General features: G+C 39.2%; 2 protein-coding genes across 32 annotated transcripts in view; one reads left to right on the plus strand and one right to left on the minus strand.

The window, feature by feature from the left end:
• IDH1 (isocitrate dehydrogenase (NADP(+)) 1) overlaps positions 1 to 4,566 on the minus strand; it is an 18,388-nt gene extending 13,822 nt beyond the window's left edge. The window contains exons 1-3 of one of the 3 annotated variants that reach the window (XM_054478262.2): positions 4,328 to 4,566; positions 3,263 to 3,336; positions 832 to 969 (exon numbers count right to left, since the gene is read on the minus strand). In XM_054478262.2, coding sequence (XP_054334237.1) covers positions 832 to 953 — 122 coding nt within the window. In that variant the 5' untranslated portion in view covers positions 954 to 969; positions 3,263 to 3,336; positions 4,328 to 4,566. Of the gene's footprint in view, positions 1 to 831; positions 970 to 3,262; positions 3,337 to 3,730; positions 3,951 to 4,175; positions 4,296 to 4,327 lie in introns of those variants that run through there. The other 2 variants (XM_054478263.2, XM_054478266.2) reach the window with 2 other exon arrangements.
• Positions 4,567 to 18,967: 14,401 nt separating this feature from the next.
• On the plus strand, positions 18,968 to 110,221 carry PIKFYVE (phosphoinositide kinase, FYVE-type zinc finger containing). Of its 29 annotated transcripts, none has more exons than XM_063647843.1 (44): positions 18,992 to 19,027; positions 24,271 to 24,451; positions 26,347 to 26,496; positions 26,781 to 26,816; positions 29,475 to 29,593; positions 30,299 to 30,470; positions 38,499 to 38,706; positions 41,460 to 41,549; positions 51,418 to 51,556; positions 53,713 to 53,870; positions 55,038 to 55,149; positions 57,018 to 57,165; positions 57,693 to 57,860; positions 64,366 to 64,431; positions 65,098 to 65,157; positions 67,164 to 67,293; positions 68,060 to 68,240; positions 69,141 to 69,215; positions 71,518 to 71,625; positions 74,943 to 75,083; positions 75,711 to 75,837; positions 76,070 to 77,229; positions 79,006 to 79,106; positions 80,675 to 80,746; positions 81,353 to 81,524; positions 84,166 to 84,344; positions 86,160 to 86,273; positions 86,648 to 86,756; positions 86,873 to 87,027; positions 87,676 to 87,766; positions 89,977 to 90,037; positions 90,886 to 91,023; positions 91,478 to 91,598; positions 94,046 to 94,141; positions 96,605 to 96,688; positions 97,546 to 97,643; positions 99,344 to 99,508; positions 101,490 to 101,549; positions 102,238 to 102,414; positions 102,815 to 102,918; positions 104,119 to 104,247; positions 105,370 to 105,631; positions 106,042 to 106,116; positions 106,664 to 110,221. In XM_063647843.1, the coding sequence occupies exons 2-44, from the start codon at positions 24,280 to 24,282 to the stop codon at positions 106,777 to 106,779; spliced, it is 6,399 nt and encodes a 2,132-aa protein (XP_063503913.1). In that variant the 5' UTR covers positions 18,992 to 19,027; positions 24,271 to 24,279; the 3' UTR covers positions 106,780 to 110,221. The 29 variants fall into 29 exon arrangements, with proteins under 29 accessions (XP_063503923.1, XP_054333728.1, XP_063503913.1 ...); XM_063647847.1 differs by having other exon boundaries at positions 26,784 to 26,816; XM_063647844.1 differs by lacking the exon at positions 18,992 to 19,027 and adding an exon at positions 19,052 to 19,179.
• Positions 110,222 to 144,179: the final 33,958 nt, after the last annotated feature.

Raw genomic sequence — 144,179 nt, forward strand, 5'->3', positions numbered from 1 at the left:
AAAGAACAGAAGCAAGTTTATGAAAAACACAGCGAACAAAATGAGAAAATTGCATAGGCTTTTGCATCTGTCCCCAAGCACTTTACACACAGGGCAAAGGGACACAGGATTTAAGGGAATTTTGCTGGAAAGGAGGGGTTCAATTAAGTAACGTCATGAATTCTTTCTGCACTACAATTGTATGAGAACGGCAAAAGGTGAGGTATGAAAAGGGCAAAAGGCGAGGAATGAAAAGGAGACAGGTCCGTTGACTAAGTAGAGTGACAGAAAATTGAGTTTGAAATGACAAAATTGTGTTAACTGCATTTAGTTTACTGTTTCTTACGTCCTCTCTTATTTCCCTTTTCTCAATATATTGTACTATTCTTAGCCACTGCTTTATTACAAATAAAACCTTCACAGGAAACAGAAGGTTAGAAGAATCTGAAAATCATTCTTTCTTTTATAATTCTTGACTTTTAGATGATAAATCCAGTTTTTCTAGCAGTATGTTAAAATTAGAAGATTCATCTGAATATATTTAGGCTTAAAACAAACTTTATTCACAAAACACAGCTATAGCTACACAAAAAAAAGCTAACTTCACCTCAAAATAATTCAGATTACATTCTTTTTTTTTTTTTTTCCTGTTTCTCCTTCCCTTTTTTTTTCTTTTTTTTTTTTTTTAAAGTGATGGGGTCTCACTCTGTTGCCCAGGCTGGACTTGAATTCCTGGTCTTGAGGGATCCTTCTGCCTCTGCCTCCTAAGTAGCTGGGACTTCAGGTGTGTACCACCATGCCCAGCCAGATTATACTTTCTGAGTTTGCTACATGGAGGGGTAACTCATTTACCTATGTAGATCCAATTCCACGTAGGGAAAAATGAGTTTCTCTTTAATCAGTTCCCAAATGATTCGTGTCATTTCATCTCCTTGCATCTCTACCACAGAACCGCCACTGATTTTTTTGGACATTTTGACTTCAATAAACCTAAAAAGAAAAAAAAATACATGCCTTGTCATTTATTTCATTATAAAGTGGAAACAAAATATATAAACAACGTAGTGACTACTAAAAGAACAATTCATGCAATTCAATTTATGTGCAGTTGAATAAAAAGCTAGTAACAGCAATTCTATTTACCATTAGAATTGAATATCTTCTCTGAACAAAGTATTGTGTTATGTTTCATATGTGGTTTCTCAGCTAGCCCTCGTAGCAATCCTAAAAAATGGACATCATTTCCCCATTTTACTTTGTTAAAAGAAAAAGAGCTTTCCCAAGGCCACCTAGCTGGAGCGTGGGAGAGCCTGACCCTATAACACGCCTTTCATAATGCAATCATTATTCTCAACTACTGGTTTGTCTTAAAAAATGAGATTATTTCCACAGTCTCATGTTTATTGAACACTTCAGTCCAATTCATCATTTTACTGGGCTCTCAAGATGTGCAGAATGGTGAGTGCTAGTATTCCTCCTCCTTTAAGATGCTGTTTTTGTTATTTAATAAAAATAACTAGCCATGAGGAGATTCAACTGGTTCTTGTGACCCATATTCAGGGAAACTTTAAGTCTAAAAGCGAGATGAAGAATTCCTGGTGGAACTGTTTTCCTAGAGATAACACAGACATTGGCGATGTGGGGCTAAATACAACAAAGTGATTTCTCAATTAGAAGAATCTCTATACAGTAGGGCCACTGCCCAGGACCCAAGCATGTCCCTGTCATCTTCTTCTGGCTGTTCACAGACAAGGGTAAGCTGCTAGTGAGTGGGATAGACAAACTGTGCATAGTCCTAGGAAGACAGCACTTTAAGGATAGGGTGTGGGGGTAGCATATACAAATCAATCTGATTCTCAGAAAGTGCAAGGTTGGACCCTTTGGAAGAAATGAAACTGTCCCAGCTTGTCCCTAGAGGCAGAAGAAGCTCTGAGCCTGCTAAAAGTTATCTATTCCTTCTAATGATGCTCTAATTGAAACTCTTTTTCAATCCAACAACACAGCTGCAAATTGCTTTTATTCTCTTAAGGACTAAAAAAGTCAAGAAAATTGACTTTAAAGAATTATTAGATAAGAGGCCTAAAATAGTCTTTCTTGAAAAATTGAGCTAAAGTAATTTGGTCTTTAAATAAAAATGTAATGATTAGTAGACAGTAAGCCTCTGTTTCTTGACAAGCCTGGATGTATTTCCAATCCCCAGGCCCATTTTCACTTCCCAAATTCGCAATTCTAGAATTCTTCTTACTAGTGTTTAGGAGATTCTTTTGGGGAACCTTCTGGAACTGAACTAGTCTAAAAGAAATGAACAGAATGGTGTGGATGAGTCAATTACTTCCCATTTGTAATGTCAAGTATAATTTGTAGTACAGCTGAAAGCATATGATTCAGTTCATGTTTGATTCCACTGTCACACCTATCCTTATTTTAAAACAAAGCAAAAAAGGAGGCAGTGAACTTATCTGGTTCCTGATACTACACTTCCATGGCCATGCCCCTATATAGTATGACGCAACAGTCATGACATGGCAATTTATTCTTGATGGCAAATAGTTAATAGAGGTCAAAGATTGTACCTAAAATGTGAAGACTGATATCTTTTTAGTTCACTATTTCCTTCTCAGTTAAAGCAACTGTACTCTCTGCAATAATCCTTCTTTACTCATAATGCATACTTCAGACGCTTCAGGTTTTCCTCACATTACTCAGACATGAAACTTTTACCATCTTTTAACTAAAACAGTGAAGCTTTATTGTTACTACCATGTGGAACATAATTGTATTTCTTCTGGATCTGATTTCCATGAGATGGGCTTGAGGCCCCACTGGACTGACTTCTCCACCTTTGTTGCCCCTCAGATTTTGTCTCCACCCCAACCCCAACTTCAGAAGGAAGGGCTGTTACAGGCACCAGCTCATTTAGTTTTAAAGTAGCTGAATCCTATCTCCTAACATACTTGTGCAATTCCAGAAAATAAACCTGGAATAACAATACAGAGTAGTTTAATGAAAAAAAGAGCCATTTAATATTATTTTCATCAACCTCAAATTTTTGGCCAGATTGTTTTTTGCCGAGTTCACGAACTACAATAATTTCTGGGCGAAAATGATCTCTTGCAGATAAGACACTGTATTAAAAGAAACAAGGAAGCTGTTGGAATTCGTTGTTGGAAATATTCCTCACTCATTCCCTTGCAGTGCCTCGGCCTGCCCCCAAGACCAGTTAAACACTGTACTGCCACATCAAAGAAAGTACAGAAGAAGGGGGAAAATTGCTAATTCTCACCTTGACAGTGAATGAATTTCTTACCACCCCAATTCCTTCCAGTCTTGCAGACTCAACTGAATGTAGTTTATCTCCTAAAACAAAACAAGGAATAAAAGTGTTAACATAAAGAACACTCACAGGAGAATTTAGCTGTTTTTAGTACCTGCCAGACAGCCCAGTTTATCCGGTTTAAAGTACAGTGCTGAATGTACTCGGAGGGACAAAGGCCAGTTTTAGGCCCGCAGGCACTTTCCAAAGAAAGGTCACTGGAGCACAACTTATCTCTGCGTGTGCGAGGGCGTGCCGCCGCTTCGCCGCCCGTTAGCAGGTCTTGGGGTTTGCACGTCCTTGCTCTTGGCCTGCACCCGTCCTTATGGCCGTTGTGCAAGAGGGCTGCAACCAAGGCTGGATCGGTACCTCCTTCCAGGTCTCCACACCCGCCCCTCCCCTCCCCCGCCCCTCCCCTCCCCTCGCTGGTGCTGGGACCTTTTAAACTCCAGGCACCCGGAACAAGCGGGGGTGTTTCCCCCAGCCCCCTCTCGCCCCGTGTGGCCTAGCGACCCCTCTGAAGGCCGCTGGAGCTCCGCCCCTCCACGCCCCCTGGCGGACGCGAGGGATCGGCCTCAAGGCTATTCTTCGCCGCCTGAGTTGCCTGCAGACGCCCGTCTTCGGCTTGCAGCCTTCTTTGCATCCAGCCCCCAGCTGCTGCACGTTTTCTTCCTCCTACACTCCAGGTTTAGTCTTCTACATGCATTCTCGCAACTTCCACCTCTCGATTTTCCAACCCAAGTGCAGACCTGATTTTTGCCCTTGTCATTGCATCCAACTTCCTCACCGCTCAGTTTCTCCCTCCCATGCCCAAAAGCAAGCCTTCTGCATATCCCAGCATCCAGCAACCCCTCCTTCCCTTTTCTTTTCCCATTCTCAATACCTGGATTTGTCCCCTTCTTTGCGCGCAGGCCTCGACTCCCTCCACACCCAAGATCTGCGCTTTTTTCCTTTACCCCATTCCTGCCTTCTGCGGAATTAGAACCACCCCTCCACAGCCAGTGGGCGGGGCCGCCCCTCGGAGCCTGAGGTTACCTGCCGGGATGATATGCTGGCGAAGAGTTGAGGCGCCACAGCCGCTCACAAGCTCAGACTCACGAGCACACCCTGGCAATCCCAAACCGGACTCTCAGTGCCTCGGCTTCTGAAGTAGACTCTGCAGAAACCCGGGACCATAGGGCGGGTCCGAGATTTTCCTCTTCCCGGCTTTGTCCCCTCCCAGGCTCCGCCTCCTCAGCCCACCTCCCCCAGCCCCGCCCCCGACACGCCTCCAACCGCCACGCGCCAATTCCCGTGGGATGGGCGGAGTCAGCGAGAGGGGCGTGGCCACAGTCAAGGATGGAGAATCCATGGTGCCACTTTCCCGGAGTTCCTGGTGGGGGAAGGGGTTGCCGCCCGGCAGAGATTCAGTCCCGAATGCCGACAGCGAAGAGACTCGTATGCCACCTGCAGGCCGGGGAGCGGGGCGCGCTGGGGCTGCACCACCCCGAACTTTGTAACAATCTAGAGCACCACGGAGTGAGTTTCCAGGTCGGCATAAAAGCGAACGGGACAGGGCGCCCCGGGCTGCGGCAGCTTGGCCGGCCCGCTGCCTGGCGCGCCCCCGAGGGGCGGTAATGGAACGTGCCTTTGGCTGAAGAAAGAGTGCTCCCGGCCAGCGCAGGGTCGCCTAGGGGGTTCCGCGTTGCCAAATGCAAAGGATGGAACAGTTACACAAGCAGGTCCTGACACCACCGTCTAGGTCTTTAGAAACTCCATTGATTGTTTGCATTAGAAGATAATGAATGAGATTCTTATTGTTTTCTTTTTTAAGACAGGGTCTTGCTCTATCGCCCTGGCTAGAGTGCAGTGGAGCGATCACCGCTCACTGCAGCCTTGACTTCCTGGGCTCAAGAGATCCTCCCACCTCAGCCTTCAGAGTAGCTGGGATTACAGGTGCACACAACCACACTCAGCTAATTTTTCTTTCTTTTCTTTTTCCTTTGGTAGAGACGGGGTTTCACCATGTTGCCCAGGCTGGTCTCGAACTCCTGGACTCAAGTGATCGGCCCTCCTCGGCCTCCCAAAGTCCTGGGGTTAAAAGCGTGAGCCACCATGCTCAGTCGGCGGGGGATTATCTGTGATCCAGTGAAGCTGGACTAGAGATGTGAAGCCTTAGAAAACGGTGGCTTGAAAAAAGAATTTTAGTCTCCTCCAGAGATTATATTTTGTGTGTTCATTGCTCTCAAAAACATGAAAATAAAGAGTATTTTATATTGTGATTTGTAGGATAATAGCATGCTTGTATATTGCTGCCCAGAATTTAATGCTCCAATATTTATTTATGTATTTATTTATGTATTTATGAGACAGAGTCTTGCCCTGTCACCCAGGCTGGTGCAGTCTCGGCTCACTGCAACTTCTGCCTCCTGGGTTCAAGTGATTCTCCTCTTTCAGCTTCCCAAGTAACTGGGACTACAGGTGTGCCACCATGCTAAGCTAATTTTTGTATTTAGTAGAGACGGTGTTGCACTATGTTTGCCAGGTTGGTCTCGAACTCCTGACCTCAAGTGATCCACCTGCCTCAGCCTCCCAAAGTGCTGGGATTACAGGCGGGCGCCACCGCGCCCAGCCTCCAAAATTTATTTTAAAAAATTATCTCTTAACATTAAATTAGTACATTATTCTTTGAAGATAAACTGATCTACGTGGTACTACTCAAGGTGCACTTTGGACACCAGAGGGCACTGGTATTTTTCCCGAGAGAAAAGAAAAAAAGCATACACCCTGTCAACTTGGTTTTTGAGGTGGCTTAAGGGATATTGGCAGCCACCTCCATTTATTCCTGTAGAACTGTTTAGAGAGGTATATGAGCTTTTCGAAGGGGGTCTGCCCCTCCACACCTGTGGGTATTTCTCATCAGGTGGAGCCGAGAGACTGAGAAAAGAAATAAGACACAGAGACAAAGTATATAGAAAGAACAGTGGGCCCAGGAGACTGGCGCTCAACGTGCAAGGACCTGCACCAGCGCTGGTCTCTGAGTTCCCTCAGTACTTATTGATCACAATTTTTACTATCTTGGCGAGGGGAGTGTGGCAGGGCAACAGGGTGATGGTGGGGAGAAGGTCAGCAGGAAACATGTGAGCAAAGGAATCTGTATCATGAATAAGTTCAAGGAGAGGTACTACGCCTGGATGTGCACATAGGCTAGATTTATGTTTCACTTTACACAAACATCTCAGTGTAGCAAAGAGTAACAGAGCAGTATTGCTGCCAGCATATCTCGCCTCCAGCCACAGGACGGTTTTCTCCTATCTCAGAATAGAACGAATGGTCAGCTTTACACTGAGACATTGCATTCCCAGGGACGAGCAGGAGACAGAAACCTTCCTCTTAACTGCAAAGAGGCCTCCCTCTTTCACTCCTCCTCCTTAGCACAGACCCTTGACAGGTGTCAGGCTGGGGGATATAAGGCCTTTCCTTTCCCACAAGGCCATATCTCAGGCTGTCTCAGTTGGGGGAAACCTTGGACAATACCCAGGCTTTGTTGGGCAGAGGTCCCTGTGGCTTTCCACAGTGCATTGTGTCCCTGGTTAATAAAGAAGGGAGAATGGTGATGACTTTTACTAGACATACTGCCTGCAAACATATTGTTAACAAGGCACATCCTGCACAGCCCTAAATCCATTAAACCTTGATTCAATACAGCACATATTTCTGTGAGCACCGGGTTGGGGCTAAAGTTACAGATTAACAGCATCTCAAAGCAGAATAATTTTTCTTAATACAGATCAAAATGGACTTTCTTATGTCTTCCATTTCTACATAGACACAGTAACAATCTGATCTCTCTTTCTTTTCTCCATGCTCTTAATTTTCATCTTGAATCTGATGCCCTAAGACACCTGAGACTGTAATTACTTTATATTATATCAGGTTCACATTGCTTATTATCCCTTTCTCACTACCGAAAGTAAGCATTCATATCTATTCTTGTTCCCAAAATAATGTAGGGCAGCCATAAAAATACATCAAATATAGCACAATAAAAACATTGACCATAATTGAGAAAAATAAGGTTAAAAAATGAATAGCTATAGGATGTTACATAGAACCAAGGCAAATTCAATCACAAAACATGTTATATCAAATTCTAAACACTTGCTAGAGATGGCTGCAAATTTGGCTTAAGCCAATGTAGCAGTAAAGGTGGCAGTTATTGGAGTCTCAGCATCTAAAACAGTGTTTCCTAAGCCAGTAATGGAGGAGTTCATTTTCCACTGAAAAATTTGGCCGGGTGCAGTGGCTCAAGTCTGTAATCTCAGCACTTTGGGAGGCCAAGGCAGGAGGATTGCTTGAGGCTAGGAGTTTGCAACCAGCCTGGGCAACATAGGGAGACCCTCTTTATACAAAAGAAAGAAAGAAACAAACAAAAATTAGGCAAGATTGCACCTATAGTTCTAGCTACCTGGGAGGCTGAAGTGGGAGGATCACTTGAGCCCAAGAATTCAAGGCTGCAGGCTCCAGTGAGCTATAATTGCACCACTGCACTCTAACTGGGGCAACCAAGCGAGACCCTATCTCTTAAAAAAATTATTTTTCAGATCCCTAGGATTGACATTAAAATATTGCTATAAATATGCATAAAACTAGATATATGCTCCTTAGGCTGACAGCTCTTATACAACTGTAAGATAAAAAAATTTATAGATAAAATGACTAGAAAGAAAAGTAGAAAACAACACATTACCATTAATATCACTTAAATATAACAAATAACATTTTGCTGAAATTAAATTACTTCTTGAAATGGGAAGATGAAGCTCACTGGTTATGTGCACGTTCTTTTTTTTTTTTCTTTTTTTTGAGACAGAGTCTCGCTCTGTCGCCCAGGCTGGAGTGCAGTGGCGCAATCTCAGCTCACTGCAAGCTCCACCTCTCGGGTTCACGCCATTCTCCCGTCTCAGCCTCCCAAGTAGCTGGGACTACAGGTGCCCGCCACCACACCTGGCTAATTTTGTTTTTGTATTTTTAGTAGAGACGGGTTTCACCATGTGAGCCAGGATGATCTCGATCTCCTGACCTCGTGATCCACCAGCGTTGGCCTCCCAAAGTGCTGGGATCACAGGCGTGAGCCACCGTGCCCGGCCATGTGCACGTTCTTTTTTACATAGCCAGCCTATTTTACTGGATGACATATGATGGTTCATTTAGCCCAGCACCCCTCTCTATTTGGTTAATATTGCATGTGTTGACATCATTTGTCTTTCATTTAGCCAGTAAAAGAATCTGAGTATTTTAATAGTCTGGCCCCAAATACTGTTATAAACACAACTGGAAACATGGGCCATGAAATTTCTGTAAGCATTTGGTTTTGAGACACTCATCCAGATAACGGGGTTCTCATAAATATTCTAATGTGGTTGTATTTTCATTTTGATTATCTAAAAAAAACTGAGGTAGAATGAATAGAGCTTGGTCATTGATTGTCCATGAAGATTATGAGAAAAAGAACAGCAAAAGGGAATTCTGAATTTGGAGTTTGGGAGACAAGGTGCAGTTCAACAAGGAAGGAATATACATAGAGTCACAGATTTGATGGCCAAGATCATGGGTTAAGTTTAAGGTTTCTTAACTTTGCGATGCCATGGGACAGCAAGATGATGTCCACGAGGCGGTTGGCCTCATCTGCAGTTCAGAAAGGGTGGGCTGGAGAAAGAAATTTGGGAATCTTTAGCATGTGTTGATAACAGTTGAAGACAGAGTATATATTATCTAGGACTTCAAAGTAAGGAGAAAAGTCAGCCTCAGTGAGAACTCTGAGGGACACTTACATCTTAAAGGTCAGGTAGAGGAAAAGGAGCCCCCACAAAGAGAATGAGAAGGAGAGTCTGGGGGTTAACAAAGAATCAGCAGAGCCTGATGTCATAGAAGCCAACAGACAAGAAAGTTTTCAAAAAAGAGGGAGTACTACAGAGAGATTTAAAAAAAAAAGACAGGGTCTGAAAATAATTTTGGCAGAAGGAAGACCTCTTGAATTCACTTTTAGTAAAAAGGCTCTATGAGGATGAAGATAGAAGTGGAATGGTTCTATGAGGATCAGAAGATAGAAGCCATACTACAGGGGACTGAAGCATGAATGGGGAGTATGGAAAGGGAGACAAGAAAACCTTTTCAAGAAGGTTGATTGTAAAGTGAAGAAAAATACTTTTTTATTTTTTATATGGAGTCTGGCTCTGTCACCCAGGCTGGAGTGCAGTGGCATGATCTTGGCTCACTGCAACCTCCACCTCTAGGGTTCAAGTGATTCTCCTGCCTCAGTCTCCCGAGCAGCTGGGATTACAGGCGCAGGCCACCACGCCTGGCTAATTTTTGTATTTTTAGCAGAGATGGGGTTTCACCATATTGGCCAGGCTGGTCTCAAACTCCTGACCCCAAGTGATCTGCCCGCCTTGGCATCCCCAAGTGTTGGGATTACAGGCGTGAGCCACCACGCCTGGCGGAAAAATGCTTTTAAAAGTCTTAGTCAACATACTATTGATGCCTACATATTTTAAAAAATCATTTGTATTACTTCCATGTCGGTTGTGTTGGTTAGAATGGATTTGATTATATTGCTTTCATGTTATTTGTGTTGGTTTGTATTGGATGTTTCCTTTTTGTTTCTTTAATGTTTAAATGGCTGTGACAAATGTCTTTATCTTACTTTTTTAAAACACAGATCAATTCTTTGGGCTAGATTGCTAGAATGGGAATTATTGGATCATGAAGTATAAATATATTTAAGGTGCTTGTTAAATCCACCAAATCATTTTCTAGGGGGGAATATACCAATTTACATTTTCACATGCAGTGTAAGAGAGTGCTAATTTTATTGCATCCTAGCTGGAACTGAGTTTCATAATTTTTACAAACATGTCTGCATCCCTACTAAAAGGAATTGGTGCTCCTTTGAGAGCTGAATGATTCTAGGCCCGGGGCAGGGAAAGTTCAAGATGAGCCTGCTGGGTCAAAAAGTAAGGAAGTGCTCTCAACAAATTAGGTATAGCAAGAATATGCCTCAACACAATAAAGGTTATATATGACAAACCAACAGTTAACATCATTTCAACAGTAAAAAGGAGCTTTTCCTCTAAGGTCAGGAACATGACCAGGACATACATGCACTCTTGCCACTTCTATTTAACATAGTAGTAGAAGTCCTAGTAAATTAAATTGTACCTGTTTGCAGATTACATGTTTTTTTTTTTGTTTTTTTTTGTTTTTTTTTTTTTGAGACAGAGTCTTACTCTGTCACCCACGCTGGAGTGCAGCAGTGAGATCTTGGCTCACTGCAACCTCTGCCTCCTGGGTTCAAGAAATTCTCCTGCCTCAGCCTCCCAAGTATTTGGGACTATAGGCATGCACCACCATGCCTGGCTAATTTTTGTATTTTTAGTAGAGGCGGGGTTTCAGCATGTTGGCCAGGCTGGTCTCGAACTCCTGAGCTCATGATCTGCCTACCTCTGCCTCCCAAAGTGCTGGGATTACAGGCATGAGCCACCACGCCTGGCAGATTACGTGATCTTATACATAAAAAACCCTAAAGACTGCACCAAAAAACTATTAGAATAAACAAATTTAGTAATGTAGGATATAAAATCAGTATACAAAAATGAGTAGTGTTTCTAAATATTAACAGAGAACTATCTGAAAGAGAAATCAATAAAACAATCCTATTTGCAATGGCTACAAAAATATATTAAAATACTTAGAAATAAATATGGGCCAGGTGCGGTGGCTCACACCTGTAATCCCAGCACTTTGGGAGGCCGAGGCAGGCGAAGCACGAGGTCAGGGGTTTGAGACCAGCCTGGCCAACATGGTGAAACCCGTCTCTACTAAAAATACAAAAAAAATTAGCTGGGTGCAATGGCAGGTGCCTGCAATCCTAGCTAATCAGGAGGCTGAGGCAAGAGAATCGCTTGAACCTGGGAGGCGGAGGTTGCAGTGAGCCGAGATGGCGCCACTGCACTCCAGCCCGGGCGACAGAGTGAGACTCCATCTCAAAAAAAAAATAAAATAAAAAAAAATAAATTTAACAGAAGTAAAAGATCCACACACTGAAACCTATAAAACATTGATGAAAGAAACTGAAGAAGACAGAAATAAATAAAAAGACATCTAATGTTTATGGGTTGAAAGAATTAATATTGTTAAAATGTCCAAAGTGATCCACAGATTCAATGCAATCCCTATAAAAATTCCAATGACATTTTTAGCACAGCTAGAAAAAAAACTCTAAAATTCCTATGGAATGACAAAAGAGGCTGAATAGCTAAAGAAATCTTGAGCAAAAAGAACAAAGCTAGAAGCATCATACTGCTTGATCTCAAAATATACTGCAAAGCTACAGTAATCAGAACAGCATGGTACTGGCAGAGAAACAGACAAACCAACTGAACAGAATAAAGAGTCCATCAGTTAATAGGATTGCTAATTTTTTTAAAAAATTAAAAAATGAAAAAAATAAAGAGTCCAGAAATAAATCTACCCATTTACAGTCAATTGTTCAATAAGAGGCCAAGAATACACAATAGGGAAAGGATATTCTCTTCAATAAGTAGTAATGGGGAAATGGGATATCCATATGCCGGAGAATGAAATTAGAGGCTTATCTCATACTATATATAATAATCAACTCAAATAAATTGAAGACGTATGTGTACCACCTGAAACTGTAAAACTACTAGAAAAAAACGAGAGGGAAAAGCTCCATGACATTGGTCTGAGTAGTGATTTTTTAGATATGACCCCAAAAGCACAGGCTACAAAAGCCAAATAGACAAATGGGATTATATAAAACTGAAAAGTTTCTACAGAGCAAGGGTTACAATCGACAGACTGAAGAGACAACAGAGAACAGGAGCAAATATTTGCCAGCCATACATCTGATAAAGGGATAATATCCAAAATATATAAGGAACTCAAACAACTCAATAGTAAGAAAACAAATAATCTGATTATAAAATGGGCAAAGGATGTGAATAGACATTTCTCAAAAGAGGACATACAAATGGCCAACAGGTATGTGAAAAAAAAAGTTCAACATAATTAATCATCAGACAAACGCAAATTAAAACCACAATGAGAGATATCACTTCACACCTATTACAATGGCTATATCAAAAAGACAAAAGATAACAAGATTGGAGAGAAAATAGAGAAAAGGAAACCCTTGCACACTGTTGGTAGGAATGCAAATTAGTACAGCCATTATGGAAAACAGTATGGAAGTTGTCAAAAAATTTAAAAATAAAACTATCATGTGATCCAGCCATCCCACTATAGGGTATATATCCAAAGGAAATAAAATCACTATTTTTTTCTTTTATTGAAATTAAAAAAAATCTTTTTATAGACTTGGGGTCTTGCTATGTTGACCAGGCTGGTGTTGAACTCCTGGCCTCAAGCAATCCTTCCATCTTGGCCTCCCAAAGTGCTAGGATTACAGGCGCGAGCCACCGTGGCAAGCCAAAATCACTATTTTTAAGAGGTATCTGCACTCCCATCTTTATTGCAGCATTATTCACAATAGCCAAGATATGAAATCAACCTAAGTGTCCATCAATGAACAACTGAATAAAGAAAATGTGGGGCTGGGCACGGTGGCTCACGCCTGTAATCCCAGCACTTTGGGAGGCTGAGGCAGGTGGATCACGAGGTGAGGGGTTCAAGACCAGCCCGGCCAACACAGCGAAACCCCGTCTCTACTAAAAATACAAAAATTAGCCAGGTGCAGTGACAGGTGCCTGTAATCCCAGCTACTTGGGAGGCTGAGGCAGGAGAATAGGGGTGGGGTGGAGGTAGCGGGGTGGGGTGGAGGGCGGAGATTGCAGTGAGCCCAGATTGCACCACTGTACTCCAGCCTTGGTGACAGACTCCATGTCAAAAAAATAAAATATAATAAAATGTGGTATATATATATACTGTGGAACATTATTCAGCCTTAAAAAATAAGGAAATTCTGTCTTTTGTGACAACATGGATGAATCTGGGGACATTATGTTAAGTGAAATAAGCCAGGCACAGAAATATACCACAAGATCTCATACATATGGAATTTAAAAATGTTGAACTCATAAAAGTAGTGGGTAGAATGGTGGTTGCCGGGGTAAGGGGTGGCAGAGAGAGAAAAAGAACAAAAAGTAAGATGTGCTCAAATAGTAATGGAGGCATGTCAAATGGACTCAGGAGTCTGCTGGAAGGGGCTCACACCAGCCAAGGCGGGGACACCTGGAGCACAGAAATGAATAGTGGCAGTAATGAACTATAACATGTTGGAAGAAAATGAGTCCAAAGTCATACTAACCAATATAAAGAAAGAAAGAAGCTTTCCCTCTCCCTCTCCCTCTCCCTCTCTTCGGTCTCCCTCTCTTCGGTCTCCCTCTCTTTGGTCTCCCTCTCTTCGGTCTCCCTCTCCTTCTTTTTTCGGTCTCCCGCTGTTATCGAAGCTGGACTGTACTGCCATGATCTCGGCTCGCTGCAACCTCCCTGCCTCGGGCTCCTGTGACTCTCCTGCCTCGGCCTGCCGAGTGCCTGGGATTGCAGGCGCCCGCCGCCACGCCTGAATGGTTTTTGTATTTTTGGTGGTGATGGGGTTTCGCTGTGTTGACCGGGCTGGTCTCCAGCTCCTGGCCTCGAGTGATCTGCCTGCCTTGGCCTCCCGAGGTGCTGGGATTGCAGACGGAGTCTCGCTAACTCAATGCTCAATGGTGCTCAGGCTGGAGTGCAGTGGTGTGATCTCGGCTTGCTGCAACCTCCACCTACCAGCCTCCTGCCTTGGCCTCTTAAAGTGCTAGGATTACAGCCTCTGCCCCGCCGCCACCCCGTCTAGGAAGTGAGGAGCATCTCTGCCTGGCCGCCCATCGTCTGGGATGTTAGGAGCCCCTCTGCCCGGCCGCCATATCTGGGAAGTGAGGAGCGCCTCTGCCCGGCCGCCCATCATCTGGGATGTGAGGAGCCCCTCTGCCCGGCTGCCACCCCGTCTGGGAGGAAGTGAGGCGCGCCTCTGCCCGGCTGCCCCGTCTGGGAGATGAGGAGCACCTCTGCCCGGCCGCCCCGTCTGGGAGGTGAGGAGCGCCTCTGCCTGGCCGCCACCCCGTCTGGGAGGAAGTGAGGAGCGCCTCTGCCCAGTTGCCCCATCTGGGAAGTGAGGAGCGCCTCTGCCTGGCCGCCACCCCGTCTGGGAAGTGAGGAGCGCCTCTGCCCGGCTGCCACCCCATATGGGAAGTGAGGAGCGCCTCTGCCCAGCTGCCCCTTCTGGGAGGTGAGGAGCGCCTCTGCCCAGCCGCCCCGTCTGGGAGGAAGTGAGGAGCGCCTCTGCCCGGCCGCCCACTCTGGAAAGTGAGGAGCGCCTCTGCCTGGCCACTCCGTCTGGGAAGGGAGGAGCGCCTCTGCCCGGCCACCCCGTCTGGGAGGTGAGGAGCGCCTCTGCCCGGCCGCCACCCCGTCTGGGAGGAAGTGAGGAGCACCTCTGCCCGGCCGCCCCGTCTGGGAAGTGAGGAGCGCCTCTGCTCGGCCGCCACCCCGTCTGGGAGGAAGTGAGGAGCGCCTCTGCCCGGCTGCCCCATCTGGGAAGTGAGGAGCGCCTCTGCCCGGCTGCCACCCCGTATGGGAAGTGAGGAGCGCCTCTGCCCAGCCACCCCGTCTGGGAAGTGAGGAGCACCTCTGCCTGGCCACCACCCCGTCTGGGAGGAAGTGAGGAGTGCCTCTGCCCAGCCGCCACCCCGTATGGGAAGTGAGGAGCGTCTCTGCCCGGCCGCCCCGTCTGGGAGGTGAGGAGTGCCTCTGCCTGGCTGCCATCCCGTCTGGGAGGAAGTGAGGAGCACCTATGCCCGGCTGCCCCATCTGGGAGATGAGGAGCACCTCTGCCCGGCCGCCCCGTCTGGGAGGTGAGGAGTGCCTCTGCCTGGCCGCCACCCCGTCTGGGAGGAAGTGAGGAGCGCCTCTGCCCGGCTGCCCCATCTGGGAAGTGAGGAGCGCCTCTGCCCGGCCGCCACCCCATATGGGAAGTGAGGAGCGCCTCTGCCTGACCACTCCGTCTGGGAGGTGAGGAGCGCCTCTGCCCGGCTGTCACCCCGTCTGGGAGGAAGTGAGGAGCACCTCTGCCCGGCTGCCCCGTCTGGGAGATGAGGAGCACCTCTGCCCGGCCGCCCCGTCTGGGAGATGAGGAGCACCTCTGCCCGGCCGCCCCGTCTGGGAGGTGAGGAGCGCCTCTGCCTGGCCGCCACCCCGTCTGGGAGGAAGTGAGGAGCGCCTCTGCCCGGCTGCCCCATCTGGGAAGTGAGGAGCGCCTCTGCCCGGCCGCCACCCCATATGGGAAGTGAGGAGCGCCTCTGCCTGGCCACTCCGTCTGGGAGGTGAGGAGCGCCTCTGCCCGGCCGCCCCGTCTGGGAGGTGAGGAGCGCCTCTGCCCGGCCGCCACCCCGTCTGGGAGGAAGTGAGGCGCACCTCTGCCCGGCCGCCCCCTCTGGGAAGTGAGGAGCGCCTCTGCCTGGCCGCCACCCCGTCTGGGAGGAAGTGAGGAGCGCCTCTGCCTGGCTGCCCCATCTGGGAAGGGAGGAGCGCCTCTGCCCAGCCGCCACACCGTCTGGGAAGTGAGGAGCGCCTCTGCCTGGCCACCCCGTCTAGGTGGTGAGGAGCGCCTCTGCCCGGCCGCCCAGTCTGGGAAGTGAGGAGCGCCTCTGCCCGGCCGCCCAGTCTGGGAAGTGAGGAGCGCCTCTGCCCGGCCGCCCCGTCTGGGAGGTGAGGAGCGTCTCTGCCCGGCCGCCCCGTCTGGGAAGTGAGGAGCGCCTCTGCCCGGCCGCCCGATCTGGGAAGTGAGGAGCGCCTCTGCCCGGCCGCCCCCTCTGGGAGGTGAGGAGCGCCTCTGCTCGGCCGCCCCGTCTGGGAAGTGAGGAGCGCCTCTGCCCGGCTGCCACCCGGTCTGGGAGGAAGTGAGGAGCGCCTCTGCCTGGGCAGCCCCGTCTGGGAAGTGAGGAGTGCCTCTGCCCGGGCGGCCCCGTCGGGGAAGCGAGGAGCGCCTCTGCCCGGCCTCCCCATCTGGGAAGTGAGGAGCGCCTCTGCCCGGGCAGCCCCGTCTGGGAAGCGAGGAGCGCCTCTGCCCGGCCGCCCTGTCTGGGAGGTGAGGAGCGCCTCTGCCCGGCCGCCCTGTCTGGGAGGTGTACCCAACAGCTCCGAAGAGACAGCGACCATCGGGAGCGGGCCATGAGGACGATGGCGGTTTTGTTGAAAGGAAGGGGGGGGGAAGTGTGGCGAAAGGAAGGAGAGATCAGATTGTTGCTGTATCTGTGTAGAAAGAGGTGGGCATAGGAGACTCCATTTTGTTCTGACTAGGAGAAATTCTTCTGCCTTGGGATGCTGTTGATCTATGGCCTTGCCCCCAGCCCCGTGCTCTCTGAAACATGTGCTGTGTCAACTCAGGGTTAAATGGATTAAGGGCGGTGCAAGATGTGCTTTGTTAAACAGATGCTTGAAGGCAGCATGCTCTTTAAGAGTCATCACCACTCCCTAATCTCAAGTACCCAGGGGCACAAACACTGCAGAAGGCCGCAGGGTCCTCTGCCTAGGAAAACCAGAGACCTTTGTTCATGTGTTTATCTCCTGACCTTCTCTCCACTATTATCCTATGACCCTCCCATATCCCCCTCTCCCAGAAACACCCAAGAATGATCAATAAATACTTCATAAATTAAAAAAAAAAAAAAAAAGAAAGAAAAAGATGGAACGCTATTAGTTGCAATAAAATTCAACTAATACATAGAGAGGAATAGAAGTATATCATCAAACAATAATTGATTCAGCAAGAATCCTAAATCTGTGCTTGAATGAAAGTTTTTGAGGAGGATATATACACAGACAATCTCTCTACAGATAAAATTCATCTGGAATTAATTTTGGATGTCTAGTGTGAAGTGAGAATCTAAAATGATTTTTTTTTGCAAAAAGAGTAGCCCAGTTTTCAATCTCTTTTCCACAGAAATTAAACTGTAAGCTAATATAGATATTAGACAGCAAGCTTCTTGAGGACATGTACTGTGTAATGTTCACATATATTTTTATTTTTTAGGCTAGTCAAGTGAAGCACTGGGATATGTTTATAATTTTATCCTTAGTGCAGTGCTTCTATAACTAACACACTGCTGGTTAAATTAGGGACTCAAAAATATTTGTGGAGTGGACTTTTTTTTTGTTTTTAACCATAGATGGAGTTTCTACATACACTGCAGTCGTCGTGGCTGGGTAATTTATTCTTTTCATATGATCTCTGTACCTATTTTACACTTTATTGTAGGTTTATGAAATATTAACATATGGTGATAATTACGAGGGCCTTTTTTGCTTATCTTAAATTTTTTTTTAAAATTTTTTTAAAGGAAGGCAGAGACTTGAGCATCTTTGTGGGCTGAAGAGGCAGAGTCATTGGAAAAGGGGAAGTTTGCAGATATGGTGCAAGCTCCCAGGCAGGAGAGGGTGAACTGGGGGCCAAAAGGATTGAGCTGGGGAAGAAGAGGCCCCTTCCTCAGAGAGATGAGGGAGAAAGGCAGACTAGGGCAGATGTGGATGTAGGTAAATGTTGTGGTGTGGCGGGAATTAGGTTGTTAAGGGTCACGCCCAGATACCTTGGGATGTTTCACTTGGGTATAAAATAAGATTCTCTGATGAGAATGATAGTCAAGGTAATGTGGGGGTCGTGGTGGTGGTCTGACGCAGCAGTAATAAGGAATGGGAGAAACTGACTACAGACTCCCAGAAAGATTGCTGAAGGGCCCAGCTGAGGATGGTGACTGGGATTTGCACTGGAATCAACCTGCAGGTTTTGATGGTGCTTTCCAACTCAAGGAAAACTGGGTTGGGATTTGACAAAACTCTTGAGGAAAAGGACTCACAGAATTTAAAACTGCATTTCCCTTTAGGTTTCGTCTGCTTTCCATCCTCCCCTACCAAGTCCCACAACTGCGGCGGGCATGTTTTCTGCAGTTAACTGCACTGCGCTCTCAGCAGGACAGAAATGACGAATAACGCTAGCCAAGCTGAGTAAGATAGGGCTTGGGCTTGGTAACTTTATTTGCATCAGCATTTGCAACACAACACCTAAATGAAAAAATTAACTATAAAGCCAACATCACTTACTCTGGGTCAGGGAACTGTGCCATTCGCTTTAAGTGCATTTACTTAATCTCAAAAAAGTATTAAGAAGTGAGTCCTTTTATTAATCCGACTTTACACGCCAGAGGTCTAAGTCCTAAATAAATGAGCAATTTGTTTAAGATCATATGGCTGGTTATTGGCGGAGTCATGCAAGTCTGGAAACAAAGTCATCGCTAACTCCGGTTCAGTGCTACACGAGTGAACTGTCTACAACAAGGCAATAACATATTATGAGTGCCCACAGTATCGAACACATACGGTAACCGCAGTCCAGCCAGCACCCGTGCAGTGCCCAGAGCACCAAGCACCCATCCGTTGACCCCGCACGCGTGACGCTCACGCGCGCAGTCCCCCTGGCTTCTTCCAGGAAGGCTGAGGCGGCCTAATCTGGGCCAAAAGATCAGGACGACTCGATCTGGGCTGGACTCCTTCTGCCTGAGCATCTGATCCGAGCGTCGGCCGGGCTGGGAGGAGCCGGCCCCAGGGAAAGATTTCGGATTGGGGGACAGGAAAACAGAGGGCGGAGTCTTGGGGGGGCGGGGAGCGAGAAGCCGCATCAACCATGTAAGCAGCTTCGCTTCCTGCCGCAACCGTCCGCGGCCTGAAGAGCCCACCGCCGCGCTAGGGGGCCGACTTCCGGGGGGCTGAGCCGTTGAAGCGGAGGCTGGGGTGGGGGGCAGCCGGGGAGGCCGGCGCGGCCGGGGCGGGAGGCGCAGGTAAGGGAGGGGGCCTGGAGCTTGGCCGGCTGGGGCTCAGCATGGGAAGGAGGCCGGTATGGGGAACTCCTGGGCCAGAGCTGAGGTGAAAGTGAGAACCAGGGCTCCACAGCCGGGGCTAGGTCCTGGCTGCGGCTGAGCAAGGAAGGGCAGAGAATCTGGCTTTATAATTAGCTGGTCCTCCCGATTCTCCGGCTGCGTTGTCTGGCGAGTGGGGACGGAAGCCGGGTGGGGCCCTTGAGATTTCCTTGGAAACATTTGAAGTTCCTTTGCCTCTCTCTCGACCCTTACGCCTGAACTTAATTAGGAGGGGAAGAGTCCAGTTGCTTTTCCCTCTGAGTGCATGAGTTCTGAGTTTGTCAGAGGCGCATCCGTAGGCTGGAAAAGAAAGTTCATGAGCTGCAGAAACGATACCAAACCAACCGTGGGGGTTCAAATATGTGTTTGTCTTTTTAAATGCTTGCCTCTGCTATTTGAGACGATTCCATTTCACCTTAGGTTTCGGAGTCTCTTGAGGAGGAGCCTTATTTCCCAATTAGTGTTTACCCTTTGCTTAGAATGTTCCCAACAAAAGGATGAGAATGGAATGTGTTGGAAACTTTTAGGACTTAGGGGTTTTCTGCCCAATCGGGTTATTCCTAAGACGGTCAAGAAATATAAGAAGTGCTGGAATTCTGTATAAAGCAAGTCATTCGTGTGTATCTGATGTGTGTACATGATTCATTATCTAGTATTGACGCAGTGCATCCTGTGTTGTAAAATATGTCCAGTGTTGACAATAGAGGTAGTCGCTTGGTATAGTGTACTTATTTCTGATTTATTTGAGCCCCTTTTTTTGGCACTCCAAAACTCCCACTCTGTCAGTTTTCTTACAAAAAATGTTCTTTCTTTCTTTTGTGTTTGTGACAAAGATTGTGTAGGTTAAATCTCTTCTGTGGAGCAAGGCTAATTTCGTATGTTCTCCCTTTTTCTGCTTTCTGGATTGTGCTCTGGTTTTCCTTTAGGCGTGTTGGTCAAAAATTGAACAAGAAATCTTTGTTGATAGAAGCTAACATTTCCAATATTCAGCTTTCCTAAATTATTACATTTCCAGTTTTTTTTTTTTTTGAGAGACAGTCACGCTCTGTCCCCCAGGTTGGAGTGCAGTGGCGCGATCTCCGCCGACTGCAACCTCCGCCTCCCAGAGTTCAGGCGATTCTCCTGCCTCAGCCTCCTGAGTAGCTAGATTGCAGGCGCGCGACACCACGCTCGGCTAATTTTTGTATTTTTAGGGGAGACGGGGTTTCACCATGTTAGCTAAGCTGGTTTTGAATTCCTGACCTCAGGCAATTCACCCACCTCGGCCTCCCAAGGTGCTGGGATTACAGGCGTGAGCCACGGGGCGGGGGTCTCCCTCCCTCGCCCAGGCTGGAGTGAAGTGGTGTGATCTCGGCTCACTGCAGTCTCCGCCTCCCAGGCTCAAGGGATTTTCCTGCCTCGGACTCCCAAAGTGCTGGGATCACAGGTGTGAGCAACCACGTCCGGCCTTTACTGACTGGCTTCTGATAGTTTGTAGTAAGTCTGCATATATTAGTAGCCTGAATTAGAAATGGTGAAGTATTGATGATATATCAGAAGGCTTTGGGTAGGTAGGTTAATAGGACTGATTACCACTCAGGAAAGAGTCCTAATTTATATTTAAAGCGTTGTTAAGCTGCTAAAGAGTGAGAGTTATAATTTTTTCAGGGCCCTAGTGTCATCATGTAATTATTAGGGTTAACTATATGATTGGGTTTATATTTCAGAGACTACACTTGCTAAGTGTTTTCATGGGAATTTTTATCTTCTTATTTCCAAAGCCAAGTATAATTTTTGTGTAGATAACCTTTAGAAGTAATTCTAAGACTCTTTAGGCAGAATGCCATCTCTGCTTCTGACATTACTTGTGTCAAAGTAGAATGTAGGCTGTTTTCCAGGGGTAGTTGTTACGGCCATCACATTATCGTTTCTCTCCAGAGCTCTTTTTTTTTTTTTTTTTCCCTAAATAAAATAGAGATGAAGTCTCGCTATGTTGACTAGGCTGGTCTGGAACTCCTGGCCTCAAGCGATCCCCCCATCTCAGCCTCCTAAAGTGCTGGGATTACAGACATGAGGCCACAGTGCCTGGCCTCTTTTTTTTTTTTTTTTTTAAATAAAAAAACTCTTTTTTTGAGTGTGTACTTGATCAGTTATCAGCTTACTTCCCAACAATTTTTGCTGAATTGTCATGACACTTCAGAAGGATTGTTGATTATTCTTCTCAATGGAAGATATTAGAAACCTTCCTTCCCCTTCTTCTTCCTTTTCTCCTTCCTCTTTCCTTCCCCTTCCTCTTCCTCTTTTTCTTCCCCCCCCAAATAAACATGTATTGCCAAAATTCTGTTTAAGTCAGTGGTTTCATTTCTGCCTTAATTTATTAATTAAATTATTGATCAGACAAAGCCTTAAGTAGTTAGAGAACGCGGATAGGCTAAAAGGAAAGTGTGAAGAGCTACAAAAGTAATTTTAATTTAAGTAATTCTTTTGGGGTGAGACTTGGGGTATAGTGATAGTTCTACTAATGTCTGTGTGACCCCCAAGAAAGTTGTTTTAGGTTCAGTGTACCTTGGTTGCCTCAAAGGTAAAATGTAGTAAAGCCAGCTGTGTGTGCCTTCCAGGATTGTAAGAATAAAATGAGATGGTAGCTATGATTTTGAATGTGAAAAGCATTTTACCAAGACTGTAATGTCCTCTTTGTAAAGTGGAGACTAGATTATAAACTATAGAATATATATTGTTTTCTCCAAGGGAGGAACGTTGTCTTTATTTTGAAACAGTAGGTAGCCTTCTGGTGGCTGGAACATGCTTCTGCCTGCGGGGGCCCAGTGTCTGGGCCCTAGGGATCTACAGAGCTCAGTAAGCTTAGGAAGTGTTTCAGGAAGGCCTCCTAGTTGATGCTGTCCTCATGTCCTGCCAGAACAGTCTCCATCTCCTCCTCAGCCATCTTCTCTTCCAGGGTGGTGAGGACTTGTCTGAGCTCTGCTCCCGTGACTTTGCTGTTCCCCTCCTTGACTAACACATGAAGCCCCTCCGAGTAGTCCTCATATGTGCCTTGGTTCCGCTTCTTGGCTGCTGCCTGGAGCATGGGCAGGAAAGTCTTGAAGTCCACATGCCGGGACTTCAGCTCATCACTCTTGGGGTTCCCCAGGACCTTCATCACCTTGGCACTGGTGAGGTTCTGGTCCAGGGCCCCCATCATGTCCCCAAACTGGCTGTATAGGATCTTGCCATCCCCCACTCAGTTAAACAGCTTGAAGGCCACTTTGAACTCCTCCAGCTGGTCCTTGTTAAACTTGATCACCACTTTTGAGAGATCAACTGGGGGCTCCTTGGTTTTCTCAGGGGCCTGGGGGATGGGATAGCTGGCTCAGCTTTGGTCTTGGCTGGAGGGGCCCATGCTGCTTCTGGCTTGGCAGCAGCTTTGGAGATAGAGGGCCCTGCTGGTTCCTCCCAGAATATCCTTGGGAGGCATGATGTCTGGTGGCCAAAGGACAGTGTGCGGATGGGGGCACCCATCTCTTGCAGAGTCTGTGTCTGGGCCAGACTACAGTATTTTTTTTTTTTGTGTGTGTGTGTGTGTGGATGGAGTTTTGCTCTTGTTGCCCAGGCTGGAGTGCAGTGGCGTGATCTTGGCTCACTGTAACCTCTGCCTCCCGGGTTCAAGCGATTCTTCTGGCTCAGCCTCCTGAGTAGCTGGGATTACAGGTACCCGCCACCATGCTGAGCTAATTTTTGTATTTTTGATAGAGATGGGGTTTCACCATGTTGGCCAGGCTGGTCTCGAACTCCTGACTTCAGGTGATCTGCCCACTTCGGCCTCCCAAAGTGCTGGGATTATAGGTGTGAGCCACCGCGCCTGGCCCAGTCTACATTATTTTAATGATTAGAGTTATCCATGGTTCTTCTCTTTGAAATATAAATCAATATGGCAGAAAATAGTACTTTTCTGTAACTTCCATCTGGTGATGTGGTTAGCTTTATTGCTTCGGTTGAAATATGATTTTTTGGTTATTTAGAAACAAAGCCCTTTAAGAAGATCTTCATCTTAATGTCTCTATGAATTGAGGCTTAAAGGGAGGAAAAACCATGTTCATGTGTTTAGGAGCAAAGATAGTGGGGAACAACTTGTTAATTTGAATAGTTGTCATAGGTCATGAAGTGTAGCTTGAGGTAATTGTTAAAGTTTTGTAGACATGTCATTAGAGGATGACTTTCATGTCCTCGTCTTAGAAATATGATGATTTTTATATTACTTTTTAAAATATAAAAATTGAGGCCAGGCATGGTGGCTCATGCTTGTAATCCCAGCACTTTGGGAGGCTGAGGCGGGTGGATTACCTGAAGTCAGGAGTTCGAGACCAGCTTGGCCAACATGGTGAAACCCCATCTCTACTGAAAATACAAAAAATTAACTGGGCGTGGTGACTGCCTGCCTGTAGTCCCAGCTACTCAGGAGGCTGAGGCACGAGGATCACTTGAACCTGGGAGGCAGAGGTTGCGGTGAGCCAAGATCACGCCACTGCACTCCAGTCTGGGCGACAGAGCAAGACTCCATCTCCAAAAAAAAAAAAAAAAAGTTGAAATAAGGAAAATAAGACTGAAGAATTTATATGTGTGTTGTATAACTAGCTTCCCCCCATAACTTTAAAAAGCTGTTGTGTATCCCTTCTTCTGAAACATCTTAAAATGAAAGAGATAGAAATGATGTGAAAATGCTTATTTTTCTTTCTGCCTGCTCACATTAATGCTTTACCTCCAAATTTTTATTAATTTAAATATTTTCTATAATTTGAATAGAAATATTTAAAATTGAGTTGGCTATCAGATCATAGTTTTAGATGATTGGGGCTCTTATGATTTAGACAGCAGTGTTTTCAGTCCTTTGGAATATATGAAGCTAGATTTATTTACTGTTTGTTTTCATAATCTGAATTTTCACAGAATAGGATTTTTTGCATGTTTCGATGCTGTTTGGAATCAACTTTTGAGCTTCCTGAAGAATTTAGATTTTTGCTTGTTTCTTTTGTTTTTCAGACTCATGAAATGGCCACAGGTGATAAGACGTCCCCAACACTGGACTCTGCTAATGATTTGCCTCGATCTCCTACTAGTCCTTCTCATCTCACACACTTTAAACCTTTGACTCCTGATCAAGATGAGCCCCCTTTTAAATCAGCTTATAGTTCTTTTGTAAATCTCTTTCGTTTTAACAAAGGTAAGACTTATTACAGATAGGAGGTTTGATTCAGGTCTGATTCTTTGAAATGCTCCTTTGTCTCCAGTGCTCACCATGATCATATAGTGGTTAGTACTCTGTTCAGCTTTAATGTTGGGTCTGTAAGAAAGTGAACTATTAACAAGCTGATAGCTTTAATCGTAGGTCTTCAGGGTTTACTGCTGAAGAGAAAGCTAGAATTTTCACTGTAATATCATTAATTATTGGTAACTAAAGGTCTGGATTAAAAACTAAATGTTAGGCCAGGCGTGGTGTCTCACACCTGTAGTCCCAGCACTTTGGGAGGCTGAGGCGGGCGGATCACGAGGTCAGGAGATCAAGACCATCCTGGCTAACACGGTGAAATCCCGTCTGTACTAAAAATACAGAAAAATTAGCTGGCTGTGTTGGCGGGAGCCTGTAGTCCCAGCTACTCAGGAGGCTGAGGCAGGAGAATGGCGTGAACCCAGGAGGCGGGGCTTGCAGTGAGCCGAGATTGGGCGACTGTACTCCAGCCTGGGCGACAGAGCGAGACTCCATCTCAAAAAAAAAAAATAAATAAATAAAAAACTAAAGGTTAAAAGGAGATTTCTTTTAATAGAGAAAGTAGTCGTCTTTTTTTGTTATTCTTTTTTTCTTAATATACTTCAAGTTAGTTCATAGAATGGACTTTGTTCTTTTGGGGGTTAATAACTAAAATATTTAAAGCAATGAAACTGAAAGGAACAGTACATGGGAGGAAAGGTTTATATTTTTCAAAAATTGGAAGCTGTCAGTAGGCTTCTTGTTGACTTAAAACTGTTAGACTAAGGTGTACATGTAATGACATCAAATGGAAAGATACTTTTAAAATGAGCTCTTTTTAAGTAATATGTCTTTTACTTGGGACAAGAATTAAAAAAACATGGCCTATATCTTTTGTCTTTCGTTTGTCTGTATTACTTGAAGTATGTTAGAAGGTAATTCTTGTTGTTGTATAGAATTTGGAGAGGTTAATAGTGTTAATTAACTCAGAACCTTTAATAATATTAACTGAATTTTATTTATGATCATGTTTAAAGTGCTATGAAAACCCTTTAGTACATTTTTAAGACAATGATACTTAAAAAAAACCTATTTTTTAGAAGAGTTTTAGATTTACAGAAAAATTGGGAAGATAGAATTTCTGTATACTCCCATACCCAGTTTTCCTTATATTAACATTTTACATTTGTCTGGTACATTTGTTACAATTAATGAACTATTATTGATAGATTATTAACTAAATTATGTATTTTATTTAGATTTCTTGAGTTTTTACCAGTTGTTCTTTTTATGTTCCAGGATCCCATTTGTCATACTACATTACACTTAGTTGTCATAAGACAATAAAATTTCTATTTAGCAAATGTTTATTGGGTACCTCCTTTGTGCTGGGAACTGTTTTAATAGTGTAAGGGATCTGTCCCATAAACAGACCCAAAAAATCCCTGCCTTCATATGAAGCTTGCATTTTGTTTCAATATGCTCAAGAAATTTCTAATGAAAAGTGAAACAAATAGAAGATCATATATACCAAGGGTGTGATTATTGGCCTGTAATTTTGCCTCCTTCTTTGAATTTTCTTTTTGTAAAATCTAGGCTGGGCACAGTGGCCTGTGCCTGTAATTTCAGCACTTTGGGAGGCTGAAGTGGGAGGATTGCTTGAGGCCAGGGGTTCAATACCAGCCTGGGCAATGTAGGGAGAACCTGCTTGTATTAAAAATTAGATAAATGAAAAAGGAAAAAAAAATAATTTTCAGTTACGCATATAATACATGTATACATTGTTGCCTGAAAATTTCATCTACTTCCTTCTCATTGCTGAACTCTCAGTCTTAGTTTTTCAAGTAATGCCAAGCGTTCCCTTGCTACAGAGAGAGCAGAAGGAGGCCAGGGAGAACAGCAGCCTTTGAGTGGAAGTTGGACCAGCCCTCAGCTCCCTTCAAGGACACAGTCTGTTAGGTCACCCACACCTTATAAAAAACAGCTTAATGAGGAACTCCAGCGGCGCTCTTCAGCATTAGGTAAAACAGTGTTCTTATTTCATTCCCTTCTATATGCTAGATTTTTCCACAGTCATTGTGTTTCCTAGGTTGTTTATAGCAGGACTTAACTTTCCTGCTATTTGGAATAGTAAGGTACTATTTGGAATAGTCAGGTACTGTTTAGAGTAAATAAAACTCTTACCTCGGTAGTGAAAGAATTTATTGACACCTGAAAAAATTCTTAAACGTCTCATTAAACTTTAACTTAGGCAAGGCACAGATCTCTTGACTATTTTTTGATTAATTACTTGCTTGGGTTTCAGCAGAGAACAGTTTGCAACATCCCCAGGAGAACACAGGTTAGTTTCCACTTTGTGAATGAATTCTGCATCTGTTCTTGGGGTGCTAGTGAAATGTGATATGCATGCCTCTGGCTGCAGAACTCTGTCAACTCCATTACTGGGCTGCCACTTGCTCTTGGCCTTCTGTTCTTGTTGGGGTGCAAACTGTCAGTGTGGCTGAATAAGCTGAGCTCCTCTCATCTGTCTGTTTTCCATTCTGGTCTACTACACAGTCATCTCCTTCATTTTCATGCTCTTCTGATGAGTATGGGCTGGGGATTGGTGTCAGAATTGAGAGATTAGAAAAAGAGAGGTGGTTTATGTTTTATTTCTGTCAGATTTTTCAGCTTGGTGGAGTGGTTTGCCCTAAGTCAAGGTGACAAAGGAAGTGGGAGGTGGCATGAGAGGGTAAGGGATGCAGCATTGGGAATTAGATGCCCCAGAACACCAGATCTCGTCTGGTCTGGCTGATCTTCCCCCAGGTAGTGGTGGTTGGCAGAAGGATATTTTATTGTGAGTTTAGACTTGGTCAGCCAGAACAAAGAGAAACCAAGCAAAAGAAGAGTTTCTACCCGAGGACTGGCACAGAGCTGGCTGCATCTCCTGCACAGGTTTTCTAGGGCAGTGAGCCTCAGCCAGGGTTACATCAGCCATTTGGAGGGAAGAATCAGAAGATGGGGAGTGGGAGAGGGAGAAAGAAAGGAGCTCTCCTTTTATTCCAGATAATCTCTATTTTGACTTTCAACCTCAGTAAACTCTCCTTAGCTCTTGAATCTGACCCACAACAACACTTTTTGTTGAGGGAGCTCTTTTGACTAAATCCCATGCTGAATTGAGTGTAGGATTTTTTTATTTCTAAAATCAAGTTAGACTAGAATGTAATATTTTAAGAGTTACAAATTGGCAGCCTGCCAAACCTTGCCATTGGTGTTATGATCAACTTGAACTTTAATATCTCCAGGTGGAGCCTTTACTGTCTAGTTTCTTTACTGTCTTTCTCAAGTCTACTTGATTATTTGATTCTATCTTGAAGGCATTTGAGCTTCAGAAGCCTGGTGTTGTTTGGCCAGTCAAGTTCTTTTCCCTATTAAAAGGGCTGTAATTCCATAATTTACTAGCTTTCCGACCTTAGGAAAGTTATTTAATTTTCTAATGTTCATTTTGCAAGAGAAGCAGCTAAGGCTATTTGCCTAAGGGCACAGAGCTAGACCAGATTTTCTCTCTGGGTTTCTTTCATCTTCAGCCAACATCTGTGATTCTCTTGGTTCCAAGAAGGGTCTCACTCATCCTTTTTCAGCGGGTGATGCTATTAATACTTTCTTATATTCCTAATTGGCTAAATGCAAGAGATTTCACAAGTTTTTGCCTGATGCACGGAAGCACAGCCATTATGTTTCCAGTAGCTTCATCTGTCTCCTTTTTCAATTTGTAGATCATGGAGAGTTGTTTTTTGTTTAGAGACTCAAGTTTAGTTATTCTAATACAGTAGCAACACATCTGAGGTATGTGCTAAAATTAAGATACAACTTTATAGAAAGGTAAAAGTTGCCAAAGTTTTCTAAAATAGGTACAATTTTGATAGTTACTTCAGTGATTACATTATCTTGGGAAATTCTTTGTAAACTTTAGATCCCAACCTCTCATTTCTTTGTAATTCTTTTTTTTCCCACCCAGCCAAAACAGCACCTATCTAGCAAATGGTGAGTTTGAGGAAGATTCAGAATGGGGTATTTTCCAGTTTACTTTGCCATGGGTTATCAGGTTGATGGGTTTAAGCTAATAGGATGTTCATCCTTTTTATCAAAACATCTTTGCTTCATCCTTAGGTTTTGTAACTGCCAGAAATAGGCAGAAACTTCAGTTGTAATTTTGGTCTAAATTAAGGAAATAATAAGTGACAACTTTGGTGGGCATACCCTATTTTGGCCACGAGGCTGGAATTTGGGCTTATTAGTGATAGATTTGGCTTCAGTATTGCTATGTCAGGTATAAATGATCCTTTCCTATTTGGAGCTGCGGGGTTGGGGAAGTGACAGGGAAGGATAGGATTGGAGTTTTAGCAATTTTCTGGTAGTTTTAATTTGCTTGGACATAGGTCAGGTTTTACCATGGCAAAATTTGCCATCCTGGATGTTGTGAAGTCTGTCAGAATCTTTGAAGGCTGGGCTATTAAACTTCTTTCTGATCATCTTCTGCATGAGACTTTGGATATATGGTCTACAGATACAGACAGAACTGAACAGTTTGGTCTTATTGCTTACCTGTTTGACTTTAGAGACCAAGCTAAGTTAACCCTCCTTGATTGCTTTTTCTTCTGCTAAATTTCTAGCACGCATTTATTATAGGTTGGACCAAAGGGCTTAAGAAGTCATTAATGAATTTTGGACCATTTAAGTGATGTTCCCGTTCCAGGCCTGAGAACCATCAATGGTCTCAGACAATGCTTGTCTTAGGCAGCCTTGACTTGCTTGTAAAACAGCATTTTACATGAGAAGAAATACTTTCAGTAGCTTCTTACCCTTATAAAGACTTGTTTTAACTCTCAATTCATATAACTGGGTGGGAGAACATAATTATATGCCAACAATAAGAGGCAGTTTCCATCACATATATACCTTGTTGTATATAGATACTAGGGACTGTTAACAAGGTTGCTTTTTTTTTAATCCAACTCAGACACAAGAAGGAAAGCAGAACCTACCTTTGGAGGTCATGACCCTCGTACAGCTGTTCAGCTTCGAAGCCTCAGCACAGTATTAAAACGCCTCAAGGAAATCATGGAGGGGAAAAGCCAGGTACTGTCTAGAGGCTTTGGAAGATTACTTATTAAGCGCTTATGGGGATCATGCCATACCTAATGAAAATGGCTTAATGCCACTGAAAGAAAGTTTAATTAGCACTTCCTCCAGCTGTGAGCACCCTATTTTTATACATAAGTTCTTAATTTTATTGTAGTCTAATTTATCAGTTTTTTTCCCATTATCCTTAGTGCTTTTTGTGTTCTGTTTAAGAAGTGTTTATCTAGTTCAGGGCAGTAGATATTCTCCTATGGTTTCTTCAAGAAGCTTTATTATTTCTGTCAAGTATAGGGGTCAGGCTTCCATTTTTCCTCATGGATGTCCAGTTGGGTATAGTACCATTGTTTTTGAAAAGACCATCTTTCACTGATTGCATTATAAATTCCACCATAAGTCCATATATGTGTGAGGGTGTGTCAGGGCTCTCTTTTTCTGTTCCATGCCTTTATTTTTTTCTATCCTTGTACCAGTACCCTGTCTAAAATTATTGTAGCATTAGAATAAGTCTTGATGGCTGGTAATATTAAGTCCTTCAATTTGTTCTTCTTCAAGATTGTCTTGGTTATTTTGACCTTTTGTATTCCCATATGAATTTTTGAATTAGTTTGTTTTCTGCAAAAGAAACCTTTGAGGATTTCATTTGCCATTGCATATTAATAATCAGTATTTTCAAGAAGCCTTCACACATTTTTATTGTTATAGGATAGTGACCTGAAACAATACTGGATGCCAGATAGCCAATGTAAAGAGTGCTATGACTGTAGTGAGAAATTTACAACCTTTAGGCGCAGACACCATTGTCGACTATGTGGGCAGATTTTCTGCAGTCGTTGCTGTAATCAAGAAATCCCTGGAAAATTTATGGGCTATACAGGTAAATGCATTTTATTGCCAGTTTACAATTTTTAAAGGTCATAACTATAAAACACTTATAATACAGGATAGTGTTAAGCCAATTTTCATTTTGGGTTTTATGTGTAAGACATGGGGACACAAAGGTGAGGGAGACACAGCTTTGCTTTTAAGAACTTTCCTATTGAATAATACAGTAGATGAGACTTATAAATAACTAGAGTAAAAGTGTATTTATTGTAGATGCTAGCAAAAAACTATAGGAACATTAAAATTTATTAGACAAGGTCGTTAGAGTAGATTACTAATTTAAATCACTATGAGAGTTTTCATTTTACAAAGTACAGGTCTTCCTTGACGTAATTACATGACGCTGTGCTTTGGCAGTGAATTGTGTCTTACTCAGATTCTTGCATAAGGAACATAGTCAAATTTCAGCAGTACAGAAAATTTCAGTTATTTGTTGAAACAGAAAAAACTGAACAATGATGTGTTGATTTATACAGTGATTTGGGAGTGGAAGGCAGGCAGAAATTACCTGAAAAAGAAAACTCCTAACATCTCTCATGTTATTTTTGTTATTGTGAAGATCTTTCTATCTGCTCATTTTTTTCCACCTAAACTACTACAGAGTTCAGAATCCCATTATCTGTCACCCAGAATCCCATTAGCTTTTACAACAGCTTTTTTGTTTGAAAATTATTTGTATTTCTTTTTTTTTTTGGTAATAATTTCAACTTTTATTTTAGATTCATGTTTGTTACATGGGTATATTTAGTGATGCTGAGATTTTGCATATGACTGATCCTGTCACCCAGGTAGTGAGTATGGTATCCAGTAGTTAGTTTTTCAAACCTTGCTCCTCTTCCTCCCTCCCTGCTCTAGTAGTCCCCTTGTCTGTTGTTGCCATCTTTATGTCCTTATGTATTCAGTGTTTAGCTCCCACTTGTAAGTGGGAGCTTGCGGCATTTGGTTTTCTGTTCTGTGTTAATTTACTTAGGATAATGGCCTCCAGCTGCATCCATATTGCTGCAAAGGACATAAATTTGCTTTTTTTATGGCTGTGTAGTATTCCATGGTGTATATGTACCACATTTTCTTTATCCATTTCACCATTGGTGGCACCCAGGTTGATTCTGTATTTGCTATTATAAAAAGTGTTACAATGAACATACGAGTACATGTGTCTTTTTGATAGAATGATTTATTTTCCTTTGGATATATACCCAGTAGTGGGATTCCTGAGTCAAATGGTAGCAGTTCTGTTTTAAGCTCTTTGAGAAATCTTCAAACTGTCTTCCACAATGGCTGAACTAACTTACATTCCCATCAGCAGTGTATAAGCATTCTCTTTTCTCTGCAGCTTTACGAGCATTCGTTTTTTGGCTTTTTAATAATAGCCATTCTGACTGGTGTGAGACGGTATCTTATTGTGGTTTTGATTTGCATTTCACTAATGATTAGTGATGTGGAACATTTTTTCATGTTTGTTGGCCACTTGTAGGTCTTTTTTTGAGAAGTGTCTGTTCATGTCTTTTGCCCAATTTTTAATGGGGTCATTTGTTTTTTACTTGTTGAATTACGTTTCTTATATATTCTGGATATTAGATCTTTGTCAGATGCATAGTTTGCAAGTATTTTCTCCTATTCTGTGGCTTGTCTGTTTACTCTGTTGATAGTTTCTTTTGCCGTGCAGAAGCACTTTAGTTTAATTAGGTCCCACATGTCAATTTTTGTTTTTGTTGCAATTGCTTTTGAGGACTTAGTCATAAATTGTTTCCCAAGGCTGATGTCCAGAATCGTGCTTCATAGGTTTTCTTCTAGGACTTTCATAGTTTGAGGTCTTACATTTAAATCTTTAATCCATCTTGAATTAATTTTCGTATATGGTGAAACATAGGGGCCAGTTTTATTCTTCTGCATATGGCTAGCCAGCTATCCCAGTGCCATTTATTGAATAGAGAGTCCTTTCCCTGTTGTTCATTTTTGTTGACTTTGTTGAAGATCAAATGTCTGTAAGTGTGTGATTTTATTTCTGGTTTCTTTGTTCTGTTCCATTGGCTTATGTACCTGTGGTTGTACCAGTACCATGCTGTTTTTGTTACTGTAGCCTATTCCTATGAAAATACCAATGTCGTTTTTCATAGAATTAGAAAAAACTATTCTAAAATTCATATAGAACCGAAAAAGAGCCTGAATAGCTAAAACAATCCTAAGCAAAAAGAACAAGGCAGGAGGCATCACATTTCCTGACTTCAAATTGTAATCTAAGGCTACAGTGACCAAGATTACAGCTTTTAAAAGACTTTTTTTTTTTACCTTTAGTTTCTTCCTACCTCTAATTCATATTTCATATCCTAGTCAGCATTCTTTGTAAAATGCTAATTTGATCATGTCAGGGTATTTTCCTGCATAATACTGTTTCAGAGCTCCCATTACCCTCAGGATAAAACCTTTCTTGTTAATATGGTTGGTATGTTAGCTTCCTAGGGCTGCCATAACACAGTACCACAGGCTGAGTGGCTTGGAACAACAGAAATGTATGTCTCATAGTTCTGGAGGCCAGAAGTACCAAAATACGGATCAGCGAACAAATATAGGGATTCTGCTGGTTGTCTGTTCTAACTGTATGTTCTAGAACTGGGGAAATAACCATAGAGTGAGTTTGGGGACTCACTAAACTCACAGTGAGATGGACCTGAGTTAAAGCTTCACTGATCACCTGACCTCTATAAGTCCCTACTCTGACAGGCAGACCAGAGTGATGTTTTGGGTCTCCTGGAATTAGTGTCAGTTGAGAGTAAGTGTCTAGTAACCCCTGAAAAATTTGATCATTTCCTTCTCCTTAGTGTCCGGTTGCTTTGGTAAAAGCATAGGTCTCTTTGGGGATGGCTGGTAGAAAGATTAATGGTGTACATTTCTGGCAGTGTAGTGGGGTTCTTCTTCAGAATGACCAATCCCCTCTTCATTCAAGGAGTTCTGTATCATCTGTAAATGGCTCAAGTCTGGGAATTGAGTGAAGGATCATATGACTCTGTTTTCATGATTCAAGTTGGACTTACAGCTACTTGATATAGAGTTGTTTCCCTTATACAAATCAAGTAAGAATTTTGTTGACTGCCCATCTGCTTCACTTGTGGAGACATTATGATCAACTAGCCAATGCCATAAATCTCTTAGGCTATTCTGATTATTGCTTTGATTCTGACGTCTATTATAGTAACCATGCCCACCTTGTCTTTGGCGACTAAAGTGCTGCCTGTTGGCCCCTGCCACCCTGGGATCCAGTGATCCCCATTGCATTTAGGTTTCCTGACCCAGTAGCAGTAGTTCCTGCTGTAATTTCTGATCTGCAAAGAAGAGCAACCACAAAGCTCTTTAAGGATGCAGGGCCTCCCCTCACAAATTTATTTCTCATAGTCGTGGTTGAAAGGTATATCCTTCTTGGGTGAGTCAGCAAGTCTTACATGGTAAAACTACTTTTAACATTTCAATCTCCCCTAACCTTTGGATGCCTTCCTCTATAATATAATAGGGCATTTCTGACATTTCAACCCCATTTAGTGTAAGCCACCTTTTGGTCTGTGTTTCAGCCAGTCATCTAAACAGACTGTTGGAGACCCTTTTAACCCCTTGAGCTGTTAACAATAAATATAGAATCTGCTTAGTGGGCCCATGTCAGTAAATTCAGCTTGATCCAACTTTATGTTCTTTCCACTGTTATCTCATACCTTCATTATCCATTCCCGCATGTATTTCCTTGGTTTTTATCTGTATAAATTGGAAAAATCATGTAGTTCTTCTGGAGTGTAGTGCACCTTCTCATGGGTCACAGTTTGTATCTCACCTTTCAGGGCCTACCTGAGCTTGAGTTTCTTTATAGGTCTGGTAGCAAAGAGGAGTAGTAGGAGTAGATCCTGAGTAAAATTAGCAGTGTCTTGCAAGGCAGCTAACTCAGGGAGGTCATTACAGACTGTCTGATCAAAGCCAGGTTAATCTCCTCAAATGAGGTGGAAAGACTGCTGCTGCTGGCAAAGAAGACTCAGAATTTTGGTGTTTAACATCCCCAGCTTCATCAGGACCTTCTAATATATTTCCATTCCTTCCCAACAACACCCTCACTTTAATAGCAGACAAACTTCAAGGTTGGTGATTCAGTTTGTGTTTCAATTCAGCCACTTGCAGGATGAGAGTGTTGTTTTGATTTTTAACAATCTTAGCACTGAACCTGCAGGAGATAAGGATTTCTTTCAAGGAAGACCTAGAAACTTTCAGATAATTTATACAGTTCTTGAGCTGGGAATTTGAATCCCTAAGGTAATCCATTTCTTTTTTTACTTTTGTCTAATGCAATTAGGAGGAACCAGCCCATGTCATTATAGTTGTTAGCTTGACAAAACCATTCTAAGATATTAAATACTTGGTCACTCAGAACTTTGCCTTTTATAAGTATTAATATTTGATTAGGAGTATCTATAGGTGATATTTTGCATGTCTTTGTTGCCACATTACACAATGGACTATCAGTGTTCTCTTTACTACTGGAAATAGAGTCATTAGTGCCTTTAAATCTAATCAGCTTAGAGAACCAATTCCAGAAATGTAAGAACCAATTCAGAAAACTTACCCTTAAGATTCTGTTGCTCTAAAGCCATTGTTGGTACCAAAATATGTATTAAGGTTCTCCAGAGAAACAGAACCAGTAGGATACACAAACACACATTTATATAGAGAGAATTTTGTGTTTAACAATTGGTCAAGTTATTTTGAGGGCTGGCAAGTCTGAAATTCTCAGGGCAGGCCAGTAGGCTGGAAACTCCTACAGGATTTCTGTCTTGCAGTGTTGAGACAGAATTTCTTTTTCTTCAGAAAACTTTAGTCTTTGTCCTTAAGGACTTCAACTGATTAGATGAGACCCACTCACATTCTAGAGGACAATCTGCTTTACTTAAAGTCAGCTGATTGTAAATATTAATCACATCCAAAAAAAAATAACCTTCACAGCATCTCAGCTTGACCAAATAACTAATCTAGCCAAGTTGACACATAAGGTTAATCACAAATGGGATAATATAGTGGTCCCCAACCTTTTTGGCACCAGGGACTGGTTTTGTGGAAGACAGTTTTTCCATGGACTGGCGTGGGGGACAGGGGATGGTTTTGGGATGAAACTATTCCACCTTAGATAATCAGGCATTAGATTCTCGTAAGGAACGTGCAATCTAGATCCCTCACATGCGCAGTTCACCATAGGGTTCACGCTTCTAGAAGAGTCTAATGCCACCGCTGATCTGACAGGAGGTGGAGCTCAGGAGGTAATGCCCATTTGTGTATGGCTTGTGTGCTGCTTGATCGCCACTCACCTCCTGCTGTGCGGCTCGATTCCTAACAGGCTACGGATGGGGAGTAGTACATGGCCCTGGGATTGGGGACCCCTGGGATAATATATGCTAGGCACAGTTATACATTGTGACCCTGAATAAATATAAATACCTAGAAAAATGTCTAGTACATGGAAAGGGATCAATGAACAGTAAACTATTGTTATTGATGGTAATAGCAATAGTATCTGCATCTGTCGTGCAGCTTTTTGGTTATATGTGTGTTGCCTCCAGTGGACTATGAGTTTTTTGATGGCAGGGCTGTATCTCATCAATCTTTGTATTCCCATCACACCATATAGGCATGCGCTTAATAGGCTCTTGCTGATGAAATTTCTTCATGAAATGAAAACTTTTCTGATTAGGCTTGGCTCTGTTTATTGATTTGACAGTTTTAGTTCTAATAGCTGACTGGTTAAGGGAGATTTCCTTTATAGTGTAAGAAACAAATGAAGTCTTTGTTGTAGTAAATTGAAAGTCTTTCTGCAGGGAGTAATTTCACTTCTTTTGTTTTTTTTTGGAGACCGAGTCTTGCTCTGTCGCCCAGGCTGGAGTGCAGTGGCACGATCACAGCTCACCTCACTGCAGCCTCAGCCTCCTGGGCTCAAGCAATCTTCCCACCTCTCAGCCTCCCAAGTAGCTTGGACTACAGGGTGCATGCCACCATGCCCTGGCTAGTTTTTGTATTTTTTATTGATGTGGGGTCTCACCATGTAGCCTAGGCTGGTCTCAAACTCCTGTGCTCAAGCAGTCCGCCTGCCTTGGCCTCCCAAAGTGTTGGGATTATGGGTGTGTGCCACCATGTGTGGCCTACATGCATAATTTAATAAAACTGAGTACTATGTAATAGTAGTCTTAAAATGAAAAAGTAAAAGGCCATTTTGGTAGTGATTATGGTAAAAACGTAATACAGTTAACTTTTAGAAGTCTTTTATTTTGTATCACTTCAGTTTTCTAATATTAGTGGGAAAATTTTAGGTAGAATTATTAAAACAACATGTTATTAGTAAGGTTTAATTATTTTACCTCCTTTTTTAATACCTAAGATGTTATAGAATCACTCAAAACAATGTTATAGAAAAATAGGGTAGAAATGAAAACTTCTATTTGGACAGGACTGCACCCTCAAAAAATACATATTTAGAAATATTAACCTTGTTTGTCCTCTCAAGAATATTTCATTTCTATCCTTTTTTTTCCCCCCAGACAGTTTCGCTTTTATTGCCCAGGCTGGAGTGCAGTGGCACAGTCTCGGCTCACTGCAACATCTGCCTCCCAGATTCAAGTGATTCTCCCACTACAGCCTCCCGAGTAGCTGGGATTACAGGCACCCGCCGCCATGCCTGGCTAATTTTTGTATTTTTAGTAGAGACAGGGTTTCACCATGTTGGCCAGGCTGGTCTTGGACTACTGACCTCAGGTGATTTATCCGTCTCAGTCTCCCAAAGTGCTGGGATTACAGGCGTGAGCCACCGTGCCCGGCCCTAACTTTTTTTATAAGAATTCTTTTATAGTTTTTACTCTCATATATTATACTGCATGTAAGCCCATTTTCTGTTAGTTTGCTTTTGAAATTCTTTGGAGGGTACTCTTCAGGGCTTCACAATAAAGACCTTAATATTTTCCCCCTTAATTAATTTGCCTGTGGAAAATATGTTGTTTCCATTTGTGTTGGTTTATTTATTCTATTAAAAAATGTTATTCCTTGAAACTCATGTCTCTGTTAGATTTCTTTTTTAAAATTTTATTTTATATATATTTGTATTTGTATAGAGACAGGGTCTCGGTATGTTGGCCAGGTTGTTCTTGAGCTCCTGCCCTCAAGCAGTCCTCCCGCCCTCAAGCAGTCCTCCTGCCTTGGCCCCCCAAAGTGCTGGGATTACAGGTGTGAGCCACTGTGCCTGTTCTAGATCCCTTATTTCACTTTTACAACCTGGAAAAAAATACTCTTTTAAGCAAAATTTTCTAGTATCATTGGGATATACATTTTATTTAGTTTTATTTTATTTTATTTTATTTTATTTATTTATTTATTTATTTATTTATTTATTTTGAGACGGAGTTTCGTTCTTGTTGCCCAGGCTAGAGTGCAATGGCACAGTCTTGGCTCACTGCAACCTCCGCCTCCCGGGTTCAAGCAGTTCTCCTGCCTCACCCTCCTGAGTAGCTGGGATTACAGGTATGCGTTACCATGCCCGGCTAATTTTTGTATTTTTAGTAGAGATGGGGTTTTACCATGTTGGCGAGGCTAGTCTTGAACTCCTGACCTCAGGTGATCTGCCACCTCAGCCTCCCAAAGTGTTGGGGTTACAGGTGTGAGCTACCATGTCCGGCCTGGTATGTTACATTTTAAACTCACTATGAATGTTTGTGGTAGTTTGGACACCTGGATGAATTTATCATAATGATGGCTCTTTTTTTTTCTTTTAACTTTTAACTTTTTATTTTTAGTGCCAGAATTCAAAATGGCCCTTAAATATATATAATAGAGCTAACAAAATTATTTCACTTTTTAAAATGTCTTTTTTTGAGAGTCTGTACTTGAAGAGATTTCCCTGTTATTAGATGAACTGTTGACCCAAGGAGTTAAAAAAAGTTACGTTAAGCAATATGTTACTGCTATCTTTTCCTTCATTTTCCTTGTTTTTGTTTTTGTTTTTTTCTCCTAGGAGACCTCCGAGCTTGCACATATTGTAGAAAAATAGCCTTAAGTTATGCTCATTCCACAGACAGTAATTCTATTGGGGAAGACTTGAATGCTCTTTCAGATTCTGCTTGCTCTGTGTCTGTGCTTGATCCAAGTGAACCCCGAACACCTGTTGGGAGTAGGAAAGCCAGCCGTAACATATTTTTAGAGGATGATTTGGCCTGGCAAAGGTATTGTCCCTTAAATATAATTTTATTTAAAGTTGAGAAATATCGATAGTTGTCTGACCTTTGAGTGCTTTCAGTTAACACTTACCCTCTTTGAATTATTTCCCGTCAGTTCACTGTGTTCTCCTTTTTCTTTGGCTTGCCTCCAGAATGTTTGCAGATGTTTATGGATAGTGATGATATTGGCTAATTAGAATGTAAGCTCCATGAGAGGAGACTTTACACCTTTCTTGTCACTGTTCTACCCCAGGCACCAAGAACAGTGCATGGCATGTATATAATCTTGATAATATTTGTTGAATAGGCAACAGAAGTCATTGAGATTATTAATTTCTAATGTAGCCTTCTGTGAGAAGAAGAATGCCCATACAATATGTATTCATATTTCCAAATGAAATTAGATTTTTTTTCCTTCTGAAGGTATATGTCATGTTTTTCTGTAAGTATACTGCACTGCTACGTCATGTTTTTTTGTAAGTATACTGCCCTGCTTGGTAGTAGAGGGTGCTAACTCTTGGAAGTTACCCGGAATTGTTTGAATTAGAATCTTAGTTTCATCAGTTTCTGATTTTTAAAAATTATTAGTTATTATTTTTGAGACGACCTTGCTCTGTCACCCAGGCTGAAGTGTAGTGGCGTGATCGTAGCTCAGGGCAGCCTCAGATCCCCTCCGCCTCAGCCTCCTGAGTAGCTAGGACAACAGGCGCACACCACTGTGCTTGGCTAATTTTTTTTTTTTTTTAAGAGGCGGGGTCTTGCCATGTTGACCAGGCTGTCTTGAACTCCTGGCTTCAAGTGATCCTCCCACCTCAGCTTCCCAAAGTGCTGAGATTACAGGCATGAGCCACTCACTGCACCTGGCCTCTGATTATTTTGTTTAGCTGAATTATTTTGTTAAGCATAATACCAAATCTGGCCATTACAAAGAGCTTATAGTTTTAAGTAACATCTCTCTGATAAGTTAATTTCTCAGTTAACCCTTAAGGAATTGAGAAATTAGTATGTAATGAATTTAAATAGAAGTAAAAAATGAATTAATTACAGCTACATTCAATACGTATGAATCTCAGGGACATAAAGTGGAGTAGAAAAGAAAATCATCTAATCATGTAACCAGTAAAATTTAATTTATATAAAATTTAAAAATACACAAAACTAGTACACTGTCTAGGGACTGAAATGTGGTAAAACTTAAAGACGATAGATATGAAAGTTATAACAGTGGTTTCACTGAGGGACAGGAAGGGATTAGGACTGGGTAGGGGAATTTCACAGTCAGTGGTAGTGTACTTTTTCTTTTTCTTTTTTTTTTTTTGAGACGGAGTTTTTTTTGCTCTTGTTGCCCAGGTTGGAGTGCAATGGCATGATCTCGGCTCACTGCAACCTTCTTTTCCTGGGTTCAAGTGATTCTCCTGCCTCAACCTCCTGAGTAGCTGGGATTACAGGTGCCCACCACCATGCCTGGCTGATTTTTCTATTTTTAGTAGAGATGGGGTTTCATCATGTTGGCCAGGCTGGTTTTGAACTCCTGACCTCAGGTGACCTACCTGCCTTGGCCTCCCAAAGGGCTGGGATTACAGGTGTGAGCCACCGCACCTGGCCGAAGTTTCTTTTTCTTACATTAGTTTTTATTTATTTATTTATTTTGAGATGGAGTCTTGCTCTGTCACCCAGGCTGGAGTGCAGTGGCACGATCTTGGCTCACTGCAACCTCTGCCTCCCAGGTTCAAGCGATTCTTGTGTCTCAGCCTCCCAAATAGCTGGGATTACAGGTGTGTGCCACCATGCCCGGCTAAGTTTTGTATATTCAGTAGAGATGGGTTTTGCCATGTTGGCCAGGCTGGTCTCGAATTCCTAGGCTCCAGTGATTTGCCCGCCTCCCAAAGTGCTGGCATTATAGGCATGAGTCACCATGCCCAGCCTTTTCTTACATTGCTTCATGAATACTTTGGTGTTTATGGCATTGTGATTTTTTATACCTTACATATATTTTATAAATTTTAAAAATTGATTCTATGTTTAATTAAGCAATATGAAGTATAGAGATTTTTTAGTTTTTGCTTACTTTAGTTAGTAATGCTTTTTAGTTGTGACTGGCCCTGTTGTAATGGGCAGATGTGATTTAACAAAACAAATCAGGTTAGAAGGCTTCCCGAGAGATGTACGATAGATGTCAAAGGTAGAATGATAGTTAAATTTTAGGTTCTGTGCTAATTGCTTAATGTTCATTCTCTTTTAGTCAGCGTATCTCTGTGGTAGGCACTATTTTTCTCCTTTTGACAGATGTGGATGCTGAGGTTTAGCGAGATTAAGTAATGAACCCAAGGTCATGCAGCTAGTAAGAGGTCGAGCCTGCACTTGGACCTAGGTTTGTCTGACTCTGTGGTGCTATTCTAGTGGGTTATGGGGACTGAGAATAAAATATTTGAACTCAGATTTCCCTCCAAAATCACTTTCATCTTGTATTAATAATGTTAGAAGTTTCAAAGGCACCCATCCAACTAACTTTATTTACATTCCATATACTTAAAAACTTTTAAAAATTGTCATTTCGGCATTTTGTATTCTTAAAAGCCATGCACTGTAAAAACTATCATTCATACCATTTACACCCTAATTAAAGGAAGAACAAAAATGACCCATAATCTCATTATTGCAAGGAAAAAGATTAAATCTGCTTTTAATGTTAAAGAGCCTCATTGAAATTCCCTTTTACTGTCCTGAATTATTTCAGTATTTTCCAATTTTCTTTATAGTTTGATTCATCCAGATTCCTCAAATACTCCTCTTTCAACAAGACTTGTATCTGTGCAAGAGGATGCTGGGAAATCTCCTGCTCGAAATAGGTAAATTGACAAATGAAAACACTGTGCTCTCTGATGTTTATTTCTTTTCATGCTAATAAGAAGAACAAACGGATAAAAAGGGTGGGATTGATTGTCATATACTTCCGTAGCTCTAAAAGCTGAATTAAACTATCATTTTCTTTTGCTATTCAGCCCTTGTTTCCATTCTCTCAGTGACTTTCCAATATTCTCCACTGGCTTCCGGGTTTGGAACCTACACCATCCTTTCTCTTCTGGTTAAATAAGACGTGAAGGATGTGAGGGAAGGAGCCATGTGGACATTTTGTGGAGGATGTCCCAAGAAAACAGTTATAACAAATTCCTGAGAGGAAATACACTTGGCAAGGAATAACAAGGAATCCTATGGTAATGGAGTAGAGCAGTCTTAGAGTTAATTGTAAGGACTTTGTCATTTACTCTGAGTGAGATGGGAAGCTGTTGGAGAGTTTTACATTTTTTGTTGTTAATTTTTAATTGCTTTGAAAAAATGTCAAACATGCAGAAAAGTTGCGAGAATAGAAAAATATATCTTCATATATTTTTCATTAAGATTTGCTAATTTATATTTTGTCCCTTTGCTTTCCCATTTTTTCTTTTTTTAATTTTTATTTATCTTATTATTATTTTTGAGACGGAGTCTCACTCTCTCGCCAGGCTGGAGTGCGGTGGTGCGATCTCAGCTCACTGCAAGCTCTGCCTCCTGGGTTCATGCCATTCTCCTGCCTCAGCTTCCTGAGTAGCTGGGACTACAGGCGCCCATCACCATGCCCGGCTAATTTTTTTGTATTTTTAGTAGAGACAGGGTTTCACCGTGTTAGCCAGGATGGTCTTGATCTCCTGACCTCGTGATTCTCCTGCCTCGGCCTCCCAAAGTGTTGGGATTACAGGCATGAGCCACCGCGCCCAGCCTATTATTTTTTAGTAAAATACAGAGATGGGGTTTCACTTTGTTGTCCAGGATGGTCTTGAACTTCTGACCTCAAGCGATCTTCCCACCTCGGACTCCTAAAGTGCTGAGATTACAGGTGTGAGCCACTGCACCTGGCCATCGTTTTTTATATTGTATATATGCATATTTTCTGAACATATATGCATATTTTCTGAACCATTTGAGAGTAAGTTGCAGACATCATTATCCTTTATATATTTTTATTAAGTTTATTTTTTATAGCAGTTTTAAGGTTCATAGAAAAAGTGAGCAGAAAGTACAGAGAGTTCCCCTATAGCCCCTGTCCCCACACATGCACAATCTTCATGACTATCGGTGTCCTGCACTAGAGTGGCATGTTGTATTCAGTGGACCTACTTTGACACATGATCATCATCTAAAAGTTCATAGTTAACATTAGAATTCACCCTTGGTGTTGAATATTCTATGGATTTGGACAAATGTATAATGACATGCGTCTGTCATTGTTGTATCCTATGGAATAGTTCCTCTGCCCAAAAAGTCTACTGGGCTCCTCCTATTTATCCCTTCCTCTCCCCAACCCATGACAATCATTAATCTTTTTTACTGTCTCCATAGTTTTACTTTTTCCAGAATGCCATATAGTTGGAATTATACAGTGTGTAGACTTTTCAGATAGGCTTCTTTCACCTACTAATATGCATTTAAGTTTTCTCTATGTCTTTCCATAGCTTGATAGCTCATTTCTTTTTAGTGATGAATAATATCCCATTGTCTGGATACGCTATGGTTTATCTACTCACCTACTGAAGGACATCTTGATTGCTTCTAAGTTTTATCAGTTACGAGCAAGGCTGTTACAACATCTGAGTACAGGTTTTTTTGTGGGTGTAATTTTCAATTCATATGGATAAATACTAAGGAGCATGATTGCTGAGTCCTATGGTAAGATTATGTTTAATTTTGTAAGACACTGGTAGACTTTTCTTCAAAGTGGTTTTACCATCTTGCATTCCTACCAGCAATGAATGAGAGTTCCTGTTGTTTCACATCCTCGTCACATTTGGTGTTGTCAGTTTTGGATTTTGGCAGTTTTGATGGGTGTGTAGTATTATCTCGTGTGATTGACTTTTGTGTATTAATCTTGTATCCTGCCACCTTGCTATAATCACTTACTAATTTCAGGAGTTTGTTAGTTCTTTTGGATTTTCTATATAAACAGTCTTGTCATCTGTGAACAAAGTTTTGTTTCTTCGTTCCCAATCAGTGTACCTTTTATTTCCTTTTCCTGTCTTATTTCATTAGCTAAGACTTCTAGTCCAATGTTGAAAAGGAGTAGTGAGAGGGGACATCCTTTCCTTGTTCCTGATCTTAGTAGGAAAGCTTTGAGTTTCTCACCATTAAGTATGATGTTAGCTGTATGTTGTTTTTCGTAGATACTCTTTATCATGTTGGGGAAGTTTCCTCTATTCCTAGTTTACTGAGAGTTTTTATAATGAAGGAGTGTTGGATTTTGTCAAATGCTTTTTCTATATCAATGACATGATTATGTGATTATTCTTCTGTAACTTGATGTGATGAGTTATATTAATTGATTTTTGAATGTTGAACCAGCCTTGCATACCTGGGATAAATTCCATTTGGTTGTGGTTTATATAATTTTTAATACATTGTTGGATTGGATTTGTTACTGTTTTGTAGAGGATAATAGTTAGTGGTTTCCTTTTCTTGTCAAGTCTTTGTCTGGTTTTGGTATTAGGGAAATCCTGGCCTCATAGACTGAGTTAGAAAGTATTTCCTCTGATTCTATCTTCAGGAAAATTTTGTGGAGAATTGACATAATTTATTTCTTAAATGTTTGGTGGAATTCACCAGTGAATGCATCTGGGCCTGGTGCTTTCTGTTTTGGAAAGTTACCAGTTATTGATTCAATTTCTGTAAGAGAAATAGGTCTATTTCGATTTTCATTTCTGATATTAATACTTTGTGTTTTCTCCCTTTTTTTTCTTAGCCTGGCTGGATACTTACTGATTTTATTGATCTTTTCAAAGAACCAGCTTTGGCTTTGTTGATTTTCTCTATTGACTTCTTCTCTAATCTTTATTATTATTTTTCCTGTGCTTACTTTGGATTTAATATGCTTTTTAACAAACACTTTGTTCCCTAAGGTGGAAGCTTAGATGATTGATTTTAGATTTTCTTTTTAAATGTATGTACTTCCTGCTATGAATTTCCCGCTAAGCACTGCTTTCTGCTGCATTCCACGAATTTAGATAGGTTGTATTTTCATTTTCATTTAGTTACAAATATTTAAAAATTTTTCTTTATATTCTTCTTTGACTCATGTATTTTTTTTAACAAATGTGTTGTTTCATTTCCAAGGATTTTGGGATTTTATAGCTGTTTTTCTGTTAATGATGTCTGGTTTGATTCCATGTTGGTTGTTGAAGGCAGACATTGTATGATTTCTACTCTTTTAAATTTGTTATGGTGTGTTTTATGACCCAGAATGTGGTGTGTTTTGGTGAATGAATTCCATGTTACTTGAGAGGAATGTGTATTCTGTTGTTGAATTAAACAGTCTATCCATTATATATAAGATATCCATTATATCCACCTGATTAATGGTGTTGTTGAGTTCAGCTATGTTGTTATTGATTTTCTCTCTGCTGGATGTGTCCATCTCTGATAGAGGGGTTAAAGTCTCCAGCTATAATAATGAATTCATCCATTTCTCCTGTAGTTCTATCAGTTTTTGCCTCATATATTTTGGTACTCTGTTGTTAGGAGCGAGCATACATATTAAGGATTGTTCTGTCTTTTGGAATATTGATTTCTTTATCATTATGTAATTTCTCTTTTTATCTTTGATTGCTCTGAAGTCTGTTCTGCCTGAAAATTAATATAGTTACTCCTGCTCTTTTTTTTATTAGCGTTAACTTGGTATATCTTTCTCCATCTATTTACTTTTGTTCATGTATCCTGTTATGATTTCATTTAAAAATTTAAAAATTAATTTTTAAAATTGACACATAATAATTGTGCATATTTATGGGGTAAATAGTGACATTTTGACCCTTCACTTATTTTTTAATCTGTATGTGTCTTTGTATTTAAATTAGGTTTCTTGTAGACAATGTATTTTTGGGTCTTAGTTTTTGATCCATTCTAACCATCTCTGTCTTTTAGTTGGTGTATTTAGACTATTGATGTTTAAGCTGATTACTGATGTAGTTAGAGTAATATCTGCCATATTTGTTACTGTTTTCTACTTGTTGCCCTTGTTCTTCCTGTTTTTGTCTTCTGTACCTTTTCCACCTTTATGTATTTAATTGAGCATTTTATGTTATTCCATTTTCTCTCCTTTTTAAAGGATATCAGTTATATTCTTTTTACTTTTTTTAGTGATTACCCTAGAGTTTGCAATGTAACTTACAACTAATCCACATTTACTTTCAAATAATGCTATACTACACAGGTAATGCAAATACCTTATAACAAAATACTCCTAATTTTTCCCTCCCATCTGTTGTATCACTGGCATTCATTTCACTTACATATAAGCATGCATACATACATAATTGAATACATTGTTGCTATTATTTTGAAGAAATAGTTAATCTGTTACATCAACTAAGAGTAAGAAAAAGAAAAGTTTTTACTTTAACTTATTCCTTCTTTGATGCTTTTCTTTGTGTATTAATAGATCCAAGTTTCTGACCTATATCATATTCCTTCTCTCTGCCTTTTCAGCATTTTTTGCAAGGCAGGTCTACTGGCAAAAAATTCCCTCAGTTTTCATTTGTCTAAGAAAGGCTTTAATTCTCCTTCACTTTTGGAGGGTATCATCAGGGTACAGAATTCTAGGTTGGTGGCTTTTTTCTCTCAGCATCTTAAATATTTCATTTCATTCTTTTTGCTTGCATGGCTTCTGAGGAGAAGTCAGATGTATTTATTATCTTTGATACTCTACAGGTAAGGTTTTTTTTTTTCTTTAAATAGAGATGGGGTCTTGCTGTGTTGCCCAGGCTGGTCTCAAACTCCTGGCTTCAAGCGATCCTTTTGCTTTGGCTTCCCAAAGTGCAGGGATTACAGGTGTGGGCCACCACGCTTGGTCTTTCAGGTGGTTTTTTTCAAGATCTTTTTCTTTATTTTTGAGTTTCTGCCATTTGAATACACTTAGTTTTGCCTAAGTGTAGTTTTTTGACATTTATCCACGCTTGTGTTCTCTGAGCTTCCTGGACCTGTGGCTTGGCATCTGACATTAATTTGTGGGAAATTCTCAGTGATTATGGCTTCAAATATTGCTTGTGTTCCTTTCTCTCTTTCTTCTTTTTTTGGTATTCCCATTACATTTATATTATACCTTTTGTAGTTGTCCCACATTTCTTGGATATTGTTTGTTCAGTCTTTTTTCTATTTGCTTTTCAGTTTTGGCAGTTTCCGTTGAGATAGCCTCAAGTTCAAAGATTCTTTCCTTACCTCTGTCTAGTCTACTAAGAGCCCATCAAAGGCACTCTTCTTTAATGTTATGGTGTTTTTGATCTCTTGCATTTCCTTTTTGCTTCTTTCTTAGAATATCCGTCTCTCCGCTTATATTATCTGTTCTTGCCTGTTGTTTACTTTTCCCATTAACACCCTTAGCATATTAATTATAGTTTAAAAACAATTCCTAGACTCATAAGTCCCACATTCATGTTGAGCCTGTTTCGGATGCTTGTTCAGTGTCTTTGAACTGTGTTTTTTGGCTTTCATTATGCCTTGTGATTTTTTGTTGAAAGGTGGACATGCTGTACTGGGTAAAAGGAACTATGGTAAATAGGCCTTTAGTGATGTAGTGATAGGATGTAGGGGGAGGTTAAGTGGTCTCTAGTCCTGTGAATCACTCTCACAGGTGAGCCTGTGCCCCTGAACTGTAAACTTTATCAGGGCTTCTCGTTTTTTTCCCCTTAGGTGAGACAGAATGGCTGGAGGGGGCTGGAGTTGGGGATTTTTCTTCCCCCATGTGGAAGGCTAGAAGGGGCTGTGGTTGGGGATTTCCTTCTCCCTGGGTAGGTTAAGCTCTGATATAACTCCAGCAGGTTAGGCTCTGGTAAAATAGTTTCTCCTCAGGGCGGGACTTGTTATGAAGAACAGAATGCTCTGACGTATTTTTAAGTTGTTTATTCTCTCCCTCTGCTGGAAGCCAGAAGCTGGAGGGAATTTTTCTGACATTCACTGTGAGGACGTGGTAGATCTGGAAGTGAAACTCCCAAAAGCATCCCCGCTACCCCTATGACTGGGTTCACCTAGAATTTGTATCTCTGGTTTGTCTACACTGAGCTTCAAGGAATTTGTCAATTTGATTTTAGGTTTTCCTACCCTAGTACTGGTTTCCATGGAGGTTTCTGCTCCAGTGAGTTGTGATCCTCTGTATCTGCTTGTCTTTCTGCAGTATTTAGAGCAGGATTTGGCTTGTGACCTCACTTCTCTGATGGACCTAAGAACAGTTGATGATTTTTCTCTTTGTTCAGGTTTTAGTTGTTGAGATGGAGTGAAGATGCTCACGTGCTAGGCCAGAAGTAGAAAGTTCTATTTTTCACTTTTGAATACTTAAGTGTTTTTCCTCAGAACAGTCATGTTCTCTTACATAACAAATTTAGGAAATTGTAACAGTGGTACATTTCTATTATGTAATATACTGTAGGTATTCTGATTTCGCCAATTGTGCTAATAATGTTTTTTTGTACTGATTTTCCCCCCAATCTGTGATCCAGTTCAGAATCATACATTGAACTTATTTGTCATATGTCTTGGTTTTCTTTACTCTGTAACAGTATCTTAGTCTTTCTTTGTGAAGAGGATATAGACTAGTTGTTTAGTAAAATGCCCATCAATTTAAGTTTATCAAAAGCTCCCTATCATTAGATTTGGGCTGTGGAGTTTTGGGGCAGAAATACTCCATGAGTGCCACATCCTTCTCAATCTGTTATGTTATAAAGGACACAATACAAGTTTATCCCATTGGTGGTGTTGACTTGATCTCTCACATGTTAGGTTTCTCCACTGTAAAGTTACTATTTTATCCTTCGTAATTAGTAAGTAATATGTGGGGGAGTTACTTTGAAACTGCATGAATACCCTATATCTTAATAATCTTTCAGTCAATAGTTTTAGCATTCATTTATGATACTTGTTGAAATGCAATGTTATTATGTTTGCAAAATGGTGATTTTTCTAAGTCTATCATTGCTTTGACATTTATTAGTTGACATTCTACTCTGAAAAGTTTTCCCTTGTTGGAGAGTTTTGGGTGGAGTGTGGAAGGATGACACGAAATTTTTTTTTTGAGACAGTCTCGCTTTGTTGCCCAGGCTGGAGTGCAGTGGCGCAATTTCACCTCACTGCAACCTCTGCCTCCCAGGTTCAAGCAATTCTTGTGCCTCAGTCTCCCGCTAGCCTGGGATTACAGGCACCTGCTAGCATGCCTGGCTAATTTTTGTATTTTTAATAGAGACAGAGTCTCACCATGTTGGCCAGGCTGGTCTCAAACTCCTGACCTCAGGTGATCCACCTGCCTTGGCCTCCCAAAGTGCTGGGATTATAGGTGTGAGCCACCACGCCTGGATGAAACAGACAAATTCTAAATATATTTTGATTGTAGAGCTAATAGGATTTGCTAATCAACTGGATGTAGGGTTCAACAGAAAGACATCAAAGATGACTCAGGTCTTTGACCTGAGCAGTTGGAGGGGTGGAATTGCCAACTGGGAGGAACAGTTTGGTTTTAGAGGTGTTGAATTTGAGATATCTTCTAGACATCCAAGTGAGATGTCAAATAGTTGGATATATGAGTCCAGAATTTAGGGGAGGGCTACAGGCTAGAGATGTAAACTTGGATGTTGTCATCATGTGTATGGTATTTAAAGCTATGAACTTGAATGGAGATCATCAAGAGAATGAGTGTGAAAAGGGAGGAAATAAGGACTAAGGACTGAGATTGGAGAAATCAAGAGAAACCAGAAAAGGAGATGGGGAGAGGCCAGCGAGGTGACAGGGAAACTAGGAGGGTATTTATCTTATTAGTCAAGTGGAGAAAGTTTTTCAAGGAAAGGGAGCTATGCTGCTGATATGTTAAGTAAGATGAGGAGTGAAAACTGACTATTGGATTTAATGACAACATTGGTAATCTTGATAGGCAGTCTCAGTGGGTTGTTTGGGGTTCAAGAGATAATGGAAGAATTACTGGAGATGGGAGTTTTGCTGTAAAGTAGAGGGAAATGCAGCCGAGGGATGTGGAGTCAAGAGATGGCTTTTTAAAAAGATGGGGAAAATTACAGTATTCCTGTTGGCATGTGTAGAAGTGTAGGGATACCTGTGCTGATTTACAGTGTATCTCCATGTGTTTTGAATTAATGCTAAGACTGATGTAAGTCTTTAGGAAAGACGTAATTTAGTCAATGAGTGCTGTCTCTAAATATAATTTTAATCAGTATTCTTGCTACTGGCCTATTTATTAGAGCTTTTGACAGTAAAATTGACTAGTTTTCTTTTATTCTTGTTGCCACTATATTAGAATATGTGCAGGGATGGTTAAAATGATAGAGAAGTAGAATGTATGGATAATGCACCCATTGGAAAAGAGATTAAATTAAGAAATAATAGCAAGCTTTCACTGAAAGACTATGCCAAGAAATAAATAACCAATTATTTTTAAAAATTGCTTATCAGCTATTTGATATCAGTGGTTTCCTGTTAACTGACACTTTGCTAAACCTGTGAATACTTTCTTAAATTATTTTAAAAATATTTTTATCTTTATAGTGGGGAAATATTGGTTTTTCAATTGACACCTAATTGTAGGTGGCAGCCCTGATACATATTAGTTGAGCTACTTTAGGCAGATTACTTAATCCTTTATTCTTGATTTCTTTATCTGTAAAATAGAGCTAGTAATACATATTCCATAGGATGCTGCGAAGATTAAATGTGGGAAGATACAGATACTGCCCTAATGAATGAGTTATATATATGTAGTCTAACACATCATAGGTGCTTTTGCCTTTTATCCTTTATGTGGAGGCTAAAATTGGGTTTAATTTTTTTCTAGATAGAAGCCAACTAAATTTCTAGTTGCCTTTTCTTTTAAATAAATTAAAGTTTCCTTGATGCTATTGGTATTCCACTTCTAAGTCATTTGTTTGGTAACTTTACCAAGAGTCAAAATTAACGATATGTATGAATACTGATATTATGAGAAGAAACAAATTTCTTGTAATTTTTCTACTGACAAAATAGCATAATGTAATAATATTTGAGGACTATTTTAAATATAGGTCTACTAGTGAGAAGAAAGGAATTCTTTTTTTGGTCATAACATTTTGCTTATTTGGGCGTCACAATTGGTGTTCCCTTCATCAGATTGATTGCATTGCAGATATTTAACTATAAAACCTTCTTAGTTCATGGGCTATACAAAAACAGGAAGAAGGCTAGATTTGGCCTGTGGGCCATAGTTTCCTGACTCTGATCTGCAAGATTATTTCTGCATTTAATTTCATTCTTTATATTTGTTATTAAAAAAAAAATCCACTAACTTACAGCATTTTAACAAGCATTTAACAAATTTTAATTTGTGTCTATTCCCTTTGAAATATTACTGATATATGAGCTATGTAATTGTTTTCCTGTAATCTTTCCATAACTACTTTCTTTTAAACTTATTTCCAAGTAATTTTAGACACATAGAATTGCAAAATATAGACTTACATAGAGTTGCAAATATTGTACAGAGAGTTTCTGGGTATCCTTTACCAAATTTCTTCCAATGATAATATCATGCATAACCATCATAACTACTTTTAAAAGTACCTTTAACATTGGTAAATAAGCATTTATTTAAAAATGAATTTTCTCTGTAATTCTATTTATCGAAGAAGAATTTACACCTGTGATTTCACTTCTTGTTTTTATTTCCAGATCAGCCAGCATTACTAACCTGTCACTGGATAGATCTGGTTCTCCTATGGTACCTTCATATGAGACATCTGTCAGTCCCCAGGCTAACCGAACATATGTTAGGACAGAGACCACTGAGGATGAACGCAAAATTCTTCTGGTACTGGTCCAGTATCTTTGACCCATTGCTAGTTTTGAGCATAGAGAATGTTTATGTGACTGAGTCTTTTTTTTTTCTTTTTGAGACACGGTCTTGGTGTGCTGCCCAGGCTGGGGTGCAGTGGTGTGATCTTGGCTTCCTGCAACCTCTGCCTCCCAGATTTAAGTGATTCTGGTACCTTAGCCTCCTGAGTAGCTGGGATTACAGGCGCATGCCACTACACCTAATTTTTTGTATTTTTAGTAGAGACATGGTTTCATCCTGTTGGCCAGGCTGGTCTTAAACTCCGGACCTCAAGTGATCTGCCCGCCTTGGCTCCCAGAGTGCTGGGATTACAGGTGTGAGCCACTGCACCCAGCCTGTCACTGAGTCTTTTTAAAAAGAAACATATAAAAGAAATAGCATATCAGTTAAACAGAAGTGCTTAGTTTCAGTTTTACTAGGATCACCTGAGAGATGGGTCAAGTATTCTATACTCATTGCATTAATATTTTCTTTTCTTTCTTTCTTCTTATTTTTTTTTTTTTGGAGATGGAGTCTCGCTCTGTCACCAGGCTGGAGTGCAGTGGTGCGATCTCGGCTCACTGCAACCTCCGCCTCCCAGGTTCCAGCGATTCTCCTGCCTCAGCCTCCAGAGTAGCTGGGACTACAGGCACACGCCACCACACCGAGCTAATTTTTGTATTTTTAGTAGAGATGGGGTTTCACAGTGTTGGTCAGGATGGTCTCAATCTCCTGACCTCGTGATCTCCCTGCCTCGGCCTCACAAAGTGCTGGGATTACAGGCGTGAGCCACCGCGCCTGGCCAGTATTTTCTTTACCCTTTTATCTGGTAAAATCAGAATTCAGTTACCTACGTAATAAGAGAGCTTAACTCTTAGGTCCCATATTGCTATTTAAGCTTTGAAGCATATTTGTTATACACATGTAACACTTTTCAGACATTTAATACTATATGTTTATATGAAATAATCAGTTGCTTATTGAATTTATCTGTGCATAAAATACTGTGTTCAATTCTAAGAGTGACTCAGAGAAATAGAAGGTATGGCTGTGTCCTCAAGCTTATAATTCAAAAGTAGAAATAAGAGCCAGGTGTGGTGGCATGCACTTGTAGTCCCAGCTACTTGGGAGGCTAGGGTGAGAGGACTCTTGAGGCCAGGGGTTTGAGGCTGTAGGGTGCTGTGATCATGCTTGTGAATAGCCACTGCACTCCAGCCTGGGCAACATAGCAAGACCTTGTCTCTAAGACAACAAACAAGCCAACAAACCCACAAAAGGTAGAAATAAAATCAGTGGGAAGATCCTTAATAGTGGAAGTAGTAATATTTTAATAATAAAAAAGTGTCAAATAAATAAATGACTGTATGTCATGTAAGAATTCAAAAAGACAGAAAGCTCATTACTAATGAGGAAATCAGAAAAAGGCTTAAACTGAAGGGCTTGAACTGGACCTTGAGAGATGGAATCATTTTGGATAGGCAGTGAGGAAGGTGAATCTTATTTAAAGGTGTGAAGAAAGATATAGAGGTAAGAATAAGCATGACATTTTCCATGGCCAGAAGTAGGATTTTTTAATTGGGAGAGAGTTTAAGTAGGAGTCTGGGGGCAATGAGAAAGGAAAGTTATTTGGGACTACCTGGTGGAAGGCAATGAATTCTGTACTTACAGGTGTAGATTTGAACCTTTAGTTGCTGAGGAACATTCAGAATTTTTTTGAGCAGGGAGTAATTTACTGAAGCTCTTCCTTTTAAAAAACTCATCTATCAGTTGGGTACATGGTGAGAATCTGGTGGAGTGAAAGCCTCTAGGAACAGTTACCTTAGGTTAGTGTGATTAACTGTTGTCTCCCTCTGCCTTGCCCCATCTCCAAAGAAGAATACATAAATAGGAGATTGATAATATGTGCCATTGACTGAAAAAAGAAGTATTTGGAATAGTTGGTTTTCAAAAGAAAAAGTTATGTTTGGAATTAGATGAGCTGAGTTCAAGCTGTTCCCACGTATATGTCATTTGTATTAAATTGTGTGAGTTAGCTACCATAAAGAAATCCAACTTAGGTTTCCTTTTATGAGTCTAAAAATCACAGGAAAACATCTGAAAAGGTATGTAGCATTTTTCTCAAGAGTAACTACTTGCTGTTAATGTGATTGCAGGACAGTGTGCAGTTAAAAGACCTGTGGAAAAAAATCTGCCATCACAGCAGTGGAATGGAGTTTCAGGATCACCGCTACTGGTTGAGAACTCATCCCAACTGCATTGTAGGAAAGGAATTAGTCAACTGGCTAATCCGAAATGGGCACATTGCCACAAGGTATTCTGATCTTAGAAAGAAGGTTTCAATATTATTTATTTATTTTGAATGAGAAAACATATTTGAAGATAGTAAGAGTTACAGATTTCTTTGTAGAGTTAGGGTGCTCTTTGTTTTATGTAATTGATGGTTTAGGGTGCTAATTAGTTAACCCTCCTCCAATCTGAGTTTTAACCAGCAGAGAACAGATGCAAGGAATACAAGGAGCCAAATAGGATCTTAATTTACCTTATTAAAAGCAGCAGAACTCTCTAGCAAAGCAGGATTAGAGAATGTAGCTGGAACCTAAGGCCAAAGAATTCTCCAGCTACTGTTCACTAATCTAGACAGGTTGTAACCTGTGTTGAGTATTTGATCCATAAGCTATGCCTGTCGGATCCTAGCTTGCCTCACAAATCATTTATAAAAAAGAGTAACAGACAGGTCCTGCTTTTCAAATACACGTATACCCTAGCTTTTACTATTTTCTCAGATTAGCTACTCCTTCTCTCATGGGAAGAAAAAGGTACGTAAAGAAGTAAAGAGAGAAATAGCTTTAAGCAGTAAAGCCCTGGTTGCAATTTTGGCTGTATATATTTTTTAGCTTTGTGCTTTTAGTCACGTTATTCAATCTCTGAGACTTCTTCACCGTGAGGAAAATTATGTGGTCCTGTGAATAAACTGTGGGGGATGAAATAATGGTGGCTGAAGTGCTTTATAAATTGTGAAATGCCATATAATGTATTGTGTCATTAACTGTCTATTTCATGTGTGTATATATATATCATATATATATATACACACACACACGTTATGCCTATATCTGTAATATTTGGTATTGTCTTATTAAAACTAAGCTCCTTGAAGGTAGGAGCTTTTCTCAACATTTTTAAATCTGTTAAGTACAGGGTTGTGCATGCATTGAATACTCAGTCAATGCTTGCTATTATTAAAATTAGGTTTTGTTGGGACTGCCTTACCAGTAGTTTCTTCTCCTTTACTATAGTACCTGGAAGAATCTTTTAGTTTGCTTTAACTCTCTCTTGTTTTATCCTTTACTTATCCAAGGGCCATTTGAAATTCTAACTGATTAGAACTGAAAAAAATATTTTAAGGTTCTGTCTTACCTGGTACTTAACTATTCTGACTGACTTCTAAAACTTTTCATTTTTGTGGGTCTTGATTCAGGGCACAAGCTATAGCAATTGGACAAGCAATGGTTGATGGACGTTGGCTGGATTGTGTTAGTCATCACGACCAACTTTTCAGAGATGAGTATGCGCTGTATAGACCACTGCAGGTACTTTTCAGTGTTTACTGCCAAATTAGAAGGTAGCAAGCTTATTTTATAGTCTTTCTTCATCAGTGGGAATAAAAAGGAGTTTATTAGAAGATAATTTTTTCTAACATTTTTTCCTGCTGTTTGAGGAAAGTTAAAACTTTTTTTACTTGATAGGCAGCAGTGATGAAAAAGCTGCCATTAGAATCAAACATTTTATTGTTCACTTTAAATTTGATCAGACAATAAAAAAAGAAAAAGATAAGAATCAAACACTTTTTTCAGTTGGTGTGGTAGTTCTTAAATTTGGGTTTATGGTCTTTATAGTTGCTTATCATTTAACTTTAATGGTTTTCGGTTTTATTACGCCTATGCTTTTAGAACTGAGTATAAATAATAAAATGAAAAATTTTATGGCATCTATTGAAATCATTTTGACTCTAGAACTATTGTATAACTAGTGATGATGGCTGGGTACGGTGGCTCATGCCTGTAATCCCAGCACTTTGGGAGGCTGAGGCGGGCGCATCACCTGAGGTCAGGAGATTGAGACCATCCTGGCTAACATGGTGAAATCCTGTCTCTACTAAAATTACAAAAAAATTAGCCAGGCATGGTGGTGGACACCTGTGGTTCCAGCTACTTGGGAGGCTGAGACAGGAGAATGACGTGAACCTAGGAGGTGGAGCTTGCAGTGAGCTGAGATTGCGCCACTGCACTCCAGCCTGGGTGACAAAGCAAGGCTCCGTCTCAAAACAAACAAACAAACAAAACACAATGGTATACTGATGAATATGTGTTTTTTTACTTTAGGGAAGTGGAAATTATTTAAAGATATAACTTCAAAAAAACTCTTCAAAAAAACTTCAAAAAAATTACATAAACTCTTGGTTTATGTAATTTGATACAATATATAGGTTATATATATATATACACACACACATAAACATATATATACATATACACACACAGGCACACACACATACACATATATATATATATACATACATACACATATATATATATATATAGCTGACAGTTAAGAGTTAGGGATACTGACCCCCTGTATAGTTGAAAATTCACGGATGTTTGACTTCCCCAAAACTTAACTACTAATAGCTTACTGTTGACTGGAATCTTTATCGATAACAGGCAATTAATACATATTTTGTATGTTGTGTGTATTATATACCATATTCTTACAATAAAGTAAGCTAGAGAAACATGAAGAAAATCATAAGAGAAACTATACTTACTATTCATTAAGTGGAAATGGATCATCACAAAAGTCTTTATCCTCGTTTCATGTTGAGTAGGCTGAGGAGGAGGGAGGAAAAGAAGAGATTGCTCTTGCTGTCTCAGGGGTAGCAGAGGCAGAAGAAAATCCACATATAAGTAGACCAATGCAGTTTAAACCCTTGTTCAAAGGTCAGCTGTATAATGTTAAGTAACACCTTTGTGAACTAAAATTGGAAAGTCAATGGTTAGAAGAGACAAATGACTCCAAATATTGGTGTGGTATGATTGATTAAAAGTTATTTTCCAAGATATGTTCTGGAGAGAGTTGCCCCAGAGCTAAAATAAATTCTAAGCTATCTTCACTGTCAGGACTAAGGCATGAAATGAAACACTATAAAATCTGTATCAAAAAATGTTTTGTTCTTAATATACTACTTAAGTCTTCTAGTTAACAAAAATTACAATTTTAAAGAGTGGAATCATCAGTATGATTCTGGTTTATAACTTGGTTTTTGTTAATTTGTTTATTTTTATAAAATTCAATTGTTAGGTTCGTAGAAATATTGGACTACAATTTATTTATAGTGTGACAGCCTCAACATTGTTGCCATTGAGGGCCAATTGCTTGGATCCTGTCTTCATCCTTTCAGAGTACAGAATTTTCTGAGACGCCTTCTCCCGACAGTGACTCAGTGAACTCCGTGGAAGGACACTCTGAGCCATCCTGGTTTAAAGACATAAAGTTTGATGACAGTGACACAGAACAGATAGCTGAAGAAGGTGACGATAATTTGGCTAGTGAGTTTGACTTTCTAACATTTTAGTTTTGATGGGTCATTACTGTGTATGTATGATAAAATGATTATCTTGTTTGTTGAAATAATTCTGCTTTATAATTTATGGCTCCAACTAAATGGAAACATCTGATAGCAGTCTTTGTCTTAGATACAGTATTTTCTTAAACCAACTTGTTAGGCTGACATTTCTAGATTTTACCATAGTCTATAGTTTGCAGCAGCTTAAAAATAACTGAACTAATAATATGGCAGCAGACAACTTTCTCATCTCTTCACTATGATATCAGACTTTCTCTCTGCAGAACCTCCAATATATTTCTTCATTTTAAAAATTGATTTTATATTTAACTTGTTCAAATTTTATTAAGTCTACACAGAAGTACATGAAAATACTGTATCCATTTTGGTATTGCACATTGGGCTTGTATATTAAAAAAACATTTTTCTCCTTTCCTCCAATACCCTGATGAAACCCATTTTTACTCCCCTCCTCTCCCTATATTTCTTTCCCCTTCCCAACACTAAAAGATTCTGCCAGTCCTAGCAAGCGCACATCAGTCAGCAGTTTCCAGTCCACAGTGGACAGTGACTCAGCCGCTTCTATCAGCCTGAACGTGGAGCTGGACAACGTGAACTTCCATATCAAGAAGCCCTCCAAGTACCCACATGTGCCCCCTCACCCTGCTGACCAAAAAGGTAGGAGGTAGTCACCATCTGGAATCCAAACACAGGCTGGACAGCTGGGCCATAGGATCTCATGCCAGCCTGTCCTTCTGGCTTCCTCTGTCCCACGTGGCTGAGGGGATTTGGTGTGGGTTTTGTTCTACCTTTTCTCATTTCTCCCACACCTCCTCCCCATACCTTTTTTGGTTGATTCCTTTTATTTCTTGTTTTCTCCCTCAGCACCACCATGCCCAGTGTAAAGCTTGTAGTCTTTAAAAGGAACTACATCTGACTGCTCTTCCCATAATGTGCAACTTCCAAGGTGGCATTTCTTTGCATTTATAACATGGATGTTCTGCTCTATTCTTTTCTCTTTCTTCATTTAACATTTTAAAGCCTATTTGCCTTTGCCGTTACTCAGTAACATAATATTTCACTAAACCCATTAAGATGCTTGAACTAGATTGGGGGAAAATCATTCACACATTCCAGAATATCTCCATAATAATTCATAATGCTTATTATGTATATTCTATATTTATTAAAACAATTTCTTCTCTAATGTAAAATGAATTCATTATTTTTAGCTGTCTTATTTGGTGCTTTAGTCTACTGGCTCAAAAATAATAGTGACCATATTCAAAAGACATTTGATGTAAAAGGAGAAAGAGGTAAACATTATTAAAATCTAACATAGCAGCACATAAGAAATGCCTGTTTTTAAAATGGATGATGAGGTTTACTTTATTGGATATAATTAAAAGCCAATTTAAATTATAGTCTGATCATGGGATTGTGTAAAAGTGAATAAATAAAAAATACATGAGTAAATAAATAAATGTGGGATTTTGTTATGTTGTAATAACTGAAAAATCATTATTATAAAGATGAAGTACTTTATTCCATGATTTTACCTGGAGTTTGTATTTTAAACATATAACTGTGTAAAGTGGAATTGTCTCCTTACTTAGATCTGAAATGCTTGCCTAAGTTTTGCACACTCTATTTTGAGCCTAAGAATATGATCAGAAAACAGAAGCTTTTGAATCAAACATTTATACTAAACTGATTTGATGCAAGTTTATATTTCTCCAACAAATTTCTCGTAGTTGTCAGTATTAGCTATTATCAAGATGTGGTAAAATGGTACTTAAGAGTTATAGTAATAAAAAGGAATATGTTATTTAAAAATAAGTAGAGAAGGTGTGTTAATGAGACTTGACCAGCATTGAACATGAGTAAGATAGACATCTTTATGGAAATCCTCAAAACAGAAATTGGAAAAATGATGGAGAATATTTGGGTGAGTATGAAAGGATGGAAAAGCAGATATGACACTTGTGTGAGAATTAACTATAGATGGTGGTCACATGGAGGATATTATGAAGGTTTTGAATATAAACTTACAGATGTGGGTCAGGGGCACACATGATGAACATCTGTTCTCTGGACACATCTGTTGGCAATCACATTTTGCTGTAAGCAGAATGTGAAGTATACTTTTGACTTGGTGATGATTTCATCTCTTCAATATTAAAGAAGTTTTGAAAATCTTGAAGAAAGTGACCTATCATCATAGAATTTGTAATAGGGAAGGATAGACTGCTGAGCACAGTCAGATACTTACTTTTGAAAACCTAACTTGAGAACATTCGGAATGGAATGGAACAGGAGGCTCCAAAAATGACATTGTTATGGTACAACCCCAGATTGTATCTCCAAGGAAATTGACAGGAGAAGCACCTGCAGTTGACAAAAATATGACTCCTTTGGAACTTCCCTGATCTCAATCCTTTTTTTTTTTTTTTTTAAGAGACAGGGTCTGGCTCTGTTGCCCAGGCTGGAGTGCAGTGGCGCGATCTTGGCTCACTGCAACCTCCGCCTCCCGGGTTCAAGTGATTCTCCCACCTAGCCTCTGGAGTAGCTGGGATTACCGGTGCGCACCACCATGCCCAGCTAATTTTTTGTATTTTTAGTAAAGGTGGGGTTTTGCCATGTTGGCCAGGCTGGTCTTGAACTCCTGGCCTCAAGTGATTCACCTGCCTTAGCCTCCCTAAGTGCTGGGATTACAGGCATAAGCCACTGTGCCTGGCCCTCAATCCTTTAAAAAGATTGTCTATCAAAGTTGTAAGTGGCAACTTTCATAGGAGAATGAATCTGAAAGAGGGGGCAGCACTTTTAAGAAAAATGACGGTATAATAGAAGTCCAGCTTGCCCTGAAGGTTGGAGAAAATGCCAAGGACATCTGGGAAAGATTTAAAGTTTGGTAGAAAGAAAAACTAGGCCAGTTATTTGGGAAAGTTTATATAATATTGATTGATGACGAAAAGAAGGCTTCTTTTTCCTCCCCGCTCTTTAGACTAATTTTATCAGGAAAGAATACACATGGTTAAGAGGCAAATGAAGCCCAGGATAATGAAGAGATAGAGAATTAATGGTTTTTTAAATAAGTCTGTTGCCAGGTTTAGGCAAACTATATGCCAGGTTGTTGAAAGACTTTGGATCTGGGATCATGGAGCCAGAGTTTGTTGTCTTTGAAGAGTTTCGAAGAGTAGGAGAGAGTCTAGATGACTATAGTGATAGATACTTTTTTTTTTTTTTAAAAGATGGATTCTTGATTTGACTTTGGAAGCTGGCAAAATGTAGAGAAGTGTAGTAAGCAGAATGTACTGTGGTATTTAGAAAAGGGATTGGTGGTGACTGGGCACCAGCATTGGTTAAGCAAACTAAGTCATTCCAAAACAACCCCATTTCCATTTTTTATGGTGATACAAGATTGATAAATCAGAAGACTGTAATAGATACTATCTTTGTTGATGTTAATAAAACATTTAATGATCTCTCAATAATTTTGTAGACAAAGAGGACAATTTTGTACTTGAAATATGTTAAAAGAGGCAAAGGCAATGGTCATATTTGTTTAAAGCACAGGCTTTGGAGTCTGAGCTTTATTTTTAAAATTGTAAATTGACAAATTATAATTGTATATATTTATGGGATATAAAAAGATGTTACAAAGTATGTATAAAATATGGAATGATTAAGGAATAAGGATTTGAAATGATAGATATATTTATTAAACCAAACTAATGAACATATTCATCATTTCAAATCCTTTTTGTTGGGGCAGGGTGCAGTGGCTCATGCCTGTAATCCCAGCACGTTGGGTGGCTGAGGCAGGCGGATTGCTTGAGTCTAGGAGTTCAAGACCAGTTTGGGCAATGTGGCAAAACCCCGTCTCTACAAAAAATACAAAAAAATTAGCCGGGTGTGGTGGTGTGTGCCTGTGGTCCCAGCTATTTGGGAGGCTGAGGTGGGAGGATTGCTTGAGCTTGGCAGGTTGAGGCTGCAGTGAGCCATGATTTTGCCACTGCAGTCCAGCCTCGGTGACAGAGTGAGACTTTATCTAAAAAAAAAAAAAAAAAAAAAAAAATTCCGTATTATTCTTAGTGGTGAGAACCTTTGAAATTTACTCTTAGCAATTTTGAAATATACAATACATTATTATTAACTATAGTCATCATACTGTACAGTATATCTCAAAAACTTATTCCTCCTGTCTGGATGAAACTTTTTACCCTTTGACTAGCATCTCCCCATTCCCTTCACTCCCTCAACCTCTGGTAACCACCATTCTACTTAGTATGAGCTTTTAATATGAAAAACACAAAGAGTGTAGTGTATCTGGTGAATGTAAGAGCTTATGATAACACTACTAGTTTTTTTTTTTTTTTTGAGACGAAATTTTGCTCTTGTTGTCCAGGCTGGAGTGCAATGGCCCGGTCTTGGCTCACTGCAACCTCCGCCTTCCGGGGCTCACTGCAACCTCCGCCTTCCGTGTTAAAGCGATTCTCCTGTCTTAGCCTCCCAAGTAGCTGGGATTACAGGCGGCTGCCACCATGCCTGGCTAATTTTTGTATTTTTAGTAGAGACAGGGTTTCACCCTGTTGGTCAGGCTGGTCTCCAACTCCTGACCTCAGGCAATCTGCCAACCTTGGCCTCCCAAAGTGCTGGGATTACAGGCGTGAGCCACCACACCCGGCCCACTACTAGTATTAACACATGGATTTGTAGCTTGTTGTACAAAATATTGAAAGGATAATTAATAATTTGATGTCAACAGGAAGCGGATGCTCCTAGGTTATGTTTTAGGGATTTGACTCTATATTTAGTGTTGTTCACTTTTTTTTGGTCAGCACTTTTAATGTTTTTTTAGATCCACAAATAATTAAAATCTGGAAAGAATGGCTAGCGTGTTAGATAGCAGAACTGACATTTAAAGATCTTTATTTTCTCAAGCAATAGATTGAGACTAACAAGATGAAAGTTAACACAGTTAAACATAAAATAATAAGGCTTAACATGTTTACTATTAGTACTTTGGAGAAAGTCACTCTTAATAATTTGTGTGATAAAGATCTAAGTTTTAGTTATTTGCAAACTTAATAGTGTGGTGTGCCAACCCCGCACTCCCCAGCACTCCCTAGGGCAATAATAGATTTCATTAGTGGCCATATAATGTCTAGAATGAGGATCCAATTTACTGTTTTGTGTTCAGTCCTCATTTATGAATAGAATGAGGTTGCCAGGGTCCTAAGACATCTGAAAACCATGCTAAGGAAAGCTGGACTATTTAAAATGGAAAAAAGACTTGGTGTTTCCTTTAGGTATCTGAAGAGTACCTGAAAGAAATTATATTTGTTTTGCATATGGCTGAAGGAAGAACTAGATTCAGTAGTTGGGAGTAGTGAACTTTTGCCACTGTGCATGGTAAGTGTCCAGGTTGTGTCTGAATGTCCACCTGTCATGGTTATTGAGGACAGATGCCCGCATTGGGTGATGCGTTATAGACTTGGGGACTTCTAAGTTTTCTTTTAATTCTAAATCTGTGAACTGAAAAATCTAGACCTAGAGTTAAAAAGAAATTATAATCCTTTAGCCTACTCAGTGAGAATATTACAGAGGAGGTTCCAGCATTAGGAAGAAGATAATTATTAAATTGACCTCTTAGGTCATTTGCAGCCTTATAATTTGAAGACTTTAAAAGTCTCTTAATAAATATTGCTGGCTTTCACAGTTCTCTCTTAGTTTTTAACATACTAACGAGTTATTCTTTTTACATTTTTTCTTGTGAAGTTGAAGTGTAATAGTTTGCTGAGTGTTACAGTCAAGATGAACACTGATTACCAGAAAATAAAGATTTCCGGGGAGACTGGTAGTTACGTGAAAAAATAATAGAATTCTTTTGCCTCTGGTTTTCATTCCCTTTGTATAAATACAAATGGGAATGGTTTTTATCTTTACATTGAAATTAAAGGTAGTACTTATTAAATATTTTCTTATGGATTGTCCTATATTGTTTCAGGCTGAGGAATATTGGATTTATAAAATTGGTTGAAATATCTGTACTTTAAAAAATACTACTTATGCTTTCTGTCTTAAGTGAGAAAACCCTATTTTCAGAAGCTTGTAAAACTGGCTTAATTTTTCATTATTGGTCTTGGAGAATTGTACAGTTAAAATATATTTTATTATGTATTACAAGCAGGATGCTGAACTATTCTTGGAAAGTTAGCAAGTAAAACCTAGAGAAGAAGGTGAAAATCATGGCTTCCGTAAATCTCTAGATGTAGTTTTCCGTGCATAGGAAAACATGAGATAGAGGAGCAAGTTAAACACACCATGAGAAAACAATGGATTGTACTTCGAATGTGGGACATTGCACAGAACGTTTGACCTGGGTTCTTTTAAATACATGTTATGAAAAGAAAGAAAAGACAGGAGATCTGTTCTAGATTAAAAGAGAATGAAGAGATACAGGAACCAAATGCCATGTGTGAACTTGATTGCATCGAGGCTTAAGAAGAAAAACAGTGGATTAAAAATATTTTGGAGACAGTTGGATAAACTTGAGTATGGGCTAATTCTGTGCTATTAAGACATTGTTAATTTTCTCAAATATATAAATAATATTGTGGCTATAGAGAAGAATACGTTTATTTTTATGAGAGTTGTGCTGATGTCCTAGTGGTAAAGTGTCATGATATGTGTAACTTTGAATGATCGGGGGGAAGAAACATACACATATATGGCAAATCCTTAACAATTGTTGAACTCAGGTGGATGGTATACAGCATTTTCTATAGGTTTGAATTTTTTTCATAACTAAATGGGGAAAATCCACCATTTCTGGAGTCTCATATAGATACAATTAAGCTTTAGTGTGAGAAGGCTGGTAAAGAACAATACATTAATTGAACTAATAGGATTTGGTGTTACTCATTTCTGTGAGGGAAGAGTAGAAATAAAGTATAACATCTGTCTTGTCCACATACTCGATTTTATTGTATTTGGCATAGTGCACTTGAACTTTCTAAATAAAATATTTTCTTTGTTTCCTGGTTGGAAGGATGAGCATATTGGCTTATAAACATAGTAACTTTTAAAGCCCAGTTGTTTATAAATGTACTTGGAGAAAATTTTGTGGAGATCCTTTACCTTAAAGGAGTTAACATGCATCGTGTTTTAATTTGCATAGTGGAAAGAACCTCATTTGAGCTATGCTTGGTCACAGACCTAGAGAAAGTTCACGGGGAAGTAAAGAGTAAGTTTCACTTGTAAGAAAAGTATTTAATATATTAAAAGCATTCAGAGTGTGTTCAGTTAATGTCTAGCAAAAATTTCGCAGTGTTTGGTATAATTTTTGAAAAACAAAAACACTTATTTGGAACTAATACAAATACTGATGAGTTTTATCTTTATTCTTGCCAATGTCACTTCTGTATTAATTTGTTTTATAGCTTATATTCTGAAATTTGAAAAAAGTTTATATTGTTTTATCAGGTGGGTTCTGTATGAACTACTTTGTGCATAGGCAAAGTGATTATTTGTTAAATCATCAAGTTACACGTGAAAAGAACTGTAATCTTTTAGGATGGTCATACAAGTATCTGAAGATCTTAATTTTCATAAACCGGTTGGTTTTGGTAAGAGAAAAACATTTCTCTATCTGACATTTGAATTAAGGAGAATTGTTTTCATGGCTCTATTGTGTTATTAATGCACGTCTGCTTAAGTTTAGTATGAAGTGCATAGAACAAGTATAAAGAGGCATTTTGACCCAAAGCTTTCTTGAATTTGCTGGGTAGTGATGGGTTTAGTATGAGTAATATTTTGTGTGTGGGCGTATTCTCTGTATAATTATGCTGACATGTTATAGTCATATGTCTCTCCTTTTGTTCCTCCTCTCTGTTGTCTCCCTGGTATGCAGAGTATTTGATTTCTGACACTGGAGGACAACAGTTCTCAATAAGTGACGCTTTCATCAAAGGTAATTTTATAAAAAGCTGTATGTGGAATGGTGTCTCTTTTTTTCATGAGGATATACTTAGGGCTTAGCACATTGATTGGCGCAGAGAAGGTGCTGAAAATATATTTGATTATGGTGGTATCATGGGAACACAGTTTTTAATATGTATAATGATTTTGAGAATGTTGAGAACCAAGAATGTAAACTTGGACTTGGTTTGCGAGAAGGAGGTCTCTGGTGTGAAAAGTAATTGTTTAAAAACTTGTAAGTAGAATTTGAACTTAATTCTTTTAAAGACATAGTTTACACTTAACTATATTGTGAATATAATATTAAGTATTGATATAAATATCATCAAGGATTGTCAAATTTGTCAAAAAGCCCACAGGCAGATCTCCATTTAAGGATGCTGCTTGCCCTGTGGAGTGAGGAAGAGAAGTAGGCAGTAGAGGTTAAAGAACTAACTCTGCTGATAAATTTCTTTTGGACACAAAAGGAGAATAGAAAAGTATTAGCCTTCTCCTATTCCTTCCCTACTTAGCTTAGCTTAGCTTCCTAGAGTAAAGACATTCTTAGTTATAGTCCATAGCACTCCACTGGTTAGGCCTCAGATAATGGGAGAAAATTTCTCTTCCTTCTTGGCTCCCAGGGTTTCAGATCGAACAGAGAAGGCAAGCTGGTACAAGGAAGCCACTGCAGCTTATCTGATAGCTTGGCAGTGCTTCTAAATTCACCTCCAAGCATCTGGTTCAGCTGGAAGTTTACAGAGTGGCCCTTTATGTAATTGAAATGCGCAATTCTTGTACTTCACATGTTATGGACATATACTTTACTGTGTAATCTGCTGGGCTGTTTGGTGGAAGTTTTTTAGTTAGTTTGTTTTGCTTTTAAGAGAGGACAGGTTAGAGAATTTTTGTAAGCATTTCCCACTTCTTTTCTTTCCACTTATTTGGTCAGATTATTCAATTATTTAGTGAACATATTTTTTTGTTAAGCATTTATTATTTATTTTTTGTCATCTATTTTCATTCATCCTTTAAAAAATTTAAAGATTTTACACAAATTCTACATAAATGCTGTTTATTATGTTTTAATATTTATGTTTTTGAGTCTGTCTTGCTAAAATTTTGTTAAAAAACCCCTGTGCCAATATTGAAAGAGAAACACTATTGAGGATTGTCTGAATAGACTTTCTACACTGTCATCTGTTGTTTTGTGATATCTGAGCTGAGCTTCTTTCTTGAAAATTCATCACCCACGCTATCATGTGTTCTTTTGCCAGCATTCAGATTTCTGTCAAATGCAGTTTTCAGTTTGTGATTTTTTTTTTTTTGAGATGGAGTCTCACTCTGTCACTCAGGTTGGAGTGCAGTGGTGCGATCTTGGCTTACTGCAATCTCTGCCTCCTAGGTTCAAGTGATTCTCCTGCCTCAGCCTCCCTTGTAGCTGGGATTACAGGCGTGTGCCAACATGCCCAGCTAATTTTTGTGTTTTTAGTAGAGATGGGGTTTCACCATGTTGGCCAGGCTGGTCTCGAACTCCTGACCTCAGGTGATCTGCCCACCTTGGCCTCCCAAAGTGTTGGAATTACAGGCGTGAGCTACCATGCGCGGCCCAGTTTGTGATTTTAAAGGGGGAAATTAACACCCTCATTTTTAAAAATTAAAAGGAGAAGCAAAAGTTTCATTTTATTTGCTTTTCAGAAGCTGTGCTTATAATTATTGGCTTGAGAGTCTTAGTTACGTACATTTGATTTTCACAGTTCTGTTTCTGATTTTGGCTGTTGCCAATTACTGCTCTTCTTAATTCTTGCATTTCTGTATTTTTAGTGTATTTTATGTATTTGTATGTATTTTCTTATGCATTTTATTTATATGTTTATTACATGTTCTTGCCTTTTTACACCAATAATTTATGTTGGCTAACTTAAAACATTTATAAAGACAAAGGGCAATTTCTAAATATATGAGTAGATGGTATAAAACAGGACAATGAAGTAATAACTTCTTATTTTATATTGTACTTAGAATCCTTATTTAATCGTCGAGTAGAGGAAAAATCCAAAGAGCTGCCTTTCACACCTTTGGGCTGGCATCATAACAACCTGGAGCTCCTGAGGGAGGAGAATGGGGAGAAACAAGCCATGGAGAGATTGCTGTAAGGCAGTGAAATTTTTAATTTTAATTTTTCACTTTTATTATCTTCAATGACTTGATAAGCATATGCATCATTCCTCTTAAAAAGGGAGGTCTTTTTCTTTTTCCTTAGAAAGTAAAAAAATACCAAGATTACTTAGGAAATAAAGTCTATTTTGACTTGTGATTAAATTTCTTATAAAACCAAGAGCCCCGGCTGGGTGCGGTGGCTCAAGCCTGTAATCCTAGCACTTTGGGAGGCTGAGGCGGGAGGATCACAAGGTCAGAAGGTCGAGACCAGCCTGGCCAACATGGTCAAACCCTGTCTCTACTAATAATACAAAAATTAGTCAGGCGTGGTGGCGCTGGCCTGTAATCCCAACTACTCGGAGGCTGAGACAGGAGGATTGCTTGAACTCAAGAGGTGGAGGTTGCAGTGAGCTGAGATCCGCCACTGCACTCCAACCTAGGCAACAGAGCAAGACTTCATCTCAGAGAAAAAAACAAAAACAAAAGCCCCAAACTGTGCTTGTCTGTCCCCATTTTACGTGTTAAAATTTCATTTCAGTCAATTGCAGGGGACTTCTTAGTGGAAGATATTCAGATTTCATTTATATGCAAAATCCTTAAGGTACAGATATAATGAAAGAATGATATTGACCTAGAAAATCTTATCTGTGAGCCATAATTGAAATGTTATTTCTTTGTAGGCTGCTTGTTTTATCATCAGAATTGTTGTCTCTGGCAGTATTAACTATGCAAACTTCTTTCTTATAATATTTTTGTAGTTCAGCTAATCATAACCACATGATGGCACTACTCCAGCAGTTGCTCCATAGTGACTCACTGTCATCATCTTGGAGGGACATCATCGTGTCATTGGTCTGCCAGGTTGTTCAGACAGTCCGACCTGATGTCAAGAACCAGGATGATGACATGGATATCCGTCAGTTTGTTCACATCAAAAAAGTGAGCTCTGCTAATGTTTTACTAATGCTAGGAACTGATGAGGCAGGACTGATTGTAATTTTTGTTTTAATGGTAATCTGAAAAGAGTAATTACCCTGAGGGGTGCTAGGTGAGGAGTAGGAGGTTTTCCTGTCTGCTTTGTTTGTTAGCAGTGCACTTAGGAGTCATGGAAGCCACGCATAGGAAGTGAGAGGTGAATGGAAAGGATGAGTTATATCGGAGATGAGTTGGGAACCCAAACAGAGATAGGTTCTTCCTTTCTTGCTTCCTCTTCTTGACAAGTCAGCTATGAGAAAGCCTGTTCTCACAGATTGTGATCACTGTTCTGAGGAAAAGCAGTGGGTAATTTGCTTTATTTAGATCAAGCTCGTCCCACTCGTGGCCTGTGGGCTGCATGCAGCCCAAGATTGCTTTGAATCTGGCCCAACACCAATTCATAAACTTTCTTAAAACATTATGACATTTTTTGAGATTTTTTTTTAAGCTCATCAGCTGTTATTAGTGTATTTTGTGTGGCCGAATACAGTTCTTCTTCCAGTGAGGCCCAGGGAAGTCGAAAGATTGGACACCCCTGATTTAGATAGTAATGGAGTCCTGTGTGTGCTTTTTCCCTATGATATTTAACTTAAACAATAGTGTTAACTGCCACATGGCACTAGTTTATTCAGTCAGTGAGTACTTTAGAGTCCTAGTATAGTACATTAGAGAACAGGGGATGGGAAAACAGAGTCATGCAGAGATGCCATTGATCATTGGTTGAAAGGAAGAATTATTTCCTGAAATTTTTTGTTCTTATTTGATTACATAATAGTTTAAAAAAATGGAAATAATAGCATACATCTAACTAGATTCTAAGCATGTTATCATTGAATTTTATTGTTTTCTTAATTGTTCCATTAGATCCCAGGTGGAAAGAAGTTTGATTCCGTGGTTGTCAATGGCTTTGTTTGTACCAAGAACATTGCACATAAAAAGGTAATGTGACTCAGTTCAGCAGTGAAGTTCAGCAAACCATGGCTGTGTGCTTAGGTAACAAGTTGGGGTACCTTAGTCATGGAAGAAATGGACAATGGACAATGAAAGGCAGCTGTGTCTGCCATAGGGGTGAAATTTGGTAGGTTCAGGGAAGATTTCCCAGAGCTGAGGATGAATGGATTGGAATTTGAATAATGGGAATTCACCAGACAGAAGGAGGAAGGGGGGAGGATCAGGCTTCTAGATTAATAGAATGGTAAGATACTGGCATTATTTATCTCCTGATCCTGTTACATCTTAGGGAGACAGGGTTTCTCTAGTAGGCTGGAGTCCTTCCAGAGGCTTAGCATTCTAAAACTGATAGCTCTTCTGGTGCTCGGCTACAGAACTGTCAGTCTTCTTCTGGTATCCTTCTCACCTTATATCTTTGTAGCACTAGCACAAAGGAGTGGAGTGAGATAACCTGAGGTATTAAGGAGACTCTGAGCTCCTAAGGTGTAATATGGGCAATGTAGATGAAGCTGGAGGAAGCAGGCAAGGGCTTTGTATCTCATTAAAGGTCTTGAACTTTATTCTGAAATCTTTTGATTCTCAGTGTAGTGTACATACATTGAGATCACATGTGGACCTTTTAAAAATGCCTGTTCTTAGCCTAACCACTAGAAATTCTCATTCAGTAGGTTAAGGGCAATGGCAGTGTATGGATGTTAGGGAAATGGTGGTACTGTATTTAAAGTAGGCACTAGGCGGAGTGTGTAATCCCAGCACTTTGGGAGGCCGAGGCTGGCGGATCACAAGATCAGGACTTTGAGACCAGCCTGGCCATAGGGTGAAACCCCGTCTCTACGAAAAATACAAAAATTAGCCGGCACGGTGGCGTGTCCCTGTAGTCTCAGCTACTCGGGAGGCTGAGGCAGAAGAATCTCTTGAACCCTGGAGGTGAAGGTTGCGGTGAGCCGAGATCACGCCACTGCACTCCAGCCTGGGCAACAGAGTGAGACTCCGTCTCAAAAAAAAAAAAAAAGTAGGCACTTCAGGTGTTTCCAGTGTCATTTGTTGGTCCTTGGGTTTTGAGATACCATTGATCTATAGTAGTGTTCTCAAACCTTGCTGTGCTTCAGAATCTCCAGGGGAAACATTCAAAACAGAGATACCCTGGCCCCGCTTCTGGGGATACTGATTTTGTTACAGCGAGAGCTGAGGCAGATTTCTAGCCTGAGCAACCAGATGGATGAACTCTAGTCTTGTTTTCACTTTTTTCTAAGTTGAGCTTATTATAGTTTTTTCTAAGGCATTAAGATTCCTGAAAATTATTAGTGACCATAGATAAATAAAAATATACTTGGCTTGAGTTTTGTACTTATCGCGTATTTTATTGCAATAATTCCACATCAGTCAATATTTCTACAGAGTCTTACCAAAACCACACATTACCCTTTAAAGGAGAACTTTAAACCAAATTAAATGATATTTGTTGAATTAAGAGGTAAATATGTTGTGCCTTCTCAGAAAGTGAGGAAAATTTGTATGTGGGTGTGGTGGAAACATATGCATGAATGACTGTCTTGCCCCACTGATTAGAGATAGTCCTTGATTTGTAGTTGCTAAAAAGAGTCCTGAATTGAGTTTCCCAGCTGGTGAGTCACTGTTTTCAGAACTGTTTGCCAGTTTGGGGTCCATAAACTTGGTCAGCCTGAAACCTCTATTGCTATCCTGCCTGTGGCTTTAAGCACACGGTTAGGGTATATTATTTGAGTCTCTGCTTCTTGAGATGCTTTCAGATTTTCTTTTTGAGCTTCATGTTTCCTATTTCAGCTTGCCACCTTAATGATTGTTTGGAAATTTATTCTATTAGCGATATGCTCAGGAGGCATTTTAATTCTTTTCTCCCACTTCTCCTCTTGAATTTTAGAAAGACTAAAATAGGCTTTTAAAGTTGCTTATTTCTTAGAGTTTGTGAAGTAACCTGTCATTAAATACTGCTCCCTCCGTGCACACTCAGGGCATGATGTCTCTTCTTACAACATCAGAAATAAAAAAAAAAGTTAAAGAGTATAGAAGATCAAAGTAGTATTAAGAAAGAAAAGCCATTTTTTGAAGAATTTTGCATTTTTCTGAACATATTATTTGCTTTGAAAAAATTTAATACCATAAAAGAACTAAGTGAGAGTATATTAATACTAATATGAGATACATTAAGTTAATAGGAATTATGAACAATATAGATTTAAAGTTATAATTAAAGGAGGGTTGTAAAATGCAAACCTTTAAACACTTTAACAAACTGTTCATTTTTTTGTAGATGAATTCTTGTATTAAAAACCCCAAAATTCTTCTGTTGAAGTGTTCCATTGAGTATCTCTACAGAGAAGAAACTAAGTTTACTTGCATTGATCCTATTGTGCTTCAGGTAAGAATTTACTACTGAAAATAATAATTTGGAGGGATGTTTGTGTACCATGATGCTTATAAACTCTTAATGATTTTGACTTAATTCTAGCTAATTAAATTGGATAGGCAAACTTGATAGCTTACCAAAACCTCTGTCGCTCATTATTTTTAAAGTTTCAAAGTCTTAAAGGTAACATGTGACTGTTCAAGGATATAAGGAAGAAAAAGTGAAAATCCAAATACTAATTTCCCTTTCCCACTTAATCCACTGATTTACTGTGGGAATTTCTCAAACTTATCAGATTTCTAATGGAGTCTCTGGTTTGTAATACAGTCTATGCTACTATAACATATTTCTAGAATACCAATTAGCTTATATGTAGTTGGCAAACAGAATAATGTCAGATGGAAGTTGTGTTGGTTTCTTAGTGGTTTTTCCTAAGCAAGGAGGCCCAGAATAGCCGCAGTAGGTTATAACCCTCAGCTGGAAAGGAAAAAGTCTCAGCTCAGCTACTACACAGGCAGAAACCCTTCCAGCTCTATTTTAAGAAAGTAAAAGTGAGCTTTTGCCTGCAGGGCTCTCTCCCCAGGGAGGCACACCCGCATCTCTGTGTGGTTCTTGGTAGCTTTACTGCTCAGAGCTCCATTTCTAGTTGTAGTGTTGCAATAGTTTTTGTGCATTTAATTTCACTTGAGGCAGCCTCATGCCATATGAAGCTCTCTGCCCGGGCTCTCCATGATTCCTCTTAAGGTACCAATTATTATCTTTGTTAGTGCTGAAGGTATAAAGTTGCATAGGTTTTAAGTTTTCTGCCCCAACTCCTTTTCTCCCATAAATGCTGTTAATTTTACTTTGTGGTCATTCGAAATGGAAGCTTTTAAGGAATGTGTATATTATATTATAGTGAAACACTTATGCTGGGTTCCAGAAACATTTAGGAAAAGCATTACTTGAAAATTCCTAGGTAAATACATTTTTTTCAAGAGTGGTAGGAGCAATCACTTTTGTACTGATTTCCTAGATAACAATAAGAGAAAATGAGTTGTAGTAAAAGGGACAGTGCTTTATAAAACTCTGCTGTATTACTTAAGAACTCTGTGACCTGGGGCTGTTTTCTCTTTGGAATTCAGCTGTGCTATCAGTAAAAATGATGGGTTTTGACTAGACATTTTAGTAGAGAACTCTAAAGGAATAAAGGAAAATACTTCTTTTTTCTTTTTCTTTTCTTTTCTTTTTTTTTTTTTTGAGACGAAGTCTCGCTCTTGTCCCCCAGGCTGGAGTGCAATGGTGCAATCTTGGCTCACTGAAACCCCCGCCTCCCGGGTTCAGGCTATTCTCCTGCCTTAGCCTCTCGAGTAGCTGGGATTACAGGTGCCTGCCACCACGCCTGGCTAATTTTTGTACTTTTTTTAGTAGAGACGGGGTTTCATCATGTTGGCCAGGCTGGTCTTGAGCGCCAGACGTCAGGTGATCCGCCCAAGGCGTCCCAAAATGCTGGGATTACAGGCATGAGCCACAATATTCATTTCTTTTGAAATTAAGCCTTTGTGATAAAATTCTATTAGCATTATGTTTGAGATCTTTAACTGTAGCTGTTCTAGGTATTATATGATCTGTTGGGAAATTGGAATTAGGAAGTAGCTGAAATAGCATCTGTTAGAGTTATTTATTCAGAGATCCAGAAAAAGGGATAACTCATGTTGGTTTCAGAATGTAGAGGAGAGAATTCATAATCATATTAAAACAACTTAGGGATGGGCATAGTGGCTGACACTTGTGATTGCTTGAGGCCAGGAGTTCAAGACCAGCCTGGGTAACATAGTGAGACTCTGTTTCTACAAAAAATAGAAAAAATTAGCCAGGCATGGTGATGTGTGCCTGTAGTCCTAGAAGAGTGAAGCAGGAGGATTGCTTGAGCCCAGGACTTTGAGGTCACAGTGAGCTATGATGGCACCTCTGCACTCCAGCCTGGGTAACAGAATGAGACCCCGTCTCTTAAAAACAAAAACAAACAAACAAAAAAAACTTAGAAATTGCTTTTATTTTGGGAGTTGTGAGGTTAGGGTTTTTGTTGTTCTTGTTTTTTTTTAACCTCTGAACTAGCTAATTGGATTCTTGGCTTTTAAATTAAGAATTGAAAATCTCTCAAGGAAAGTTAGTTGGAGCATGGAATTTCTCCTGAAACTCTTGTCAGCATAATCAAGTTTAGAATGATGAATGAGATTCTTACTGTGTTTGAATTAATTTTCTTACAGACTTATTTGTGGATGAAGAAAATTTAGGCTAAGATTGATAATAGTCAAGCTATCTTTATATATATATATATATATTTTATTATACTTTAAGTTCTAGGGTACATGTGCACAATGTGCAGGTTTGTTACATATGTATACATATGCCATGTTCGTGTGTTGCACCCATTAACTCGTCATTTACATTAGGTATATCTCCTAATGCTATCCCTCCCCCCTCCCCCACCCCATGACAGGCCCCCGTATGTGATGTTCCCTTTCCTGTGTCCAAGTGTTCTCATTGTTCAATTCCCACCTATGAGTGAGAACATGCGGTGTTTGGTTTTTTGTCCTTGTAATAGTTTGCTGAGAATGATGGTTTCCAGCTTCATCCATGTCCCTACAAAGGACACGAACTCATCCTTTTTTGTTTCTGCATAGTATTCCATGGTGTGTATGTGCCACATTTTCTTAATCCAGTCTATCATTGATGGACATTCGGGTTGGTTCCAAGTCTTTGCTATGGTGAATAGTGTCACAATAAACATACATGTGCATGTGTCTTTATAGCAGCATGATTTATAATCTAGTAATAGGACGGCTGGGTCAAATGGCATTTCTAGTTCTAGATCCTTGAGGAATCACCACACTGTCTTCCACAATGGTTGAACTAGTTTACAGTCCCACCAACAGTGTAAAAGTGTTCCTATTTCTCCACATCCTCTCCAGCACCTGTTGTTTCCTGACTTTTTAATGATCACCATTCTAACTGGTGTGAGATGGTAACTCATTGTGGTTTTGATTTGCATTTCTCTGATGGCCAGTGATGATGAGCATTTTTTCATGTGTCTGTTGGCTGCATAAATGTCTTCTTTTGAGAAATGTCTGTTCATGTGCTTCACCCACTTTTGATGGGGTTGTTTGTTTTTTTCTTGTAAATTTGTTTGAGTTTTTTGTAGATTCTGGATATTAGCCCTTTGTCAGATGAGTAGATTGCAAAAATTTTCTCCCATTCTGTAGGTTGCCTGTTCACTCTGATGATATTTTAATATGTCCAGATACTGCATTTTACCAGGTGTAATATTTCTGATTTATCTTACTTAGGAAAGGGAATTCTTGAAGAATTATGTCCAGCGAATAGTTGATGTTCGACCCACCTTGGTTCTAGTTGAGAAAACAGTGTCTCGGATTGCCCAGGACATGTTATTGGAACATGGCATTACTTTGGTCATTAATGTAAAGTCAGTGAGTGTTTTTAATTTTCTATTTTATTAAAAAAAATCACAGCTTTTAAATTTATATGCACGTATGGTAGGTATACAAGAATCTTTTTTTCTTTGCTGTTCTATTTGTATTGAAAGTGGGACAGAAGATATGGCACCTATTTCATTAAGATTGAGAATTTCAGACTGGAACTGGAAGAAAGTATAATTGATTATGTAATACTTACTGGTGTCTACAAGACCAAAAGTGAAATGGACATTAGTTAATCACTAGGTATTTGTTGATCCTTTGTTTTTGTTGGAGAATTGCTCAAGCAGAAAACGTTCTCTCCCTTGAAAAGTTTACCCTGTGCAGAACAGGGGCCAATTCTAGGAAGCTGTTTTTCTCCCCACAGTATCTTGTGGTAATCCATGATGCTTAAGTGCATTTTTATAATGTTATTAATATGAGTAAGGTTTCAGTGGGCATATATTGATTACTAAGCAACTAAGTGTAGAAGAATCCGGAATAAAAAAATTGATCATATATTTATTAAAAAGGAAATTTGTGAATGTTATTTTTTAATTTTTCCATTACTTTTCCAGATTAAATTTATAAGGATTTTTATTCTTCTCTAGTTTTGTAATATAATGTTTTTCTGTTTTGTAGCAAGTTTTGGAACGAATCAGTCGAATGACCCAAGGTGATTTAGTGATGTCAATGGACCAGCTGCTTACGAAACCGCACCTGGGCACTTGTCACAAATTTTATATGCAGATATTTCAGTTGCCTAATGGTGAGTGATCTTTAGCATAGACTGACCTGAGGAAAAGAGTTAACTTATCACTACTACAATGTTTACTTACTAGGAAATACTTATTAATAGTGGGTAAGTGAGGATAGGCAACTGTGATCTTATTCATGTAAGAGTTTTTCTTTTACAGATGTTAAGAGAGTGAATTAATTCTATTTGGACTTCTGGATTGCCACCTCCACCATCTTAACTTTCTGTTTGTTTTTATTTGTAGAACAAACCAAGACGCTGATGTTTTTTGAAGGTTGTCCACAGCACCTAGGCTGTACAATCAAGCTAAGAGGAGGCTCTGATTATGAGCTGGCTCGAGTTAAGGAGATCCTAATATTTATGATCTGTGTTGCTTATCATTCTCAACTAGAAATATCCTTTCTCATGGATGAATTTGCTATGCCTCCCACATTAATGCAAAACCCTTCATTCCATTCCCTGATTGAGGGACAAGGGCATGAGGGGGCTGTCCAAGAGCAGTATGGCGGAGGTTCCCTCCCCTGGGATCCCGACATCCCTCCTGAGTCTCTGCCCTGTGATGATAGCAGTTTGCTGGAATCGAGGATTGTGTTTGAGAAGGGTGAGCAGGAAAATAAAAATCTTCCACAGGCTGTTGTGTCTGTGAAGCATCAAGAACATAGCACAACAGCTTGCCCGGCTGGTCTCCCTTGTGCTTTCTTTGCACCTGTACCGGAATCATTGTTGCCACTCCCTGTGGATGACCAACAAGATGCTTTAGGCAGCGAGCAGCCAGAGAGTTTGCAGCAAACAGTTGTGCTGCAGGATCCCAAAAGCCAGATAAGAGCCTTTAGAGACCCTCTACAGGATGACACTGGATTATATGTTACTGAGGAAGTCACCTCCTCTGAAGATAAACGAAAGACTTATTCTTTGGCCTTTAAGCAGGAATTAAAAGATGTGATCCTCTGTATCTCCCCAGTAATCACATTCCGAGAACCCTTTCTTTTAACTGAAAAGGGGATGAGATGCTCTACCAGAGATTATTTTGCAGAGCAGGTTTACTGGTCTCCTCTCCTCAATAAAGAATTCAAAGAAATGGAGAACAGGAGGAAGAAACAGCTGCTCAGGGATCTCTCTGGACTTCAGGGCATGAATGGAAGTATTCAGGCCAAGTCTATTCAAGTCTTACCCTCACATGAGCTAGTGAGCACTAGAATTGCTGAGCATCTGGGCGATAGCCAGAGCTTGGGTAGAATGCTGGCCGATTATCGAGCCAGAGGAGGAAGAATTCAGCCCAAAAATTCAGACCCTTTTGCTCATTCAAAGGATGCATCAAGTACTTCAAGTGGCAAATCAGGAAGCAAAAACGAGGGTAATGAAGAGAGAGGGCTTATTCTGAGTGATGCTGTGTGGTCAACAAAGGTGAGCCAGACCACTTTTTGATGGTCCTGTGCATTTAGGATGTGTTGAATGACTCCTCAAAGGCAGGCTAAAAAAATCAGTTTGGCAGACTGCATGCAGATTTGTGAAATATTTCTTCTCCTATGCTATTTTTGTTTTTGTCTTGAGTCTGTTGGCTTATGTGTTACTTTAATATGTATGAAGCAGAATTGTAATGAAACTGGATTTCAGGGTTTTAAGATGAGCTTATAGTAAGCTAGGAAGATCCCTGAAATAAGTAAGGGGAAATGTGGAGCTGCTTAAAATTTCTGACAACATGACTTGGATGTGGTATGATAATCCTGGATCCTTGTGTCAGGGAGTGAGAGATGGAAGCTTATTGTAGGAAATAGATGTGTTTTTTAAAAAAAGTTAGCAGGAAATATATTTGTTTTCTAAAAAAAGTTAGCTCTTTTTTTTTTTTTTAACATAAAACATTTTACCTTGTTATTTAACTACGACAGTGACCTTTTTCTTTTTAGGCATAAATTGAGAGCAAATTAAGGAAGGTTTATAGATCCATTATTGATAATGGTAGCAATAAAACTAATTAACAAATCCATTGCTAGATGAGGAAATGCAATTGTTTAATAAAACGAAAAGATGTCCAATTTCGCCAGTAGTCAAGGAAGTGCTAAATAATATATGTTCAATTTCACTAGTAGTCAAGGAAGTGCTAAATAATAGTGGTGCTAAATAATTTTTTATTTGTGAGATTGACAAAAAGGAAAGTCGTAAAAGACCCATGGTTAATGATGGCATGGAAAAACACCTTTCATAAATTTTATGTAAGTTTATACAAATGTAGGTATATGTACATTTGTATAAATTTATAGAAAGTGATAGGAAAGTCTCTATTAATTTACACATACATGTATATACCTTTGACCCAGGACTCCAACTTTTTATAATCTATCCTGCAGAAATAATTAAGTTTGCTTATGTAAGGGTGCTTGCATTTTGTAAGAATATATGTACAAAGATGTTTATTGAAACAGTTTAAGGATGAGCAGGATCTCAAGTCATTTAATGACTTGGATAAAGCCCATGATATATTTGAAGTGTTAAAAAGCAAATTATGTTTTAATATGTGTTGCATTATATTATTCCATATTTATAAAAACAAAATCCGCTATGTGTACTTAGGAAGTGACGTGTGTATGTGGAACAGGTATGTAAACTAGCAAAAAGAATAGATATTTTAAAACCACAGAGTCAAACTCCTCAGCTTAGGAGGTGGAGTAGAATCATAGGAGGAGCAGTTTTGTGTATTTTATGAACTTCTTCATATGCTTCTATACTATTTCAATTTTAACAGAGAGCTGAGCTGGTTTTACCTTTGTAATGATCAAAAACAGCCATAAGCATAGATAAATAAACACTTTAGAATTTAGATTTCTGGGTGTCTCAGATTGATGTTATATCCCATCAGTTCAGACTGTTAAGTATGGATATATTTAATTAATTTTTCTTCCGAAATAATTTAGTGCAGTTGTGTAAAATAAAGAGTAAGTTAAGAAAACAAGCTATCTAGACATTGTTTTGTATTTTTAAGTTTAATTGAAACTTTTTGGGTTGTCTTTTCTCAAAAACCAACTGCCCTTCTTCCTTATATTTAGTTTTCTGTAGTTTTAAATCTTGACCAGAGCCCCTACAGTGATAATTGGAGGCTTTACAAATAGAGTGGAGTGTGTTTGGTGAATTGGGGTTGAATGTGGTTGCAGTCGCTTGCTCATCCATTCATTCCTTCTTTTTCAGGTGGACTGTCTGAATCCCATTAACCACCAGAGACTTTGTGTGCTCTTCAGCAGCTCTTCTGCCCAGTCCAGCAATGCTCCTAGTGCCTGTGTCAGTCCTTGGTAGGATTCTTTTCCCCCTACACTATTCCACTTAAGAACAGAATTCCAGCAATTAAAAAAAAACAAAGACAAAAACAGTCATTAGGACCTGTATTTAGGTACACAGCACACTGCTGGTCATATATGAATTGATAGAACTTTTAAACTTGTGAAGTAAATATGAAAATACATGTTTGTTCATGAGTAGAAGTAAATGAGAGTACATTAAGAGTGAAAAAAATGTGAGGGATAGAAGAGGAATTTGTATTGGTTGACTTTCCCTTATCTGAAATGCTTGGGACCAGAAGTGTTTTGGATTTAATATTTTTTCAAATTTGGAAATATTTGCATATACTTAATGAGTTATCTTGGGGATGGGACCCAAGTCTAAACATGACATTCATTTGTGTTTCATATACACCTTGTACACGTAGCCTGAAGTTAATTTTATATAAGATTTGTAATAATTTTATGTATAAAACAAAGTTTGTATACATTGAACCACCAGAAAGCAAAGGTTTCAGTTGTGGAATTTCTCTCTTGTGGTATCATATCAGGACTCAAAAGTTTCAGATTTTGGAGCATTTTGGATTTTGGATTTTCAGATTAGGGATGCCCAACATGTACTTAAAAAAGTGAGAAAGTTGACACACAAAAAGCTTGTTTATAAGCATTTTGATGATAGCATGTACAATTTAGGCAGGTTTTCCTTCAGGCATAGTTTTTATAAAAGCAGTCAACCTATTGCTTTATTAATGGGTTTTGGTCTAAAACTTAAGTAGATTGATAGAAACTGAAATACATTTTATGTTTTAAATTATTTTTTTCAAATTATTGTCACAAAAACCTCACACAGACTTACATAGCCTTACATTACATAGTTCACCTTTAGTTTTAAAAGTACTATGGAACATAACTTCTTTTTGGAGGGCACTGTTTTCATGCCAAAACATTCTGTGTTTTAATTTTGGATACCTGAAACACTTATTTCCAGCAGTGAGCTCATGGATTCTTCTAGTAGTGTAGCTTCAGCAGGCAGACTTGGGACTGGCAGAACCCATGGGAATTTTCTTTGGGAGTTTATATATAGGTCAAGGCTTGAATAAGATGTGGATTTCAACAGTTATATAGCCAAACTGTCTTGTGAGCATTTATAGGTTAGATAAAAAGTTAGAAACTGGCACTTTAGCAAGAATTGCTGTTTTCCATGCTCAGTAAAGGCATGGACAAGAGAGTAGGAGACCAGAGTCCCACCTTGTGCTGACAGGGCTTAAGCCTTTGTAAAGAAAACCTTTACCTCTTCTTAACTCAGATCAGTTTTACTAAATTAATATTATAGTTTATGCATCCTCATTAGTTTCATAAGATACTAGTGGATTGGGAGTGAAAAAGATGCTTTAGTGTGGCAAGTCTAAACTTGTTTTATTGGATGAGTTAAAACCTGTTTCATAACAACAAAGAACATTACCTGCTTTCATACTTCATTGTTAAGTACCATACATTTAATAGGTAATCATAATTCGTGGTCTCATGAAATGTCTCTGGTGCATGGTAATTCTTATGTTTCTAAGAGGTGGTCTCTTCTTTAGGATTGTAACAATGGAATTTTATGGAAAGAATGATCTTACATTAGGAATATTTTTAGAGAGATACTGTTTCAGGTAAGAACATATTTCTTCCTTCTCTTCCATTACACATTTTTGATGCTCAAAATTTCAACCTAAAATGTAAACATGAGTTGGATGTCAAGTGACTGTTACATGATCCTCACTTTCATAGTGCATATCAGAGTATATCATTCAAAGAAGTAATCTATTTCATATTTAAACTGAGATCTCTTATCCAGAACATTCCTCATATCTCTGCCCATCTAATTACCCTACCATCAACATTTTTCAGATACCTGTTTTTTTACAGTGATTCAAATGAGAGGTAAAATGTTGGAATCATCTAGACCTCAGTTTAAGTCTTAGCATCATCACTTGCCACTTACATGACAAAGCACTTTACTAGTCCCCTTTATAGGGAATAACAATCCCTAGAATTGTCAGAAGGTAAAAGGAAATGTTTTAAAATGGTTTGGCAAATAGAAGGTGCCTAACAAATGGAAACTATCACCATGCTGTAGCTGAAGATGATGTTCAGCTGCAGGCTCAGAGCAGCATGAGTACCTTGTGCAGATTGTCCACTAGTCACGCTGCACTTTGACAGTGGTTCTGATTTCTGTTTCATGCTTAATGTGAGAAGGGCTCTTTTGTTTGTCAAAGGCCTTCTTATCAGTGTCCAAGCATGTTCTGTGATACCCCCATGGTACATCATATTCGGCGCTTTGTTCATGGCCAAGGCTGTGTGCAGATAATCCTGAAGGAGTTGGATTCTCCAGTACCTGGATATCAGCATACAATTCTTACATATTCCTGGTGTAGAATCTGCAAACAGGTAAATAGACCCTATTACTATATTTTGTTTGCCATTTATTTCTTTATTTGTATGGTTTTTTTTTTCTGAGGAGAAGGTTTCCTATATGGTACTGGATTTGTTATTTGTTATAGAGCTCTATTTGTCATTGTTATTTTACCTTCCAGTGCTGTATGTTCAATCTAGTAATCGTTTTTTGAAGATCCCATCTTAGGAGTGTATCAGTCATTAAATAAAATACAAGTGCCTTATACAGTAAAGTATCTTGAGGTTGTATCTTGACATATCTCAATTTTGTTTGTTTATTCATTCAACAAACATTTAGCACCATTTATGTGCCAGATACTGTGCTAGGCCCTAGGAATGAAAAAAAGAATAAGGAATGACTTCTGTTCTCTAGGGGAGGAGACAGACTTGTAAAGCAATAACTGCAGTATATTAGGATATTTGTATAATAAATTTGAGCCTATATCAGCATTTCTATTCACATACAGATGAGACCATGTTGAAATTGATCTCTACTGGTTTTTATGCATGTTCTTGAGAAAGGGACATGTGTTTTGTTTCTTCTTTGTGCCTTTCTTTACTTTTCTAACTCTGGGGCAAAAAGTTGGTGCCAATATTGTGTTTTTTTTTAATATATGATTTTTATCCAGACTGCTTGCAATCTGGATAAAATGTTCCAAATTTAACTTATTACCTTAATTAGGTTATTATTTTTTTTTTTTGAGACAGAGTCTTGCTCTATCGCCCAGTCTAGAGTGCAGTCGTGTGATCTCTGCTCACTGCAACCTCTGTCTCCTGAGTTCAAGCTATTCTTCTGCCTCATCCTCTGGAGTAGCTGGGACTACAGGCATGCGTCACTATGCCCAGCTAATTTTTGTATTTTTAATAGAGACAAGGTTTCACTACATTAGCCAGGCTGGTCTCAAACTCCTGACCTCAGGTGATCCACCCAACTCGGCCTCCCAAAGTGTTGGTATTACAGGTGTGAGCCACATCGCCTGGCCTTAATTGGGTTATTTCAAAGTGTGCTTTTGGAAGGCACATATGGGAATTATATATAAAATAATAGCACGACCTACATTAATCAGTGGTAGAGAAGGGCAAAATCAAAGTTGCACCTGCAGCAGCAAACATACAGACATAAAATTATTTCTAGCAATTCTCAGTCTTAGTTTCATACTTGTTCTTACTGACTTTAGTTCCTATTAGTTAGCTGGTAATAGTTTGTTGTAGAATATGTTAACTGGGTAGACTGACCGTGGTACTAAATGAATAACTTAAATTTGGTCTTTATGACTTACATGCTTTGCTATATGCACTTTATTTTAAAACAGAAACTTCTGCTTTTTTTATGCTAGAAAGGAAAAGGTAAATTTTGTTACACTAAAATGAAAAACTTCTAGTGTCAGGGAAAAATACAACATATATGACTAAACATAAATATATGTAATATCAAATTTCTATAAGCCATGATAATAGAAAAATGGGCAGAGGACATGACAATGCAATTTAATGCAAATGGTTACTAAACAAATAACAAATAAATGTTATTCATTAGTAGTCAGATAAGCATATATCAGTAAAATCTCTTTAAAATTTTTTCTTTAGGAGGTTACATTTCAAAAATTTCAATTCTAATTCCTAGGATTGGGTAAGAAAGTGGGGGAAATTGATATTCTTAAATATTGTTGGAGACTGTATACACTGGTGCACTTGTTTTGGAAGATAATGTGGCAAAAATTATCAAAGATCATATAAATGTTTATGCCCTTTGACTTACCAATTCCCACCTTTATTAATTTATCCCACGGGAATAATTGTGGATATTTGTAAATATGTATATACAAGGATGTTCATCAGAACATCATCTCAGTATGGAAAAACTTGTAACGTCTTAAAGGCACATCAGTAAGGATTGGTTAAATACTTGTCCAGATACTCTGAAGCCATTTGAAAAGTTGTGCAAGAATATTTTATGTGGGAAAATATTCACGATATATTGCTAAGTAAAAGATTATGAAACTATAGGAGTTTTTATTTACAAATATACTGGCCGTGTGCGTGTCCATGTATGTATGTATATATGTATATGTGTGTGTGTGCATATATATATATAAATACATCAAAAGTAAACATATATTAGTATATTGATGTTGTTGGTGGGTTTATTGGTGATGCTGCTCTCCTCCACCACCCCCAAGTCCACCCACCTTTGAACTTTCTCATTCTTTTCCCAGTTTTCTGCAGTCAGAATATATTACATTTGTATTACAAAAGAAAATGTTGGCCGGGTGTGGTGGCTCACACCTGTAATCCCAGCACTTTGGGAGGCTGAGGCAGGCGGATCACGAGGTCAGGAGATCGAGACCACCCTGGCTAACATCGTGAAACCCTGTCTCTACTAAAAATACAAAAAATTAGCCGGGCGTGGTGGCGTGTGCCTATAGTCCTAGCTACTCAGGAGGCTGAGGCAGGAGAATGGCCTGAACCCGGGAAGCGGAGCTTGCAGTGAGCCGAGATCGTGCCACTGCACTCCAGCCTAGGCAACAGAGCGAGACTCCGTCTCAAAAAAAAAAAAAAAAGAAAAGAAAATGTTATTTTTTGAAAAAGAGATTCTCAATATGTGATTAGGTAAACTGTTTTTGCTGAATTCCAGGTAACACCAGTTGTTGCTCTTTCCAATGAGTCCTGGTCTATGTCATTTGCAAAATACCTTGAACTTAGATTTTATGGGCACCAGTATACTCGCAGAGCCAACGCTGAGCCCTGTGGTCACTCCATCCATCATGATTATCACCAGTATTTCTCCTATAACCAGATGGTGGCGTCTTTCAGGTAAGAAATCCTAGGAATCTTGTGCATGATCTCAGATCTCATAATCCCTTAAGAATTTTTTAACATTTTCACTGTTACTAGATTGAATTAATTTGTGGGATTCCCCATTTCTACCCTTATAAATGCAGAGGACCAGACTGTATTAAGAACTTTCAGTATTATTTTATTTACTCTTTACCCTACGAAATAGTTCTTATTATCCTCACTTACAGAGCTTACGATCATTCACTTACAGAGCTCTCAAGTGATGGAGTAATGATTTGACCCTTGGTCAATCTTCTACCAGCCTCACTCTTTTTTAAAAAAAATTTTTAATATAAAAATTTTAGAAAAATATGAGACAGGATCTCACTGTTACCCAGGCTGATCTTGAATTGTGCTCAAGTGATTCTCCTGCCTTGGCCTTTCAAAGTGTGGGGATTAGAAGTGTGAGCCACCATGTCGGGCCCTGGCCTAACTCTTAACCATTGTTTTGGCATCTGATGGCATCTGAAAGTCTGTCAGAATTTTTGCCAAGACATTAACCATCAGAAGGATAATCACATATTTCTGATAGAGCTAAAACTCTGTGTTCAAATAATTGATAGTTGCCATTGTGGTATTAAATAATTTGAGAAAGCCTTTAGGTTCTGCCTTCAAAATATATCCAGAGTCTGAGCACTTTTTACCACCTCTACCACTACCACTTTGGGCTGAGCGTCTGTTATCTTTCACCTGGATTATTGTAGTAGCCTTAGCAGTCTCCCTTTGGCCTTGTCCCTTTAGCCTCTTCTCAACACAGCAGTCAGAGTGGTTCTGTTAAGGGGCAATCAGCTAAGGCCACTCCTCTGCTCTGGACACTCCAAAGGGTGTCTGTTTCACCCGGAGTGAAAGCCAAAGTCCATTTACTGGCCTTTAATCTACCTGCACTGGCTGCCCAGGACCTCTCTGCTCTTACCTCCTACTGCTCTCTCTTCACTCATCCTGCCGCTGCCCCACTGGCCTCCTGACTGGGCCTCAGGTATGTCAGGTAGGTTGCTGCCTGGGAGCCTTGTACTTGTTCTTCGCTCTCTGAATTGCTCATTCCCCAGATATCTGCTTGTTGCTTCCTTGCGTCTTACAAGTCTTTGCTCACATTTCACCTGCCCTGACACTCCCCCATCCTAGCACTCTGCTTCTCTTTCTTGCTATATTTTTCTCCATAGTACTGAACATCTGATATGTATTTGTTTTGTTTGTTACCTGAATCTTGTTTTTCCTGAATTATGAGAACAGGAATTGTTAGTATTATATCCTCAGCACCTAAAACAGTGTCTGGCACATAATAGACCCTCAGGAGATATTTGCTAATTAGAGCTTATTCCCTTTTTTAAGCAAGAGTTTTTAACCACGCATGTAGGGCCTTGCAGGGGAGTGGGGTTGTAGCATTTATTAGTCAATATAAACCCTCAGGTGGAAAGGAAACAAAAGACTCATGAAGAATCTTCAGGAGCTGGAAAGTAATGAATACCTACAATTAGATGTAGGTATTTTAGTTTCCTTATTAATAGGGATGGTTTATAGCAATCGTTTTTGGTTTTACAGCAGGTAAGGATAACTTCAAGGGATAAATGATGGTACTACAGCGTAATGAAAGATAAAACAAAATCCCTCCAGAATTGGGGAGGATATTTATTGTAATGGCTGAAAATTATTTTTGTGATAGTTTTAAAATGCCATTTTATAGAAACTTTTTCTCTTATGCCTCATAGGATATAGTTGAACATCATGATACAGCTCTATTCAAGGTATTAAACTATTTTTCATTTTCTATTGGTCCTTGTATTTTCTTCTCAGTTATTCTCCCATTCGGCTTCTTGAAGTATGTGTTCCACTCCCCAAAATATTCATTAAGCGTCAGGCCCCATTAAAAGTGTCCCTTCTTCAGGATCTGAAGGACTTCTTTCAAAAGTAAGTTCAGTTTCTTTTATCATCTTTTTTTGTTTATTTACAGCTATTTTAAAGTATCAGATTTATTCATTTTACTTTCTTTGAAAATGTAAATTTTCTAATTGTATGGTATGCATGCTTGGTGTACAAAAAGAAAATTGTAGACGCTATGGAAAGATAATAAAAAAGAAGCCAAACTCTTTTAGACATAACAACTTAAAATTTTGAAGTACATCCTTTTAGGTCTTATTTACTCTGCAAAACTGTATGTAATTCTTAATTAGGTAAAACATAATTTCAATTACATTTTGCATGTAGCTTTTTTTTTCTATTTATGTGAGATAGAAAATTTGATTCACCCTTTCTAAAGTGTTTAATGTTCTCTCTATTGTTAGAGTTTCACAGGTATATCTTGCCATTGATGAAAGACTTGCATCTTTGAAAACTGATACATTTAGTAAAACAAGAGAGGAAAAAATGGAAGATATTTTTGCACAGAAAGAGGTAATTTATTTCTTTGGTAGAAAATTCAAAAGTTAATTATTAACTTAATAGCAGTTTCTTTTGGTGTATGTCTGTATAGTGTCTCTGTCTCCTGAAGTTGTTTCTGTTCCTTGTAGATGGAAGAAGGTGAGTTCAAGAACTGGATTGAGAAGATGCAAGCAAGGCTCATGTCTTCCTCTGTAGATACCCCTCAGCAACTGCAGTCGGTCTTTGAGTCACTCATTGCCAAGAAACAAAGTCTCTGTGAAGTGCTGCAAGCTTGGAATAACAGGTGTGATTTTGCAGTCTGGTTTTCTTTAATATTATTGCCACATTTGTTCTAATGTGATACCTTAAAACTTAAAAATTTTTTATTATGGGTGTTTCATTTTGTGCTCAGGTTAAAGAACCTTTTGTTTCCTGTCACTCTCCTTTCCTCTTTATATTTTAAAGTATATGTGCTGTATTTGAGGTAGCTTGTGAAGATGTAAAAACTAAAGAGAACAGCCTTTGATGCTGTTTCTAATATAATTTGAAACGATGTTGTTCAGATGTGTGTGCTGTTGAATTGTTTTTAACTGAATTAGTATGCCATAAGTCACTATTGGTTTTTGGCCAGCAATTTCAAATATATTGTATATTGAAATGTTTATCTTATGCCTTTATTTAAATATTTATTTTTTAGAAGTATTTTTCTTTATAATAATTTGCTATTTTTTTTTTTTTACAACTATAGTCAGATCAACAAATGCTCCTGGTTAATTAGATATGACAAAAACTTACTCTTATTTATATATAACTTTAAAGACTATGGTAATCCAAATAGGAAAACTTTGTGATTTCAAAGTTGTAAAGAGAAAATTTATAAACAGCACTCAAGGGACTAGAAACAAACCATACTTTTTTTTTTTTTTTTTTTTTTTTTTGCTTTTGGCCACAGGTTGCAGGACCTTTTCCAACAGGAAAAGGGTAGAAAGAGACCTTCAGTTCCTCCAAGTCCTGGAAGACTGAGACAAGGGGAAGAAAGCAAGGTATGAAATGTAGTCTTGTCTTTGGTCCTTAATCGATAGAAATATAGTTAGTTCCATTTATAATACTTAGCAGGGATAGTTTAATACATACTTTAGTAATGATATCCAGTAGGGTTTTCCATTTTGAATTTGTGAGGTTTCAAGGAACTATGACCTGGATTACTTTTATGTTATAACCTGAAATAAAATGATCACTTATAATTTATTTATTTGAAATGTTTATAAAAGCTACAGTTTGCTGCATCACTGAGGGTAGCATCATGGTGACAGCAAGTGCTACAAAGGAAAGTCGTGGATGCTCTGAGTATATAATAGGGTCCTTATTTATTTTATACTCCGCAGTTTTGGTTGTTTTTAAAATCTCTGTGCTTAAATAAGTGGTTTTTCTTAAGGTATTTGAACTGCATAAGTTCTTTTTCAACTGTGTTAGTTTTCTCTTGCTCGGTGACAGATTATCCCAAACATAGTGGCCAAAACCACAAATTTATAGATAGATATATCTGTATAGATATTTATAGATAGATATATCTGTATAGATATTTATAGATAGATATATCTGTATAGATATTTATAGATAGATATATCTGTATAGATATTTATAGATAGATATATCTGTATAGATATTTATAGATGGATATATCTGTATAGATATTTATAGATGGATATATCTGTATAGATATTTATAGATGGATATATCTGTATAGATATTTATAGATGGATATATCTGTATAGATATTTATAGATGGATATATCTGTATAGGTATTTATAGATGGATATATCTGTATAGGTATTTATAGATGGATATATCTGTATAGGTATTTATAGATGGATATATCTGTATAGGTATTTATAGATGGATATATCTGTATAGGTATTTATAGATGGATATATCTGTATAGGTATTTATAGATGGATATATCTGTATAGGTATTTATAGATGGATATATCTGTATAGGTATTTATAGATGGATATATCTGTATAGGTATTTATAGATGGATATATCTGTATAGGTATTTATAGATGGATATATCTGTATAGGTATTTATAGATGGATATATCTGTATAGGTATTTATAGATGGATATATCTGTATAGGTATTTATAGATGGATATATCTGTATAGTTATTTATAGATGGATATATCTGTATAGATATATATAGATATAATACTTAGGATTATCCCTTACACCTAATAATCTTGTATAGATAGATCTATATCTATCTGTCGATCTATCTAGATATATATCTATCTGTTGATCTATCTAGATATATCTATCTGTCTATCAATCTGTCTATCTAGATAGATAGATATATCTATACCTAGATGCTTAATTCCAGGAAGCGAGCTACTATTTAGAATGCAATTCTCAAAGTGTGGTTCAATGACTCCTGATAGTCCAAGACCTTTTCAGGGACTCTGCAAAAATTTTTTTTTTTGAGAGATGGAGTCTCACTCTGTCGTGCATGCTGGAGTGCAGTGGTGCGATCTCGGCTCACTGCAACCTCTGCCTTCCGAGTTCAAGCAATTCTCCTTCCTCAGCCTCTCGAGTAGCTGGGATTACAGGTATGCGCCACCACACCCAGCTAATTTTTTGTATTTTTAGTAGAGATGGGGTTTCTCCATGTTGGCCAGACTGGTCTTAAACTCCTGACCTCAGGTGATCCACCCACCTTGGCCTCCCAAAGTGTTGGGATTACAGGCATAAGCCACCACACCTGGCCCATTTTAATTTTTTTTTTTTTCGATTGCATATCTGTATGAAGCCAGATTTTCTTTATATACTTCAATCATAATGGTGTATCTCAACAGATTACATGCAGAAGCCAAATATGAATCTAGCTGTTTTCTATTTAGCTAGACATTAAAGATATTTTTCAAAATGTAAAGCAGTGCTACTCTTTTCACCAATTTTTTTTTTTAATTTTAGAAAATCGGTATGTTACGTGTTTAAATATGTTACTTATATTAATGGTTTTATTATTTATAAATGAGTTCATGCACATTTAATAACTTTCTCTGTTTTAATTTCTAATGTAAAAATTTCTAAGGTAAACAAAAGCTAATTAAAAATATTAAGGGGGTTTTTAGTAATTTTTAAGGGTACAAATGGGTCCTGAGACCAAAAAGTTTAAGATTCACTGGATTAAAAAATTTTTTGAATGTGATTTTCATGTTTTCCATAAGAACAAAGTATTTACTTCTCTACAGATAAGTGCAATGGATGCATCTCCACGGAATATTTCTCCAGGACTTCAGAATGGAGAAAAAGGTTGGTCCTTGAGTCTAGTGATCACTTGCCATAGGATTTAAAGAAATTTCTTATTGTATAAGTTGTTTTAAACTGTTTGAACAGTTTTTCCGATGCTGTTGTTCATAGACTTTTTTTCCTTCCTGTAGAGCACTTGTAATCCTATCAGATTAAGATTATCATATAGTGTATTGCAATAAGATAAATCAGGTTATAGAAATACATGAAATATAAAGAAGGCTGCTATTAGGGGAAGAAAAAAACAAAAAAGTAAATTGAATTTGTTTTGTTTATTACAAAGTCAATCCCCAGGTTTCATTGCAAAAATCTTATAAAGTTTAATTTACATTTTTAATGTCACTAAAATATTGTCTAGACTTAAGATGTCTTTCACAGTATTTCATTGAATAACTTGGTGTCATCATGGAAACTTTGTGGGGAAATTTACATAGACTGTAGAACCAGGAGCTCAACTTATAATTCTTGGCATTTTTCTATTATAATTGCTTTTTCTCTCCCAGAATAAGCATGCAGTCTTTCTCAGAGTGTCCCAATTTCATTTTCTATTAAACTAAAAACTAATATTTAGGTAGGCATTGTGGTATAATGGATAGCGTATTGGATAGGAGTCAGTCTTGGTTGACAGTTGCAGTACTGCTATCAGGATTTGATTGTAGTCAAGTCATATATAATCTTTCTGGATTTTTGTGTCCATTTCTATGACATGAGCTACATGACCTAGATGATTTTTAAAAAGTAAAAATTCTGCCTTTTAGGAAGTAGGAATATGAATGAGCATTTAAAAAATATTAGGTAGACATGGACTTAATGTATGTAAATGACTCATTTAAGACTGTGTTTTTCTTTAGAGGATCGCTTCTTAACAACTTTGTCCAGCCAGAGCTCCACCAGTTCTACTCATCTCCAATTGCCTACGCCACCTGAAGTCATGTCTGAACAGTCAGTGGGAGGGCCCCCTGAGCTAGATACAGCCAGCAGTTCCGAAGGTAGAGGTTAAGTCACTTTTACCATATTTCATTGTATCTAAGACTGAAAGATGTATCATTGATTTACATGAATTACAGCCATTTCTCTAAGGACAGATATTTGCTTCATAATAACAGATTCATGCCTTGCTTTCTGTTTAGGCGGTAACTACTAAATGATAGTATAAACTTTGAAATTAACTTTAAAATTGCTATTTAACTCAGGTGTAATAGCCACAGTGCTTCAGAGATGTTTAAAAAAACAAGTGTCCCTTGGAGTCCATGCTGTGTATGCTTCACTGTTTTTTCCTGTTTTATCCCATATTGGTCTTTTCCCTTGATCAGAAATTTTAAACTGTTATTGGTATAGTATACATATGTCCATATTCCAGAAAGGAAAAGAACCAAAGTCAGCAGTTTATACTTCTTATTCTCTCTGCATATTAATATATAAGTAGACTATTTTTCATTTTAGATGTGTTTGATGGGCATTTGCTGGGATCCACAGACAGCCAAGTGAAGGAAAAGTCAACCATGAAAGCCATCTTTGCAAATTTGCTTCCAGGAAATAGCTATAATCCTATTCCATTTCCTTTGTAAGTATTACTAAAACCAGTGGCTCTTAGCAGGGGGCTTATTTTTCCTTAGTTGCTCGCTGCATATTTAAATATATTTATCTGATGCATGATTTTTCAATCCTAAATTTTATTTCATCTTAGTAAAAGAGATGTCTTTTGATACAATGTAATTTGTAGAACATATAATCATTATAATATAGTAGATGAGTGGATAAACACTAGCCAATGTTACTTATAAATGTGTGAATTACTTGTTCTGGAAACACTTGTTTATCTTTTTTCAAAGATATGTGGCTATATCCACTGATTTAATAATTATAAAAACATATTGCTGGTTATATATGAGGTTGGTAGTTGATTTGCTGAGACATGACATTGTCCTAGCACTGATGATGAACTACAGTGACTTGTACAAGTTTTCATGTGATCTTTTTTTTATGGGGCGCACTCAAATTTGGAAAGAATATAGGGGCGCACTCAAATTTGGAAAGAATGTAGGCTGGCTGTGAAAGTTTATTTTTCTTCCACTCGTTGACCCATGTGGCTATCAAATGCTGCCCTTGTTATAGAACAAGTGTATCCAAAAAGTGGACATTTTTGTTAATAAGGCCTTCTGCTTTTTATTAACTGACTTACATGTTTATTCAGTCAGTATTTAAACTTTTATTTAGTGCCTGTTTTAGTGTCCTGTGATGTAGAATAAGATTTGTAAGGAACAGTCATTGCTCTTAGGAGCTCATAATCTTTGGGAAGATACAGTTAGGACTCACAGTACAGTATGTGATATGTTACATGACAGTAAAATATAAAAGGTCCCTTTTTTTCTCTACTTTAGACCTGAATATATCAGTTTCTTGATTGGGCTGGGATCCCTCTTACGTTATGGCCTTTGTTCATGCTCTCACATTTATTTTTATTTTTTTAATTTTTATTATTTTTGAGACAGAGTCTCCCTCTGTCACCCAGGCTGGAATGCAGTGGTGTGATCTTGGCTCATTGCAACCTCTGCCTCCTAGATTCAAGTGATTCTCCTGCCTCAGCTTCCCAAGTAACTGGGACTACAGGTGTGCGCCACCACACCTGGCTAATTTTCATATTTTTAGTAGAGATGAGGTTTCACCATATTGGCCAGGCTGCTCTCGAACTCCTGACCTCAGGTGATCTGCCCACCTCAGTCTCCCAAAGTACTGAGCTACTGGACCCGACCCTTTAAACTTTTTTTTTAATATAGTTTTTTTCTTTTTATTTGTTTCTCTTCTCTCTAAACCACTTTTTGTGAAACACATTCTTTTTTAATCATTCAGTCCTGTTCTTTCTAAGAAGAATTTACTAGACCTTCCCCCTTACCTCCTGCTCCAGTCAGAGTAGGTTTCTATTATATGCTCTTATGATTCCTGTGTTTATCCGTTCATGCTGCTCTGATGAATTACCATAGACTGAGTTGCTTATAGACAGCAGAAATTTAATACTTACAGTCCTAGAGGCTAGAAGTCTGAGATGAGGGTGCCAGCATGGTTGGGTTCTGGCAAGGGTCCTCTTCTGGGTTGTAGATTGCTGCTGTCTCTTTGTATTCTTATGTGGTGGGAGGAGGCTGAGAGAGCTGTGTCCAGTCTTTTTTATGAGGACACTAATCCCATTCAAGAGTACTCCACTCTCATGACCTAAATTACTTCCTAAAGGCCCTACCTCCTTATACCATAACATTGGGAGTTAGGATTTTAACATATGAATTTTGTGGGGGCTGGGAGGGTAAACATTCATTCTGTAGCAATTCCCTCATAGCACTTACCACAGAGATTATATTTATTTATTTATAGGATTATCTGTTTCTTTACCCCCACTACACTATAAACTCTATGGTGCCAATTTTTTTTTCACCATTTTATTGTTAACATCTCACACATCTAAGATCCTTAAAAATAGTTTTTCTTCATATTGTATCCTTGGCATGTTCAGTGTTCAGTAAATAGCACCTAAATTAAAAATGACTGTGCCTAACAGTGCCTAGGTGAGTTAGGGTCGGAGTCAGGGGAGCAAAATTTAAGTTGAAGTGGAGCTACACTGGGTTTTTTTGTGTGATAATAGTAAAGTGGCTGTGTTGCATTGTTTATTATTGAACTAGTAGTATGTCTTCTCCACAATTTCTAGAAGACTTTTTCTCTCTAGCTTATAATGGAACAAAATATCTTAGACTTCCGCTGTTCATTGTAAATTCTTTTTGAGATTAGTGTGGCCAGAGTCTTGGCAGTATGGAAAGGTTTGTTTGGAGTGACTATTGCAGAACTCTCTGATTTGAAACCTAATTAATTCTGATAATTTTCTAATTGCCTTCAAAAACTTTCTCTTGAAATCTTTTTCTTTCCTAATGATTCAAGTTATCATATCTGCATACATGTTGGCTTTCTTAATTATATTCTTAACTCTACAGTACTTAGTTAACTTATGTATTTTAAAAATTTGCATAGTGATCCAGATAAACACTACTTAATGTATGAACATGAACGAGTGCCCATTGCAGTCTGCGAGAAGGAACCCAGCTCCATCATTGCTTTTGCTCTCAGGTATTATTCATGGGACTTTGACTTATGATAATATCTCTGTATTTTATGTATGTCTATTAATCCATTATATTTGGAATCTTTCACATAAAGCAAAATGATTAAATATAAGCAAAAATATATGTTCTTTAGTCATGATAGCTTGTTCTTTTTTTTTTTTTTTTGAGACAGAGTGTCACTCTGTTGCCCAGGCTGGAGTGCAGTGGTGCAATCTCGGCTCACTGCAACCTCTGCCTCCTGGGTTCAAGTAGTTCTCCTGCCTCAGCCTCCCGAGTAGCTGGGACTACAGGCACACACCACCATGCCCGGCTAACTTTTGTATTTTTAGTAGAGACGGGGTTTCACCATAATGGTCAGGCTGGTCTTGAACTCCTGACCTCAGGTGATCCACCCACCTCGGCCTCCCAAAGTGCTGGAATTACAGGCGTGAGCCACCGCGCCTGGCAGCTTGTTCTTTTTGTGCATAAAAATCTTCTCTGAACCCAAATAATGAAGTATAGGATGATTCCTAAGTAAGCTCCTAATAACTAAATTGACTTGGCAAGTTATTTACTGAGCCTTGAATCCTCTATCCATTTTGTTAAAATATGTTTTCCCTTGTATCCCTTCTCTCAGTTTACTTGTTAACATAGTACTTGGAGCATCCTGCCTTGTACAATCTGAATATCTTTTTTGTACCATTCACTCATTTTCTACTACCCTTCCTACGTACGAGGCAAAATTTTTCTACTTAGAAAACAGCAGTCACCTCTTACCCATTGAAGATATGTTCTAAGAACCCCCGTGGATGTCTGAACCTACAGATAGTACTGAACCCTATAAATACTATGTTTTTTCCTGTACATACATACCTATGATAAAGTTTAATTTATAAATTAGCCTAGCCACAATAAGAGATGAACAACAACAATAAGATAGGACAGTTTTATAACAATATACTACAACAAAAGTTATGTGAATGTGCTCTCTCTTTCTAAATATGTTAATGTTTTTGGACTGCAGTTGACTGTGGGTAATTGAAACCATGGAAAGTGAAACTATGGATGAGGAGGGACTACTGTAATGCTGTTCTTATGCCTTATTCCGTAGACATTTCTGACTTTTTAGTTTACACACTTATCATATATCTTAAATCTATATCCACTGTAAAAATATATAGTATGTCTAAAAGGGCAAAGCTTTTAAATCTTTTTTTTTTTGAGACAGAGTCTTGATCAGTTGCCCAGGCTGGAGTGCAGTGGCGTGATCTTGGCTCACTGCAAGCTCCGCCTCCAGGGTTTACACCATTCTCCTGCCTCAGTCTCCCGAGTAGCTGGGACTACAGGCGCCCGCCACCATGCCCGGCTAATTTTTTTTGTATTTTAAGTAGAGATGGGATTTCACCATGTTAGCCAGGATGGTCTCCATCTCCTGACCTCGTGATCCACCTGCCTCGGCCTCCCAAAGTGCCGGGATTACAGGCGTGAGCCACCGCGCCCAGCCTTAAATCTTAAGAATATTTTGGTGGTAGCTGCACTTAGTTTAAGTAGAATCTAAGATGTTTAAAGCAATTTTTTTCCCACTGGAAGGCATTACAGTTTTTAATTTTTCTTGTTAGATGGTGGTTACAGGGAGTCCATTTATTCAACAAATATTTGAATGTTTACAAAATGTGATATACTAGATATTGGATGTACAGGAGTAAACAAGATAGATTTACATTCCTCTGCCTTTATGCAGTTTAGAGTTTACTGTGTAGATAATGAGGAATTTTTTTCCTTTATAAGATTCCATATGATAACATTTTTTGCCTTTGGCTTTTGTGAACATAGTATAAGCTTCTCACTTTATTTAATAGTCATAATATATTAATAGGTAAGAAAGGTAGGAGAGTCAACCAAATCAAAAATATTTTTTGTACTATTAGGAAGTAAGGATTCTAGTTGAGATCATCTTTTTTCAATGTCTTAGAAAAAACAATACATACCTAACATGCCTCCCTTGTTGCATGACATTTATCTAAAGCAGGGTTCCTAGACTGCTAGCCTAAGAGTCAGGTTTTTTTTTTCTTTTTGGTTAATAGAACATTAAACATTTTTTTCCCTTAAAGTTTAGTATGTTAAGTAGAAAAGCACTCTCAAGTTCTTTTTTTCTCTATTGTACTCAACACTGAGGCTTCAAACTTTTACCTGTTCAATCCCTGAAGTCATTTGATCTAAATATTAGTAAGCAGGCTTTTAAAATCTTTGTTGAGGATATTGATACTGGTTGGTGAGTCAGTGGGTCATATTTTGTATTACCTTCTATGAAGACATTGACCTTCCTCATGAAGCTTCTACTTGATTGCTTTTGTTAGTTAACCAAAATTATTTAATTATGGAAATGTATAATGATTGTGCTTCTATAATGCAAAACTTACTCTAAAGCATATGATTTACTTTTAAAGAAGTTAATGTTTAACATTTTTCAACCTATTTCTACCCTAAGTTGTAAAGAATACCGAAATGCCTTGGAGGAATTGTCTAAAGCGACTCAGTGGAACAGTGCCGAAGAAGGGCTTCCAACAAATAGGTGATTCATGATTGAGTAGAAACTATTTTAATTTAGTTATGTTATCATTTTCTATATGCTTGTACTTCAGTTTTATTATAGCATTTATCAGCATAAAAATTTCTAGGATTCAATAATGGCACTCATATTTCAGCCAATAATTGAGACAACAAAGCTCAAATATAGCAAAAGAACTTAAACAGTCCCTTAGGATGTAGTTTTATGATAATTGCAATAGCAGTTAAATGTATATTGCATATTTAAGGACACTTTTGAAAAAAATGAAAAGGTATTTTTATTTAAAAAATAATAACTTGTAAAATTGGTAAGCTCCTGCTTGACTTGGCAATTCAAAGTATCTGTGAATTGTTTATAATAAATAAAGGTCCTAATACTTCAAAAACCAAACCCAAACCAGTTATTTTGGCATGTTGAGTATTTTAGACTTCTAGACAGAAATTGTCACATGCTCATTATTGTGATTCTTACTGAAATAGAGTTTCCATCTCTACTAACATGATAGTTTTATCTGAATTATCATTGTGATAACTAGTGTGAGTTTAGAAAGGAATTGATATTTTCTGTAGTTGTTTGATTTATGGGTGCTGATATAGTGTTAACGGACTTGGGAAACATAGTGTATTCCTCCATACATTTTTATAGTTACAGCATTTCACTTTAAGTCCAGTAGATATTTCAGACTTTTTTTTCTGTGTTCTAGCCTGTGTTTATGTAAATTATGAATCAGACTTTTGATATTGTAGGTGGGCTTAGGTAGGAAGTAAATCAGTGTACAGCGTAATTAGTGTAGTGGACTTACTATTTTCTGTTTGACTTGTATAAAACTAATTTTTTCTTTTTTTTTCTTTTCATTTTAGTACTTCAGATAGCAGACCAAAGAGTAGCAGCCCTATCAGATTACCTGAAATGAGTGGAGGACAGACAAATCGTACAACAGAAACAGAACCACAACCAAGTAAGATTACACATGGAGGAATATTTATAATTAGATTTACCTATAATTATGGTTTGAAAAAGAAAATACATAAAAACAAGTACTATCTGGCAATGATTTACTACTTATGATCTCTGAAATATAAATTTAGATATTTTTGTATGTCCTCTTTATAGGTGTTTTGCTTTTCTTCGTTGATTCTTATCTCAAATGTAAGTTCAAGGTATTGAATTAGAAACTTTTAGAAGCTCTTTGGTCTATGCAAAAAGGAGAATCTGCTTCCTAGAAGAGCTTTCAGTTTAAAATATACAACCTAAGATGCAAGATACATTTTTTCCTTTCTAGTTTTACAGTATTACTGGCACTATGAAAATACATTTTCATACATTCCCTCCTTTAATCCCCCTAATAACCACATAAGAATTATTTGACATATCCTTATTTTTCAAGAAGAAACTTAAAATTTAGATTTAGTAACTTGCTCAAGATTAGACAGTGCTGGAGCTGGGATTTGAATTTGTGTTTCTCTGACTTTGTCAGGAACACATTCAGCTACAAGTAACACAAAATTCAACTGTAAGGATTTAAACAAATGACAGCTTATTTTTCTAAAATAACCAAACCTGGAGGTTGGCAGTTGCTGGCATTTGTTTAGCTGCTCAGCATTGTTATAACATTAGGGGAATAGTTTCTCTATGATTCCTTTAAGTTTTCCTCATGGTTAAAAGTGTTCCATTTTTGTTTGCATTTGAGTTAGAAACAAAGGTGTTGCAAGCTGCAGCTGTTCTCTTTCATTAGGAAAGCAGAGGCTCCTCCTTTAGTCAGTCTCATTGGTCAGAACTGAGGCTCATGGCCACTCCTGACTGAAAGACACAGAGAAAGTAGGGAGCAGCATTGTCCCTGTTGGGTTATACAAATCATGATCCTTTCCTGGTGCTGTACACATAGTTACACACCCGACCCCACTCCCCTCTTCCCCTAAGTTGGCATTCTGTTGGTAGGGAACCAGGTAGGAGTGGATATTAAAGAGGCAATACTAGTGTCTGTTACCCAAGTAAACACATTTATGATTGACATTTTCTGTGAGTTTTGTAAATGGTAAATTTGCAAGAATTAGAATCATATTAATAGTATGATGAATGAAGCTCAAAACTAGGAGTAAAAGTATAGAGCAAGCTTTAGTAAATTCTTGGCTGTTTGATGGCCTTTTTTTGAAAGATGCTAAAAAGGAAATCTTATATTTTCCTGTGTTAAACTGTAGGAACACAAATGACACAAAGATGTTACCTTTAACTGAATTCTTGTAGCTTGTGAAATTGTTTTGTGTTCATTTAGTTAACTATATTGCAGTACTGTAAGAACTCAGCCCTAATTTAATCTTGTTGCTTAAGCTGTGACTGCCTTTGAAAGATATTTTTGAAAGGCCTTCTAGATAATTCCCCGTATTTTTATATTAATCTAGCTGAGTGTTAACCTTCTATCTTTTTTTATGTTTTTATTAATAGGGGTTTTTGTTAAAAAGGGTGCTTGATTACGCAAAAACAGCATGTGGAACAATAAGTAACAACATGAGGGACAGTGTGCAAACAAAAGTATCTGCATTACTCAGATTGATTAGCTTCATATAGTGGTTACTGCTAACAAAGAAATGAGCTGAAAATTTTTATTTTTCATCTGTAGTGACCTGTACTTAAAATTAATATGTTACTTCTTATTTTTAGGCAAAAAGGCTTCTGGAATGTTGTCCTTCTTCAGAGGGACAGCAGGGAAAAGCCCCGATCTCTCTTCCCAGAAGAGAGAGACCTTACGTGGAGCAGATAGTGCTTACTACCAGGTTGGGCAGACGGGCAAGGAGGGGACCGAGAATCAAGGCGTTGAGCCTCAAGGTGTGTTAAAGAAGAGTAAATGTGCTTATTCTAGGCTTTGATTTATTTGTTTTAGTTGCATATATTTCTTATAGCCTTAAATAGATAATTCTTAGTGCTGAAACTGGGGCATTCCCTCTGTTCTCACTTGTCAGTGTGGTAGAGTGGAAAAAGCATGGCACTGGGAGAGTCCAACTAGTTTCAGATTTCACTGCCATCGTGTACTGTGTGGTAGAATCAGAAATCTTTAGTTTCCATAACGTGTAAAGTGGCAAAAACAATGTCTTCCAAGGTTGATGTGACATTCCACATGTAAAAACATTTGTCTCAATATGTAACTCATATTATATACTCAAATGTTTTCATTCCACTACACCCTCAAGTGTTTTCTTTCAAGTCCCTGTAAAGTTGCAGCTATTTATGTCCCCTTTCATTTTGACATTTAAAAATTATGTCTAATGCTGGGTGAGATGGCCCATGTCTATAATCCCATCACTTTGGGAGGCTGAGACGGCAGGATCACTTGAAGCCAGCAGTTTGAGACCAGCCTGGGCAATAAAATGAGACCTCTGTCTCTACCAAAAAAAAAAAAATGTGTGTGTGTGTGTGTGTATCTACCTCATTGTGTTTGGGTATGGGTTTAGATCAGGAATAGGCAGACTGTGATGACCTGTTTTTGTAAATTAACATTTATTGGGAAACAGACCCATTCATTTACTTATCATCTGGTTGCTTTCACTTTATATTGGCAAGATGAGTAGTTGGAACTTTTTCAGAGTGAAATATTTGCTCTGTCTCTATACAGAAATAGTTTGGTGACCTCTGGGTTAGTCCGTGAATTAGTAGTTTTAAAAAATAGCAACTGCTGGGCCCAGTATAGTAATCCCAGCACTTCGGGAGGCTGAGGCGGGCGGATCACTTGAGACTAGGAGTTGGAGATGAGCCTGGCCAACATAGAGAAACCCCGTCTCTACTGAAAATAAAAAAATTAGCCGGGTCTGGTGGTGCATGCCTGTAATCTCAACTACTTGCGAGGCTGAGGCATGAGAATTGCATGAACCCAGGAGGTATAGGTTGCAGTGAGCCGAGATTACGCCATTGCACTCCAGCCTGGGTGACAGCAAGACTCTATCTCAAACAAACAAAAAAACCAACTGCTGTAATAAATTTTGACTAGTAATTAAGATACCTGTTTAGTATTCTATAGGCTGCTTGCTATTGGGCTGTAGCTGTTTATAATGGGATCCTTGGAAGGCCTAGATGCTTCAAAAATTATTTTGAAATGTGAAACTTAGGGGACTATTTGTTCTTCTAGATATTAAGATGTATTTCAAATCTCTAATAATTAAACAGAAAGTAGTAGGCTTGCAATGCAAGTCAGTCACATATAAAAAAATAGCTCTGACATAGATTCTAGTATATTTTATGTATAAAAATATATGTTTTAAGTATATTAATATATAATTGTATTATATGTTAATTATGTATGTTATATAATTATATGTTATATGCTATTAATAAAGTTATATATTATGTAACTAGTATATAATTTTATGTTTTAAAATTATGTTTTATAAAATAATATTTTATACATATTTTATATAGCTTAGTACATGATAAAGCATTGCAAACTATTGGGGAAACATTATTCTATGCACATGGGGAAAATAGTCATAATAAAGAAGCCATGGAAGTTCTTGGTATAAGAACTGAGTTACTGTATTGCCACTGTAGGAATCATTCAGTTATAAGAAAAAGTATTCAACCTAAATTCTCTATTTTTCTAATTTAAAAACTGAAATTCCAAAAAAACATACATTTTTATTGTAATCATTTAGACAGTTTAATTGTATATCTTATGCTTGCTTGATAGTGACTTGAGTAGGATATTTTTACTTTTAATTTGCTAAGTTTTTTTGTTATATCAAGGAAAAAGGAAAGGACAAAATGAACTGATAATTACTCAAAACCTTGGCTTTACTAATGATATTAAACCTTTTAGATGAAGTAGATGGAGGAGATACACAAAAGAAGCAACTCATAAATCCTCATGTGGAACTTCGTAAGTATGAGATATTATATCATTGGTTTGGGGAGAGGGACTACAGTTGAGCCAACTCTATTATTTGAGAATTCTAGCTTCATACTAAATAAATGTCTCAGTTCTTGAAATGAATATTAAGTCTTTATGCTGACATGAGGTATATTTAATCAACAGTTTATAAAATATAAATTTAATTTATAAAGAAATTTAATCAAAAGTATAATTTATTTGTAAATTATGCTCTCATTTCTAATAGTTAAACATTTACTTATTATGTAATCTAGAGCCACAGAATTTTGACAATTGCATTTAGAATTGTGTATATGCGTGCCAGAAATGTATTATCCAGAATAATATGTACAGTACATTTTAAGATATTTATTAAGAATTGCTATAAAAGTACAATGATGTTAATATGGTAGGTAACAAGTGTAAAATTAGAACTGAGTCATTTTTTTTGTGTGATTTTTATTTTTTTCTCTTTTTTTGGAAAATATGTAAGGATGGTCATATGATGTTCTTTAATTCCCCCTGAAGATCAGTTTAACAAAATTGTGATAAATAGGGATTTGGATCTAACATGCAAAATGCCATCATGGCGAAACTTAAGTGGTTGCATTTGGCCAGGGCAGGGAATGAGGGAGCGGAGGAGGAAAGATATTTTCTGAGTCATAAAGCTTTTTAAAAAAACTTCTGTTGTTTATAGAATTTTCCGATGCTAATGCCAAGTTTTACTGTCGGCTCTACTATGCGGGAGAGTTTCATAAGATGCGTGAAGTGATTCTGGACAGCAGTGAGGAAGATTTCATTCGTTCCCTCTCCCACTCATCACCCTGGCAGGCCCGGGGAGGCAAATCAGGAGCTGCCTTCTATGCAACTGAGGGTGAGCCTTTCTCATCGTTTATTGATTGGTTCAGTAGTATCTCTTTGCCTCAGAAAATGCAGCAGGAAGGATATTGCTTAATAAGAACTTTCATAACTATGACTTACTAGTTTTAACAGAGGCATTTATAAAGTTTTATTTAATAGTTTTAAAAAGTAGATCTTCTAGAACTGAACTTAGATGTATTGTTGACAAAAGTAGAGGGTCTTTGACTATACAAATCCACAGGATCCCTTCAGTTAATTGAGAATTGTGTTCTGATCAAAATTTTCACTGTGACATTAGAAAATTCCCCTTAAAATCATAAAACAACCTAATCATTTAGGATCTTTGGAATGATGTGTTATAGATTACAGTATATATTGTGATTGAGTAAACACATAAAATTTCTGCCTTTTAGATGATAGATTTATTTTGAAGCAAATGCCTCGTCTGGAAGTCCAGTCCTTCCTCGACTTTGCACCACATTACTTCAATTATATTACAAATGCTGTTCAACAAAAGGTAGAAATCTAAAACCATGGTCTATAATCAAAGTTTGGTGGCTTTTTTCACATCCTGAGTCTTTTTGTTAGTCTATTCTTGTGTTGCTATAAAGAAATACCTGAGGCTGGGTAATTTGTAAAGAAAAGAGGTTTATTTGGCTTATAGTTCTGCAGGCTGTGTATACAAAGCATAGTGCTGGCAGCGTCTGTTTCTGGTGAGGGCCTCAGGAAGCTTACAGTCATGGTGGAAGGCAAGGGGAGCCAGCATGTCACATGGTGAGAGACAGAGCAAGAGAATGGGGTTGGGGGTGGGGGAAAGTGCTGCATTCTTTTAACTAACCAGATCTTGCGTGAACTCAGAGCAAGAACTTATTACTGCAAGGAGGGCACCAAGCCATGCATGAGGGTTCTGCTCCCATGACCCAAATACCTCTCACCAGGCCGCACCTCCAACATTGCAGATAACATTTCAACATGAGATTTGCAGGGGCAAACATCCAAATGGTAACAGTCCTAATGGCAGTTTTCTCTGTGGTAAGATACATGCAGGACACAAGTTGATCTCTGTTATGCTATTGAGGTATTATAGGATTCAGAGATCTTAAACTATATATTTCCTGCGTTTGTTAGTGAGGAACCAAGTGATCTTGACCAAGTTGCCTTTAATTAGTTTATATAAAAAATCACTTAAGACATTAAGACTGGATGAAATTAGGTGCACATTCAGTAGTTGGTAATTTTGCTGAGACTGAAATTTGAAACATGTATTGAGAAACAAGGGGATGCTTCCTTTAGCTAGAAAGAGAGGCAGCCAATGGCCCAGGTTTGCCCACTTGTCATTGAGCAGCCACCAGTGCCCCCACCCCATCCCAACTGCCATCTTAGAATCATGAAAGAGTTACATAGTTTTGGGTTTTTTTTTTTTTGAAGTTATCATGGTTTATTACGTAGTATTGGGGGAAATTACATGTCATAATGAAGTTTTTGAATTTAATCAACTGAAGGATTATTCCTTGGGAGAATGTTAAGGATCTAATATTTTTATTGGCATTGCTGCTATACTCACTTCTGAGATTCAAGAGTTTGAGTTTTTTTCAAAGTCCTTTGGTCATATTAATAGAAAATTATGTTCAGTTGTTACATGGATAATCCTTATATTGGTATTAAATTATAAATAACCCTTTTTGATAACAATTTATTTTGACCTTCTCTTGATTAGAGGCCCACGGCGTTGGCCAAAATTCTTGGAGTTTACAGAATTGGTTATAAGAACTCTCAGAACAACACTGAGAAGAAGTTAGATCTCCTTGTCATGGAAAATCTTTTCTACGGGAGAAAGATGGCACAGGTAAGGGTATTGGACTATGTGAAGCATTTAGCTACTGGAACCTTTTGTACCTTTGGTTCTTAAATATAGTGAATCAGAGAGTAACATCTTATTTTATAGTAAATATTTAACTTTGGTTACTAGGCCATATTTAACTTTTGACTTGCTCAGCCTTGGACAAAGAATGAAGAGGAATTATTCTTGTGGAGTGGTCTTAAAATACAGCATATCCAATATTCTAGAATCACAGAATTGGTAGAATAAGAAGGCAGATCTACTTCCCACATCTTTTTTGAAGATTGAGAAGCTGAGGCCTACAGAAATTAAGTACTTCATCAAAATCACTCAGTTATTCCTAGACTCAGGTTAGTCTAGATTCTAAAACACTACTGTTCAAAGAGGTAGTTCTTGAACTGTTTCCAGTCTATGGTAAGATAAGGAACGTGTGCTAGAATGTAATTCAGTTCACTGCTTTCTTCATTGAGAACACCTTCTATGAGAAAAATGTCAGCTGAACTAAACAATATACTTAATAATGTAATTGATTTATATTCTGGCACTAGTTCCCTAATGTTGTAGTGAGCCAGGAGCAACTGACCAGCATTGGTCTGTAGAATATACTACAGGTTGTACTGGTCCTGGTACTCAAGTTCCCTGTCCTTTGAGCGCATTGCTTTTCCTACCACCCAAATATTCCTGCGTTATGCTCTTCTACATTGCTGTAAGTAATTGTCCAGAGTTTGGTATCAAAACTATGCTTCTTAAGACTATTTGCATCTCTCTCTCTCTCTCTCTCTTTTTTTTTTAACACTGTTTTGTGATCCAATGATGTATTTCTGGAGTTACTTGTTAATGTATCTTAAAATTGATTAAATTGGCCAGTGTATTTCGGAAACGTTTCAGTAATTGAGTACCTAGGTGTTAATTTTAAATGATAGAATTATGTTACTGTGTATTTTGTGTACTGTACAATGATATCACTGCATTTAAAAACTTAAAAATTATGATTCAATTTTCAGTTAAACTTTGGAGTGTATGTAATGGTAGTGACTTAGGAGTCTTTCTGCCTTTTTTATTTACTTACATTAACTAATCATTTGTGGCAACCTGTACATAAATGACAAAGCATTTTCTTTCTACTAGGTTTTTGATTTGAAGGGCTCTCTTAGGAATCGGAATGTAAAAACTGACACTGGAAAAGAGAGTTGTGATGTGGTCCTGCTAGATGAAAATCTCCTAAAGATGGTTCGAGACAACCCTCTATATATTCGTTCTCATTCCAAAGCTGTGCTGAGAACCTCCATCCATAGTGACTCCCATTTCCTTTCTAGCCACCTCATTATAGATTATTCTTTGCTGGTTGGGCGAGATGATACTAGCAATGAGCTAGTAGTTGGAATTATAGGTAAGTCAATGAGTACCCTGCTTATATTTCATGATTGAAGTCAGAGTCAAATTTTAAAGATTCTATTGAACCTGGTCTAATAATAGCTTATTGAATATTTTCACAAACTTTCATTTGAAATTTCAAAAATAAGTTTTTTATTCTAGTCTCTTCTACTCAGTTTCCTCATTTTCATTATCTTTACCAAAAATATGTGAATTCAAAAAGTCACTTATAAATGAGGGCTTTTGTGATTGTTGTGAGGATTAAACAAATTAGTGTGGAGAAACCCTGAGAACAGTGCTTGGCACATTGTTAGCACTCAATAAAAGTTAACTGTCATAGAAGTAGTAGTAATAGTCATTGCTGTTGTCATTTGATTGTATTTATTAACATAACTTTATTGCTAATTTCACTCCTTCTACCCCCAGATTATATTCGAACATTTACATGGGACAAAAAGCTTGAGATGGTTGTGAAATCAACAGGAATTTTAGGTGGACAAGGTGAGCAGAATTTTTGTTTTGTTTAAATTGTTCACATGTATTTCTTATCAGTTAAAATTTTAAAAGTGGATACTGATTCTTTTTTTTAGTTGTAAAAAATAAGTGGTTATCATTGATTTCATTGTCATTTCTAAAGTGACCAAACAATAATGAGAATTATATAGGTGGGGAAATATTGGGTGTAAATTTGTGTTAAAATGTCAGAGGTTCTCAAAAAGATTTTTTAAAAAGCCAGATGTTCTGAATAAGAGATTGTCTTTAATTAACACTTGAGACTTCCAAGTTCTCTAAGCACTGTTAGCCTCATTTGTGCTCTTAGACATCTCTCATCTCTAGGCAGGAGCTAGTCTTTTTAAACAGAAACTCGTACCAGGTAGGACCTTGTCCCATGGCATGTGGCACAGCAGATAACCTTTCCTGCCCACTCAGACTGCTTCTGCATGTGTATCTTTATGGCATTTTATATGAAAGAACATGGTCGGTTGACTTAAGTTGCCCAATCAATTATATAACAGCTTTTTCCCCCTTTTGTCTTTCATAATCTCAGGTAAAATGCCAACAGTGGTGTCTCCGGAGTTGTACAGGACTAGGTTTTGTGAGGCAATGGACAAGTATTTCCTAATGGTACCAGACCACTGGACAGGCTTGGGTCTGAATTGCTGAAATCAAGCGCGTATTTTGAAATGGACTGTGAAGGAAAAGGGGACAGGAACAAAGGACCAAAAATAAGCTACATGTTTTATTTCTTCATCGTGTTCACCACTGTATGCAAAGGCTTTTCAGTTCTGTGACTGTTTAGACTGTCCGTAATGGAATGGTAAAACTCCATGAATTTGCACTTTGGTTTTTGATACCTGTGGATTAGCTGTCTGTAGGTTGGGAAGTGGCATGAAAATTTTCTTAAGCTAAAATACAGACATGTTTCAAAGGGCTAAAGTTGGAGATGAGTAGATAGGGTGAAAAATGGGTTAAATTTGCTAGCTCAATTGTTTTAAGAAGAAAACAGTGTCTCATAAATTGACTATCCTGGCATCACATTTAACACATTATCTACTTAGAAAGCATTTGTAGAGCTGCTGAATTTGTTTTGTGTTTTTCTGTAATAATTTAATGTTACTTATTATCAGAATTTCTGAAACCTTTACAAAAATTCTGATTTATTCCATTAATGGCCAGTTAAACATGTGGGCATTTATTGTTTTATTGAGGAATTTGACTTAAACTGGGAATCCTGTCATGTTCTTTATCTTTCCAGCTTGCCTGTTTTTGAGTATGTTTGATGTTTTTAAAATTTTGTCTTCTCTGGATGACAGGAGGCTATAGCCATTAACTTTAAGCCTTCTTTTAGAGATATTTTTAAAGCTTGTTTAAAATTTTTGTGCAATTGATATATTAAACTGCACTTACTTGCATATGCTCATATTCTAGGGTTTTTTCTCTATTTTTAGGGTATCATAGTAAATCATTAGTAAATGAGTCTGTAGTTACTAAACCCTAATGGAATAATTATTAATGAAGGATTTTTGAAATATAAAAAATAAATTAGGCCCAATCCAAGAAATTGAGTGAGAAGGAAACACTTGTTTTTTTCACAGAGGTAAAGTGTCTTTTCAATATAACCAGCAATTTAGGTGGCATCTATAAAATAAAAAAAATTCCACTGTGGACATCCCCTTTTCCAACTTTCTACATAATGGCTAGCTCTGACTGCTAAGAAATGTTAAGAAATAGGCCGAGTGCGGTGGTTCACGCCTATAATCCTAGCACTTTGAGAGGCCTAGGCGGGCAGATCACCTGAGGTCAGGAGTTCAAGACCAGCCTGGCCAACATGATGAAACCCCGTCTCTACTAAAAAGACAAAAAATTAGCTGGGCATGGTTCCATATACCTGTAACCCCAACTACTTGGGTGGCTGAGGCAGGAGAATTGTTTGAACCTGGGAGGCGGAGGCTGCAGTGAGCTGGGATTACACCATTGCATTCCAGCCTGGGCAACAGAGCAAGACTCTCTCTCAAAAAACAAAACGAAACAAAAAAAGAAAGTTATTCTTAGTAAGGAACTTCTTGTTTAATAGCATTTTTGTTTATTTTAAAAAGTGATCAGAAGTAGTAAACTATCTTTGAGGAAATACTGTAACCCCAGAATATTTCCTCTTGACTTCTTTTTGTAACAAGGATAATTTAGGGATTTATAAAGTTGTAAGGATTTCACTGTTTTCGGACTGCCTATAATAATAGCACATTAACCTTCACATCATAAGAAATCTGGACAAGTTCAGTTACACAGTATGATGAATACTTGAATTAGGAACATTATGGAAAATTTGCTTTAGAGAATGAAGGCAGTAGTTTGGTATTTGGTGCTTATTAAAAATGTGGTTTGTTTTGAACTGGAAGCAAGTTGACCAAGGACTTACGACTAATGTGATGCTAAGTTCCATTTGGCCCCTTTTAAAAACGTGTATGTGCCTTTTGAAGATACACAAAACACTGACGATTTTAGTTTTGAAATCAAAGACTATTAAAGGAGCTGTACAGAGGTAAAAAAATAAATGTGGAACATTATTAGCTTATTTCGTGTCTAGGAACAATGGATTTTGTATCTGATTTAAAATGCCAACACTGTTTTGTCTCTGTTCATTTTTTCTGTGAGGATACTTATGGTTATTTATCCTGTCCATTTCCTATACTCCCCTAGTCATGAGCACTTGAAGTACAAGGTGTCTCCCCCTAGGTGCAATTAGGTTGTTTCTTTGTTTTTTGTTTCAATTCTATGTGCATAGCAGGAATGCTCCACAGGAATGGCTTCTGACAATAATCTGTCCTGTTGATTTTGTTTTCCTTGCCCATGACTTGAACAACTGTGTTTTAAAGTACTGTAGTCTAGTAGGTAACTTTGTGGCAAAAATTTTCAGTATAATACATTCTGAAACAATAGTTGCTGCCTTGCAAAGGTAATCTCTCATTTTAAAATTGAACAGTATTAATGAAGGGGAAATATACAATTTAACTATTTCTATTGAGTGGTAGAACTATATGTCTGGTCCCTTGCTGCTTTTGTTTAGGCCACTATCACAGATATATTTCAAATATTGTACTACTCAGTGTTAAGTATTGAATGACTGTTTTCCTTTCCTTCAAGGCCTAGAGTATACTCTGAAAATTTAGGAATAAGGAAGAAATCTTAATACTTCTTTCCTTAACATACAACATAAGTCCCGAGAATAATTGATAGTAGCAAGAGAAAACTATGTCAGTAACATGTTGCTTTGTATAAAAATCTTATTTATAAATGTGAAGCTTTTTGATGCCATCAAAACTTATTAAAAAATAGGAAGGATTTACTTTTTTCTAATTCTGACCTAAGAAAAATAATGAGAACAAGCTGTTGCAAGCTCTTTTGTAGTCTGTTGAATATTTTATAAATATTCAAAATTTCCTACAAACTATAATTTTTTCCATGATTTAGCAGTGAGTGGTTTTCTAGCTTTGGCTCTTATTAGGTATTGTAAATAGTAGGGTTATATCGATATCAGCTTTTGTGATGGCATTGTGGTCATCAGCTTCATGACATTTTACCCATTTGCAGTGATCCTGTGTAAAACTGCCAAGGAAAGTAATTACCTGTAGGAGTTAGCTGAGCTTGAAGAGTGAAAACTGTTGTGAATGATCAGGCCATTCATTATTCCTCAAGTGTTAATATACTGACTTATGCAGTATTCAAACCATCTAGTGCAATCTTTTGTTTTGTTTTGTTTTGTTTCGTAACACAGGTGCAGTGTATTATAGAAAAAGTAAAAACTACAATCATTAGCAGTTTTAATACTGCTGTGTCAGTTTTGTAAAAAATGTACATTATGTCTTTTGACATGTTGAACTTTAAACTAGGGAAATGACATTGTAAATCACAGTAGCCTCTTTTAATTTAATATGAAAAATGCCACTATATTGAAAGTACTTAATGTATTATATTGTATATATTTCTCTACTTTGGTTCTAGCTATTTTATATGATTGACATGTTATTTAAAAGATAACTGCCTTGAACTTTTGGAGACTTGTACTGTAAATAAAGAAATCTTAACAATAAACTGAGAATCTACTTCACTTAGTTTTGAGTCTGCTTGAAGAAATTGACAACAAAAGGAAATGGAGTTTGTCCTGCAAGCCTAGTCTTTGTGTTACTGGTGGAGGGTGTCCAGGTTCTTGGCGTTTTGAACAAAGAATTGGACAAAACACACAAAGCAAGGAAAGAATGAAGCAACAAAAGTAGAGATTTATTGAAAACGAAAGTACATTCCACAGAGTAGGAGCTCAGGAACACTGGGGCACAAGAACTCCCGTTACAGAACTTTCTGGGGCTTAAATACCCTCTAGGGATTTACCATTGGTTAGTTGGTGTACACCCTGTGTAAATTAATTAGTGCCCTGCAATCAGTGTAATTGGTTGCAGAAAGCAACCCATCAGGCTGAAGTGAAGTTACAAAGGTTAAACCCTATGCAAGTGTCGTTGTGGAAAACAACCAATCAGAGGCCGAAGTTACAAAGGTTACATCCTATGCAAGCATCTGATTGGTTGAGGAAAACGACAAATCAGAGGCTGAAGTGAAGTTACAAAGTTACACTTCCATGCCAATGTCTGGTTGCAGAAAGCAGTCAATCAGAGATGCTTTCAATTTTCCGTCTGCCATGCAGAAAAGGGAAGAGGGTGCTTGCAAACGGAGTATTCCAGTCCTTTTGTTACTTAGATGTAGAAAGTTGGGGTTTTCCTTTTGATTTAGTTCTAGAAAGTCAGTGTGAATCGGCCTTAGGTTCCCTGCCTCCAGACTATTCTGCCTCACCTGGCCTAGCAGTGTCACTTTCTGTTCATTCTGTTCATTCTCTTCCTGGTTGTTTAACCACTGGAGAATCCGTAACTTAAGGTAAACCCACAGTTCATTTCAGCCAATATTGGGCAAGCCGCATTCCCCTTCTTTCTTCTGATAGGGCACTAAAGGAAGTCCCACCCTCTTCCATTTGCGATTGGCTGAGTTTGTGGGTGGGCAGGGCTCTCGGCTGCCAGTGCCTCAGTGCTCCGGGGGACCTCAGGTCCCCTACGTGAGGGGAGGCTTCCCTCCCACAGGAACTCACACCTGTGGGCACGAAGCCGGGAGGCCCGCCCCCTGCCTGGGTTCATGCAGGGGAAGGCGAGGGTGGCTGGGTAGAGCGTGCCCTGAGAGGTGGTTGGGCAGGTGGCTGGGCTGGTGGCCAGCTGCGCAGGGAGACCGGGAGGTGGCAGATCTGCGGGGCGCCCAGTCGCTGCCTCCACGTTCTCGTGCTGGGCGGGAGGAGCGGATGTGGCTTGGGAGGCAGCCCGCTCTCCAGTCCCTATCCACCCACAGGTTTCTTGGGTCGGAGAGAAATTATCTGATAAAATTCCTGGGTTAATATTTTAAAAAACGGAGAGTTTTTAAACATGATTTTTTTTCCCTCGAAAATGACCTTTTTATGCTTCGAAGCAGTTTGTCACCAGCATGGTGCTTTTTCTTTTCTCTTTTTCTACAATAAATGAAAGCATTTCTTCAAGAAAAAGGCACAGGTTCCTTGAACAGGTAAGAAGAGCGCCCCACTTGTTCTCCCGCCTTCTGCATGAGCAGCCCCTACGGGGTCTCCTACTGGTCCCTAGGAACTTTCGCCACACCCGGAGCGGCGGCCTCCCCGAGCCCCTCGGGGCCCCTTCCCTGGCAGCTGGGATGAGGGCAGCGTGCTCCTCGCAGGTTACTTGGTCCTGAGGTCCTCCCTCAGGCGCTGGGCGTGCCTGGGGCGCAGAACCGCGGCTCTGGGCCAGACCTGGCTGAGACTGTGCTTGTGCGGCGAGTGGAGGCCGCTCCTGGGGCCCTGCCGCCCTCCCGCTCGCTTGGGGCTCTGGAGTCTGGCGGGCCGCAAGCCGCGCTGCCCGCTCTACCTGGCTTTGTCCATCCAGCCACCCACCAACAGCCAGGGTAAAACAGCACCCGGAAGCAGTCGTCGCCTGCTGCCACCAGGCTGCCTTCTGTGGTGAAGGTGGGGGCCAGGGTTGCAAGGCCCTCCTCTTGTTGGCATCAGCCAGGCACGCAGTGCTGTCGTGGCTGACCCAGGCCGTGAGGCACCCGCTGACTGAGAAGCCAACCCGAGCACCCAGCCGCACCTACCGCTGGCCTCAGACATCAGCACCCCAAAGGGTATGTTGGAGTCCCATGGTGGAGGTGCCGGCCGCTCCTCCACGCACTTGATGTATACCGAGGATCCCGTGCTTGACGTCTCAGGGGGCATCAGCCAGGAGCACGTTGCTGGGATGCCAGTCCAGGCTGAGGACGGTGGAGCCAATGGGCTTCTTGATGTACTTGCACACCCACCAGTTATTCTCCCGCTGGAAATAACAGATGGCGATGACACACAGCTGCTGCCCACAGCAAATTTGTCCTGTGGGCCCAGCACACACAGCAGGCAGTGGTTGCGGGCTTACCCGCCCCGCCTGTCAGCGTCCACACAGAGGCCTTGTGGCCTGTGCCATAGGTCACGATGAGGTTACTCTTGGAGGCCCAGTTGATGCCTGTTACCTGCCCGTTGTGCTCCTTGAGCTCGGGCACCTTGGCCCACTTGGCCCCACTCTTACAGCTTCGTGGTTGTTGAGGCAGATGGTGGCCATCCGGGTGCGGCCCTTGCTCCAGGTTTGGCAGTAATGGGTTCCTGCAGTCAGCTGTGGGAGGCTGTAGTTGCTCTCCTTTTCAGAGTACCCCAGCTGCAGACTCTGGGCAGGACGCACCCAACCAGTGCTCTGGTTTTTTGAAGTAAAAAATGCATAATGCAATTTTACCATCTTAACCATTTTTTAATTGTAAAATCCGGTAGTGTTAAGTATAATTGTGTTGTTGTGAAACAGATCTCCACAACTTTTTCATTTTGCAAAACTAAATAACTCCTCTTTCCCCCTACTCCCAAGCTCCAGGTAACTACTGTTTGTTTCTATGAATTTGACTACTTGTATTACCTCATATAAAGGGGTTCATAAGTATTTGTCTTTTCTTGCTTGGTTACATCACTTAGCATGATTTCTTAAGGTTCATTCATGTTGTAGCACGTGTCAGGATTTCCTTTTTTTTTTTTTTTTTTTTAAAAAAAAGGATGAAGACTATTCGTTTGTATGTATATGCCACATTTTGTTTATCCATCCATTTTTCTTCAAATGTTTGAGTTGTGTGATGTTTAATTATGTGTCAACTTGACGGGGCAAAGGGTTGCCCAGACAGCTGGTAAAACATTATTTCTGGGTATGTTAGTGAGGCTGTTTCCAGAAGAGATTAGCATTTGAATTGGCAGGCTGAATAAAGATCTGCCCTCATCAATGTGGATGGGCTAGAACAAAACAAAAAGGTGGAGAAAGGACCAGTTATCTCCCCACCACCCCTGTGCCCTTGAGCTGGGACATCCATCTTCTGCCATCAGACATCAGAGCTTCTGGTTCTCAGGCCTTCAGACTCCAGAAGTCATACCAGTGGCTTCCCTGGTTCTTAGGCTTTCGGACTCAGTGAACATACTTCACTGTATGTTTCCCTGATTCTCAGGCCTTTGGACTTGAACTGAATTACAGCATGAACTTTCCTAGTTCTCTAGCTTGCATACGGAATATTGTGGGACTTCTTGACCTCCATAATCATGTGAGCTAATTCCCATAATAAATCTCCTGTTATGTATCTATATTTCATATAGATATGATATCTATATATCAATCCCATAGATAAATAGATGTCTCATATATATATCAATGTCTCTATATGTAGATGTCTCATATATGGTATCTATGTATCTATATCATCTCTATATATCTAATCATCTATATATAGATGTCTCATGATATCGATATAGATATATCTATATCATAGATGCATAGATATCATATATATGTCTGTTTCTTTGGAGAATTCTGACTGATACAGGTTGCTTCCACCTTTTGGCCATCGTGAGTAATGCTGCTGTAACCATGGGTATGCAAATACTTCTTTGAGACTCTGCTTTGAGTTCTTTTGGGTAAATACCCAGAAGTGGATTGCTGGATGATTTGGTGGTTCTACTTTTAATTTTTTGAGGAAATTCCATACTGTTTTCCATAGTGGTTGCACCATTTTATAATCTCACCAAGAGTGCACAGGGTTTCAATTTCTCTACATCCGTACCAACACTTATTAGTGTTGTGTGTGTGTGTGTTTAATGGCTGTCCTAATGGGTGTGAGGTGACATTTCACTGTGGTTCTGATTTGCACATCTCTGATGATTGCTGGTGTTGAGCATCCTTCCATATGCTTGTTGGTCATTTATATATCATCTTTGGAAAAAATGTCTATTCAAGTCTTTTGTCTATTTTTTTTCCTTCCAACTTTTATTTTAGGTTTGGGGGTACATGTGCAGGTTTGTTACATGGATAAACTGTGTGTCATGGGGGTTTGGTGTACGGATTATTTGGTTGCCTAGGTAAATGAGCATAGTACCTGATAGGTAGTTTTTTGACCCTCCCCCTTCTCCCACCCTCCACCTTGAAGTAGGCCCCAGTGTTTATTGTTCCCTTCTTAGCATCCGTGTGTAGTCAATGTTTAGCTCCCACTTATAAGTGAGAAAATGTGGTATTTGGTTTTCTGTTCTTGCATTAACTTGCTTAGAATGATGGCCTCCAGCAGCATCCATGCTGCTGCAAAGGACATGATTTCGTTCTTCTTTATAGCTGTGGTGTATATGTACCACATTTTCTTTATCCAGTCCACTGCTGATGGGCATCTAGGTTGATTCCATGTCTTTGATATTGTGAATAGTGCCATGATGAACATATGTGTGCATGTGTCTTTGTGGCAGCACAATTTACATTTCTTTGGGTATATACCCAGTAATGGGGTTGCTAGGTGGAATGATTAATTCACTTTTAAGCTCTTTAAGAAATCTCTAAACCTCTTTCCCCAGTGGCTGAACTAACTTACATTCCCACCAGCAGTGTCCAAGTGTTTCCTTTTCTCCACAACCTTACTAACATCTGTTATTTTTTGACTTTTTAATGATAGCCATTCTGACTCATATGAGATCGTATCTCTCTGTGGTTTTGACTTGCATTTGTCTGATGATTAGTGATGTAGAGCATTTTTTCAAATGCTTGTTGGCCGCATGTGTCTTCTTTGGAGAAGTGTCTGCTCCTGTCATTTGCCCACTTTTTAATGGGCTTGTTTGTTTTTGCTTGTTAATTTAAGTTTCATGTAGATTCTGGATATTAGACCTTTGTCAGATGCATAGTTTGTGAATATTTTCTCCCATTCCTTAGGTTGTTTACTCTGTTGATAGTTTCTTTTGCTATGCAGAAGCTCTTTAGTTTAGTTAGGTACTACTTGTCAATTTTTGTTTTTGTTGCTTTGTCCATATTAAAAAATAGAGTAATTTGATTATTTTGTTGTTGAATTGTAGGAGTTCTTTATATATTATGGATGCTAACATCTTATCAAATATGATTTGCAAAACATTTTCCCTCATTCTGTAGGTTGCCTTTTCACTATTGTGTCCTTCAATGAGCAAAAGTTTTTATGTTTGATGCAGTCCCATTTGTCCATTTTTTTTGGTTGCCTGTGATTTTGGTGTCATATCCAAGAATGTGGAATGTGTCATATGCACATTCAATGTCCTGAAGATTTTCTTCTATGTTTTCTTCTAGAAGTTTTATTGCTTTGGGTCTTTGGTTTAAGTCTTTAGTCCATTTTGAGTTAATTTTTTTATGTGGTGTAAGAAACAAGTCCAACTGCATTGTTTTGCATGTAAATATCCAGTTTTCCCAGCATCATTTGTTGACCAGACTGTCCTTTTCCCATTTAGTGCTGTTGGAGCTCTTCTTGGAGGTCAGTTGGCCATATGTACACGGGTTTATTTCTGGGCTCTTTATTCTATTCTATTGATTTGTATATCTGTCTTTATTCCAGTACCACACTGTTTTATTCTTCTTTTTCAATTTGACTCTTAGGGCCCTTTGAGATTCCATATCAATTTTAGGATGAATTCTTCTATTTCTGCAACAAATGCTATTGGAATTTTGATAAGGATTGAATTGAATCTGTAGACTGTTTTGAGTGGTATTAACATCTTAATAATATTAAGTCTAATCCATGAACATGAGATGTTTCTATTTATTTATCTCTTCTTTGATTTCTTTCAGTAATGTTTTATAGTTTTCATTATATAAGTTTTTACTTCCTTAGTCAATTTCTAAGAATTGTTTTCTTTTTGATGCCATTGCAACGGGAATCATTTTCTTAATTTTTTCAGATGCTTTCACTATTTGTGTATAGAAATGTAACTGATTTTTTTTGTGTGTGTTGATTTTGTATCTGGTAACTTTACTGAATTTTTAAATTTGTTTTAACCTGTTTTTTTTTTTGGTGGAATCTTTAGTATTTTCTGCATATAAGATCATGCCATCTACAAACAGAGAAATTTTTACTTCTTTCTTCCCAATTTGGATGCCTTTTATTGCTTTTTCTTGTCTAATTGCTTTGGACTGGAGTTCCAATACTTTGTTGAATAGAAGTGTCCAGAACAGACATTTTTGCCTTGTTCTTAATCTTAGAGGAAAAGCTTCCAGTTTTTCACTGAGTATGCCATTAGCTGTGGACTTTTCCCAAACAACCTTTATTATGTGCAGTTAATTTCCTTCTCTTTCCACTTTTGAGTGTTTTTTTTCTTTTCTTTCTTTTTTTTTTTTGTGTGTGTGAAAGGATATTGAATTTTGCCAAATGCTTTTCCTGCATCAGTGGAGATGGTCATGTGGGTTTTGTCCTTTATTCTGTAAATGTGGTGTACTGCATTGATTTTCATATGTTGAACCATCCTTGCATCCCAGGGATAAATCCCACTTGATCATGGTGAATGATCTTTTGAGTGTGCTGTTTGAGTGTGCAAAAAAATTTTGCTAGTATTTTTTTGACTACATTCATCAGACATATTGGGTAATTATTTGTTCTTGTATTTTTGCCTAGCTTTGATATCACACTAATGCTGCCCCTCAAAGAATGACCTTGGAAGTATTCCTTTCTCTTCAGTTTTTGGGGGATTGATGTAAATTCTTTTTTTTTTTTTTCTTTGGAGACAGGGTCTCACTGTCACCCAGGCTGGAGTGCAGCGGCACAATCATAGCTCACTGCAGCCTCTAACTCCTGGGCTCAAGCAATTCTGCTTCAGCCTCCTGAGTAGCTGGGACTATAAGGATGTGCCACCATGCACAGCTAATTTTTTTATATATATATATATATAATGTAATATATAAATATATATAAATATAAATATATATATATATATATTTTTTTTTGGTCTCATAGCAAGAGACAAGGTCTTGCTATGTTGCCCAGGCTGGTCTCAGACTCCTAGGCTCAAGTGAACCTCTCACCTCAGTCTCCCAAAGTTCTGGGATTACAGGCATGAGCCACCACATCTGGCCAGTGTTAATTCTTCAATATTTGGTAGAATTCTTCAGTGAAGTCTTCTAGTACTGGGCTTTTCTTTGTTGGGAGGTTTTTAATTACCAACTCAATTTCCTTACTAGTTATTGGTCTGTTTATATCTTCTATTTCTTCATGATTCAGTCTTGGCAGGTTTGGTGTTTCTAGAAATTTATCCATTTCTTATAGGTCATCCAGTTTTTTGGTATAGTGCATAGTCTTCTCTTATAATCCTTTCTTATCTGTAGCTCAGTACCTCCTATCTGGAGATGCAGAATTAGGAATTGAACCTATAATAGGCCCCCCTTTTATAATGGGGTGACCTTATTTTTACCTTCTCACCTTGCAATACCCTTGTCTTGCTAGTAAAGAAAGAAGGGAAATTTGATTCAGGAGGTAATCATACTTTTCAATTTGTATAAGATCTAATAGCCATAAACTCCTATGTCATTCCTCACCATCCCATAATTCTTAGCCCAGCCATCATCCTTACCTCAATCCCTGCTGGTGCAGCCTGGTTTATTCTGTTAATGTGCTGTACTGCATTGAGGTAAGGACTTCTGCTCAGCTTTCTTCTTGATACCATTGTACCTTTTACATTGTACACTTCCTCTTGTTAAATAAAGTTTAGCCTAAAGCTGCTTTCTTACATATTTTAAGTTCGGCCTAAAGGCTTTTCTGTACATCGTGAACTGTAACAAGTGGAGATATAACCAGACTGTAGCTTACACTTGTGCCATTTACCAAGTTTTGGCCAATCAAATATAGCCAACTGTTTGAACTGTATTCAAATAAGGCAAATGCTCAGCTGTAACCAAGCCAACTGTTTCTGTACCTCACTTCTGTTTTCTGTATGTCACTTTCCTTTTTCTGTCCATAAATCATCTTCCACAGCGTGGCTGTGCTGGAGTCTCAGAGCCTATTCTGGCTCAGGAGGCTGCCTGATTTGTGAATCATTCACGGCTCAATTAAACTTCTTTAATTTTTTTTTTTTTGAGACGGAGTTTCACCCTTGTTGCCCAAGTTGGAGTGCAATGGTGCAGTCTCTGCTCACTGCAGCCTCTGCCTCCTGGGTTCAAGCGATTATCCTGCCTCAGCCTCCTGAGTAGCTGAGATTACAGGCACGTGCCACCACGCCCAGCTAATTTTTATATTTTTAGTAGAGACAGGGTTTCACCATGTTGGCCAGGCTGATCTCGAACTCCTGACCTCAGCCTCCCAAAGTGCTGAGATTACAGGTGTGAGCCACTGCGCCTGGCCTCACTCCTTCAAATTTAATTCAGCTAAAGTTTTTATTTTTTTCTCTTTCTTTTTTTTTTTTTTTGAGACAGAGTCACTGTCACCCAGGCTGAAGTGCAGTGGCACAATCTCGGCTCACTGCAACCTCCGCCTCCCAGATTCGAGCGATTTCTGGCTAATTTTTGTGTTTTTAGTAGAGATGGGTTTTCACCATATTGGCCAGGCTGATCTTGAACTCCTGACCTCAGGTGATCTGCCTGCCTTGGCCTCCCAAAGTGCTAGGATTACAGGCATGAGCCACTGTGCCCAGCCTCAAATTTAAGAAGAAACAGTTAACATGGACTTGCATACTTCCAGGATATTGTGAATACCTCTCAATATTTTTCTAAGTTCTCAAAGTCAAATTAGACTCTATGACAATCACTCAAGGTTCCCTTTGTTTCCAATATGTTGATGACCTCCTACTTTGCAACCAAAGCAAACAGGGTGCTCTTCTGGACTCCCTTACCCACCTGAAGGCACTGACTGACTAAGGTTATAAATCTTCCAGGTCCAAATGCCAACGGGTACAAAAAATTGTTACCTCCTTAGGCCATAAAATATTTTAGGGTACTCAAAAACTCGTCCCAAAATGCCTTGAATCAATTTTATTCATTATCTCTCAAAGATAAACAATTACGTGAATTTTTAGGAGCAACTGGCTATTGCCAATGGATTCCCAATTTTTCTGCCCATGTCTAACCTTTATATGCTGTCCTCTTAGATACAACCACAGAGCACTTTACCTGGTACTCTGAGGCACCAGCCTCCTTGGAAGCATTGTCCACACCCCAGCCCTTCGACTACCCAACTTTGACAATCCTTTTTACCTATATTACTGTGAAAATGATGGGATTGTTGTGGGTATCTTAGGACAATCTTTTTGTCCCATAACATATTTCTCATGTCAACCTAGATATGTCCCACAGTACCTTTCTCATGTTAATTAGCATCAGGCATTCCTCCATGCTTATATGCAACAGACTTAGCTGCCATCCTAATTGACAAAGCAAGTATTCTTATACTGCCCCACCATTCACCTCTCTGTTCTCCATGCTGTTCCTCTACATTGGTATCCCTTTCAAAGTGGATCTTGCCTCAACTAACTCTTAACTGGTTTTTTTTTGTTTTTGTTTTTGTTTTTTGTTTTTTGACAATTCTGGCACTACCCCAACACCTGCTTGTTCCAATCTTTCAAACCCTGGCCACCTTAAATAGTTAATCTGGTTACTGGTTAGGTTAACATCTACATAATGCAGAAGAGTTTTTGTTCCTACCAATGTAAATATACCTGGTGAACCCATTCTGGACAATGGATATATAAAAGCATATGGTATCCATGAGCAGAGGAGTCACTCTGTCTCCTTCTCTGGTAGATTAATTTGGCACTGGGAAGCCTCCATGGAAGCTCAGGGTCAGTGCTTTACCTAAGTAAGACTATTGGAAGGAAATCTCTCCACATTGAAAATAAATACAGTACTGGACCTTTTCTAGGTAACATTTCAAAAATGTATTGCAATCAAATTCTGTGATTTGGCTTCACAGACGGCACTAAACAACCCTCCACTGTCATTGTTACTTGGATTATAACTAAGTATTTCAATGTGAGTCAATGTCAGATTACAGGATAATATTCCTGGTTTGTAGGAAAAAGTAGTGGGATATAGAATAGCTCAAGTGTTCCCCTAGTTGGCTTGACCAGCACCCATGACTACAGTTTGATGGATGGACCTTAACTTGGTCAATAAATAAAGTACATTTCTATAGTAACCAAGGCTAAATTAAGGGTTTCTCTGCCAGGTGTTTCACAACCTGTTTTACCCTCATAGCCTAACAGAAGCACATTGGAAGTGAAGACGTGCAGGTGCCAACATGATTGATGATAAGGATTGTGAAAGACACAGAATTCCAACTTGGTTATTCACAGGTTCCCCCACTATGACCTTGTCTATAAACAACACTGGTTTCTTTTTTTTTTTTTTTTTTTTTTTTTTTTAGAAGGAATCTCACTCTGTTACCCAGGCTGGAGCACAGTGGCACAATCTCAGCTCATTGCAGCCTCCACCTCCTGGTTCAAGCGATTCTCCTGCCTCAGCCTCCCGAGTAGCTGGGAGTACAGGTGCCCACCACCATGCCCAGCTTATTTTTGTAGTTTTAGTAGAGACAGGATTTCTCCATGTTTGCCAGGCTGGTCTCAAACTCTTGACCTCAAGTGATCTGCCAGCCTTGGCCTCCCAAAGTGCTGGGATTACAAGCGTGAGCCACTGTGCCTGGCCTGGTCTCATTTTTGTATTAAAAAAAGATATATAAAAGGTTCCCACCTAAGTGGTCAGAGAAATGTGAACTTGGATATCTGGTGCCTTCCCTTACCAGATATCCCACTTTGAATGCTAGCCACATTACAACTGGGGTTCTTTTATATATAAATTAATGCCATGTAGATGCACCTGATGAGACATCATAGACAACCCACTTATGTACCGCAACCCTAAGTTCTCAGTAATGAGAATGCTTTTCCAAAGCCTGGCAATGTATGATGTAGAAAGAACAATCCTAAGCATTCCAAAGTAATGAACAAGCATCTGGTGCCACTATACAGACTAGGAAGCCTGCCATTTACAAGTTAGCAGTGTAGCCTCTGTTGTACTCCAAAATTGTGTCCTAGATATGCTGATTGCCCAACAGAGAGGAGCTTGTACAATCACTGGCAACAATGCTACTTCTATGTAAATTAGAAAGGAAAAATTGTGTCTAATCTATATCATTTAAAAAGAAAGGTTGGCTGGCACGGTGGCTCACACCTGTAATCACAGCACTTTGGGAGGCCGAGGCGGGCGGATCACGAGGTCAGGAGATTGAGACCATCCTGGCTAACATGGTGAAACCCCATCTCTACTAAAAATACAAAAAATTTAGCCAGGCACGGTGGCGGGTGCCTGTAGTCCCAGCTACTTGGGAGGCTGAGGCAGGAGAATGGCGTGAACCTGGGAGGCGGAGCTTGCAGTGAACAGAGATCACACCACTGCACCCCAGCCTGGGCGACAGAATGAGACTCCATCTCAAAAAAAAAAAAAAAAAAAGAAAAGAAAGGTCAACATTTTACGTTAGGTAAATAAGGCATAGTCCAATTAACTGAACTGACCTATTCCCACGACTGGGAGATTGGTTCAACAGAATATGGACCAGTGTGTTCAGATTTTTCTCTGTCGTAATCTATGTTCTTCTTTCATTTTGCAGATCTTACCTCCCAACACCTAATATAAGTCTTTTCTACATAGGAAATAATCCAACTCTTTGTGAAACTTCATGTGAAGTTTCAAATGGGGGAAATGAAGGAACTAACAACCCACCTCCTATCCCCAATTTATACCCGCCTGTGTTAGTTCATTTGTATTGCTATGAAGAGATACCTGGAGGCTGGGAAATTTATAAAGAAAAGAGGCTTAATTGGCTCACAGTTCTGCAGGGTGTATAGGCATGGCATCAGCATGTGCTCAGCTTCTGGTGAGGGCTTCAGGGAGCTTACAATCATAGCTGAAGGTGAAGGGGGAGCATGCATCTTACATGGTGAGAGAGGGAGCAAGAGAGAGGGTCGGGGGGGCCAGGCTCTTTAAACAACCAGCTCTCATGTGAAGTACCAGAGCCAGAGCTCACTCATCACCATGAGGATGGCACTAAGCCATTCATGAGGGATCTGCCTCATCACCCAAACACTTCCCAGTAGGCCCCACCTCCAACTTGGGGATCGTATTTCAACATGACATTTGGAGGGGACAAATATCCAATATCCAAACCATATAACCACCAGAAAGGCATAAAGATTACTTTAAACTGAAAACATTTGAACAAACAATTGCTGCAGAAAGCAGCCTTATCTGACTGAAAGCAGAGCTGTCCAAGAGTTCTGCTATCATCAACTCCTTCTGAGGGAGTTTCCAGACAGCGAGGTGACAGATGTTTACAAACGTGACATTAAAAAATAAAGTTGTGTAAATGAGTCTTATCAGAACCTTTTATACTTTCTCACTGAAGCCTCAGTTGGTATATAAACCCTTACCACTGGCTGTTTGGGAAGTGACTCCTTACAGGGCGCTCCCTCAGGCATGGAGAATAAACTTTTCTCCTGTTAATGTATTTTCAAATAATTCACAGGACCTAGACCACTCAGATATAAGTTGACAGATGAAATGTTTTCCTCCCAACATGACCAAGCTTATAGTACTTTTATGGTATATCTGTAGAGATTGTGGTCAGGCATAACATTGTTTGTTAGGGTTGCAGTAACTTTCAGGAAATGCTTAAAGTTCAATTGATTTAGGGGACTTTCACTGGATGAGATGACTCTCTGAGTCATCATAGGTTGCAAAGTATTAGTTTTTTGCCACTCACTGTGTGTTGTGATATGCATACTCCTAATGGGGCAGGACAAGATGTCAGTTTTGCTTCCAAACTTTGCTTACTTGTTTCCTTTTTGGTTCACCACTAATGTTGAAGAAATGCAAGATGGAAAATCTCAATAGTTGACATTGATTGATTGATTGATTGAGACGGAGTCTCACTCTTGTCGCCTGGGCTGGAGTGCAGTGGCGCGATCTCGGCTCACTGCAACCTCCGCCTCCCAGGTTCAAGTGATTCTCCTGCCTCAGCCTCCCGAATAGCTGGGATTACAGGCGCCCGCCACTACTCTCAGCTAATTTTTTGTATTTTTAGTAGAGATGGGGTTTCACCATGTTGGCCAGACTAGTCTCAAATTCCTAAGCTTGTGATTGACCCGCCTCGGCCTCCCAAGGTGCTGGGATTACAGTCATGAGTAGTTGACATTTATTAAGTGTTTATATGTGATAAGCACTGTTAGATTATCCCATGTAATACATCACTTGATTGATTTAAGAGATTGTCATTTGAAAGATTAAAGAATATTTTCCAGAAAGGATGCTTGGTCAAGCCTCATCATCCTGGGATGGATGGGACCTTGGTTTTGGGCAAGTTTATTACAGTTTAAGTCTATTCTAGGCCATGGAAGTGTGTGTTAGGACATATAAGTAGTTATCTTGTCCAGTATACTTTGTAATAATATACCCTAAGCTTGATCAGCTTTTTGGCATTCACTTAATTAAAATGTTCACAAGTAGGTACATTTTTAGAATTGTTAAGTAATGTACTATTTGTAGTAGCAAAACACTACAAACAAATACCTAATATAATAAGAGGGAGTGGTTGTATAAACTAGGGCATGTCAACTAAAAAAGATATTTGAAATGCAGGGAAAATGCTTACTCTAGGCAGTAGTTACAACTTTTGTCCATTATAGGTACATAAAGGAAAAGAGTACACAAAGAATTGTATTAATGATGAAATTAGGAACAATGTTCCCATCCACAATTTATACCCAAAAGAAAACATGTTCTGGCTGGGCGCGGTGGCTCATGCCTGTAATCCCAGCACTTTGGGAGGCTGAGGCAGGTGGATCGCCTGAGCTCAGGAGTTCGAAACCAGTCTGGGCAACATGGCAAAACCCCATCTCCACCAAAAATACAAAAAATTAGCCAGGCGTGATCGCACATGCCTGTAGGTCCAGCTACTCGAGAGGCTGAGGTGGGAGGATCGCTTGAGCTTGGGATGTGGAGGCTGCAGTGAGCAAAGCTCACACCACTGCACTCCAGCATGGGTGACAGAGTGAGACCCCATCTCAAATAAATAAATAAATAAATAAATGAAAACTTATGTTCTATAACATGTATTCTGATGTCTTTGGCTAAAACAAAAGAGAAGAAAAATAAGTAGAGAGCCAAGTGAAGTGTCTTGAAACAGTTAAGCCATAAAGTGAGATATATGAGTAAATGAGTAGTTGCTGGCCTAGGAATTGTTTCTGATGTTTTCACCTATTGAAACAATTTTTTTCTTTTTGTAAATATATATATTTTTTGGTTTGTTAAACTGAAAAATAAAAGCTATGAAGAGATAATATTGCTGTAGTAATGTCCCTTAGTGCATCCTCGGAGCTAGTTGTCTTGAATTTGGCCTTCCCTGATTGTCATTTGCTGCTTGTTGCATTGAAAAAATTTCAGATTTACCAAAATATGTGTGCCAGGGTGGAGGAAATTTTTAACTTGATTAATTCTCACCTTTAGGACACTGTCTGCTCTTATATGGCACTTAGCAAGGTGCTGTAACAATTGTCCCTGCTCATATGGTTGGAGGAAGAGGGTATTTGTAGGGAGATTGGTGGAGTCAAGATGATCCAAAATTAAATTGCAGTGGTGAGCAGTGGCCACTAGAGGGCTGTGAAGTACGTAATTCTAAAATTTCCACATTTTAATCTGGAGCAGAGGAAACTCTGGAAGGACCACTGGGACTAAGGGAGCTCAATCCCAAACATCTTTATCTGAGCCCTAAATGTCTTCTATGTTATTCTTTGACAATACTTTGTTACATCTCAGAATTTGTAGTTTTGAGGTGGAGGTTTAAGTTAGAAATAGTTTAATATATTCTATTCCAGAATATAATTCGCTTTTTTCCAAATGAAAGTAGCACTAAAAGCTTTTTATTTGAAAGCGAATACACTTCATATGCTTTATGTATTTTTGTCCCTATATCATTGAAATAGTAGATTCAAGGCTGTTTGTAAAAATAAGTGACTATACTGCATATAGGAATAGCCCCACCTTAAAGACTTTGATTTTAATGACATTAAGTGGGAGGGTCTTTTTTGCCTTTTTTCTTTTTGACTATCAAAATACTTTCACATTTCTTCAATTCAAAGTACCAACTGTTCTAAATTTAGAAGACAGACAAGTGAAAGAGAATATACTGCCATTTCTGATGGTTCTTTTTTACTCTTGATCCATCACTCTCCTGTCTTTGGCTGACTCTTTATCCAAAAAGTACCCCTTATTTTTCCTATGCCTTTAACTTCTGTTTTAGTTACTCTATTATAGAACTTTGAGAAGTTGTACACCACATTCACTGCTACCTCACATTAACTCTGCTTACTCATTGCAGTCTGCCTTCTACTCCTCAATGATTGCTCCTGTGAAGGTCATCTTTGGTTCAGCACTTGTTTGAAATCTAATTGCCTAAATGCACATCGATTACTGTTTAGAATTCAAACAGCATTTATTTATTTATTTATTTTGAGACAGAGTTTCATTCTTGTCGCCCAGCTGGAGTACAATGGCATGATCTCGGCTCACTGCAACCTCCACCTCCCTGGTTCAAGCGATTCTCCTGCCTCAGCCTCCTGAGTAGCTGGGATTACAGGCACCCTCAACCATGCCTGGCTAAGTTTTGTATTTTTTTAGTAGAGATGGGGTTTCGCCATTTTGGCCAGGCTGGTCTCAAACTCCTGACCTTAGGTGATCTGCCTGCCTCAGCCCCACAAAGTGCTGGAATTACAAGCGTGAGCCACCACGCCTGGCCCAAATGACATTTATTTTTAAGAGCAACTAAATCCAGGAAAGACCTTCACTCATTCAATCAAAAAACGTGCATTGAACACGTATTCTTGGCTAGATCAGGTGCTGCAAAGACGAAAGACGCCACTCCTAGCCTCGAGGAGCTTGCAGTTTAGTGGTGGCACTGGATGTAAAATAATCATAAGATGTGAGGTGAAGACTGATGAGGTCTATTTTGTTGACACAGGTAAACATTCTCAGAGAATATTTAATTAGCAACATGACAAAAATTATTTATTTGAAGGATATTTAAGTGAATTTAGAGATGAGATTTGTTTTTACTTTTTTAATTTCAGAGAGTTACATTGGTTGCAAAAATCTTTGGTTTCTAGTGTCTATTTTATAAGCCATCTGAGACCAAGATGTTTTCTTTTTAACATGTAAACTTGATGCAGTCTCTTTGTAAATAATGAATCCCCCCCGTGAACCTCAAGGAGAAGAAAGTTTAGCTTGAACACTTAATTTCAAGTACCCTGAGAAGGGAACATGCTGTATAGCTCAGAGAAGAAGGCTCTATTAGCTAAGATAGAAGGACAATGTAAAACTCTTGTGAAGACACCTAAATGTCATTCCACTCAAAGCCCATTATTAATAATTTGAAACTGTCTGCTCTGTGAAGGCAGCGACCTATCTTTACTCATTTTTGACTCTGCTAACATTTCTTTTTATAGTTGAACTAGAGGCAAGGCAAGGAACTTGACATGGTTGTTTTCCCTTTAGAATAAAGTGGCCAGAAGCAGTTTCTTCTGTGTGATCCAACACTTTCTTACCCCCAAAGCAACTCTGCATAGTCTAGATGTACCAGAGCCCAGCAGCCTGTGAGGTGACGTGATGTGATTTGAACAGAAAGGCCCCATGTCAGATGATGCCTATGAATCCAATCAGATTCTCTTTCTTGGTCATTTTGATTTCCAGAGAAGGCAGTAGAAGCAGGTTCTGTGTGTATAACCAGAGACTAGAGGGAGGAACTGACAGGGAAGCTGGGTCATGAGAGTGGTGTGCTCAGCAGAGCAGGGAGTAAGAGAGAGTTGGCTCCGGAGAGGAAGACAAACTGCCTATGTCTCCAGCACTTCTTTAGCATTCCGAGTTCCCATCCTCTCATGAATAGGGAAGAGTTTTCTAGCTCTCCATGAAGCCCAAATAGGTTTCAAACTTTCCTTTCTTTCCCACACACACATAATAAATGCCCATCAGGTAACCCGGGCATGGCCTTTTATTTAGGCATTAACAATTCTAAAAGAAATTAATAAATGCTTCACTGCCATTTCACACAGTGTAACAGCATGCCAGTTTACCATACCATTAACATTTAGCCTCATGTTATTTCTGTGTTTTTTCAGTCAGTAATGATAGCATTTTTGCCAAGATACTATAGTGTTAAACTGTATTGGTTGAAATCCTAGGCTTTTTAAATGTAAACTAGCACTTTACAAAGTATTACAAAGGAAACGAACCAGGGAAACTTGAGAAGGAACTTTCTTATCCACATTGTTATAGGTTACAAAATAGTTCCTATTTAAATTAAAATACCTACTGTTGCACTTTTATGTGTGTTTTTATATATAAATAACATCTGGGTTGGCAAGTGTGTGATTTTCATCAAATAGGCTTTGACTGAAGATGAAATATTTTTGTAAAATTAGTCCTTTTTTAAAGTTAAAATTTTATGTTACCATATGAATTGATCAGCAGTTTATTTACATTATGTAAATTGATTTTTAAGAGTACCCACAAGGTTTTAGCTATTATTTTTGAACTTGCTTCCTAGCCCACATAATTAAGTAATAAGAGTAAGAAAAAAGAAAGCACATATCCAAATCATCTATCAAAACCCAGCTTCTACCCAATGACACGTCATTTTATTTCTTGATCTTGTAATGTTGAGCACATGCCTTGGACATATTCCTATATATGGGCTCTATTCTCTGCAGCACGTCACTCCCTCTTTTATCCGCCCCCCTTATGTGCTCCCACTCCTATCTTCTTCAATTAAAAATGCCTCTTTCAAGTATGTAAGGTAAGATTGATAGATGATTGCCTTCTGTAGTTCCTCCCAAAATTCATAGGTTGAAATCTTAGCCCTCAGAGTGATAGTATTAGGAAGTATGGAGCCTTTGGGAGATAATTAGTTCAGGAGGGTGGAGTCCTCCTGAATAAATTTAATGCCTTTATAAACAAGACCCCAGAGAGCTCTTTCACCCTTTTCTACCCTATGAGGACACAGCGAGAAGACAGCTGTTTGTGAACCAGGAAGCAGGCCCTCACTACGTACCGAATCTACAAGCAATTTGATCTCAGACTTCCCAGTCTCCTGAACTGCGAGAAATAAATGTTTGTTGTTTAAGTCACCCAGTCTAAGGTATTTTTGTTATAGCAGCCTGAATGGACTCAGGCGGTAGGCAAGTGGAGGACAGTGCACCTGAGTTATACATTGGGCAAGTCATTTACCTTCATGGAGCCTCGGTTTAATTGTGTTAGATATGGGGATAATGATAGTTACACTGCAGGGTGATTGTGAAGATTAGAGAAAGTGCATATACTCTGACCAGCACAGTGCGTGGTACTTCAGTACACGGTGTTAACTGAAGACACAGTTGAAAACTAAAGATAGCTAGTGAAACACATGTTCTCTGCACATCATACAGTTTCTTGGGCAGTTTTCAAAGTGTGACTCTGCAGTTCATACCACCATTATCACTTAGTCTCTAACAAATAATCACATTTGACACATTTGGCTGGGACTTAATAATTTTATTTGGGCAGCAGCTGGTTTCTGGAAGTGTTCATGGGAAGAAAATGTATATTAATAAAGTAAGCAGATAATGTTCTTTGTTAAAATGTTGGATATTGTGGGACACAAAAGAGTCAGGGTAAATGTACATTTACACAGTTGAGCATCAGAGTGTCATAGTTACTTCTCTAACGATCTACCAAGAAAGAGTTCCTGGAACAAGTGAAATACTTAATAATTAATTCAGCCTGTGTTTCTGCAGGTAATCAACTACAGTGATAAAAAAATAAAAATGGAACTGTCTTTTGCTCATTGGAAAGATATTTGCTACATTCAAAGTCTTCAAAAAGGCAAAGCAATGAAGCTTAACACATTTGGGTTTTAATAATTAAAAATCGATCTTAAAGAGACCTTTGGGCTCTGGCATGGTGGCTCATTCTTGTAATCCTAGCATTTTCGGAGGCCCAGGTGAGTGGATCACTTGAGGTCAGGAGTTTGAGACCAGCCTGGCTAACATGGTGAAACCCCATCTCTACTAAAAATACAAAAATTAGCTGGGCGTGGTGGTGTGCACCTGTAATCTCAGCTACTTGGGAGGCTGAGGCACGAGAATTACTTGAACCTGGGAGGTGGAGGCTGCAGTGAGCCAAGATTGTGCCACTCACTCCAGCCTGGGTGACACAGTGAGACTCTGTCTCAAAAAAAAAAAAAAAAAAAAAAAAAGAGAGAGACCCTTTGTGAAGGTGTGTTACACAGAGCATTCCTGATTCCTAATCTCCAGGATAGAAAAATTCAAAGGCTCAGAATCATCCCAAATCAATTATCCAGTGGCATCTGCATTTTCTGATTTCATTCTCACTAGCCATGTGAACACGGGCATGACCCCAGGAACCAAGGAATTCTCTGATGCCTAAGGATAGCCATGAGGTCAATGAATCACATGTGTCAGGTTTCCCTGGCACAGAGGAGCTTCCCAGTAAATGTTATTTTCCTTAGCTATTTCCCATTTAACATGTCAATTATTCTTAGCGAGTTTCCATTCAATATGAGAGTTTATATAATTTGTCTTATTGAATAGGAACTTGCTAAGGAAAGCTATGTAGCAGAGGAAGCAGCCCAAAGTGACAGGACATAAACTTTAAATTCACAAGATGCTTGTATGTGAATTATGATGGTATCTGAATTAATAGTGATATTTACAGTTTAGTAATACCTTTTTAATTAAAATTTAATTTTTTTAGTAATACCTTGATGAGGGTTCTATCTGCCATGACCTAATTACTTCCTAATGCTACCATCTCCAAATACCGTCACACTGGGAATTAGGTCTTTAACATGCGAATCATTTGGGGTGGAGAAGACAAACATTCAGCTCATAACAGGTAAGGTAGAAAATCTCAAGAATTTATATTTTATATATGAAAGATCATTAATAAGCAGAATTTTAAGTTTAATGCCAATTTGTAATCTATTTTTATCTTTTCTATGATTCTTTTTTACTTTTTAATTTTTAAACTTTCACATACAAAGGGATAATATTTGGCTAAATGTTCTCTGCTTTTTGAGCTCTGGATCATTGTTACGATCATCCCATGGTTGTATGTGTGCAGAGATAGTGCTTTATACATTTTTAAAACAATTTTATATACAGTATTAAATTTTATTTTTCAATAAACAATCCATGAGATAGAAAGAACATATATTTTGTTTTACAGATAAGCTCCAGGGAGAGTCTAGGGTACCTTAGATTGTATGGGTAAAACATGGTGGTATTAAATCATAAATAAACAGTCTTATTTCCCTAAATGCACATACAGGCATCCACATCAAATGGAATCACATCACATGAATTGAACAGGCAGTTACTGACTTAAAACTTTGCACTCACAAAGGACACACTCTCCTAAATGTCTCCATCATACTATACTTTTTGTCCCCAAATGCCTAATCACTGAAGCTTCAGACTTTGTTGCTTTGATTCCCTTAGGAAAAATTCCTAGTGTTTCAGAAAAAAAGAGCCATTTAACTACATTAGAAGTTAACCCTCCTTTAAAAATGTGACTCTGTTTTTTCCAATTAGATGATCATTTTCCATTATGAAAATAATTGAGGCAAAATAACATTCAGGTGATTTTGCTTCTCTATTATACCATCATACTAGTATAGCTAGAGGATGTCACAATGTTGTAATCTTTAGGTGATTATTCTTTGAAGTGCAGAGACCTGTGTGTCTCACTGATCACATCATTACAACAACCCCTTGTTATACAAAGATCAGGAAACGGATGCTCTCATGTTAAATGTCTTATTCCAGGATCACAGATGATGCTGCCAGTGGCAGAATCTAGATTTGGGTGCAGGGCAACCCCTCTCAGTGCTAGTCTGTAAACATTGGACCATTCTTCCTTGAGGAGATAGGCTAAACAGTTGTGGATGGAATAATAAATTAACTAGCAATGGCTTAAAACTTCACGCTTCAGCCGGGCGCGGTGGCTCACGTCTGTAATCCCAGCACTTTGGGAGGCCGAGGCGGGCAGATCATGAGGTCAGGAGATCAAGACCATCCTGGCTAACATGGTGAAACCCCATCTCTACTAAAAATACAAAAAATTAGCCGAGCTTGGTGGCGGGCGCCTGTAGCCCCAGCTACTCGGGAGGCTGAGGCAGGAGAATGGAATGAACCTGGGAGGTGGAGCTTGCAGTGAGTCGAGATCGTGCCACTGCACTCCAGCCTGGGTGACAGAGTGAGAGTCCTTCTCAAAAAACAAACAAACAAACAAACAAACAAAAAAAACAAAAAAAACTTCATACTTCAATGGCATCGATCCCAACACCAACAAAGCTATAATTCCACAGATACTTCCAAAAAGGTCTTACCTTCGGTGACATTCCACATTATCCTTCAACACTACAATGACATCTTTTTCTTCTGTCATGTTCATACCTGTGTCCCATTGCATCAAGACTTGAGAATAACCTATTAGGTAATATTTATCTCCCTATCCTTGTACTCTGTGTTGGTACAGAGATATTGTAACCCCTGTAGCCTTCTATCTTCGCATAAAATATGTCTTTATGAGTTGTGTGGTTTGAAACACAATGTAATAGTGATTACTCTAGAATAGACAATTGAGATAAGAATCACTGTAAGGTTGAGTAGAACTGGGGAAATAAATACAACTTTAGAAAGAAAACTGTCAAGGACTATGGCCAAACTACTAGGATATGAGACATGCAAATTCACTGCCCATATCCTTGAACTTCTGCTTCTCCTGATGTTTGATTATAATTCTATCCCCAGGAAGTTTAAAGGCTATTTTTAGCTAGCGCTTACACCAGGGGAGAGAACACTAATCCAGGGTCTGGCACTCAGTAAGCACTCATGGATGTAAGCAGCAAATATCCTGTAGCCGGACTCATCGAAGCATAGCACATAGGTAGAAAACAATGTGACCTTAGCATCAGCATCAGTGCCCCTTCTTATTATCAAGAGATTCTAATTAGCAATAAGAATTAGACATGTTCATATTGTGAAGATGTTTTCATTATATCTGAATTTAAGCATCAGAGAGTATTACACAGTCAAGCTATAGGAAAAAACTAAGTTTCTAACAACATATTTTCCATTATTCTGAACATTAGGAATATGCCATATTTTACAGAATGATGATACATTAAAAGGAAACACATACATACACACACACGCACAAACACACAAACACACACACACACACAATCTATTGAGGAAAAATTTCCAGATTGTCTATACTCCTTGGTGCAGCTCTATGGCCTTATACATCATTTCATTAAAATTCTTCCTTCTCGTTAGTCTTAGCTCTTCACAATTGTTATGCTTAATTAACTCAATCAATTGTGGATTACTGCCAGTTATATTTGCAGAAACCATAGCAGCTTATTAACTCATAAACACCAAAAGATAACAGAAGCACTGGAGGACAAATCATTAAATGAATCTTTTAATTTCTAGCCTATAAATGGAAATTAGTTCATGTTAGTTTGCCAGTTGTTTTCAATGGGTAGACACTGGAATAGTACCTTCCCTATGTCTAGGCTATGTATGACCCATGAGGGGAAGTAATGAATCATGATCAAGCTGATCCTTTCATTACCTTTAACATAGTGTGCCAAACATTGATGTTTTATCACACATTTGTGATGTTTTCTCACAAATGTTTAATTTTTATCACAAATTAATGAGCAAAAACTAAAGATCTTTGAAGATAGATTTCTTTTCCGTTTTTTCTTTTTTTTGTGGGGGTGGGGGGGTTGTTTGTTTTCTAAACTACCGTTTTACTACAACCTAGACAAGCATCTGGCACATAGTAAGTGTTTAATGGATGTTTGTTGGAAAGTAAGCTGCTACTATTAGCAAACGTTATAGAGGGTCTCAAGTTCCATGAGGGAGCATGTTTGGAGAGGCCCATGTGTTATTTTTTACATTATAGTCAAGATGGTTATTTAGAGCATGCCACTCCCATTAGGACTTCCAACCAGGAGAGGCTAGATTCTGAAAGCCCCCCACTAGAGCTTCCGATCCTTTTAGATGACCCTTGTTGCCCCCTTCTCCTCAAATTTTTGAACTGTCATCACATTACAAGTGTGATGTTACAATATCTGAGATCTCCCAAGTGTGGTCCTTTCCCGCTACTTTTAAAGCAGAGAAAGACATTTGCTATTACTTGGCCAACTTTTCCCAGCCTGAGGATGTGAAGCTTATGTTTGGAGACAGTGTTTTTTGCCACTGGGGGTGGAATGTTCTCCTGAGAGGAGTTAGTCACCCAGTTGAAGGTGCTCCCATACCATGTCCCATTTATGCCTGATATGTCTTTAAGGGTTAAAGGTAAAGCCAATAAAGGGAACCCCAAGACGATGAGTTCCAGGTCACTGTAAGATTCCTCAGTGTGGTTGAATTGAGTGAACTACTTAGGAGAGATCCAACAATTAGTCTTGTACAAATGGGCCATGGTGGATATTGTAGGAGCTAAAGGGTGTGATATATTACTATGTTCGATAAAAAGTCCTAATAGACTTAGCGATAGTAAAACACTCATGTTTATTTTCTGTTAGTAACCATTATTCCTGCTATCAGGATAATAATTAAGCAAAATGCTACAGTAATCGAGATTCTCTGTCTGATATTCCACCCTGAGGGTGCTACAGTATATAGTTCTACTGCAAATAGTAGAGTGAGTATAACAATTCCTGCAAGGGTGGCGTAGTAAATAATTTCCATCAAAAAGAAGTTTTAATATTTGGCTCAAAGGGAGAGGTAGAAATGACAAAAAGTATTTGATGAGGTAGGGGTGAGACTGAGTACGATGAGTAGTTCTTACTCAGTTACTTATCTTTTGTGATTTTCAGCTTAAGATCTATTTTTTCACAGATATTCAGGTCATTCCTTTGGGCTTTGGTCCCTTAGCTCTCCAAGGCTTCAACTCGAGTGTGATGTATCCAGAATTTGATTCCTATAACTTTTATTCCTGAGGGAGTTGAAAGAAGAACAGTGTAAGGCCCTTCCCAGCTTGGGCTTAGGGAGGGAGACAGGGAAAGGAGAGCCTTCACCAGTACCAAATCTCCTGGGTTAAATAGAGTGGTCCAATTTCCTGGGGTTGAGCTTTCACGAATTGTGCTAATTGGAAGTGAGCCAGAGAAGTTACATGCTTAACTAGCTTAGAGGTTTCTCGATTTAATAGAAAATCATTGGTAAGGAAAGGCCATCCATACAGCATCTTAAAAGGGCTAAGACCTAATTTTGAAGGGGTATTTTTTATTTCTAGTAAGGCCATAGGAAGAAGAGTGACCCAAGGAAGGTGAGTTTCTTGGGATAATTTTCTGAGGTGTCTCTTGATAGATAACCCACTGGCTGTTGAGCTGGTCCTTGGGCCTGTGTTAAAATTTCCAGGGCCATCCCCTTTCTTTCTGATACATACAGATTGAAGGACTCCCCTACAGGAAGGCTGAGAGCTGCTGCCTTGAGCAAAGCTTGCTTTAGCTGGTCAAAGGCCTTCTGAGCTTCAGGTTCCCAGGTTAAAAGATGAGTTTTAGCTCCCTGAGTTTTTTTATGAGGTTATATAATGGATGGGCTATTTCACCATATCCAGGTATCCACAGTCTACAAAATCCTGTAATGCCCCCAAATCCTCTTAGTTGCTTGAGAGTTTTGGGGAGGGAGAAGGAGGAGATAGGCTTAATCCTCTCTTTCCTTAATGCTCTGGTCCCCTCAGACAACACTAAGCCTAGGTACTTCACTAAGGTTTTGCAGAGCTGGGCCTTGGGTTTTGAAACCTTATATCCTCTGCTAGCTAAGAAGTTGAGAAGAGCTTCAGTGCCTTCCTGAGAAGCTTCCTCAGTTGGGGCACAGAGCAGTATATAATCCACATACTGCAAGACCCTAACTTGAGTATGAGAGAACTCAGAGAGGTCTTACAACAGTGCCTGTCCAAACAGATGAAAACTATCTCAAAATCCCTAAGGGAAAACCATCCATGTTAAATGGGTGGTCTGGCCGGAGGGATCTTCAAAGGCAAACAGGTATTAAGAGTCAGGATATAACAGTATGCAGAAAAAGGCATCTTTTAAATTTAGGACTGTAAACCATTTAGTTCCCTCAGGTATTTGAGTTAACAGGGTATAGGGATTAGGGACCACTGGATGGATTGGAACTACAGCTTTATTAATGAGGTGAAGGTCCTGAACTATTCTCCATTCCCCATTGGGTTTCTGCACTCCTAATATTGGGGTGTTGCAGGGGCTATTACAGGGTTTGAGGAGGCCCCGCATCTTTAGGTTATTAATAATGGCTTCTAGCCCTTTCCTAGCCTCTGGCCTTAAGGGATACTCTCTCTGGTTAGGAAAAGAAGTGGGATCCTTAAGATAGATTTGGATGGGCCTAGCAGTTATACCTCAACCTATTCTTCCTTGAGTTGCTCACACTTCTGGATTAATGTTAACTTCCATCAGGGGGAGACAAAGAGTTTGTCCTAGGGCTATAAGGATACTGGCTCCCATGTGAGCTAGAATATCTCTACCTAATAAAGGAGTGGGACTTTTAGGCCTTATTAGAAAGGCATGTGTAAATAGTAAGCCCTCAACCTGCAGCTACGGGTTAAAGGTAAATATCAGGTTAGAGTTTTTCCTGAGACGCCCCTTACAGTCATGCTAAAGGAAGAGGGAAGGCCTGGATCACAGAGGAGAAGAGAGAGACTGGCTCCACTATCCAGAAGATCTACCTTCCTTCCTTCCTTCAATTTCCAGAATCACCTGGGGCTTCCGTGCTGTAATGGCAGTCTGAGCTGCTGGAACAGGGGTTTGAGCCCCAGGACCCATCAATCCTGCTGGACCATCTCTGAGACTGGTTCTGAACCCAGTGACCTCTGCCACCAGGGAAAGACCCATCTTCAGCAGTTTCCACCACAGGCTGGACAGGGTCAAGGAAGCTTCGTATTGCTGCCCGGGCATTCCTTCTTAAAATGCCCTGGCTGGCCACATTGATAACAGCTAGTGGATGCACGTTGGGGATTCTGGACTTTACAAGCTTGCGAAGCTGCTGCTAGAGCCTCTGTTGTCTTGTATTTCCTCTCCTTTTCTCGGGCCTCCTCCTGATCCCTACTGTAAAAGACTAAAGTGGCTATTCTCAGGAGGTTTTCTAGGGTGCTCTCCAGTCCTACAACTTGCTTCTGTAGCTTCCTTCTAATGTGGGGAGATGCCTGTGTGATAAACTTGTCCTTCAGGATGAGCTGTCCCTCAACTGAATCAGGGGATAAAGAGGTATGTTTTATTAGTGCCTTTTTCAGCCTTTCCATAAAGGCTGTGGAATTCTCATCTCATCTTTGGTCTAGCATGGACAGTTTAGAGTAATTGAAAGGGTTGGCCCTGGTCTTCCATAGGCCTTCTATATTAGAAAAAAGGCTTCCTTTTCCATTCATCTCCTGAGTTATTGGGATTCCAGTCAGGGTTTTCTACTGGAACTGCTTCCCTTCCTAGTGGAATGGAGTTTCCACTTCTTCCTCACCTTCCCTCTCTCCTCTTTTTCTCCTGGGTCTGCTATAGGAGACATGTTGCTCATCTCCATATTTTTCTGCTGCCTGCAAAACTGTCTGCTTTTCAGCTGCAGTGAGGGTCTGACTTAGCAGCAAATAACATCCCTCCGTGTGAGATCAAACACCTGAGTTAAATTTTGGAAAATTTCTATATACCTACAGGGGTCATCAGAAAATAGGCCTAAGTCTCCCTTTATTTGCTTAAGGTCCTGTAATGAGAAGGGAACTTGGACCCTTATGGCACTACTCCCATCAGGCATTTCCTGCAGAGGTAAGAGTGAAGCGGGGAGAGTAGGATATACTGGAGCTGGTAGAGCTGGAGGAGTGGATGGTATGATTGGAAGGGGACTGGAAGTGTTGGGACATTCGATAGCTGTCTTGGATTGCTCCTCTGGAACCTGCTTTAGCTCTGGGGAACTATTCCCTGTGGGCTTGCCTGTTGTGGCTGCTAAAAGAACTGGGTCGATTCTACAGAACTTGTAAAGGTCTGAGTTGTCTTGCGGGGCAAAGAAAGCCTGTACATATGTGACCTCAGTCCATTTGCCCTTCTGTTAGCAGAAAAGTTTTAACTTTTGGATAATACTAAAATCAAGGTTCCCCACCAGCAGGCCAGGTTTACCTGTCCACAAGATAGTAAGAAGGCCATGCCCTTGTGCAATAGAATATAAGGTGCTTTTTCTTCAAAGTCTCAGGGTTGAAGGAGTCCCAGTGCTTTAAAATATACACCAGGGGGGTGCATGTTGAAGACAATCTGTTACTTATCTAGAAAGAGAAGTGAGAATAAAAGTGTTCTTTTAGTCTCCTTCCTTTCAGTATGTGATCCAGGATACAGAAGAAAACAGTAGGGGGTGTCCCCTGCCCCACTTATTTTCTCTCCCTGATTCCTGGATCCTGGCAGCCATTTGAATGTGCTACCCATGACTGCAGACATGACCCTCCAAGCCACGGCACCAGAGAAACTAGACTTTTGGGCCTAGTCATGCTTCCCTAAGCAGCCTTAGTCCTCTGCCTTTTATTTCCCTTTGACCTCCTAGACTTATGTGACCTGTGTGCCTCCCTAAAAAAAATGGATCTCAAGAAAAACTACGTAATTGAGCAAGGCCCCTTTAAGGGAGGGGGCGTGCTAGATTGAACTCTATATCCTGCTATTATGGCCCATGCTAAAGCATTTACCCTTAGAAAAATGGTTCCAGTTAACTTCTGGACTTAAAATTATTAATTTTATTTAAGTAATTAAATTATTTAAGTAATTAAAATTAATTATTAATTAATACTATTAAGTACTTATTAATTAAGTACTGTCTTAATCAGAGACAGAATAGGTGCCTCAAAGGAACGTAGGAACTGAATGGCCATTTTCCTGCTGATGGGAGAATAACGAGACTAAAATTTGGCTGCGGAAGACATCTTACTCCTCCTAACTGCTAAAGGCAGAGCTTTCCTGTTCCCAGAAGAGGCCTAGAGTCTGATTTCTTTTCTTTTTTTTTTGAGACGGAGTCTCGCTCTGTTGCCCAGGCTGGAGTGCAGTGGCATGATCTCAGCTCACTGCAAGCTCTGCCTCCCAGGTTCAAGCCATTCTCCTGCCTCAGCCTCCTGAGTAGCTGGGACTACAAGTCCCCGCCACCACGCCTGGCTAATTTTTTGTATTTTTAGTAGAGACGGGGTTTCACCGTGTTAACGGGGATGGTCTCGATCTCCTGACCTAGTGATCCACCCGCCTTGGCCTCCCAAAGTGCTGTGATTACAGGCGTGAGCCACCGCGCCCAGCCGAGTCTGGTTTATAATGGTGCAAAAGGAAGCGAGGTATTGCTGTGGAAAAAAAAAATGTGCCTCATGCAGAGGATTTCTATTTCCACTAGGTGGTGTTGTTGGCTTAGAAATACTGTGTGCTCGCCAGCGATGTGGTCCCAAGAAACCTCACCACCGGGGAAAGGGAAGAACTCGGTTCCTAGAAGATTGCAATGACATTTTCCTGATCTTGCCTAACAGGATTACTTTTCTAGGCTCTACAAATCCCTGCACATTTCACACAGAGAAAGAGTATGAGACTGTGGGTAGAAAAGGAAGGAGAGTTTTGCAACAGGATAGCTGAGGATTCTCTGCCAACACCCAGAATGGACTGTTGGAGGCTGGGTCCACTTCAAAGGAGGCCTTTGAATCATGCCAGGGTGTGTCCTGGCCAGAAATTCTCAGTTACCTCAGGACTTTTCCCAGCCTCGCGCAATGGCAAGGTCTCTCTGTGAAAAGAAGCTGGTTCAAAACATGGCCAACATTCCCAATGACCCTGGGGGTACTATGGGGTTCTCCACATTTTCACCAGCAAGCCCCACATCCAAGCAGTCAGTGCTAAGCATGTGTACCCATTTGATGGATGCCCATTGATTTATTTTATTTTTTTTTAAAAAGGAGGCCAAGACCAGGGCAATCAAGCAAGAGAAAGAAAAAAAAGGGTATTCAATTAGGAACAGAGAAAGTCAAATTCTCCCTGTCTGCAGATGACATGATTGTATATTTAGAAAATCCCATCATCTCAGCCCAAAATCTCCTTAAGCCGATAAGCAACTTCAGCAAAGTCTCAGGATACAAAATCAATGTGCAAAAATCACAAGCATTCCTATACAGCAATAACAGACAGAGAGCCAAATCATTAGTGAACCCCATTCACAATTGCTACAAAGAGAATAAAATACCTAGGAATCCAACTTACAAGGGATGTGAACGACCTCTTTAAGGAGAACTACAAACCACTGCTCAATGAAATAAAAGAGGATACAAAGAAATGGAAGAACATTCCATGCTCATGGGTAGGAAGAATCAATATCGTGAAAATGGCCATACTGCCCAAGGTAACTTATAGATTCAATACCATCCCCATGAAGCTACGAACGACTTTCTTCACAGAATTGGAAAAAACTACTTTAAAGTTCATATGGAACCAAAAAAGAGCCCATATAGCCAAGACAATCCTAAACAAAAAGAACAAAGCTGGAGGCATCATGCTACCTGACTTCAAACTATACTACAAGGCTACAGTAACCAAAACAGCATGGTACTGGTACCAAAACAGAGATATAGACCAATGGAACAGAACAGAGCCCTCAGAAATAACACCACACATCTACAACCATCTGATCTTTGACAAACCTGACAAAAACAAGAAATAGGGAAAGGATTCCCTATTTAATAAATGGTGCTGGGAAAACTGGCTAGCCATATGTAGAAAGCTGAAACTAGATCCCTTCGTTACACCTTACACAAAAATTAATTCAAGATGGATTAAACACGTAAATGTTAGACCTAAAACCATAAAAACCCTAGAAGAAAACCTAGGCAATACCATTCAGGACATAGGCATGGGCAAGGACTTCATGACTAAAACACCAAAAGCAATGGCAACAAAAGGCAAAATTGACAAATGGGATCTAATTAAACTAAAGAGCTTCTGCACAGCAAAAGAAACTACCATCAGAGTGAACAGGCAACCTACAGAATGTGAGAAAATTTTTGCAATCTGCCCATCTGACAAAGGGCTAATATCCAGAATCTACAAAGAACTTAAACAAATTTACAAGAAAAAAACAAACAACCCCATCAAAAAGTGGGCAAAGTATATGAATGGATGCTTCTCAAAAGAAGACATTTATGCACCCAACAGACACATGAAAAAATGCTCATCATCACTGGTCATCAGAGAAATGCAAATCAAAACCACAATGAGATACCATCTCACACCAGTTAGAATGGTGATCATTAAAAAATCAGGAAACAACAGATGCTGGAGAGGATGTGGAGAAATAGGAATGCTTTTACACTGTTGGTGGGAGTGTAAATGAGTTCAACCATTGTGGAAGACAGTGTGGTGATTCCTCAGGGATCTAGAACTAGAAATACCATTTGACCCAGCAACCCCATTGCAGGGTATATACCCAAAGGATTATAAATCATGCTACTATAAAGACACATGCACATGTATGTTTATTGTGGCACTATTCACAATAGCAAAGACTCGGAACCAACCCAAATGTCCATCAATGATAGACTGGATTAAGAAAATGTGGCACATAAACACCATGGAATACTATGCAGCCATAAAAAAGGATGAGTTCATATCCTTTGCAGGGACATGGATGAAGCTGGAAACCATCATTCTCAGCAAACTATCACAAGGACAGAAAACCAAACACTGCATGTTCTCACTCATAGGTGGGAATTGAACGATGAGAACACTTGGACACAGGGCGGGGAATATCACATGCTGGGGCCTGTTGGGGGGTGGGGGCTGGGGGCTGGGGGAGGGATAGCATTAGGAGAAATACCTAATGTAAATGATGAGTTGATGGGTACAGCAAACCAACATGGCACATGTATAAATATGTAACAAACCTGCATGTTGTGCACATGTACCCTAAAACTTAAAGTATAATTAAAAAAAAAAAAAGAGACCAAGAGCACCTTGGAATGACAGAACAGATTTTAAGCTTACTCCCATACTTACCACTCTGATGAATGCTGTACCTTAGATTCCTGGCCAATGCACCAAAATGATATGGCTTTGATGACTGGAGGAACACCAGGGTCCTTGGTCTTGCGCCGGTTTGAATAAAATGACACAGACACATGTGGAGCGGCTTTAGGGAGTGGAGAATTGTAATAGGCAAGAAAGAAGGAAGAGGCTCCCTCTGTACAGAGATAGAGGTGGGGGGGCTCTAAGCTGAAAGAGGGAACCCTGAGTGCGGTGAAAAACAGCCATTTATATGAGGAGGCTGGAGGAGGTGGTGTCTTACTGGCATAGTGCCCAGAGGATTGGTTTGACCAGGTATGTCATTCAAGTAGCCAGTGAAAAAACTGGCCCTCCCACCCTAGCCTTTTAATATGCAAATGAAGGGCACCATGATGTTCTACACATGTGGGGATATGTGGGGTGGCCATCTTCCAGGCACATGTGGGCACAAGAAGATGGCAGGAATCGCCATGTTTGGTGGACCTAGTTTCTAATGGCCTGCATTTGCATATCAAAGCTTGCCTGCAGGGGTCTAAGAGCCAGGGTTTTTCTGCTAGGCAAGAAACATTTCTGGAGCTGCTTTAAAAGAAAAATAAACTTCCCAAGGACCCCTTTTCTTCTTTATCTGCCTAAAATAATTTTTTAATAACTCCTATAACACAATGATTACTAGAAAGCAATTTATTCACAAAACTTAAAACTAAAATCAAATAATTGAAAATTAATTCATTGGGTCTTTGATATTAATATTCTTTAAGCCACAGAAGTCATGGAAAAGACTGAATTTGTCACCGTAGGCATTTCATGAAAAAAAGTTAGTTTCTTTTGTCTCAGAATGAAGTAGTCTAAGTTCCAGAGCAGATATATCCTTATTATAATTAGTGAAATGGTGGTTTACTTAATTTTTAACGTATAAATAGAGTCACATTTACCACTCCTTGGCATTCTCCTTAAGGATCTGATGCCAGAATGGCCATGGAAGACAAACATGTCTCATGCAAGAAATGGAGCAAAAAGTTTCTATGAGTTTATGGTAATGGTTGGTTGGAAGTATTTACTTTTTCTAGCAGCTACTGTCAATGTTCCAATCATTTCCGATGATCTTGGTGATTTGGTGAATAATTAGATGTGTGTACTTAGACCAAGAAACTGCAAAGGCATAGAAGAAAGACAATCACGCTCTTGTGTTCAAAAGGAAAAGCTTCTTTAGGGGCATTGTATTTTACTTAGATAATCATTTTAGAGCTTTATATGAGGTGTCTGGATGTGGTTTGGGGAATGTAATTAGATCAATTCCCTTAAAACTGTTTAAAGTGATTGCTCTCTTTCCGTAAGTTATTGTATTACTAATTAATTTATTTACTATCTCGATTTTGTGCTGTTTGAATCTTAAGGCAGAAAAGAGTTGTCTGTATCTCTTGTGATAACACATATACTGGAATCATAAAATTAGACTCTCTTGAATTCTAGCTCTTAACCAGTCCCAAACTTGACTCAGAATTCAAAGGACCAGGCAAACACCAGGCACAAATAAAACAGTCTTTTCTTGGAGAAGTCTGAGACCATTTGGCACAGATTTCCAAAATAACCCTATTCTCATGCAGTAGGATAAGTTTTAGATTTAACAGACAAGCTTCTTTATAAGCAATATGTGCCACAGAGACATTGTTCAAACAAAGGGAATAATTCCAGTTATGCAATGCCTCTTCTTCATACCTTATTGTTTACATAATCATCTCTTAGTTTCCCACATCATCCATAAACCTGTGAGTTCTAAGTTTATTTATACACACAATCAAGATGTGTGCTCCTAAAAACATTTTACACTCTCCATGATCTTTCCATTCCTAGTAAATACTTAGTGGGTTTACTGGAAAATTTGGTTATTCACATGTGTGCAGGGAAGGGTTAACTTAGTAGGTCTGGGTTGCTCAAACCCTGCACATTCCCAAGAAAGGCCAGTCCTCAGGACTGGCCCTTGGCTGGTTTCTGGGAGATGAGCTCTAAGTCCTCAGCATAATCTGCTGGATAAGAGTGGTTTGTATATCTGCAGCCTAGGGCTATGCTGTACCAGTTTGACCAGGTAGTTTATGCTAACAATGTGATCTGTGAATGGCTGTTTTTGCTTGTGGCAGGGTTATGGTGGGGCTGGGTTCTGAGTAGGTGATTAAAAACCCTAGACAACAGGACTCACATAAGCTTCCCTAGTTGGCAACACTTTGCACAAGGTGTCATACATCATTGCTGGGAGAATTAAGTGCATCTGTGTGACTCCACTGGGAGAAGACCCCTGGAAGCTTGTTCCTGGTTCTACTTGAACATCATCTTATGTGACTTTTCCCTATGTTGAATTTAATCTGTATCCTTTCACTCTAAGGAATCATAACCATGAGATAACATCTTCTGAGTCCTATGAGTCCTTCTAGCAAATCATTAAGCATGATGGTGGTGGTTTTGGGGACTCCCAACACAGCATGTTTACCAAGAGATTTATTTGAGGTTTTTCTTTCCTTTCTGATAGAGAAAAGTTCATACCTGCTGTTCACCTTTTCCTTCCCACCATG

Source organism: Pongo pygmaeus, chromosome 11 (assembly GCF_028885625.2).
Source record: "Pongo pygmaeus isolate AG05252 chromosome 11, NHGRI_mPonPyg2-v2.0_pri, whole genome shotgun sequence".
NCBI lineage: Eukaryota > Metazoa > Chordata > Mammalia > Primates > Hominidae > Pongo > Pongo pygmaeus.

Bases quoted from the DNA above. Each gene is read 5' to 3' on its own strand.
- PIKFYVE (XM_063647838.1), top strand. From the start codon at position 22,320: ATGGGCAGGAAAGTCTTGAAGTCCACATGCCGGGACTTCAGCTCATCA. The intron at 26,497-26,780 runs GTAAAACAGTGT...CTTGGGTTTCAG, and splicing joins GCGGCGCTCTTCAGCATTAG to CAGAGAACAGTTTGCAACAT. The intron at 71,626-74,942 runs GTAAGAATTTAC...TATCTTACTTAG, and splicing joins TTGATCCTATTGTGCTTCAG to GAAAGGGAATTCTTGAAGAA.